At 42.7% G+C, this 115,852-nt stretch overlaps 2 protein-coding genes and 1 long non-coding RNA gene across 4 annotated transcripts; 2 read left to right on the top strand and 1 right to left on the bottom strand.

The window, feature by feature from the left end:
• The first annotated feature begins 4,880 nt into the window (after nucleotides 1–4,880).
• Nucleotides 4,881–58,235, top strand: HSPA12A (heat shock protein family A (Hsp70) member 12A). The gene is made up of 12 exons (XM_075612005.1): nucleotides 4,881–5,150; nucleotides 28,220–28,308; nucleotides 31,479–31,609; nucleotides 33,446–33,632; nucleotides 34,712–34,816; nucleotides 36,020–36,136; nucleotides 49,997–50,147; nucleotides 54,081–54,167; nucleotides 55,771–55,875; nucleotides 56,082–56,340; nucleotides 57,056–57,159; nucleotides 57,463–58,235. Exons 1-12 carry the CDS (start codon nucleotides 5,123–5,125, stop codon nucleotides 58,095–58,097), a joined length of 1,998 nt encoding a protein of 665 aa, XP_075468120.1. The 5' UTR covers nucleotides 4,881–5,122; the 3' UTR covers nucleotides 58,098–58,235.
• An 11,826-nt stretch (nucleotides 58,236–70,061) lies between these two features.
• LOC142501721 (pancreatic lipase-related protein 2-like) lies at nucleotides 70,062–104,219 on the bottom strand. 2 transcript variants are annotated; one of them, XM_075612003.1, is made up of 13 exons: nucleotides 104,042–104,219; nucleotides 102,278–102,326; nucleotides 95,101–95,255; nucleotides 93,973–94,098; nucleotides 92,371–92,511; nucleotides 90,439–90,547; nucleotides 87,195–87,305; nucleotides 86,972–87,085; nucleotides 85,752–85,870; nucleotides 84,428–84,557; nucleotides 83,360–83,471; nucleotides 75,920–76,087; nucleotides 70,062–71,967 (listed from the first exon to the last, which is right to left on the bottom strand). In XM_075612003.1, the coding sequence occupies exons 2-13, from the start codon at nucleotides 102,324–102,326 to the stop codon at nucleotides 71,835–71,837; spliced, it is 1,467 nt and encodes a 488-aa protein (XP_075468118.1). In that variant the 5' UTR covers nucleotides 104,042–104,219; the 3' UTR covers nucleotides 70,062–71,834. The 2 variants fall into 2 exon arrangements, with proteins under 2 accessions (XP_075468118.1, XP_075468119.1); XM_075612004.1 differs by lacking the exon at nucleotides 102,278–102,326.
• LOC142501723 (uncharacterized) lies at nucleotides 87,474–90,709 on the top strand. Its single transcript, XR_012803561.1, has 2 exons — nucleotides 87,474–87,869; nucleotides 90,417–90,709. It is a non-coding gene; the product is annotated as an uncharacterized LOC142501723 (long non-coding RNA).
• Nucleotides 104,220–115,852: the final 11,633 nt, after the last annotated feature.

Below are 115,852 nucleotides of genomic sequence, written 5' to 3'. Positions count from 1 at the left end.
TCCACAGCAAGAACCTGACAAAGCATCATATGATGTCAAACGCGTTGTTCAAGTTAGGACGTGTAGCTTTTTGATCGCGAAAGCCACCGTAGCCCTCCCAAGTACTTTGTATCCAGTCCTGTTGACCGGATGCGGGAGCAGGAGCGCACTGAATCTCAGTGCTGGAAGTGGCAGAGAGTACCAGAGGCATCTTATTGTGAGGATCGGCGTGAGGCCCCGCCCCGTCACGTATCTCATGACACACATCAGCCACAACCTGTGCCCAGGCGGCGTGTTACTAGAAGGGTGACACCGCAGGGATCGTCTCCAGGCTTCACCCCGTGACGCATCACGCGACATCACGGGTGACCACGCCAGCCGCAACCTCCGCGCAGGTGCCGCTCTGCTAGGAAGAGAGACACTGCAGGGACCGCATCCAGGCTCCGCGACGATATGTGCAGCGCTCGGACCACGTGCAGACGTTGCGCGGACACAGGCACTCAAGGGGTTAATTCAATCCATTATCCCACAGCTGCTACTGACTCCGACCCTGCCTATCGGTACACAGCATACCTATGATGCTCACTCCCTGCAGCCTCCCCATTGGCTCTCTGTGCTTAATTTGCCAAGGGGCTGGCTGAGCATAAACTTATTTTTATTTGTGTGCTTACCTCCAGCCTCCTGTTGCCTTGTCTTGTTTCGCTTTGTGTATTTTGACCTCAGCTTGGACCCGGACTCCTGACTTCTCTGACCCTTGGACCATGGCTACGGACTTGACTATTCTACTCTCTATACTCCTGGACCCCAGCACCGCATCAACGACTATCCGATCTCTCCACTCCTTGACCACGGCAAGTACCTTCACCAATCTGACCTATCCTAACCTGACCTGGCTACATGACTACCACTCTGCTACCAATATCCTTCCTTGTTTGTGGTGAGCACTTCGTGACACATATGTGTGATTACACTGTTACTCGTGGTTTTTAAACAATAGATTGCATTTTTTTCAAACCACCTGTGTGGCTGTCTGTCATCCCTATTGGGTCCCTTCGCGAGGACACTGTGTGGATGCTGCGTGTCTAACTACGTGAACACCCCATAGAGAGGGAAAAGACCAAGGAGGAAAGATTTTCTACTGAGGAGAGGTGGCATTACAGGCTGTAAGGAACTACCTTTGTGAGACAGTCTCACACATGGCCGTGTGAGTACCTCACTCATATTGATATTATACTTATCCCCATCACCCTGAGAGCTGTGATTTCCCACATTACAGCAATATTGTTACTAACTACTGTTCATTCCTTATTCTTTATTTTTCTTTTTGCTCTCCCGCACTCTGTTTATATAATTGAACTGGAATCTAGCCTAGCTAACCAATTGGGTAGGCAGGCCTTGCTTTTGTGTAATACGTCAAGGTTGATAGATACAACCCAAAGGAGACCTACTTGCACTCACTATGAACAAACAATAGGCGTTTTATGACGTCACTTTGGTGACGCAGCTCAGGTCGTATGGCGATTTCCAGAAAAACTCAATACATGCATAGTATATGCAGTGGTAGTGATTACTACGCTTCTATTACTCACACCACTGACTGTCAGTAATTACGTTGGATGAGATACTACGCAATATTGGGATTGAGGATACATGCTGATACTTATATTTGGTTAAAGATCAAGTACCTGCTACCTATCTACTATTATTTACAATTGTAGATATAATTGCATCTCTGATAATAAGTAATCTTTGGGAAAAAATATATATATATATATATATATATGCAAATATAGCTGTATGCTCATCTGCATGTCTTAGGCAGGTCTGCAACCCCGCCTTTCCCCATTATCAACCAGCACACAGCACTTCCACTGCAGCAAGGGATTCTGGGAAATGACATGCAAATGAGCACACAGTGCCACTTTTTGCTTCAAAAACCATTTTTAACATGGTTCCCTATATATATATACACACTGCCATAATGGGAATCAACCGTTATTAAGAAATCACTGCGGAATAACACTTTTTCAGTGTCTACTAATATAAACACCATACCAATTAGAAATACACTTGCCAGAATCAAAAATGTGGTTCAAAAATAGGCTTTGGTGTTTGACAAACTTCACAACCAATGAGCTAACTGAAATATATGCTGGAATACAGCAGGTTGGTGTTTATAATTACTAACTACAATCTGTAACTGTTGCATTTAGTTAAATAGCAACAATAATGTGGTGAAGTCTTGGGTTTTGATCAGGTTTAAATATAAACAGTCATTGGCAACTGTTGCGTTTTTACAACTAAGCAACAAGTTACAACTATGTTTGGTTTATATGTATTGCCTATCTGGTTCCTGCCTGAAGCATTTACAAATGCCTCATTACATCTTTTAACCCTGGTTACATTGTTTTCTGAATTAATAATTACATCCCCTTACCTATTTTAGAATCCCTAATATGGTACACACAGATAGGTTTAGGTTCTATGTGGAGATATACTACCTTTTTTTTACCATGTTGGCGACCTCCCCGAATTTTTTATATCATTTTTTATATCACACACCTTATTGTATATTGTTTTGCCTTTTTTAAATGTTTTTAAATGTTCTTACTATCTTGTGAGTGGCCATACAGGGACACTAGTACCCATCGATTAAATTTTTCCGTCCCATTGTTTGTTCATAGTGAGTGCAAGTAGTTTGGGTTGTATCTATCAACCTTTATGTAATAATATATCGTTGTTCCCTTATGCACCCTGTGTACTCCAATACCACATTAATTCTATAATAGGTGAGCGATAGGTAGCATCCCCTGTGTATATATTTTGTGTAATATGGCAGGCAAAAGCTTATAGGGGTCCATGTTAAAATGGATGAAAAGTAAAGAGTGGTCATTTTCATGTCATTATCCGGAATCCCTGGCTGCAGCAGAAGCATTGTTTGCTAAGTGAAATTGGAGAAAGACAGTTGCAGACCTGCCTGAGATGCAAATGTACCCACAAGTAGTAATTTTATTTGCTGTACGTGGAGGGTTTTTGTTACTTTTTTACCCATCATAACTTTTTTTTTTTTATAACTTAAATTTTATTGAGTGTTACAGGCATATGTTACAACATAAAATATAAACCGTCGTGAAATGATATTTACTTTAGCAAATGAAACAGGCAAAAATGGGTTGCACGGCTTTTCAAGCCCTACTCAGCCGGGCGGTTCAAGGTGGACAAAGTGGTCCACCACCCAATCCAATATATATAAGTAAAAATAATAATGTGATTTGGGGGGAAAAAAAGGGGAGGGGGAGGAAAGGTAGGGGTGGGGAGATAGAAAGGGGGCGTCACCCCCAGCGTGACCCGCAGGCTGGCAGAGGGCAATCCCCTCCGGTCTCATCTCATCCTAAATCGAACAGTCCTGAGGCCCTGCTGTCCAAGGGTCTGTTTGTATGATAGGAAATGAGCAGTCACCTCCAAAAGAGAACGCACTTATATCTATTATAGCCATCATAACTTTTTTAATGTCTGGTATGAAAACTAGAATTGAATAGAAGGGTGTTAACATGGGGGGATTTTCATATTTCAATCTCACAATCTCTTGAGGTTAACTGCTTTTATAATAGTATTTTGTGAAACTATCTGCATTTATATATTGTCCTTGTAACATTCCTGTTCTGTAAACAAGGACTGTGCCACTTTTCTTATATTAAATTTAAAATGTAAGATTGTACCGTTTTGGGGCTCCTATTGAACCTAGTACCATTGTGAAGGGATTAACCACATTTTCAGACAGATTTTGCTACATTGGATTTTTGTGTTAATTATATAACCCCCTGTTTGATGAGATCCACACACTCACACTGCTCCCTGGCAGGTTCCCCTCCAATGTGCAATAGACTGTTAATGGACATGAGAGCAGCCAATGATAACGGCTATGGAAGAGGTGGGACTAAGAGGGAGAAGAGCCTTTAAAAAGGGGGGGGGGGTGGCCATGTTGAGGAACGATTCTGTGCAGACAGGTTCGAGGATTGGAGAGTGTGAACATGTGCACGTGGAAACAGGAGCAGTGAGTTACAGTCTGAACGTGATCGAGAGTTCATGCGCTGTTAGAGGGGACCCTCAAAGGCTACAAAGCACAGTGGTACAGAAGCACCCTTTGCGAAGTAAAGGCCTGCAACAGTTAGTACACAAAGTGCTCCCATGGTGTTCCTGCACCATCACAAAGCCAATATACCCAGGATTGGGAGGCTAACTGTATTATCAGTGTATGTTGTATGTGGTGATCCTCTGCTGAGGATCACAGGTTGCCCAAGTTATTAAGGGTACAGTAAATCCGTAGCACCATCCACATACCGTCTGCCTTTTCTCCCGCCGCCTTACCGTAGGCCACAAGTGGCTCATTAAGTTATCAATAACGCCTCAGGCCCCCACCTCAGCAATAGTCATGTCTGAGAGCTAAAATGGAGGGGTTACAATGACATACTTTTGTTTCTAGTAAATAGGAAACCAGGGACTCCTAAGACCTTTAATTATTCTTGGTGGGAGCAGTGTAATTGAGGTGTAGTGAGATGGTTTTTGGGGAGGTATTGCTATTGAGGGCCCTGCAGGGAGGTAAGGGAGTCAGCTGGAGGTTTTAACCCCTTTCACATACACAAGTCACCTGCACACAGATGTGATGTTAGTGACAAGACAACAGACACAAAAACAAACAGGAACAGGGAGTCTCTGCCCCAAAAGAGCTTACAATCTAAGAGAATCTAATTACAATGGAAGATGCATTCAATGGTCAAAAAGGACAGAAGAGTATGGGAGAGAGGAGGAGAGGAGCAGTATGTAGACAGAGAGATTGCAGTAATCTGAGTGTTACAGTAACACGTCACATCATAGAGCAGCACTGAACAGGGAGGAACTCAGAACTTGGATCCCATGCTAACGTCTTCCCTTTGGCTCACATCTCTGTCTGTGGGGAGAGGCAGGAAAGGGGTGGGAAGGAAATATAAAAAAAAGGAGCTGTAGCTTGTCTGATGTGATGAGTGCAGTGCAGCTACGTCACAACCTAAAGGGTACTGCAATGGCTGTGAGACGAGCATGAGCAGTCAGCAAGGTTACTGCAGGAGAGAGAGCTCCCCAAGGCAGCCGCATACACAGCTCCAGCATGTCTGCCAAGGATGTCCAGGCTGCAGGTAAGATGCTGACACATGGCCCTGTCATGTTTGCACAGGAGAAGCATTCTGCAGTACAGTATGCGTTACCTCTCCAGCTACTGACTCGCATAACAGTTAGATTGCTGATTTTAAGAGGAAGCTGCTAATGAATTCAAGAGATGATTCCATTAAATCCTGTGGGAATAACACGTGTGGAAGGGAGCGATCCTGGTTTCTAAGAAGGTTACACTATTGCACTGTAGGGGGCAATTCTGACTTAAGTGGGGGACATGATACGTGTTGGGGGTGAGTGTGAGGGAAGTGAAGGCATCGTGCTCACGGTGAGGGTGTGGTGAGAGGTAAAGTGAGATTTGGGGTATTATGCAGTGTCTGTCTGTCGCATTAGAACACATTGGCAGCCCAGTTATGTATGTTACAAAGAAATGCAGCATCACATATAGCTCATCCATCACTGGTGTCTCAGGGCATGGAGAACAGAGCGATGTCTCCCGGGTTTTACACCCAGCACGTTCTACTGTATGTTCAAGACACGGAAAGCAGCCAGAAATAGCAATCTGGAGCAGAGTAAGACAAACCGTGATGATGGTTCTCTAGGACAGGGGTGCTCAACTCCAGTCCTCAAGACCCCCAACAGGTCAGGTTTTCAGGATATCCCAGCTTCAGCACAGGTGGCTCAATCACCACTGATTGTGCCACCTGTGCTGAAGCTGGGATATCCTGAAAACCTGACCTGTTGGGGGTCTTGAGGACTGGAGTTGAGCACTACTGCTCTAGGATAGGCTTGCAAATGCTTAGGGCAGGGGTGCTCAACTCCAGTCCTCAAGCCCCCCAACAGGCTGGGTTTTCGGGATATCTCTGCTTCAGCACAGGTGGCTCAATAGATGTCTGAGCCACCTGTGCTGAAGCAGTGATTGATTAAGCCACCTGTGCTGAAACCGGGATATCCTAAAAACCTTGTTATGGAGGGGTGGGATGCTTGAGGACTGGAGCTGAGCACCCCTGCCTTAGACTACACATGGGGGTCTTAATATTCTTTTCTTAACCATGTCACTGCCAGATGGGCATCTGAAACTACTTTAGAATACCCATATACTGTTCACAAAAGCCTTTCATTTGATTCAGAGAAAACAAGGATGCTAAAGCGTTTTTTATTCCTTTCCTGTAGAGATACACCATGCATTAAGCGTTTAAGTGATGGATATGGATTGTGTGCACTATATAATCAGTATAAGGGCATTAGCACTACCTCTGCAGTAACTATGGGATATGGCTTTGCAGAGATATCAGGGTCGGTGATGCTAACACCTTTTCATAACCCAAGCCGCAGTACTAACAGACAGTGAGTTTGCAGGATGTATGGATGGTACTCTAGGGGGGTAAGTATGCTGATCACAGCAAAAAAACACACGTGGTGTAACACACTCCCTGTAGCGCAGTGAGCAGAACATAGGGACATAAACCCATTCACACACTGCACATTGTAGCATCAAAATGTTTACGACACTGATGCTCCACTTGTTACTTTTACCGCATTGTCGCTGTTCTGAAGTATAACTGTAATTCACGTTTGATGGATACGGGGAGGTACTCAGAATTGTCATTTATTTTCTAGCCCTTGCTTGTTCTGCAACGTGCAGCTGGGGAGGACAAGCCGAGAATCGACGTTTCATTGCATGTGGGGGAGAATCTGAAAAAGAACTTTGCTAGAATCCAACCGAAGCACGTTTCATTCCTAATGTTAAAGAATGCTGTATGAATTCTGACACCAACATTTACATTGCACATTAACTGATTATTAACAAACATACTGCCATATATACCGTATATTAAACCTCTTGCTACACTGCACCTCACTTTGCACACTGCACATTAAGAAACACAATATACAATAAGTTGTGCAATTGACACTGCAGCTCACATGTTGCATAATAGCGCTTCATAGAATCACACACGCCTTCCCAGCTGCAGCATCATGTCGTACGCTACTGCTCATTAGGCTAAGGCCCAAGTCCTCACTGCTGCACGCGCGCCTGGCAGCCTGGTGGCGCATGCACGAGTGAAAGCCGCGGTCTGTGGGTCAGCTGCAGGGGAAGAGAAGGAGATCCAACGGGGGGGGGGGAAGGGGCGTGGCAGAGGTGCAGCCATGATGTCACGTGGCTGGTTCGCCCTCATTGGCTGGACCGCCGCCGTGATGTGGCCAGCGCTCCGTCACCACAAGAAAACTCTAAATTCTTATTGGCAGAAAATCTGGTAGCGCATCGAGATCACTACACACGTGTGCAGGCAGCTACTGGGGCCGGCCCCATTGAGGGGCAGAGCTTGTTCCTGCAGCACATGCTGTAGCGAGCACAGCAGTAGACACTGGGACCGAGGCCAAAGTTTCCTAATGCGTTCCCAGTCAGCACTGTAGCATGAGGGGGCGGCGCGTGCACAGTGCTTTACCGTGATCTGCTGTCTTGGGAGAGAGGGAGAGATTGCGACGGGAGGGGGTATGGTGGGGGTTTTGCGGGCCATGACCTCACGCAGCTGGCTCGCCCTCATTGGCTTAACCACCGGCGGGGGCGTGGCCACGCCTCTGTCATGAGTTCCAAATACAATTCTTTATGTATTTGAAAAAACTCGTCTTGGAGCACAGCTGCCAAATGCGCGTTGAGGCAGATTCTGGGCCCGGTCTGATTGGAGGTTGGTGCTTGTGCGCACAGGGACCGCAACCTAATACATGAACACGACAGCTTTATATCCAAACTCCTGTCAGTGCATGGAGCACAGCTATGAAAAGCAGCAATGCCACCTTGAATTGAAATATCTGTTTTATCCCCCCTGGTTTCAGAGATACTTGCAGTTTTATGTGCAGATACTCCTACTTATTTAAACAAAGGGACAGCCGTCATCCAATTGGCCAGCGGTTTGGGGCCATTTTGAAATTCCTAAAGGTGGGAGAACACCGGCACTGTAAGCATCTCGGGGACTGGGGGGTCATTGGAGCTGAAAATAGAACGGTTCAGTTCCATAGCACCCCTGCTTAAAATGTTACAATGCCCCATGTAATTGAGCTACAATAAATTACTGTGCAGAACTGCACACTAAGTCATAGTCTGCACTGCATGCCAACCAACCCCCTGCACTGCACGCCAACCAACCCTCTGCTCTGCACGCCAACCAACCCCCTGCACTGCACGCCAACCAACCCCCTGCACTGCATGCCAACCAACCCTCTGCTCTGCACGCCAACCAACACCCTGCTCTGCACGCCAACTAACACCCTGCATGCCAACCAACACTCTGCTCAGCACGCCAACCAACACCCTGCACTGCACGCCAACCAACACCCTGCATGCCAACCAACACTCTGCTCAGCACGCCAACCAACACCCTGCACTGAACGCCAACCAACACCCTGCATTGCACGCCAACCAACACCCTGCACTGCACGCCAACCAACACCCTGCATTGCACGCCAACCAACACCCTGCATTGCACGCCAACCAACACCCTGCATTGCACGCCAACCAACACCCTGCACTGCACGCCAACCAACACCCTGCACTGCACGCCAACCAACACCCTGCACTGCACGCCAACCAACACTCTGCACTGCACGCCAACCAACACCCTGCACTGCACGCCAACCAAAACACCCTGCACTGCACGCCAGCCAACACCCTGCACTGCACGCCAGCCAACACCCTGCACTGCATGCCAGCCAACACCCTGCACTGCACGCCAACCAACACCCTGCACATGCACGCCAACTCACAATCTAAATTGCGTACCAGTTCACATGCATCAGTGTACACTACTCACTCGCCTGATGCACAACTCACCTACAGACTTTCACTGTACTCCAATTAAAACCATGAACCCCTGTTTACACCAGGTTCCCCTGCTTCAAACTCTCAATGCCAGTCAGTGTCTTTACTCACAAGCCGCTCCTTCTCCATTGTTCAAATGTTTAACACACAATTAAACACTAACAAGGGAGGAACTTGCAGGCAGTACTGACTGTATCATGCAGGCAGTACTAAAAGTACCATGCAGTCAGTACTGATATTATCAAACAGCCCTGCACTGCAGTATGTATGCATTGACTTACAGAACACCTGTCATGTCGCCCTCATTTCCAGTGGATGTTTCTGAATGAAAGGCAGTGTTATTTGAATTTCCAGCGTCAAAAGTCTCCAAGCACTTAGAGTTTCATTCATAGAAGGCAAAACTATTTAAGCTTGGAGTATCTCCTTGGTAATACCACTGCCTTTTGAAGTGGGAGAATTTAGTTTGCAACCCATTGTCACTTCTCCTTGTGACCTTGGGTAAATCACTGTATCTCCTTGTGCCCTAGGTACCAAAATTAGATGTAAGCTGTATGAGGCAATGACTCATTATTGTGCCTGCTAAATGTTATGCACAACGTACTTTATGAGATTAAATTATTATTATTATGCAACACCTACATAGCCAGAGCAGCAAGCAACACAGTGCATAGCAATGCACCATTTAAAATGTATTTTTCCATGACAAAACCTAAACATGACGAGTCGGTTAGTGTGGCTGATGTATAAGCATTACAATATCGCAGAGGTTATAATGGGAATGAGAGCTATTGATCTGTGGAATCCAAGCACCCCAGAATCTGTTGAACTGTAGATAAAAATAATTGTAACACTGCACCATAAACGCAATAAGGACCTAATATGATCCACAGAGGAAATGTTCTGCGGTCTTTCGGGGCAACTTAGGAACACTTTGAGTCTGTCAAATACCGGAGAATGTCAATCTTTTCACTGCTAAGGAAAGTAGTTTTTTGTCTCAAAATGTATGGCGGGGGGGGGGGGGGGGGTAATGGTAAAAATAGGGTTTTATTGACCTAAAGAACTTGAGGCAATCCAAGAACTGTGCCATGTTTAACCCCTTCTGGACTGGAGACATTTAAATACATTATTCTGCAATGTATCAAAATACAACCTTCACACCAGCTCACCATGCACTTTTACATTGTGATATCTCACCAATGAACACGGTACTCCTTTTGTATGCTGTAATCCAGGCCTATCAACACGCGTTCCGCATACCACATGTGGCCCACCAAACTATCACGCGGCCCTCTCAGCTTTCTGCATGTACATAGGAGGGTGCAGACAGCTTGTGACACGTGGTCACACTCTGCAGGGACTCTGCAGACAATGAGCATGAGGTGAATCTATCTGAGGTCCATTCTGCTTTTTCCTCTTGCAACCTCAGCCGCCCTTTCCTTTAAATTCACTGCACCATCCCTCTCCTCTACCCTCTGGTATCTCTCCTCTGCTGTCCTGTTCTTGGGGTGAATGGTCTTATACAGTAGGTGGATTTATTCATCCAAGGTCAAGAGTGACAGCAGCACTTAGCAGCTAATGGATATTGTCTTAGAAAATGGAGAGATCAAGTGTACAGTATGCCTTATTTTATCACATAATGACATCACAAGGGACTGGGAACGCAATGATAAAAGAAAACGTCCATGATGACCACCCAGTCTTGCAACTGCAGATACACAACTACAAGTCAATGGAAACATGATACAATGAAAGGTGCACAGTAGAGACATTAATACAACAAGGAAAAAACTGTTTACACCAGAAAGGTAACCCAACAAAAATATGACAACTAATTAATGTACCATAACTGGAGCGGTCACCAGAAACAAAAACAATGGCAGTGTAACAATACAACAAAGTGCAAAAATACAATAAGGGTAAAAAGTGTGCAGCACAAAAATAAACACACTGTAATTCAATACAGGAGAAAACATGCCAGGAAATCCCCCAATAATAACACAACTATGCAACAGACGCACAATCACACTAGAAAGATAAGATAACCCAGTCATTTTAAAAAGTACAATATTAGCAATTGTTTTACATTTTGGCTGAATTACTAAATATCAGTCTATAGGGATTTCTGAGTGTCAGATATGCTATTATCTCTATGATACAATGTGTAACCTTTTTGAGAAACCGTTATATAATAATACATTTATTTGGTACTTCCTATGTAGGGTCCCCTTGTTTGTATCCCATGCATTCCTGAATTCTTTGACCATTACTTGTTTTTAATCACAGTGTTGGTCCAGGTGTTTCTTATTCTCTGAAATCTGCTTCTCATTCTTACCTTACTGTACCCGTCTTATGTTTTTTCTGTATTTGAAAGCCTCTATCATATCCCAACTCGCTATCCCCTCTTCCAGGGCCTATGGCTTGCTACATTTAAATGTATAAGATTCGAAACTCTGGCCGTCAGTGGATAACCTAACTCCTGAGTGCATTGTTTCACCAATAACGAGACATTAGCATGGCTACAAACTCTGTGCCTTTAAAAAGAAATACAGAGTGAGAAGTGTATAACCAGAGCTATGTGAACTCTCCCCTCTAGTCTTGGCCTGTCAGCAAATCCCAAGGATGAGAAGCCTTGGTCTTGATTGCTTTAGGTAATACAGTGGAATGTTCAACTCCCCCTCAGCATAACTCCCACTCACTGTGTCACAGTCACCCCAACAAGTCCTGCACCCCTCCCCTCCGCTCTCAACGGGATCTACAATTACAGTAATGATTTGCTTCCCTGGCCTATCACGGGATCAGATTCTGAAACATTCAGTGTGAACTATTTAAGAATCTAATAATTAGCAGCTACTGGTTGTCTTCAAACCTTGTGATCTTAAAGCAGCGAATGCGAAAGTATGATGGGCACATAATGAGAAACATATTTAAAGCAGCAGTCCTGCACCCACGTTTTTTTTGTTTGACTAAATGCAGTATGTGAGTAGTTTTAATGATAAATAATTACCTAAGCTGCCAATCAATCTACCTATGCTCCTGTGATTGATTGGCAATATCCTACTGTGTGGGGCTACCAAAATGGCCACCTTCTGATTCTGTGCTGTAGTTTGTCAAAGGCTGCAGCTGCAATGTAACATTGAATTACTAAGTGTAACACATTATTGTTACAGCTTCCAGCTCGGCAATACAGTCTGCTGCTGGAAAAACTGCAACAGATCTGTTTGTGATACTTTGTTGCCAGGGGCAGAGCTAAAAAAAAGTGTGCGTGTGTGACAGCCCGTTTCAGATTGGGATGTGGATTTGACTTTCTAAATAGCTGCTATTGACAACCAAAGGATTATCAGTACAATAAAAAAAAATGGCATGAGTTGGAAAGAAAAATGCAGAGAATATTATCTAATACTACAGAACTGATTTATTTAAAAAATAAAATGCTATATAGGATTCTGGATGTTTTGCAGCTGTAAATGAATAATGCCTGTTGGTTTTCCTTTCAATTACTTGTCTCCTCACTGTGTATTGCAATGCGTTGCAGGCTGTTCTGGTAGTGAAAGGGTTGATTCACTTTTTGTCTCAACACATTTTGGGTATTTTTTACTTTTTGAGGGTAGTCTGGAAACCGGAGAAATGACGTTATCTCGCGTAGTTCCCAGCATGCTGTGTGACTGCACTGTACCAGCGGGCGCTGAATTTTAAATAATTACAAATCTCTTGAGAAAGGTCCTATAGGGGGACGAAATGTTGATGTACTAATAAACCACTTTGTTGTTTCATAAGTTCCTGTGAGTGCTTAACAAGCACCACTATAATTATAACTTGTTCATTCTAATGCACCCAGGCAAGTTTTTCCTTTGTTACGCGAGTGCTGCCTCCACATCTATCTATCTATCTATCTATCTATCTATCTATCTATCTATCTATCTATCTATCTATCTATCTATCTATCTATCTATCTATCGATCTCAAGATACTTACCTCTGAAGGTGCCACCGTAACTATCCCCTGTTGGGGAAACAAAATGGAGGTTTAAATCACCCACAGCTCACCGGCTAATAGGAAGCCACAGCGGATGACATCAAGGCTTCCTATTGACCTGCGTGCCAAAGGAGATTTAAAAACTAAGTGGTCCCAGCAGCATGGAGATAACTCTCTGAGGAAGCGGGGGATCCATGGAGCTGAAATAAATGCACTTCAGCTCCGGCTTCATAACCATTTTTTTTTTTAAGTGACCCTAGGATGAAAGGGGAACATATTATTTGGCAATGTGGTTTGATGTTATTGTAGGTCAAACATATATGTTGCTTGGTGATAAAAGTACAGTGGAATGCTCTGCACATATATACAGGGCCCCCAAGTCCCGAGCTTGGCAAGGCAACCCACAGGAGTTTCTATTCTTCCCTGCAGTGCTCAGATGAAAAATACTTTTTCCATAGCAGTGCATTCCTTCAGGGGGCCCTGCTGTACAGAATGCAATGTCTGACTGAATATTTTACCATACCTTTCACATGGCTGATGTATTTAACCCAGTGGTGGCCAACTCCAGCCCTCAAGGCCCCCCAACAGGTCAGATTTTCAGGATATCCCAGCTTCAGCACAAGTGGCTCAATCAGTGGCACAGTCGAAGACAGAGCCACTGATTGAGCCACTTGTGCCGAATCAGGGATATCCTAAAAACCTGACCTGTTGGGGGGCCTTGAGGGCTGGAGTTGAGAATCCGTCATTTAACCCCTTTCTTGCTGGATTGCATTGGAGATTTGGAGAAAGTCAATCACATTTTGTTTACAATGATAGAATAGATACACAGTTAGTAGACATGTTTTCATTTGGTTTGATGCATTATTTCCTTTATTCGTTTCCTATAGATTTGGGAACGCAACCCCAAGAAGGTGTCATCCATTTGAAATGAGTTTCATTCATTGGGGGACAGTCTCACAATCCTTTTTGTTTAGCACCTGGGATCTCATACAGTAGGTTTCAGTGAATTATTGTGTTGACAATGAATTCATTTCCGGTTTTACAATTGTTTTTTACATCAATATTATTTGTCAATTTTTTTTAATCTACTGGATAATTTCACAATTATTAGGGTGATCAGAAGGACAAGAGATGTGAAAATTATTTGTAAAAACAAAATGTATCCATTTTCACCACGTGTATGGGACCGCACCTTCAACAGACCCGTCAATGTCCTCTTTCTTTGCCATGCAAAGATTTTGGGGCGGAAAAAATGTCCGCCCCAATATACATTTGCCGCACTATTGTGCCTGATGGGAAGTCACTTAGCTGTGGCGAGTGCATCCTTGCTGCCACCCTCCTTCTCCTTCTGAAACGCAGTGTCAAATGACGCCACAGACGTCACCAATGTGACTTCACACGGTGTCTCGTTGCCATGGCAACGCGACGTCTCGGCATCAAATAACTGCATGACATTGCGTTAACATGGCAACGCAACGCCATGCGGCATCACGTTGGTGACATCCACAGCGTCAATTGACCTGCTGTTCAGAAGGTGGTGGCAGCAAAGAGGCGGGAGCAACAGCTAAGTGCCTAGGGTGGTGGATTTTCAAATCCGCCATTGGTAGCATGTTTACGGAACGACACCGTCACTATATACAACAGATTGCTGAGAAGGACCCAGTGGTCTTGGTACACTTTGGCCCCAATTACTAAGATGGAGTGTCCTAAAAAAAATCCTTATTACAACAACACCCACAGCACTCACAAAACTGCAATTCACATCAGTTCTAAAAAAATATTTCTGGGATCTTGGCCGCAATCTTAAGGCAAGGACCTCCAAGGTAGTATTTTCAGAAATACTACCAGTGCCATGCGCTACCCTAAGGAGGCAGTCGGAGTTTAGGGAGGTTAATGCATGGTGGTGTAGGAAGGAACGGTTGAGTTTTTAGAGCACTGGGGGTCCTTCTCTGAGAGATACAATCTTTATAGTAGGGATGAATTGCACCTCAATGAAGAGGGATCATCTGTGCTAGGGGGAGGATGTTAAAAAGGTTGGAAGAGATTTTAGACTTGGAGGGAGGGGAAGGGACAAGCAAGAGGCAATGGACACAATAGATAGGAATGGGGAAATGGCTGTAGAGCTGGGGGTGAAGTGGGGGGACAGAGGGAGGTTAGCAAGCAGGAAGGCACCCACATTAAATACAGATAATACTAGTAAACGTCTAAAGTCTAAAATCAATGGGAGGAGAAAGGCAGGAGCAGATAAGCTAATAATAGCACAGACTGGTAGCAACCTTAAGTGCATGCTTACTTATGCAAGAAGCCTGCAGATAAAATGGGAGAGCTTAAATTAATAGCTTGAAGGGAGAAATATAATACCATAGGCAATGCTCGTGCATGGTGGGATGAAACTCATGACTGGGCAGTTAATTTAGAGGGTTATTTCCTTTTTAAGAGGGATTGAGCAAATAGAAGAGGTGGTGGAGTATGTTTATATATTAAACTGGAATTAAAACCTTTTTATAAGGGAAGATGTTTATGAAGGGATTGATGAAAATGGAGAGACCCTGTGGATAGGAATTACAAGTGGAGGTAAAAGTCCAAAGAAAATGTTTGTCAGGATATTCTAAAAGCCCCCAAATATCTGTGAGGTTATTGAAGCCAAAATATTTTTGCAAATGGAGAAAGCAGCAAAACTAGGTCATGTTTTTATAATGAGTGATTTTAATTATCCAGTCATAGACTGGGGAAATGATATTAGCATCACAATTAAAAGAAAGAGTTTTTTGGGGGGTGCTAAAAGACAATTACATGACCCAAATTATTGAGTAACCAACCAGGAGAGGGGCATTACTGGATTTGGAAATATCAAACAATTGATAATAAATATTCAAGACTGAGAACATTTGGAAAACCGTGACAATAACATGGATTTATTTGAAATAAATTATCAAAAAACATGGGTTCAACAAAGACTCTACATTTTAGAAAGGCAGATTTTAATAGACAAATGAATAATCTACAAGGAATAAATTGTCAGGACATTTCTGCAGGACAAAATGTGGAAGATAAATGGGCAGTCTTTAAAACAGTGTTGGATAAGTACACTTATCAGTATATACCTTTGGATAATACATTTAAAAGAAACCAGTCTAAAGCAATGTGGCTAAACAGGTAGGGGAGGAAATGGAAAATAAGAGGCTGGCGTTAAGATTCTTAAAGTCAGAAGGGACAGAGTTATAATCAGAATTATCAGAATTATAAGGAAGGTAACAAAAATTGCAAAAGGGCAATCAAATTAGCAAAAATGGATCATGAAAAAAGGATTACAATGGAAAGTAAGATCAACCCTAAAAAGTTATTCAAGTACATTAATAAAAAAAAAAATAGAATACAGAAAACAGAATATAGGACCCTTTCAGTGTGAGATGGGCAGGCAAATTATTGGAGCTAAGGAGAAGGCAGAGGTATTAAATACATTTTCTGCCCTTGTATTTATGACGGAGGAGTCAACTTCAAAAAGTATTGCAAGAGAAGGAAGCCACAAACTCTATATTAACAAACAAGTGGTTAACTGAGGAAGAAGTGCAAAGGCGACTTGATAAAATTAAGATAAAGAAAACCACCTGGCCAGAAAGCATTCATCCAAGAGTTCTTAAGGAGTAAAGTTTACTAATAGCCAACATGTTATATTTAATATTCAAGGACTTCATTTCCACAGTCTCCGTACCAAAAGATTGGCATAAAGCAGATGTGGACCTATTTTAAAAAGGGAGCTAGATCACAACATGGGAATTACAGATCTGTAAGACTGACATCAATCATGGAGAAGCTACTTGACGGTTTTTTAGATAATATTCTGGAATACCTAATGGATAACAACATTATTAGTAATAGTCAGCATGGATTTTTGGAGGATAGAGCATACCAAACTAACCTTATTAGCTTCTTTGAGGAGTTAAGTAGACATTTAGACAAGAACAATGCAGTTGATGTGATCTACTTAGATTTTGCAAAGGATGTTGATACACGAGGTTAGTGTACAAAATAAAGGCAATTTGACTCAGTAAAAGTATTTGTACATGGGTTGAAAACGGGTTGAAGGATAGACAACATAAATTGAACCTTGTGATACATTGAACCTTTTTCAGGTTTGGCTATAGTTGTGAGTGGAGTACCTCAAGATCAGTACTGGGGCCCCTGCTTTTTTTAAAACTTGTTTGTTAATTACCTTGCGGTTGGTATAGAGAGCAAAATCTCCATCTTTGCTGATGACACTAAATTATGTAAGGTAGTAAAATCAGAGCAGGATGTAATTTCTCTCCATAAGGACTTGGAGAGACTGAAAATGCTGGCAGGTATATGGCAGATGAGGTTTAATACAGATGAATGTAAGGGTATGCATTTGGGAAGCAAGAATAAATATAGGCTAATAACAAATTAGGTCAATCTGTGATGGAAAAGGATTTAGGAGTGCTTGTAGTCAGCAGACCTAGCAATACTGCTCAATGTCAGGCGGCCAGTAGCTGAATAGGCAAATAAGATCTTATGCTGGAAAAAAACAGGGTATGGATGGAAAGGAATAAAGCATAATTATGCCACTGTATAAATCATTAGTAAGACCACATCTTAAATATGGAGTATAGTTTTGGGCACGACCCCATAAAAAATACATTATGGTACTAGAAAAAGTACAGGGATGAGTCACCAAATTAATAAATGGAATGGAATATATCTAATTTAGTGTTGTTTACATTAGAAAAGAGAGGATATAATAACTATTTACACTTATATTCAGGGTCAATACAAGATACTTTTAAAAGAACTATTCATCCCATGGGCAGTACAAATGATATGGGGTCATCCCTTAGGGTGGACGAAAGGAGATTTAATCAGCATCAAAGGAAAGGGTTCTTTATAATAAGGGCAGTGGAAAGGTGGAATTCATTATCCATGGAGACTGTGATGGCAGATACAATTGATATATTCAAGAAAAGGTTGGACATCTTTCTAGTAAGGAAAAGTATACAGGGATATAGCAAATAAGTAAACATGGGAAGGATGTTGATCCAGGGGGAAAAAAACCCTGATTTCCATTATTAGATTCAGTAAGGAATTTACTTTTCCCCTTGTAAGACATAATTGGATAATGTTTCACTGGGGTTTTTGTTTGTCTTCCTCTGTATCAATATCTGGATAAATATACTCTAAATACAAATATAGGATAAGTATCAGTCGCCTAAATTTAACATAGGTTGAACTCGATAAACATATATCTTTTTTCAACCCCATCTACTATGAAACTAAATAAATATGAAACTATATAAATATGTAACTATGTAACTTTATAAAATAATTGAAATCTACCATAGGGGTCACAAACTGGTGCATTGCACCACAAATTGGTGCCAATTGCTTCATTTAGTCTCTGTGCCACTTTGTATTACTGTATCAAGGTGCTTTGTGGCAAATTTGCTCCCCTTGCATCACTGAGCGTTTTGGGGTATTGGTTATTGAAGGAGTTGAGGATATTATATTGAGATGTCTCAAATTACAATGATGTATCAATATTATAATAATATGTATTAAAGCTGCAGTTGAAGCAATATCCTACATGTGTTTTTGTTTAATAAATATCAGTTCTGTACTATGAGAATACTTGTAGCATTTAAAAAAACAAAAAAACATTTGAAATACATTTTTAATGTATTCTAATGTAATAAGCATTTTTGTTCCTATAGCAACCATTTACAAAGTCACATCCCCTTCACCTTCTGAAACAGCATCACCTTTTTGAGCTTTGCCCTCTCTCTAGCAGTGAACCAATTGAATCTAGTTCCTGCCTCGTCACATGATCTTCCCCACAGAACTTTGGTTGTCAGTGCAGCAGAAGAGGAAGCAGAAAAGGACCCAAGATGCATTTAGTGAACCCCAAGCGGAATCTTCGCCGATCGATCACATGAGAATGGACCGATCATCAACTTAGCTAATCACGTGTCAGTGTGGTGATTGTATTGATGCACATATTGAATTATTTTTTTTTTAAACGACAGCTTGAACTGCAGCTTTAAAGCAGCAATGCCACCCAAAATTGTAGTAGATTTTTTTTTTTAAACAGAATTGTTCCCGGGGGTTTTCTGTAGCTGGACTTCTCTATTTACAGCTGTGGTAGCCCCAAAGTGCCTGAGATACTTACAGTTTTCTGTGCCAGCGCACATCCTGTGCTTGTTTTTTAAGCTGGTGCTCCCGGTCATCCAATAGGAAGCTGCAATGTCATCTGTTGTGGGTTGGTTGGTTGCAATTGCGGGGCCATTTTGTTTTACCAGAATAGGATAAGAACACCGGCACCGAAAACTGTAGGTATGTCAGGAACAAGGGTGTCCACGGAGCTGAACAATAGCGTAGAGTAGCTCAGTAGGACTCCTCATTTCAATCAGGGCCGGCTGGGAATATTGTAGGGCTCAATGCAGACGTGGTGCGGGTTCTCTTACCTTCTCCTTCGCCATCTCTTCCTGCAGGGTCCCTCATGGCGCCCCAACGTCAAATGATTTCGCGTTGCTATGGCAAGGACCGCGGGGCTCAGTGCAGTGGCACCAATGGCACCACTATCACGCCGACACTGGTTCCATTCCTGCAAAAAAAAAAAAAATCAATTAAAAAGAAACCGTGAGCAACTGGGACGGCTGCTTTAAAACTTGCACTTATACCTGGTCCAGTTTTCCGCTCTGTGTGAGATTCACAAAGCGCAATGCTGGGTGCCTGATCCGGTGCTATACCCCACCTCCGCACTTACTGAATCTGTCCCTTAGTGTCAAATAAATTCGCCAGGTCTAAGGTGGCATTAGCCTCTGCTCCCTAATTATATTCACCAAATGTAAGTGGAATTAACAAGCATCATACATATGGCGCTGGTTCAAATTGATACAGAAACACATTTTGACCCCATGATTTTGGAGCAAACTGCGTTTCGTGATTCATGTACTCAGTCTTGCTGGTTCTGTTCAGAAACTCTAAACAAAGTTTCCGAGGAATCCAATCTTTCACAAGCAAAGAAAAAGAAGAAATAAAAAATCCCACTGCAAGAATTCTAAAAATAATTCCTACCCACTAGGAAAAGTCAATAACCATATAATACAAAACATTGTAATATGTATTAAGGAGCTGGTCCCAAACACTTGACCTACCAGGGTTCACTTGTATTATTAGGATCACCTGCACTTTATTACCATACCTTGGTGAGACGTGTATTGTTTCTACAGCTGAGTGCTATCATCCTTATTTAGTGGAACACTGCTTACTACTGTACTTCCTGTGGGTATTGCTGCAGATAAATTTGTAGGTATTATTTGCCTTTCTGTATGTACAGTACTTGGGTACAGCTCTCCATACTGTACCTCCTGAGTGGATTTTACATCTTCCCCTCAGGATTTATGCATCTATAGAGCTATAACTATTTTGCACTATTATATACGGTATTTACTTTCTTTGTGGGTTGTTTGTCCGTGATGTGTTTGTTTTAGAATTTGAATTTTTGCGTCACCGTTGGTCTTTACTGTATTTAACAAATTTGTTTTGTTATATATTTTGCAATTACCGTGCGTACACACATTTTTGGGGGAGTTTCAGGTGCCCCGTCTCGAAACTACAATTCTGCCTGATATTGTGAACGAGGATATAACTTTCTGCCAGACCATCTGATAATTTGATGCATCACACAGATGTTGCTTTTGATAGTAGAATATACATTTGTGAACTATTGTTGAATTTGTCTTGTTCTATATTGTGTATCATTTTGTATTCATCGCATGTCATTCTCGCTATTTTGAGCACATATACAGTATTTTTTTAATGCACATTTCTGTTGCTTTTTGAGTGATGAAAATACTGTAGTCATTTTCTTTTTGGCTTTCTTGTATTTGCACATTACGTGTATTCACTCTGTTTAGCCTTGCTCTGTGACATAGCTAGAGATGGACATCTCAGTAAATTCCATTTAGTGGCATTTTAATATATTTTTGTATGATGTGTTGTATTTATAAAATAAATGTAATTCGGAAAATTTGTAACATTCCGTTCTCTGTGTTGATCCTCCACAGTATTCGTAGTGCACTCATTCTCTAGGTCAGGGGTGCTCAACTCCAGTCCTCAAGCTCCCAACAGGTCAGGTTTTCAGGATATCCCTGCTTCAGCACAGGTTGCTCAATAAGTCCCTGCTTCAGCACAGGCGGTGCAGTCTTTGACTGAGCCACTGATTGAACCACCTGTGCTGAATCAGGGATATCCTGAAAACCTGATCTGTTGGGGGGACTTGAGTACAGAAATTGAGCACCCCTGCTTTAGGTGACCCTATTTTTCTTTGGAAATGGTTCCTACTTTTCTTGTACATAGATCGTATCTTTGTCATGCTGTTTTTATATTGGTCAGTATCAAGAAACAAGACTGAACAATAGTCAGACATTAGCAGCAGACAACTTCACAGTAATATCCTGGTTCTGTGAGGTTACTACTTACTCCCAGCTGTGTCGTATCCCATGGCATTGTAAACACTCCATTTCCTGCTCAGGCAGAGGTCACTCATGTCAAGAGACCACCAAGTATCCTCCTAATTCCGGTCTTTCCAGCAACATGCTTTGAGCAACGCATTGCTTTCTTTGACTGTTCCTTATTATCCCGATTTAAACAATTTCTTGTTAAATCCTGCACTAGTTTCCTAATTTAGAGAAGATGATGATGATTTTGTAAATGTGCTATGACTCAGCAGCGACCGCTGCACCTGTGCACCTGTATGTACAGTCTGTGTGTGTATGTATGTATATGTATGTATGTGTGTGTCTACAGTATGTGTGTATATATATATATACAGTGGTCGACAAATCACCAAAAAATCTACTCGCCGAACAAAAAAATCTACTCGCCACCTAGTACCACACGTGTGCTGCTTGGGCCAATATTTACTCGCCACGATGTTAAATCCACTCGCCCGGGGCGAGCAAATGTATAGGTTTATATATATATATATATATATATATATATATATATATATATATATATATATATATATATATATATATATATATATATATATATATATATATATATATATATATATATATATATATATATATATATATAAAAACCATAATACTGAGTTAAGTTATGGTGAGTAAAAAAAGTGACAAAAACCCTCCACAGGAAAGCAAATAAGCATACAGTTATATTTGCATATATATATATATATGTATGTATATATATGTATATATATATATATATATATATGTATGTGTGTGTGTCTACAGTATATGTATGTATCTTTAACATCCAGTTTCGAAAAGAAAAAAAAACGGGGGGGGGGGGGGAGGAGGAGGAGGAAGTAGCATGTGAATAATAAGGGATAAATAAACATGAAAAAAAGGTTATTCTGAGACTGCATGATGGCCTTTGAAAGACAAGATGTCAGTTCTAACAATTTAAGTTTTAAAGTCGATCTATATACCACGCACATTGCTGAAAGGGTTAATGCTATGCACAGAGTTCTCTTTGATTTGCTAGGCTGTAGTCATGCATTATACAGCATGTTCTTTTTGGGACTTGCTAACCCTGCAACCCTAAATTGCAGCATGCCACAAAGAGAACAACCAATAAGTTGTTCTATACCTCTTTATCCCAAGCCAGCTGAGTACAAAACATCATTTATATCTTGTTTACTCTTATGTTCCACTCTTTTCTTCTTGCAAGCAAAATATTCTTAAATATTTAACAGAGTTGCAAGGAGCATGTGGGAGAGACATGGACAGGCGCTGTGTGCTTTTGCTGCACCAGCAGTCAATCTTTCACTGTACGTTCGAGGTCATGCTGTAAAATAAAAAAAAATGAATACTTGTGAGACTTAAAAAATTAATTCTTCACTGTAATAAAGGAGTACACAACATTATCAAGCTTCTATTTGCACAATAAAAGAAGAGACTTTGGTCCATGTTTACTCAGTGGCGCTATTTCATGAGACACCCCCCGGTGCTAAAAGGCACCATATTTACGAAGTGGTGCTAGTCTATAAAACGCCTCACATCCAATTTATTTGAATGAGCCGTAAGGTGCTCGCGATGCCAGAAGGTCTCCTGCGAAATATAGAGTATAATGGCCCATTCAAGTTATTGCAGTGTAAATTGTCTTCTGGCATAAATATATCTAAAATATAGATATAAATAAAATAAGAATGCAAGAATCCCCTGCATGGTGTAAAACTCTGACAAGCCAGACGGAATCTGAACCCACAACCTCTTCTATTCAGTGCAGAAGCTCTGGCCATGTGCTAAACCAGCTGCTGGATAGCTTCCCTGCCGAAGCATGCTTCTAAGCTCTACTGCTCAATACTTACGTATTGCCAATCAGCCTCATGGACTCTCACCCAGGCTTTCTTTATAAGCTGAGCACTTCCACTTCTTGGTTACTAGAACAATGTGCTTTTGCCCTTGCATCCATCCAGCTATCCGCATGCCTGACTACCAACATGACCTCTGCCAGCCGTGACCCTGATCTACTCTAGTCTGTTTAACCATTATCCCACCTGCCGCCTGACCTTTGCTTCTGCCTCGTCCATTGTACTGAGATTGTTTGTCAATCCTGCCTTGCAACAACTCTGATGCTCAGCCATTTTTACATTTGTTTGATTTTCATTGTTATATATATATATTTTTAAATGTATTCTCTTCCTATAGTATCTTAATCAATTATTATACCTTTCTCACATTCCTACCCAAGGCAATTACAGCCTGGGACTATTTTGAGCGCACCTCGGTTCTGTTAAGCTGTCTTCTGGCACTGGAAAGTATCTTATGAAATAGTACTGCTTATTATTAGCATATATTTATAATGCGCCAATGGTATTGTGCAGAGATAGAGCTGTGAGAGCAGGTAATATGTAAAGATGGAAAAGCTTCATTATACATCTGAAATATTTTACCCAAAACTAATACAGTAGCTGGAACCCACAAACCGCTGACACCCTTTGGCAGTCCTTTTGCTGCCACTTTTTTGCTGTGATACGGGTGTTATTTCTAAGAAAGTCTGAGGTGAAGTAAAGACAACTGAGAGGCAAAGGGATACCCACAGCACAGAGATGCAGGGGAGGAAGGGATGATGATCTCCAGGTCTTGGTAAATATGGGTCTTTGCTTCTCTTGTTCTTAAGATTCCAAACCTTCAAATTCTGAAGTACTTAAAGCAGTCCAGCAGCCACTAGAAAGCTGAAACGTCATTGGGAGGTAACGTCATGGTTTTCTGATGGTTACTCCGCAGCCATGTTTGTTGTCCTGTTAGCCATATTTGTAGGTTTCTTTTTGTGTCAAAACCAGCACAAAAAATGACTAAAATCTTAGGAACTAGGGGGGACCAGAGAACAGCTTAGGATGACCAACGAAATTTATGTAGAATAAAAAAAACTCCAGCAATTAAACCAGCAATACCTCGGAAAAATGCAATTTTTCTCTCCCTTGAAAGATGGGGACTCGCAGAGCTCAACTGTCCCGCCCTCAGCCCCACGCAAGCACACAGTTGCTGGGGAAATTAACATCTAAACTATTGTAGTTTCTTGCAAAAAACTAAACGTATGGCTGTCAGTCACCAATAGAAATCCGCGACACCATTGGGAAATATGGCTGTGTATTGGTCACAAAGGCGACCATATATGTTGTTTTTTGCGAAGGCCAAACAGGCAGCCATTTTGACCTCCTGGACCAGTATTCTTGTCCCAGAGATGCAGGGGTTATTTTTACAGTAACCAGGGCATCAGTGGAAACCAAAGCAGTTCAGTTTAACTCCGCTGGACCCTAGAGTCACTACGGTAAGATTGACCACCCATAAAAAAATTTCGCTGCCCGGATTGCTGCTTTAACCTTTGCTTCCGTTAAAACTTGTACCACTGCAAGGTTTTCCGTGACCGGAGCATAATAATTAAACCACTGCTAGAACAGCCTTCCTTGCTATGATGCCCCACATTGGAACGATGATTCAGCCGATTTGGTGTATTCCCCTGATACAGCCTTGAGTAACAGCCGGATATAAAAAGCTTCTGTTTCCCTAGAACAGTAACCATATTATTTTACATAGGAAGGTTGTGCACTGCAAGCGGTTTCTTTGATTGAAAGCAGCCAAGCCACTTGGCAACTCACCCAACGACTTTGACTAATAGCTAACAATCACCAATAGATGCTAAAAATGTTTTAACTACAGTATGTTGTTAAAAGTGTGAGCAGTTAAATAAACCCTGCCTGGTCTTAGTAACATGAGTATTATCCTCAAATACGTCCTCCAACAGGAGTTATTTTCATAACCTCCTAGAGCCAGGGATGTGATGAACTAAAGCACTGCAAGCTATAATATACAGTCCATTCTTTATACCATCTGCACTGCCTGTATCGACCCTTCTGAAGCATGAGAGAAGAGGGGAGAAGTCATTAAGAGTTATGTAACAAAGTTGTGTGCAGTTTCCCTGTTTCATTCAAATTCATTTTGAAATCTGCATAGTAATGCAGGGATTTACAACCTTTTTTTGATTAAGGAACCCTATATTTATATTGTATAATTCTGTGGAACCACAACCCTCTCTAATAGCGCATCTGAGTTCAAATGCATTGTAAGAAACTTCAACCCTCTCTAATAGCGCATCTGAGATCAGATGCATTTTAAGGCAACCCAACCCCTCTAATAGCACGTCTGAGATCTGATGCACTGTAAGGCAGGTGTGCACAAACATTTGAAGCTGTGCTCCCCCTGGTGCTCACGCCCCCTTACCTCTGATCCCAGTGTCAAATGACGCCGCTGGGTCATGTCACATGACCCCACAGCGTCATTTGACACCGCGTTGCCAGGGCAACGTGTCACCACAGCCGTCTGAATCACGGTATGTTGGAGTTGCAGAGGCCTCATGCGATCCCTCAGCATTTAATTAAAATGCTGTGGGGAAGAGCGTGGGGCCTCCGCAACCGCCCATGCCACCCCTGGGGGGCATGCCCCCCAGTTTGCGCACCCTTGCTGTAAGGAACCCCAACCCTCTCTAATAGCGTGTCTGAGATCAGATGCATTGTAAGGAACCCCAACCGTCTCTGTGATTGCTTCCACATTTTTGCTCTTGATTCCAAGACACTCATTTATAGGAAGACCAAGTCATCAGTAATATGACTGAATACTAACTTTTATCCCTACCGAAAATGTAAGTCCGTTCTTGAAGTTTGTATATTATAAAGATTATATTATACCATGATTATCTCCACCTTTACTCAGATCTCCACTTGCTTTTGATTGTACAAATAGGAGGGTCCCAGAAGGAATGTTTGGGGAACATATCTTGCATGACTGAAAGGTTCCTCACTAAACTGATGGTTTTCTTTGTTCCCTTGGTGAGAGAGCCTTACAGGAGGCATTCGTTCTGTAACATATGGTGCTGTTTGAGAAAAAAAACCCCTCTGAATATTTGGCAGTGCTTTCTGTTCTTGCATATAATAATACATACTGATTTACATAATTACATGTCAAATCAAACGACATTAATTATATTCAGTCACTTTAGATATATTGGCACATAAATAAACTCAGTTTTTCGCAATGTTCCTATTTCAAGGATAGCTGAAAAACAGCAGAATAGGCTCATATTCACTAAAGGGTGCTAAGCTTCGGCATATCTTAACTCCCAATAATTTGCATGAGTTAGGGCAGGGGTGCTCAAACTGGGGGCCGTATGATTTTTCAGTGGGGGCGTCGCGGATGCAGAGGCCATGCGCTCTCCCCTAAGGCATTTAAATGAAATGCCGGGGGACCGCGTGAGGCCTCTGTAATTTCTCCAACCTTGTTTTTGAGCGATGCGTCGCCATGGTAACCCAACGGCAAATTACGCGGTTGGGTCACGTGACGTCGTATTGCCATGGCAACGTGACGTCACATGACCCCGTGACATCATTTGACGCCGGAGCCGAGCAGTGGAGGAGAACAGGCTGCGGGGGTGCAGAGAGAGAACTTTGCGCACCCCTGAGTTAGGGTATGCTGAAGTGTAGCACCTTTTAGTGAATATGGGCCGAAGAGCTGCATCTACAGCTACATTTTTAAGGATATTTATTTTTCAAAAACAATTTCCTGGGAGTGACACAGCATGTTTACCGAACATACACGGAGTCCATCTCTGTTTGTCTAATGAAGTTAATAGGTCTAGAGAGAGCGTGGACCTCCTATTCTTCTGAATTATTTGGGTTAGCCTGGTCCATGGTGTGGATGGAGGATATGTTGGTGGAATGTGTTAGCATTTTACAAATAAACGGTAATAATAACATATGGAAGAAGAGAATAATGGCCTGTCCATAAAAACAATTGAACGAACAATGCAGAGTATATTGCAAAATATATCCATGACAAATCTTATCAAATTGGTTTCCTTCTTACAATCCATGTCCAAATCAAACGTACTCTCTAGATTCTGAAGACTTCTTAAGGCTTTCCTGCTCTTTCTGCCAAAATGTGGCTCTTTGATGTCACTTTCGGCACAACTACTTTTCATGTGTGGCAGAGCAGTGGTTTTAAGGCTCTTAGCTACAAGAAGCTATGGGGTCAACTATCTAACCAATATTTTATCTATATATAAATAGTTGCTTATTTTCTTGAACCTGTATTCTGACTTGAAGAGCAGAATACAATCCATCTATTTTTCTTTCTGAAATGCAATGTAGCAAAGATACACAGTTTACCATTCTACATGGCTGTGGTTGCAGTCCCGTTTTGGTCCAACTCATTAAAAAGACAGAACCTAATTGTTGACGGAAGTCTGTTATTTATGTCCTTGCAATTATCAGAGCTACAAAGATATATAGAAATGTTGCAAGTGCAGCCCCCCCATCAGTGTATATTGTACTCAGAAGTGGTATTTTCTCACCTGTAAAGTTGGTATTGGTGTACTGCTTACCAGTCCATATATGTATGAAGGTATGACTCAGTGAGGGAAGGCGCTGACTCTGAGTTTGAAACAGGGGAGTCTCGTTCAGTTCCCAGTGTCTGCTCCTTGTCACCTTGGGCATGTCACTTTTTCTCCCTGTGTCTCAGGCACCAAAAACATAGATTGTAAGTCTATCATCATCAGTCTATCTTCCCATCTGGGATGGACTGGGTGTAAAAACCCTATGTACAGTGCAGCTTACCATGCACTATATTGTAATTGTGAATTGAGACCCCTTGGGAGAAAAGCTCTATATGAAATAAAGTTATTATCATTGCATATACATCTTTCTATGTTGCTCCCTTTATATAGCTCATTCTTTTAACAATGTTTGTGTTGCTTTTACAGAGAGAGTGTCCACCTCAGCTTATTCGTCTCCGGCTCGAAGTCTGGGTGATCCCGGAATAACACCACTTTCCCCATCGCATATAGCAGTGGTAAGATCCTTTCATGTTCATACTACTGGCAGAAGCATGCTTGCTGCTCTTACTGGGAAAGATGTGGACATGAGCATTTATTGAAAGTAAATCAAATGTAGCACTTGTTTCCCCCCACCCCCCGTCCTCTGGGAGATTATGGCTATGCGACTGGTTGGTGTGGTGCTGGTTACCTGCTTGGTACAGGAGAGATGAGTTTCCCGCAATGGTGTGGGGGGTACAGGGCAGACTCTTAGGGATCCCTCTGGTTCTTTCCTTCTCTGTGTAAGCGCCTCCAGACATAGGGGGCTCTAGCAAGGCTGAAGGCGGTCCCCGCTATGAAAATCCTTACTCTGTTACCTCCCTCCATACAGACTGCAGCGAAGCCAGAAGTACAAGTGAGGATGTCCTTTTTTTACAGTGATTTTGCTGGTGATATTGCACTGTATGCACCAGTTGGTAAGGTAGATCCCTGGCTTCTTGATGGTACTGGCCTGCAGGTAATAGTGAGGCCTAGCTGGATTAGGTTGTGTTCAGCTCATGAGGGACTGAGCGCATGTCTCACTCCCGGCCGGGAGGAGACATTTTCAACACATCCTACCCCATGCAGGGGCAGACAAGAACAACCCAAAGGTCTCACCCCTAGGGGGCTGAACTTCAAGCTATAATTTAGGCACTTCCTTCCTGCAGCTCAAAGAGGGAGGGCACAGTATCTGTACCACCATTGGCCATCACCGATCCCTGTGTCAACTACACTCCTGTCACTCAGGAATTCAGCATTTGGGAAACCCATATGATAGCCTGTCACTGTGTACATCTTATTAGAACTTATTTGACAGGGGAAGGTAGAGAAATAGCTGGACCAGCCACCACTATAGAAACAGAAGCATCACCTCACACAAACCTATTGTATTGATTTTGACTACATAATAAAATACAGAATGCATTTAATAGATCCCTCCATGGCCTGAGCAATTTCCAGTAAGAAAGTCATTAAATATGCCAGTAAGTTGCAGTTGAGGAGCAGGCTGTGTTTTATTTCTATGTGGGATTTAAATATCATTGATATAGCAGTATTAATTATGTACATGGTAGTAGCTGCCGATATCCTGCCCTTGTCTACTGTTAATCAATTATAGTATCCTTTTCCACATCACCCAGAGGACAAATACCTCAGTCAGTCTTTGGATCTCTCAGCAGGTATCATGTATAGTGATATCCTGATTAAAGCAGCAGTTCATATTAAGGTCATTTAGCTACAATTAAAATGCTGCAGTACATACTATTGCTGAGCATTACTACACACTAACAGTCCCCATAAAATCTCTAGTCCTGGGGAAATATAACTTAATTCTCTATGCTATTCCAAGCATTGTAGGCAGTCTCAGATCACCTAGCCCTCTTCACACACCTCACATGTAAGCATGTTGATTTTGTGTAGCGTTTTCAAATGGAAAGGCCATCCTTGTATTAGTGTACCGCTTGGAGCATGCAGTACCAGAGGGTTCTTGATAGTAGTAAAGAATTTCAGCTGTGAGAACTTCTCAGCAGGGTCGCCAACAGAAATCGTGGGGCCCAGGACAATTTTAAGCAAGCCCCCCCCCGTGTCGGCTGGATTGCGAGCCGCCCCCCCCCCCCCCATTTCACACCTCACAAGCCCTCTCTCTTTCCCCCCTCTTCCGATGTATTTCTCTCCCTTCCGTTTCACCCCCTCTCACTCTCCTGCCTCGCATGTATTTCTCTCCCTTGCGTCTCACTCTTACTCCCTCTTTTCCTCACTCACCCTTCTTTCCTCTCCCTTCCGTCAATTACCCCACACTCACTCATTCCCTCCCCCTCACACAATCCCCCCGCAAGATATATACCAAAAAACTTCCCACCTCCAAATACATACAAAAAAGATCCCCACCCCCAAATATATACAACCTCCCCCACCCCCCCAAATGCATACAAAAAACCCACCTACCCAATACATATTAAAAAAACAATATAACCCCCCATACAAACATATATTTATATATATACACATACACACACATACACATCATATAAAAACACAACCCTCCCCAATACATATAAAAATACCCCCAAGCCCCCAATACATATAAAAATACCCCCAAGCCCCTCATACATATAAACCCCCCCAAGCCCCCTATACATATAAAAAGACCCCCAAATACATATAAAAAAGGCCCCCAATACATATTAAAAAGATCCCACACCTCCCCAATACATATAAAAAAAGACTCACACCCCCCCAATACATATTAAAAAGACACCCACAATACATATATAAAAAAAAGACCTCTGGCCAGGCCCATCTGCCGGTCTTCTCACGGCCGGGCCCCAGCTCTCCTTTAGCAGCAGCCTGCATGCCTCTATCCCTCTGTCCCACACCATGCTTCCGACAGGCCTCCCTCTCATGCTGTCATGCTCCGGAAGCAGAGAGCGCTGACGTCAGAGCGTTTCCGACGTGCTGACATCAGAGAGGCCTACTGGCGTAGGACAGAGGGATAGAGTCATGCAGGTTGCTGCTAAAGGAGAGCTGGGGCCCGGCCGTGAGAAGACCGGCAGATGGGCCTGGCCAGAGGTCGGGCCCAACTTGCTGTGCCGGCTGGCTGGGCCCCCCCCCCGACTTACTGGGCCCGGGATGGCAACCCCGGCAGACCCACCCTGTTGGCGGCCCTGCTTCTCAGGGCATCAAACAGAGTGTGACTGGTCTGTTACACAGCCAGGGACCAAGGGACCAAGGGACAAGGGCTAGCTGTCATAAGTCATAAATACAGTTTAATTCATTACTTGATGAAAACATGCCTGCTACAAAGGGTTAATGCAAGACAAGGCTTAAAAACCATAAAACACAGAGGGCTGTAAATGGCACTTAGGGACATGTGAACATATGTGACAATTAAGGGCTTTGGTTTTGCATTCTTTTCTAACCCTACACTTCAACATGGCAACTGCTGGCCGAGGGATTTTCCAAAGGCTCCTCCTGCTGTAGACTGATCAGAGACAATGTATTAAAAGGCTGAAAGTGTATAGTCATACTCCCAAACGATTTAGATTGCACAGTCTTCATTGTTGAATGGGGACGGTCCTGAACAAAAGCCAAGTACTCTTTGTTCTCTAGTGGGCTGTTTACCACTCTAGGAACACAAGGGTTAAACGGGCACAATGATATCTCCTTGCAGAAAGACTCAGAGGAGTCCAGCACAGCTGATGAGCAGAACTTCTCAGTAGTGGTTGCCATTGATTTTGGCACCACGTCCAGCGGCTACGCCTACAGCTTCTCCAAGGAGCCAGAATGCATTCACATAATGAGGTAAGAGCTGCAATGCAGCAGCACGTTCGGGGGAGGCGGTGAGAGGAAGGAGAGTGGAATATGATTTGTACCATCTGCAGCCAAGGCTTGTGACTTTATCTGCAGCATTTAGGACAGGGCTTTATATTATCCTATATAACCCATTGAACACTATATACTGTCTGACAGCATTTTACCTAATCCATGTGGCTTTTTTTAGTTGCAATATATACTTCTGCACAGTATAATGAGGAACAAAGACTGTCACAAATAAAAGACATGCCACATTCTGCTTAATGCACAGTCTACTGAATAGATGCATTGTGTATTGGTGTTCTATGTACAGCATACAGTGTTGGCTCTATATTAACTATATTATCAATATGTTATATTCTTCTTACACCTTTTTATTGAAAAAATAGTGTTTTTTGTCCACCAACTACAGATTACAAAAACAGAACCTCTTTAAAAATGATGATTGTGCAATATATAAACTAAGCTCTGCGAAAAATCTAAATCCTCCTTAATGTACACCCCAAAATAAAACATTATTTGGGCAGCACAGTAATCCCCTTCAGATCCTCAGGAGTCCGCACATGGCATGTTGTAGAATTAAGGGCTGGTCTCATTTTCCTTTCACTGGTTCTCACTGGGGAGAAATTATCCCATCTGTGGTGGAAGGAAGGAGGAAGGGGCCAGGATGTGAGCCTTGCAGCCTCTTGGATCAATGAGAAACTATTAAGGGAGAGGGCCTTTGTGTAACCCTTCTGAGGATATCTTTGGAGACAATGGCCCATTATTTTCTAGAAGCTAAAATGTGTCAGATATATGCACTGTCACTGATTCTACAGTATGTATCCATGATTATTAGCATCAGCAGTCTCGTGGACTTTTGAGTTCCACTGCTAAAAATCAATACATATTTATTTTTGTCCAGAAACTCCAGGTCTTACTGATTTTGGTGCTTGGCTGTTGACATCTCTCCATTTAGGACAACATGCTTAGTTTTTATTAATATTTATTATGAATATAATATATTTTTTGTATGGCAGCAACATACTGTATTCTGCAGTTGTAAGACCTTTGTTTCAGTAGCGCGGGACAACTTGTTATCCAATAATATTGTATAACAAAAAGAGTACGTATAACTTAAGATGAACAAACAATGTGAAGGCGGTCCCTGCTCCAAGAAGCATATTGTACAAAGCACTGGGCTATATTCAGTGAAAAATACTGGGGTGATACAGGGATAAGAGCATCAGATATAGTATACTGTAAAAGTCACATTTGGAGAAAGGAAGCTTTATACAGAAGAGCTTGTAATCTATATCTAATTAAAGATACATAGAACGTTTATGACCACTGTGACTTCCATATTTTAGCACAAGTGTCAAATGATGATTACTAAAGTCATGTCTGTCTCCAGAGCCACAGTACAAAGTAACTCAAGGCGGAACCAGTGGTCCAAAATTAGGAATGGTTCCGTGGACCTGTGATAGTGCAGCAATCTCTGTTGGCCCCATCTGTCTCATGTGGTGACCATTGCAGATAGAAGTATGAAGGTGATCCAGGGCACAGCGGGTTTCAGCAAAAAAGAATTCATTTTATCATAACAAAATAACAACATTCTTTTTTGCTGAAACCCGCTGTGCCCTGGATCACCTTCGTACCTCCATATACAGGATTTCTTCACATAGGTTTTCCCTGAACCAGGTGCACAGGTGCTAAAACGCAAGTATTATGTTGCTATATATTTGCATTATATAGGCGTGCAGCACTATCTCTGTTGTGTGACCATTGCAGATAGCCATTATAAGTGCTAATCAGGTCTGATAATCTCGTACACTTCTTTCCCAGGCGTTGGGAAGGGGGAGATCCAGGCGTATCCAATCAGAAAACTCCAACCACCATCCTCCTGATGCCAGACAGGAAGTTTCATAGCTTTGGCTTTGCAGCCAGGGATTTCTATCATGACCTGGACCCCAGTGAATCCAAACACTGGCTGTACTTTGAGAAATTTAAGATGAAATTGCACAGTAGCACTGTAAGTCTTACTCATCAGTGATGTTGAGATTGCCTGTTTTAAATGTATTTTATGCTCTGGTGCTTACATTTGTTTTTATGTTTTGTCCCCTTTGTGATACCGACTAGTATTTTGGTAAGTTTTGGAGACCACATTGACCCCTTTTTCTTTGCTAGCTAATAGTTTATATTATTTCAAAGTGCTGTGGGAAGTGCATTTCCATGTGCAGCAACTACAAATATCACATTAAAGCTGCAGTTCAGTCTTTTTTATTTATTTTATTTATTTTTTTACTTCAATAGTTTCATGTGGGCAATCTCTAATTACCTAAAGAACTGTATAGCTGCCGGTCAATTCGTTCTCCGTCTATTGATCGGCAAAGTTTGGCGACATCCTTAAATATGGGGAATGTAAATCGTTGCGATAGGAACAAGCATGCTTGTTAAAATAGAATACAAGAAAATTGGTCTTTCAAAGTTGTTTTTTTTAAAACAGAAAATGCTAAAAGTATTTTTTCTTACTACAGAACTGATTTATTAAAAAAAAACACACATGCAGGATAGTGCTTGAACTGCAACTTTAAACCTGAATGAGACGTAAAAGTTGCCTGGCTAAATAATTGGTAGACTTTGAGTTCATAGAGAATAGGATTCTTCAGGATTGTTGACATGTATTTTCTCTGTCCGTCTGATAGGTTCACCCTCTATTTCTGTCTATAACCTTTTTTCTTTATTGTACTATTTTTTTTTTAACATCTACATTTAAAATATGACCGTTTATTAAAACCCCCACAGAATTTTCAAAAAACGACTCTTTAGTTGTTTCAAGAAACGTATTACTAATTATTAGAGATTTCTCCAGTAGTTCAGGGATGTCCTCTCATACACACCTCTTACGAAGTGATGCTACTGTACAGCTAACGCATCAGTTCTTCAAGCAATGTCAGTGCTATTTGTTTGCGAGTAGCATCATTCATAAGTCACTTCCAACTTGCTCTTCACTTTCCAGTCCAGGAAATTCGGGAATGGATCCTGTGCACAAGTTTGCCTTTTAACTACTTGTACTGTCCTTTTTTTTATTTTTATGTTTGCATGCCTTAGGATCTCACCATGGAAACAGATCTCACAGCTGCCAATGGCAAAAAAGTCAAAGCACTAGAGGTGTTTGCTTACGCTCTCCAGTACTTTAAGGAACAAGCATTAAAGGTGAGAGATGTCCTTCTTTACAACTCAGCCAAACACACTTTTCTGGAGAATTACAGAATCCAACCTAAATTGCGACAAATCATTTTTACTCTAGACTGTGAGTGAAGGATCCTCACTGTGCTTCTCCTTATTCCCTAAGTTCCTTCCTGAAAAAGTTCCTTCCAATTTAATGGAAAACTGGGCTTCACAGATCTTCCCTAGAAAACTCAGCTTATTATTGTTTATCAATGGGTACAAAATATTCCACAATGGAACTCAAAAGTAGCATAACTTAATAACAAACTAATATATTAGGAAATTAGCACTCATTAACAATAGGGATGGAAGAAATCCCTACTCAAATGAACTTACAATGAAAAGGAAAGGGTGGGAACTAGAAACACAAGATGTATTTGGGGAGGTGATGGTGTGATCATGGCACCACCAAATTCTATTTGGTTAATTTGGATCGGGAGATATTTATTGTGGCTGTCTGTGCCATATAGACCAGTAATGTAAACATGTTAACTAATTTGTGCAGCAGAACTCACTCAATAATAGAAACCAAACTCCCTGAAATTACACATTGTTTCGATGTCACAATCCCAGTTGGGAGTGCTGAGTGTGTTTGAACAACCCTTAATCATACAGTATGACTGTGGTAAGAGTAATGCGTTAAGCATTGCTATCTTTGTGAATGCATTACGGCTGATCTGCTATTAGTTAGTGGTATTCCACTCTCAGAATACATTGCGGCTTATTTTCCGGAGTGGGCCGTGGGGTATCTTCTTGTACCAGAAATTATCTTATGCCATAGCCCTGCTTCGTAAATATGGGTCTACTAGTGGTAGTGGGAGGTGCCAGACATTATGAACACGTAAAATGGGCAGCTAATAATTCACTTGAGTCACTAATATTTTGACAACAAAAAGTATGTATTGGAACAAAACACCAGTACATCAAGTTTTAAGAATTATTGATGAAACCGTGTTTAAAGCTTCTAAAACGGGGCCCATCTCAGTTGTAAGTGACCTGTTAACACTGATGTCATAATTTAAAGGTGTCCAATAGCATTGTACTGCATTAGTAAATATGGCCTTAAATGTTTCTATTTCTGTGTGAACATTAAATATTTGTTGAGCAGTGTATATACACACTCCTATTTGATATGCTTTATGTCTTGTACGTGTGAATGCGCTTCACGTTATTCCTCTTGGGTCTCAGGAGCTGAGGGATCAGGCTGGATCCGAAATGGACAGTTCTGAAGTTAGATGGATTATCACTGTACCTGCCATCTGGAAGCAGCCAGCCAAGCAGTTCATGAGGCACGCAGCATACAAGGTGAGGAGTACCGCTACTGTTGAATCCCACAATCAGTTAAGGTTGTTTTTCTTGATGTGTACTTGATGTGTAAGTAATGACAATAGGCTGGACTCTTGTACTATTAAACAATGAAATAATCCCGTTATCTACTGTATCAATCGGATTTTCATTGCTGCATCTCTATCTGAAGACTACAAAGAAGATACCTGTACACAATAAAGTTATAATTCAGAAACAAAAATAAAAAACCACCCCAGATAATACATACCCAAGTCTCCATCTTCTTTCATTGCTTCAAAATCACATTTCCAGATTAGTGGCGTATACATGCAAATGATCATTACCTGATGTGCATGTTTATACTTTTAGAAATATGCATCTTAGGCTGCGTCCAGGGTGGCGCTGAGCTGGTGCGGGCGCTCACGCTGGCCGCGATGACACATTGAGACAATGTGTGTGGCCTGCGTGAGCTCCCCCCTGCGCGTGCCCGTGAGCTGCAGTCGGAGCTCAGATTCAAGAGTTTCAAGATTTTGAATCTGTAGCTCCGACTTCAGATCACATGACCAAATTTACCCAATCAGAGGACAGAAAGGCAAAACCAATGCAATACAAGCATTGGGAGCTTGCATTGGTTGCTGTCCTCTGACACAGGGGGGGACACGAAACGAGGGGGGGACACGAAACGAGGGGGACACACGAAACGGAGAGATGTGAACGGGGGGGGGGGGGGTAAAACGGAGTGGTGGTCGGGGGCAAACAAAGTGGTGGTGGGGGGGAAAAACGAAGTGGTGATGGTGGGGGCAAACGAAGTGGTGGTGGTGGGGGGGGGGCAAATGAAGTGGTGGTGGTGGGGGGGGGGCAAACGAAGTGGTGGTGGTGGGGGGGGGGGGGGCAAACGAAGTGGTGGTGGTGGGGGGGCAAACAAAGTGGTGGTGGTGGGGGGGCAAACAAAGTGGTGGTGGTTGTGGTGGGGGGGGGCAAACAAAGTGGTGGTGGTTGTGGTGGGGGGCAAACAAAGTGGTGGTGGTTGTGGTGGGGGGGGCAAACAAAGTGGTGGTGGTGGGGGGGGCAAACAAAGTGGTGGTGGTGGGGGGGGCAAACAAAGTGGTGGTGGTTGTGGTGGGGGGGGGCAAACAAAGTGGTGGTGGTTGTGGTGGGGGGGGCAAAGAAAGTGGTGGTGGTTGTGGTGGGGGGGCAAAGAAAGTGGTGGTGGTGGTGGGGGGGGGGGCAAACAAAGTGGTGGTGGTGGGGGGGGGGCAAACAAAGTGGTGGTGGTGGTTGTGGTGGGGGGCAAACAAAGTGGTGGTGGTTGTGGTGGGGGGGGCAAACAAAGTGGTGGTGGTGGGGGGGCAAACAAAGTAGTGGTGGTTGTGGTGGGGGGGCAAACAAAGTGGTGGTGGTGGGGGGGGCAAACTGAGTGAGAGGGGATGGGGAGGGAAGGGGGGTGAGAGGGGAGGGAAGGGGGGTGAGAGGGAAGGGGAGGGTGAGAGGGGTGAGAGGGGTGAGAGGGGAGGGAAGGGGGGTGAGAGGGGAGGGAAGGGGGGTGAGGGAGGACAGGGGGGAAGGGGGGAGAAAGGTGGGAAGGCGGGGAGAGAAAGCAAGGGGGGAGAGGGGAGGTCAGGGGAAAGAGAGGGGAGGGTCAGGGGAGAGAGCAATGCGGGGGAGAGAGGGGGAGGGGGGCAGAGAGGGAGGGGGGGCAGAGAGGGAGGGGGGAGAGAGGGAGGGGGGAGAGAGGGAGGGGGGAGAAAGAAAGCAGGGGGGGGAGAGAGAGCAGGGGAAGAGAAAGAGAAGGGATGGATATATCTATATCTATAAGATCAGATTGGAGTAGCGCCTTAGTATAACTGATTTAAATAATGATCAGCTGTATCAGACAGATTGGATATATATATGGATATATATATGTTACTGCAATAGATGTCCCACTGACACGCCCCCCCGTCGCTCGCAAATTTCTTCTAGCAGGACAAGATTGGTCTCCTGCTTACATGCACGTGACGTCACTGTGCATGAGCGCCAGCTCGCTCGCTCTGCTCTTCCCTTCACCCTGGACGAGGCCTTAAGCAGTATATGGTGTGATGACAAAACTAGGATATCTGCAGTTTATGTTCTTGGACACTGGATAAAGTATTGGGCACCTGTAAAGGACATGTACTGGAGATATTCTGAGTATTACTCTGTTTATTATACTCTGTATAGAAAGACGTGTTACATTCTCACCCACCAGCCTTAATTGTGTCTGATTTGTAGCCTTTAACAAACATCTCACCACTCATTTTAAACATACTGTTTAATACAGCTGGGTTATTAGTGGAAAATTAATTGATTGACACAGTGATACAGTGCTGGTAGAAATGATTTACAGTATACCACTTTCAGGCTCTCTAATAGGCTGTCATATAATCACATTTGGTTACAGCACAATTAGTTTTGGTAACTGTATTGTGTGCTATCCGTGTAACACCTCCTCCTTTCTGGAATAAGGTGTCTGTTTCAAGTTGGGTATCGGTAAGAATTGGCAAGTTCACAATCAATTTTATTATTTAGGAATGTCCTTTTCATCTGTCTGCATAAACACATATGTGTGTGTGTGTGTTTATGCAAATAGATGAAAAGTGGTTACACGGATAGAATATATATATATATATATATATATATATATATATATATATATATAATATCAAATAAAAAGATAACTTGTGAACACATTCACATGTCTTAGGCACGTCTGCAACCCTGCCTTTCACCATTATCCCCAGCATACAGTGCTTCCACTGCAACAAGGTATTCTGGGAAATGACATGCAAATGAGCACACAATGTGTCACCTTTTGTCTGAAAAAACATTGTTACATGGAGCCCATATAAGCTAATGCTCGCTGTTAACACAGCTTTAAAGCACAGCATGGGAATCGGATGCAAAGCCAGAGAAACCATTCACACACATGTTTCAACCTTAATGGGTATCATCAGTGTGAAGTTGGTTGTACTGCTGGCTTTGCATTTTCAAGACTTTAGGGTTTACAATCACGTTTTAAGTTATGGTGGGTGAAAAAGGCAACAAGAAACCTCCACCGTATTGCATATAGCAAATAGTGGTGAAAGGCAGGGTTGCAGACCTGTCTTAGACATGTGATGTGCTCACAAGTGATCTTTTTATTTGCTATATGCAAATAAATACTCCTGAAGAAGTCTGTTTTAGACGAAACGCGTAGGGTATCCTTTTTATACCCCCGTATGAATTTGTTTTTTGTTTATTTCATGTTCTAATTTACAATACACATTTATCATTTTTTTATAAACGTCTGCTAGTCATTTTTCCTCTTACTATCACCATCCTATACCACCGCCCTGATCTAAGTGAGGCGATTTCCTCCCCTATACTGAGAGGCAGCTTGTTCACTGAGAGCCTATTGAAGTTGAATGGTTACACCGGTTGGCCCCTGACGCAGTGACGCATTGTCTGTAGGCATGCAGCAGTGAGAGGCGCTGGATGTACTGAGAGGTGGTGCTCCGGTTACTTGTGAATACACTCTAATCTGCCGGCGTCAGGTGTCTGACCAGTGAGGGATTGAGAGACGGGCAAAGTGGAGCCGGTGAACCTTCTATAGCAAGGCTGACGGGCATGCCACGCGATACGCTAACGGTGATATAGCAGGCAATCTACAAATACACTTGAAATTGAGAGAGCCACGATCAGGGAGCCTGTCCGTTTACAGTGACAGTGAAAGTGAAGAGATATCCGGTCAGAGGAGTTGGTGAGAGAGGGGACGACTTGGCGAAAGACCCGAGGCACTGGAGCAGGGATTAACATCAGCTAAGTGGACCGGGTGCAGAGTCCTACCAGCGTGAAGGTCCCCATACCACCATGAGGCTGGGAAAGCTAGCGAGAGAGGGGACGACTTGGCGAAAGATCTGAAGCGCTGGAGCAGAGTACTACGTCGGTAAAGTGCACCGGGTGCAGAGTCCTACCAGCGTGAAGGTCCCCATACTACCACCAGTAAGAGCAGTGTAAACGGCTGATTAATTTCTCTCCGAGCTACATATTGTCACGCTAATTGTTGCTTGAACTCTGGGACATTAAACCACAAGGCACTTTAAAGTGGTTCACTATAGAGACAATTTTTGAATGAACTGATATACATATATTTTCATTTTTTATATTTTTTCTTAAGTATATATTTTCACCTTTTTTGGTACGATTATTATCCATTAGCTGCATTATTTGTTGTTTATAATATTGATATTTGTGATTCGCAATAGTTTACATTTACCACACTAATACTAATATTATTATTATATCAGTCAAATTACAGGATCTCTTTATACTGTCAGTCTATACCCCACTGAGTTCCCATATTCTGGGTTCTATCCTGTTTCTGCACCAAATGCAATATCACACATTAAAATTTAGGTTTTTGTATCAAAACCAGCATTCAGGCTGCATTTACTAGATATTAACCCCTTCATCTTTGCACACTTGGTATTTTTAATATATTTAATATATATATATATATATATATATGTTACAATAAGACGTCTTAGCGTCATGGGTTGCTAGGTGACTAGATCCAGGGTATTGCATGTCCAGAGGCAGCAGATGCAGGGAGGCAAATATTTCATTTGACTGGAGTATGTGAAGATACACATAGAGAAAATGCAGTGATTGTACATCCCCTGCTTCTAGTCCCTAGTGTATCCCATGACCCTGTGATAACTGCAGCTGAAGCAATGTCCAATGAAAGGGAGCTGCAGCAAGACTATATTGTTTTGGCAGGGTCAGGCTTTTGCCTATTTAGTCATTACGTGGCAATAATTCTTGCCAAGAAAGCACTTAAGACCAGTCATGTTACATACTCTCAGACACATTACCTCTTTTAATGCTCAACAAATTGATTAACATTGATCTACCATACTCTACAGTATTACTGGGTCCAGGAAAACCTTAGCTGTAAAGATGGATGATTTTTTGTTTTTGCGGATTTGGACCACAATCTCAAGTCACTGACTTCCGGTGTCTGCTGCTGCTACAGTGCAGCTCCTCCCCGGCCGTCCTGCTCTGCTCCCGCGGTCCTCGATCCTCTTCTCGTGCCGCTGCCCACTGTCCTCCTTCTCTGCTCCTGTCGTCCTCCTCCTCCTCTGTTCTCTTCTCCTGTTCTCACCCGCCATCCTCCTCCTCCTCTGTTCTCTTCTCCTGTTCTCACCCGCCATCCTCCTCCTCCTCTGTTCTCTTCTCCTGTTCTCACCCGCCATCCTCCTCCTCCTCTGTTCTCTTCTCCTGTTCTCACCCGCCATCCTCCTCCTCCTCTGTTCTCTTCTCCTGTTCTCACCCGCCATCCTCCTCCTTCTCTGTTCTCTTCTCCTGTTCTCACCCGCCATCCTCCTCCTCCTCTGCTGCTCTGCTCTACTGAAGCCAGATAAGCATTGGTAAGGCTAGGTCCCCAGTGGCCGTGGCTGCGACGGCATTGGCATGCGTGGCACACAGAGGATACGGCCCTCTATGGGGCTGTCCCCAGTAGCTGCCTGCGCACCCCGGCACACTACAAAATGTGGTCGCGCATTGCGCAAAGACAAGGATTTTGTCTTTTCTTGTGGCGACAGAGCACTGGCTACATCATGGCGGCAGTTCAGCCAATGAGGGCGAACCAGCAGCGTGAGGTCATGGCCATGCCCCCGCCACCCCATTGTGACATGCCTGGAATCCACCAGGTCGTGCTGACTCAGGTAACGAGCGCCGCCAGGAGAGCCGCCAACAGGGGGGGACAAAGGGCACTGGGTCCCGGGCCCCGTGGGTCAAGGGGGCCCGGCCGCCCGTTAATTAAATAAATGAAAAAAAAAAGTTAAAAAAATTGGCGGCGATTCCTTGCGGTCCCAGCGCGCATGTGCAGGGCAAGCAGGGCCCGCTCCCAACGTTGGACGGGGGGGGAGTAACAGCTCCTCCTGTGGCCCGCTCCCCCCCCCACCCCACTCCCAACGTGGGACGGAGGGGGAAGTAACAGCCAGCTCCTCCTGCGGCCCACTTTGCTCTGCGGCCAGCTTCCCACGCACCCCCCGAGCTCACCTCCCGTGGACCCCCCCGAGCCCACCTCCCGTGCCCCTTCCCCCAAGCCCACCTCCCGTCCCAGGCAGCTGCCGCGGGGATATCGGGGGCAGGAGGGGGAAGCGTCCTGCGGCAAGCTGCACCCACCCGGCCAAGGTAAGTCACCCCATCCAGTCACTGTCACCCACTGTCACTGTCACCCACCCAGTCACTGTCTCCCACCCAATCACTGTCACCCAGTCACTGTCTCCCACCCACCCAGTCACTGTCAAAGTCACTGTCACCCACCCACCCAGTCACTGTCACCCACCCACCCAGTCACTGTCACCCACCCAGTCACTGTCTCCCACCCAGTCACTGTCACCCACCCACCCAGTCACTGTCACCCACCCAGTCACTGTCACCCAGTCACTGTCACCCAGTCACTGTCTCCCACCCACCGAGTCACTGTCTCCCACCCACGAGTCACTGTCTCCCACCCAACGAGTCACTGTCTCCCACCCATCGTCATTCACCCACCCATCGTCATTCACCCACCCACCCACTGTCATTCAAACATTCAACCCCCACTGTCGTTCACCCACCCACTGTCGTTCACCCACCCACTGTCGTTCACCCACCCACTGTCGTTCACCCACCCACTGTCGTTCACCCACCCACTGTCGTTCACCCACCCACTGTCGTTCACCCACCCACTGTCATTCACCCACCCACTGTCATTCACCCACCCACTGTCATTCACCTACCCACTCTCATTCACCCACCCACTGTCATTCAACCACCCACCCACCCACTGTCATTCATTCACCCACTGTCATCCACCCACTGTCATTCACTCAACCGTCATTCACCCACCCACTGTCATTCACTCACCCACCCACTGTCATTAAACCCACTGTCATTAACCCACCCACTGTCATTCCCCCAAATGTCATTCACCCACCCAACCACCCACCCAACCACCCATCCCTTATTCACCAACCCATACACCCACGCACCATAATTCGCCCACCCACCGTCATTCGCCCACCCACCCACCGTCATTCGCCCACCCACCCACTGTCATTCACCCACCCACACACTGTCATTCACCCACCGTCATTCACCCAAACCATCATTCAACCCACCCACCGTCATTCATCCACCCACCTACCGTCATTCATCCACCCACCTACCGTCATTCATCCACTCACCCACCGTCATTCATCCACCCACCGTCATTCATCCACCCACCATCATTCACCCACCCAGTCACTGTCATTCACTCACCCAGGCAGGCAGTCAGATGTCTTTTGTTGAAAATATAAAAATAAACAGGTTGCATTGTAATGTTTTTTTCTGTATCACAATAAGAAAACAGTTAAGTAAACGTTGCGCGCTAAAAGATATTTTTTCGTGGTAGGTGCGCTATGGGTTCGAGGGGGGGGTTTGCGCTATGGGTTCAGGGGGAGGGGGGCCTGCTCCTTTCATTTGTCCCGGGTTCCATGATTTCTGTTGGCGGCCCTGGCCGCCAGGCACCCCGTCGCTCGCGTGGCATGCGTACCGGGGCCTTAGCCTAAGAGGTTGAGAGGAGGGTGAAGGATGGGGGTGAGAGGAAGAGGAGGAGGGGGGGTGGGGGTGAGAGGAATAGCAGAAGAAGGGGGTGGGAGAGGAAGAAGAGAAGGAGGAGAGTGAGAGGAGGAGGGGAGTGAGAGGAAGAGAAGGTTGGTGAGAGAGGGGGGGTGAGAGGAAGAGGAGAAGGAGGAGGGTGAGAGGAGGAGGGAGTGAGAGGAAGAGGATAAGGTCAGTGAGAGAGGAAGAAGAGGAGGGGGTGAGAGGTAGAGGTGAAGTAGGGGTATGAGAGGAAGAGGAGGGTGATTGAGGAGTGGGAGGGGGTAAGGGAGGAGAAGTTGGACAGGGGTGAGAGAGAATGGGACTATAACAATGTTTTTTTTAAATGAAAGTTCAGGGGGTGGGGGATGGGCACAAGGCTGAAGGTTCGCCTAGTTTGCCGAATATCCTTGCACTGGCCTTGGTCTGGACTGCTGCAATGCACTATATCTGGTCTTCCGGAAAAAGAGCTGCAGCTGGTGCAGAATGCTGCAGACAGCAATGCTGCTTCTAGTTCCCTACTCTCATTCTCTCCCTTCCATCTGCAGATGAATATCTATTAACAGTTCCCAGAATCTCTGTGACTTCCTTTGGCGCCCGAGCTTTTAACCACGCTGCTCCCACTCTTTGGAACATTCTGCCTCGTACAGTGTGAGAAGACCCCTCTCTGGGAATCTATAAAACAGGATCCAGACCTAACTGCTTACTTAGGCATTTAATTACTGATCCACAACCTGTCCGGCATTTAATAGCTACAGTACCGTCCCATTCTGTAATGTATCTTTCCTTGTGTTTTGTCTCGTTTATAACCTTAAATATTTTCTTCCTTTTCATTTTTTGTAACTGCGAAGCGCTTTGAGTCCCATTGGGAGAAATGCGCCATATAAATAAAGTTATTATAATAAAAAATATTATTATTATCTATATATTCCTGAGCCTCCTTGATGCAGAATTACTGTATTTTGCAGTATGTGACACTGTAATGTACATGGATTCACTGCACTATGCAGTGTGTTGACATGTCACCAAATGAGTGATGGCCATGTGTGGAAATAACAGAGCAAATGTGGAATTTCGGAGAAACATTTAGTAAGCTGCAGAGTTACAAGCCGAACAGGATTTGATAGCGGTGAATATGTTGAGCCAACCTCATTAACCTGTTGACTGCCAGTGTGGCTGTTATGCATTGGGAATTATTATATTTGTTCATAAGCTCTTCCCCAGAGTGGCATTTCTTTATTTTGTTATTATGCTAGAGCCATGGTAATGACACACATGATCTGTGTATCCATCTTTTCAATTGATTGATTCAAACAAAGAAAGAGACATTCATTACATAAAATCGCTAAGCTAAGAAAATAATTAGCCCCTTCACGGCTAAATAAACCTGCAATGCAGCAACAGAATAGACATGCTTGGTAGTTTCAAGCGACTGTATCTAGAATAAGAGGTTTCAGATATGTATTCAGAACCAAGAGAGAGAAAATATTCTTTTTTTATTTTATTTTTTTTAAGCCAGCATCCCAGGTTTGTTGGTGTTACCGTTACCCTATGAATAAAAGGCATTGCTGCAAGCGGAAACCACAACAATTCAACCCTGTAAAGACAAACTTCTTCTAGGGCTGATTCCAGATGTGCCCCAAAGTGTCAAGGTTATATTCTAGTATATTTCCTCTTATGGTTATGATAAGAAAACATTGGAGGGCTATGTTTGTGTAAAGATACTCTGCATCATTGTACGGTGCATTAAGTATGAGTAGTTGTGGGGCTAGGAAAGTGGTGTCTTGGTACAGCTCTGCTCAGTTTGTCACACACTTTATACATAAATATAGCCTCCGTATACCATCATTACATATCCTGTATATCTGCTATGCTATAATAGGTTCATTGAGTACATAGGGAAAGGGAAACGGATGGATTCGGTGGTAAACATGGAAACATCTGGTTGGAAATATTTGCTGGGAAAAAGTATTCATGATATGCACACTGACCAATACATTATTTGTCACTTTAGTAACTGCTCAACGGCATCAAGAAAATAAGTATATATTAAACGTTTATAGATGTGAGCAATGGCTGTCAATTTGTTGCTCTACCAGGAATGCCATATTTTCTTCAGTTGTTACATTTTACACACAACCACATCATAAATCAAAATGCAATTAACCGAAAATGAAGGCAAATACGGTTTATACATAACACAGGCACAAGAGAACTCGAACAGAACCTTATTTATCTAGTGTCTGCATCTTTTCCCAATTCTTCATAATGGAGTATTTTTACTGATACTAAGATAGGAGTACCCCCCCACTTCCCTATTCCTCTCCTTACCCCCCCCTTCCCTACCCCCCTAGAGAAGGAGTCTGGGACCTAAGAACCAACCTATCTCCAGCACTTTTATAATGTTGCTATTAATTTTTCAAATCGGGCTATGTCAGGGATTACTAATCAGAGTGAGAACTGAAAAGAGGAACAAGTAGAAAGCTGCTTTTTCAGTTAGTCAATAAACATAATGTACACATCACACTGTACAGCAGGGGGGGGGGGGGGGAACTGCTGTTCTCAAGGGCCACGAACAGGTCAGTTTTTAGGGATTTCCCGGCTTCAGCACTGGGGGCTCAATCAGTGGTTCAGTCTTCGACTGAGCCACTGATTGAGCCACCTGTGCTGAAGCAGGGATATCCTTACAACTTGGGCTGTTGGTGGCCCTTGACAACTGGAGCTCCCACCCTACACTACACTGACATCTCTGAGATATACTATGGACTTCTTACATATCTAATTGGCAGTCTGAAACCATAAAGCTTCATTAGCCTACAATATCTGCAATCTGTAAGTAGAAAGATGCTTTTATTAAAAGGGATTTTTTGTTACCATTTCTTTTCAAAGCTACTCACACCTCAAAAGGGAACAGAGATAGGACCGCACGCGGGATATTCACTTTGTCTGGCCCTTTCTAGACGTGTTTGTAAAGAATGCCTAATGGACACTCAGATGTGAAAAGAGAATCAATACCAATGGCTTCTATTATCTTAAAGAGGTAGTAATGGGAAATGGATTTAAAGCTTCATAGGGGATAATGTATTTTGCAGTGGTACACCCAGACCCCACAATACAAACGCAGACCAGTACATGGAACAAGGAAGTGGAGAAAATGTTACTTCATTTGGTAGGTGGGCATTTTTCTGGGGGGGTGGGGGGGCAGCGTTTAGAGGCCCCCCGCTCTTCCCCGAGGCATTTAAATGACATGCCAGGGAGCGCGCGAGGCTGTAACTTCCCATTCCTGGTCTCCGGCGGCTTCCAGCAACGCGATGCCATGGTAACGCGACTGGGGTCATATGACATTGCACTGCCACGGCAATGCAGTGTCCCATGACTTAGTGACATCAGAAGACGCCGAACACCCGGTAAGGAGGGGGGGGGGCAGACTGAAAAGTTTGCGCACCCCTGCTTTAGATCACATTCTTCACATAACCAATGAGCTATTTTGGTTACAAGTTTATGTGGTTATTTTAAAAAATGGTACTTTTTCAGGTTGGGCTAAAGTCGTGAGTGGAGTACCTCAGGGATCGGTACTGGGACCCTTGCTTTTAAACTTGTTTATTAATGACCTTGAGGTTGGGATCGAGAGCAAAGTCTCCATCTTTGCTGATGATACTAAATTGTGTAAGGTAATAGAATCAGAGCAGGATGTAATTTCTCTTCAGAAGGACTTGGAGAGACTAGAAACTTGGGCAGGTAAATGGCAGATGAGGTTTAATACATATAAATGTAAGGTTATGCATTTGGGATACAAGAATAAAAAGGCGACTTACAAATTAAATGGAGATATATTGGGGGAATCCTTGATGGAGAAGGATTTAGGAGTGCTTGTAGACAGCAGGCTTAGCAATAGTGCCCAATGTCATGCAGTAGCTGCAAAGGCAAACAAGATCTTATCTTGCATCAAACGGGCAATGGATGGAAGGGAAGTAAACATAATTATGCCCATTTACAAAGCATTAGTAAGACCACAGCTTGAATATGGAGTACAATTTTGGGCACCAATCCTAAGAAAAGACATTATGGAACTAGAGAGAGTGCAGAGAAGAGCCACCAAATTAATAAAGGGGATGAACATTCTAACTTATGAGGAGGGGCTAGCTAAATTAGATTTATTTACATTAGAAAAGAGGCGTCTAAGAGGGGATATGATAACTATATACAAATATATTCAGGGACAATACAAGGAGCTTTCAAAATAACTATTCATCCCATGGGCAGTACAAAGGACTCGGGGCCATCCCTTAAGGTTGGAGGAAAGGAAATTTCACCAGCAACATAGGAAAGGGTTCTTTACAGTAAGGGCAGTTAAAATGTGGAATTCATTACCCGTGGAGACTGTGATGGCAGATACAATAGATTTGTTCAAAAAAAGGTTGGACATCTTTTTAAATGGGAAAGGTATACAGGGATATACCAAATAAGTATACATGGGAAGGATGTTGATCCAGGGATTAATCCGATTGCCAATTCTTGGAGTCAGGAAGGAATTAATTTTTCCCCTTAATGGGGTTTTTTGTTTTCCTTCCTCTGGATCAATAAGTATAGATATAGGATAAAGTATCTGTTGTCTAAATTTAGCATAGGTTGAACTTGATGGATGGAAGTCTTTTTTCAACCTCATCTACTATGTAACTATGTACTGAAAATAGCTGAATAATGCGAAACAACAGTCGAGAAATTTTAAATAAAAAAATAAGAATACAAAAGAGCGAACACCTAAGAGATTACATGGTATGGGATCTCTGTGCGTAGGTAGGTGATTACATGGTATGGGATCTCTGTGCGTAGGTAGGTGATTACACTGTATGGGATCTGTGTGTAGGTAGGTGATTACACTGTATGGGATCTGTGTGTAGGTAGGTGATTACACGGTATGGGATCTGTGCGTAGGTAGGTGATTACACTGTATGGGATCTCTGTGCGTAGGTAGGTGATTACACTGTATGGGATCTCTGTGCGTAGGTAGGTGATTACACTGTATGGGATCTCTGTGCGTAGGTAGGTGATTACACGGTATGGGATCTGTGTGTAGGTAGGTGAGTACACTGTATGGGATCTCTGTGCGTAGGTAGGTGATTACACGGTATGGGATCTGTGTGTAGGTAGGTGATTACATGGTATGGGATCTGTGCGTAGGTAGGTGATTACATTGTATGGGATCTCTGTACGTAGGTAGGTGATTTCATGGTATGGGATCTGTGCGTAGGTAGGTGATTACACTGTATGGGATCTGTGTGTAGGTAGGTGATTACATGGTATGGGATCTGTGCGTAGGTAGGTGATTACACTGTATGGGATCTCTGTGCGTAGGTAGGTGATTACACTGTATGGGATCTCTGTGCGTAGGTAGGTGATTACATGGTATGGGATCTCTGTACGTAGGTAGGTGATTACATGGTATGGGATCTGTGCGTAGGTAGGTGATTACACTGTATGGGATCTCTGTGCGTAGGTAGGTGATTACACGGTATGGGATCTGTGTGTAGGTAGGTGATTACATGGTATGGGATCTGTGTGTAGGTAGGTGATTACACTGTATGGGATCTCTGTGCGCAGATAGGTGATTACACTGTATGGGATCTCTGTGCACAGGTAGGTGATTACACTGTATGGGATCTCGGTGCACAGGTAGGTGATTACACTGTATGGGAACTCTGTGTGCAGATATGTGATTACACTGTATGGGATCTGTGCGTAGGTATATGATTACACTGTATGGGATCTCTGTGTGCAGATATGTGATTACAGTCTGTATTGGATCTCTGGTCCAGAGACCAAAAGTAGGGAAAATATAAGTGGGTTCACACCAAAACCACAAAATGGCCTTGTAATGGAAACACCACATTATTGAAAAGCCATAAAATGAAAAACACTTCCGTTGACTTTCCAAAATATTCAGGCTTTTTCAAACATATATTCAGTTCTCTGTATATTTTATGTCTAGACAGGGAGGCAGAGAGAAATCTCAATTTGTTTACAAAATGTATGCATTTATGTCTATTTATATAGCACCATCTATGTACGTAGCGCGTCACAGCAGTAATACACGTGACATAATAATATAACACATACTGGGAATTAGCGCTTCAGACATAAAAGTAACATGAGGAAAAGGAGTCCCTGCCCCAAAGAGCTTACAATCTCATACAGTACCATTCTAATTATGCATTTGATTTACTGCTTTTTGGTTGTTCTTACTTGTAGGCTGGAATGGCAACCCCCGAGAACCCAGAACAACTGATCATTGCTCTGGAACCTGAAGGGGCTTCCATCTATTGTAGGAAACTCCGCCTCCATCAAATGATTGACCTAAGCAGCAAAGGAGTAATCAATGGCTTCAGCCCAACAGATCCAGGTGCATTTGGCTTTCACTATATTGCATACTCGCCATTATTACTGGTATTTCTTCCTAAAGCACCCCCTTGCGTCATGAGCCTTTTTTTTTTACCATTCTATAAGCTAGGGCCAGGGGTGGCCAAGTCCAGTCTTTAAGAGCTACCAACAGGTCAGTTTTTTTCAGCACATCCCAGCTTCACCACAGGTGGCTCACTCCGTCCCTGCTTCCGTCCCTGCTTCAGCACAGGTGGCTCAATCAAAGGCACAGTCTTCGGCTAAGCCTTTGATTGAGCCACCTGTGCTGAAGCAGGGATACCCTGAAAACCTGACCTGTTGGTAGCTCTTGAGGACTGGAGTTGGCTACCCCTGAGCTAGGCTGTCTCAACCCACAAGTTTAATGAGACAGGATAAAGCCCTAGACCTTTTGAAGTGAAACTTCTTTGCTGGCATACTGTACATACCAAATGAAAATTTGCCTTGGAGTAAATCCCCTTCATGGTGATGGAAGTGCAGCCGCAGAAGTGACGTCACTGCTGGCAGAAGAAACCGTCAGTGTTGCCAGCTCGGCCTGTATGCCAAGGCCTCCCGCACTCGGTGCACATGTGCGGGAGCCATTGCCAATGGCTGGGCTCACCAGCGCAGTAGACGCTGGTTCTGGCTTGGTGTGCCTATGCAGAAGACAACGGCGCACCAGCAGCAGGATACAGAGACCACACACACACACTGACGCACCTTTACTGAAACACATTGACTGAAACACACACACACACTGAGACACACACTGACACACACACACACACACTGAGACACACTGACACACACACACACACACACACACACACATACACACACACACACACACACACACACACACACACACACACACACACACACACACACACACACACACACACACACGGAATTCACAGTTATTATAAATATAGACGTGCAAATAGCTAAAACGCATTGTAAGTCAAACATCTTGGCACTGAAATTGTGTTTTGATTTTTAATTAAAAATATCATCACAAATACAATTTCTGGAACAAAACAGTGACGGAAGACAATGAGGTTTCACTTAATGCGGGTGCATGCTTTTTTAAAGTAATAGAAAGATTTCATTATACAGCTGTGTGGTCACCTCTTGTACACTAGTTTTGGCAAATGGGGTTGGCTAAGAGCTTGGCGTTTACAGTATTGGCATACCCCGAAATGGATTGTGATTCTGCATACAGTCATTAGATACTGTACATGACAGGCAAAATACAATTATGCATGTTTTGTATCATATGTGAAATACCGCAGTTAAAAAAAAAGAGGTTTGTTTTTTAGACTTTTAAAGCAAAATATAATTGCAAAAAAAAAAATAAAAAAAAAAAAATATATATATATATATTTATACACACACACTAACAAAGACAGAGAAAACTGATAATAAAGGTACAGATAATCAGAGAATGAATATATATATATATATATATATATATATATATATATATATATATATATATATATATATATATATATATATATATATATATATATATATATATATATATATATGCAAATATAACTGTATGCTCATCTGCATGTCTTAGGCAGGTCTGCAACCCCGCCTTTCCCCATTATCACCCAGCATACAGCACTTCCACTGCAGCAAGGGATTCCGGGAAATGACATGCAAACCCGGAATCCCTTGCTGCAGTGGAAGTGCTGTATGCTGGGTGATAATGGGGAAAGGCGGGGTTGCAGACCTGCCTAAGACATGCAGATGAGCATACAGTTATATTTGCATATTTGCTTTCCTGTGGAGGGTTTTTGTCACTTTTTTTACTCACCATAACTTAACTCAGTAATATATATATATATATATATATATATATATATATATATATATATATATATATATATATATGCAGAAGATTGACGTAGGCGCAAATAAGACAGGGAAGAGAAACACAAAATCAGAATCATAGGGCAGTATATCTGGTTATAATCAGACTATATAAAGGTAAGGGATGCGCTTACACAGGTAGGTAGATTCAAAGCATTTAGTCCTCTATGGGACTCACGAACACAGCTACTGCAGCTCTTCTCCTTGGCCTCTGGATCTTCCTAGTATTCGTCCACGGGACCTCAGCAGCAGCTGCAGCCTTCACGGATGGCCTTTGGAATTCACTTGTCTCTATGGATGGATCTCACAAGGGGTGGGTGGGAAGGGAATACAAGGAGGAACAAATATGTGTAAAACCTTTTTAATCTAAAAATAAACGCACAGTAAAAACAGGTAGTCAACTCACATTCTGTGAGTGAATTTCGGGCAGTAGAGAGTGATTTAGCGAGTCTCTCACACTCGTGTACAGAGGCGCCGATTACCAGTCCTCTTCGCGTTCACAGTCACACTGATGATACCCATCAAGGTTGAAACATGTCTGTGAGTGGGTTTAATGGCTTTGCATCTCATCCCAGCCTCTGTCTAAAAGCTGTGTTTAAAACAGCATGCATTGGCTTGAGGATTGGCTTGTGTAATACGAGCTTGAGACAAAAGGTGGCACTGAGTGCTCATTTGCATGTCATTTCCCAGAATCCCTTGCTGCAGTGGAAGCGCTGTATGCTGGGTGACAATGGGGAAAGACAGGGTTGCAGACCTGTCTAAGACATGCAAATGAACATACAGTAATATTTACAGTTGCTTTATGCTTTACTGTGGAGGGTTTTTGTCACTTTTTTTTACCCACCATATACAGCAGCGGCAGCTCTTATTCGAGCAAAAGCCGCTGGCTGTATGTGGCTGGGAAGCGGGTAGCCGCGGCGCGTGGCGGCGCACTGTGACGTCACAGTCACAGGCGCGCCCGGCTTCCCCGTCTTCCCCGGCTTCCCCAGGCTTCCCCGACACCCCTGGAGATGAAATTAAGGTAAGCGGGGGTTCGGGGAAGCAGAGTGGCAGAGCAGATGGGGTACAGGGGTCCGGAAGTGTGTGTAAATTATATATATGTGTATATGTGTATATGTGTATATGTGTATATGTGTATATGTGTATATGTGTATATGTGTATATGTGTATATATATATATATATATATATATATATATATATATATATATATATATATATATATATATATATATATATATATATATATAAAAATAAATAAAGTGTCACATATAGGAAAATGAGTTTCCATAATATAGTCTCAAATGGTGCTGTGGGGGCATATAAAAGCTGTATAATATTTAAATAGCCATTTATTTTTGTAGTTTTCTTGTACCAGCCAAGTTCTACAATGCAAATTGCTAATATTAAGAGTCCAACAAGAATGGGCTAAAAAGGATTTTCCATTCTCATGAGTGGATCTGTGATCTATTTCTGTGGGAATGGATATGGTGAATTTGTCTCATGGATGAGACAATAGTGTAGTTAAGGTATTGATTTGTTTGTGGTCACAAGAATAAATAGGATCACTTTTGTATCTCTCAGCTTGCTCTCTAACTTCAGCAAACCCACTAGTTGTGAGAAAAGTCCTCATCAAATAGTGTGCGCTGTATGCCACCTAGTGACTAATATGTGTAAGATTTCTTGATGCTTGTTGGAGGGATTATTTCTATTCATGTAGTGTATGGACCCCATTTATGCCTAAAATACATGGGTGAGAATTAAACATTTTATGATTGCCTTTTGATCTTCTGCTGTCCTCTTTAGCTCACAGGAGGACTAATAAAATACCAATATTTTTCTACATTTATCTGACCTGCTTTATTTATTAAAAAGGCAAAGAATTTGTTTTTTTACCTTGCACTGGCTAATAAGTTGATGTATATGTATGTATGTCTTTATTTATCTAGCGCCATTAATGTACATAGCGCTTCACAGCAGTAAATGCACAAAAATGCATTTTAAGGGTTGAACTAATGAATACTTTTTTATATTGGGCCATTCTCTCTGTCAATTACCAGCCAAGGAACACATCCGTCGTAACCGGCAGAGTCGGACCTTTCTGGTGGAAAATGTAATTGGAGAACTATGGTCAGAACTGGAGGAAGGTAGAGACTCTTTAGTCTTACTACACTTGTGTTTATAATCCATGGCTAAGTGGGAAACAACGCAGCCTCTTGTGGTGATCCCTGCTCTTCATTCTGTGTTAAGTTTCATTCACATTACTAGTAAATCATGAGAAGTTTTAATGAGAGATGGGACTTTCTAGATCAGGAGGGGCCAACTCCAGTCCTTAAGAGCCACCAACAGGCTAGCTATTAGGGATATCCCTGCTTCAGTAGAGGTGGCTCTTCGATTGAGCCACTGATAGAGCCACCTGTGTAGGAGCAGAGATATCCTGAAAAACGTGCCTGTTGGTGGCCCTTGAGGACTGGAGTTGGCCGTCCCTGTTCTAGACCTTCTTATGTTGTCTTGTTCCTAAAAAACATATTTAAAGCTGAGATTATTTAAAAAAAAAAAAATATGACCCTACTGAGTGAGGTATGAAGATACTGTATAATGTAAAAAAAAAAAAAAAAACTTGAACATAGACAGCAGTTTGGTTGTCTCAGATTCTCAGAAAGAAGAGGTTCAACTAAAAAGCAAGGTTTTAACTGGGAGGGAGCCATGAATGCTGTAATAATAAAACAATGCAGTACTTTTTATTCAAAAACATATGGATCATATAAGCCACTCAGAAACCATCTTGTATTTACGTGATAGAAATAAAGTAATAATATACCATTTCTGAGCCCCTGTTAGTCTGGCAGTAAAGTCTACTGCGGTCAAAGATTGAAAGACTGCATGAATACTCACCTACATGGTGCTATGTGGCATGGAATTGTTCTGCACATGTGAGGGTTTTTATGATCAGCAGCAACCGCATTAAGAACACATGGGGCAGATCCTCAGAGCTTCGTTAAGTCTGGGCTACTAAAGTGACGTTGGGTAAATAGGTAACGTCCGTTAGCTTCCCTGGGTTTAACGCGAATCTGCAAAGCTACATACATATATATAAAAACCTACAGCCGTTAGTGATCTCATTAGCACCGGCTTAACCCCATGTAAAGTTAGCCGTGCCTTGCATTAGTTTCACATAACACGTTCGCTTCACATAAGGTGGCGTTGCTCCCATGCAGACCCTAAATAGGTGTTTTATTAAAGTAAAAAAAGATAAGACAGGAGAAGAAAGAACCCTGTAAATAACAATGTGATAGTTATATCATACCTACTTGTGGTTTTATACTTATCCCGACCCTGTAACAGACCTGTATTAGGGCCTGGATGCGAGTAACGCCACCTTTAGCACTGACATAACTAACCTAACATTATATCCCTGCGGTAACTATAACGACACTCTGGGGATCGGCGCTGTTACAGGAAACGCCTCTTTTGCATATCATTAGCACGAACGCCCGTTATAGTTACGCAAGGGCTCGTTACGCCTGAAAACAGCACTTAGCGCATCGTTACTGAGCTTTAAAGCTCCCCGTTAGCCCTTAACGAGACAATAACCAAAGTTAACATCTCATTAAGTCATTAACGGACCTCTGAGGATATACCCCATGATGTTTAACAATGATCAATGTGACGGATCTAGAATGAGATTTAAAAAGCACATGCATTGTTTTTGTAAAGAAATGTGTTCATGGATCTGTCTTGTCTTTATAGGGGACCGCTATGTAGTTGTTGACTGTGGAGGGGGCACAGTAGATCTAACTGTCCATCAAATAAGGTTACCAGAAGGACATCTTAAAGAACTCTACAAGGCTTCAGGTAAACAATCTATTTGAAAAGCATTTCAGTATTGAGAATGTTGCATTATTTCCTTGCAGTCTTAAACGGTCTTTTCTGAAAATCAGTTTTGTTCAGTTCGCCACTGAACTCCTAACTTATTTGCAGCATAAAAGAACCATTAAACAATAGTACAAGGTACAGATCATTGTGACCACAAATCCTACACCTTATTCTTCGTATCACAGGTGGACCTTATGGCTCTCTTGGTGTGGACTATGAGTTTGAGAAGCTACTTTGCAAAATATTTGGAGATGACTTCATTGACCAGTTCAAAGTGAAGCGTCCGGCTGCCTGGGTTGATTTGATGATTGCCTTTGAGTCCCGTAAGAGAGCAGCAGCCCCAGACAGGACCAACCCACTAAACATTACTCTGCCCTTCTCCTTCATTGATTACTACAAGAAGTTTCGGGGTCATAGCGTGGAACATGCATTGCGCAAAAGCAAGTGAGTACCTCCAACCTTGTGTTTAGATAAACCTTTTCAATATACACATTTAGATTAATGATAAAGACTTAAAGTGAGTTATTTATGAAGTTACTGTAAAGAACGGAAGAGATCTTTCATAAAATAAGAAGGATCAACAGTTGCTAGAAAAGCTGCTGACAAATGCTGGACTGGAAACTTTCTCCAGTAGAGCAGTGTTTTTTGACCTTTGTTTGGTGTGAAATACTGAGGAACCTCAACCCTCTCTAATAGCGCATCTGAGATCAGATGCATTGTAAGGAACCCCAACCCTCTCTAATAGCGCATCTGAGATCAGATGCATTGTAAGGAACCCCAACCCTCTCTAATAGTGCGCCTGAGATCAGATACATTGAAAGGGGTTGGGGTTTCATACAATAAATCTGATTTCGGACACGCTATTAATTTCATACGATGCACATTTTATGAAGGTTTGACTTTGTACTACTTCTAACAGTAAATTTGTGGCGTGCAAAAAAAATCAATTATGATCTTAGTACATAGGGCTAAATGAGTCTTGCTAACTAATCTAAGTTCCTTCTGCTATGGACCAAAGCCATTTACCAGTATCACAGTAAAAGCCCCTAAAAATAGAAATATGCCACCAATGCAATTTGTGGTTTGTCTTTTTAGAGTGATGCTTTGGTACGGAAACAGTTGCTGCGTTGCTTCTCTAACTCCATTTTCTAATTCACAGTGTGGATTTTGTGAAATGGTCTTCACAGGGAATGCTAAGGATGAACCCAGATGCGATGAATGCTCTCTTCAAGCCCACTATTGACCACATAATAGAGCATCTATGTAAGTATCGGGGGGACATTTGTTATCCTGCCTTAAATAACCCAGAGATTTATTAGGCAGCCTTTTGCCTAACGACACCTTCCAGTGCTGGAAGACACCTTACAGTCCATTTACGTTAAATGCCTTCTGGCGCCAAAAAGTTTCTTATGGCATAACACCCCTTACTAAATATGGGAATGAGTGCAATTGTCCTGTAAAAAATGAATCTGAGAGAAACTATTGTTAGGTTCAAAACTTTCTTTCATATAAATCCATTTACTTTCCTTCTCAGATACATTTTTATTTAATGTGTCTGTCTTATAGCAAACCTCTTCCAGAAGCCAGAAGTGTCTGGGGTGAAGTTTCTATTCTTGGTTGGTGGATTTGCAGAGTCCCCCTTGCTCCAGCAGGCTGTTCAGCAAGCATTTGGCGACCAATGCCGTGTCATTATCCCCCATGACGTAGGACTAACCATCCTAAAGGGAGCTGTCTTGTTTGGTCTGGATCCTGCTGTCATCAAAGTACGCCGCTCCCCTATGACATATGGAGTGGGGGTCCTAAATCGCTTTGTGGAGGGCAAACACCCACCTGAGAAGCTTCTCTTGAAGGATGGGACCCGATGGTGCACTGATGTCCTTGATAAATTCATCCTGGCCGATCAGTCAGTGGCTCTGGGGGAGACGGTTAAACGTAGCTACACCCCAGCCAAACCCTCACAGCTGGTCATCATCATCAATATCTACAGCTCTGAGCAGGATGATGTCAGTTTTATCAATGACCCAGGGGTCAAAAAGTGTGGCACGCTGAGGCTGGATCTCACTGGAGCTGAAAGCTTACCAGTCCCTTGTCGCAGGGAGATACAAACCATCATGCAGTTTGGGGACACTGAGATCAAAGCCATGGCAGTTGACATAGCCACCTCTAAAAGCGTGAAAGTTAGCATTGATTTCTTGAATTAGAATTTCCTCCTATTATAGGTATTTTTCCTTCCACTGTTTCCATTTCTCATTTGCTCTCTCCCAGTGCCACCAGTCCAGCTCTTTGTTGTTTTGGATCCAGTCCTGTTTTTCAGAACCTTTGACCCGTGCATTGCAGTACCAACATAGCGACCAAAGGGAGATGTATAGAAAAACAAAAATATTCCAGTTTGCAGCATTTTAGTATTGCGGCAATTGATGTAGCAAAATGTCTTGACTTTACTGCTTCAATCTTAATGCAGTTGTATTATCCTTGTTATTTAATAATTGAGTCTATGTATTGATGTACAGACCAACTTTAAGTTCTAGTGCAGATCAACAACCAGAAAGTGTCTTGATGATGCTACAGAAAGAGGTGCAGAACGTGCTTCTCTGCATAATGTCCCTTTACTTCTTCCTACATAATCCTTATTCCACTTTTTTTTGTAAATGTATTTAGATGGGGCAAAGTACCTGAATATATTGGCAAATAGGAAATGTCTCTCTTTTTTAATGTCAATTTCCCCCACCCTCCTTTTTTAACATGTATATTAAGCAGGGGGGTCAACTGTGTTGAAAGTAGTCGGGTCCCCCCCTCTGAGGGGAACAAAATGGAGGTTTAAATCTCACGTCATTTTTTGAGGCTTCCTATTGGTCAGCCTGATGCAGGGTATTTAAACTTCCAAGGAAGTACTGGCGACACTTTCTACAGTAAGTATCTCGGGAATCAAGGGTTCCCCGGAGGTGAAATTAACGTGGTTCAGCTCCGGAGACCCCCTGCTTAACACCCATGCTGAAAAAAAGGGGGGCATTTAACTTGGATTTCTCCTTTAACACCCAAAATGCTATGATATTAATTGGTTCTACTGTATAATACTCTGGCACATAATTTGACACAACCTAAAAATAAAGCAAATGGCAAAATTATTTGTTCTGTGCTTACATCTTGAAAAACATCATTTTAAATGACTAAAGTTCAAAACAAAACTTTTCAATTCGCCAATAGATGTTTGGCGTAATGCCCAAATAATGGCAAATTCTGCAGTGCAGAAATGTTCTTAAAACTGAGGAATTTAAGGGATTAGGACACAGACCCATTTGGTTCCACATTTGAATATATTTTCAATAGAAAAAATGTAGTCCTAAGAGTTATAATATAAATAATACAACTACCAGGATAAAGACATTTTATAACACCAAGAAAAGGCAATTTTTAAAAGGCTTTTTTGGGGTATATCAATAAAGCAATATGGTTCTGTACATCACATAGGCATCTGTTAGTCCAGTTCTGGTATTTTAGATTATTCAGCAACTGTACGACAAAAGTGGCTTTAAGGATGAACCTGAAGCTTGCAATTAAAACACTGCTATGGTTGCACACGCTAGCCATGTACAGAGGGTCTGCAAAAAAAGGACTAGAGGTGGGCCAATCTGCCTAAATCCATTTCCAGGATTTTCGCTGATGTTACCCCCAAAATCTGTTTTGCGGTGTAAAATCCGCTAATGGATTTGGTCAGTTTCAATCCATACGGATTCATCAAAATGCACCATTGGGTACAACCCGTGGACAGATTTGTAGAATCTAATCCGTGGATCCAGCAATCCTTAAGAATCCGCCAATGGGTTACAGAATCCGCAGAGTGTATTGGTAATAATTTTAAAATCCGCAAAACGTGAATCACCCTTTTTGAGATTGATCCACGGACCAAAGGAACCGGCCGATCCGCTGCGGATCCCCAAAAATGTGCCCATCTCTAAAAAGGACCCAGCATGAGCTGAGACGAGTTTGTGGTCACAATATCCCAATTTTCTATGCATGTGCAGGAATCTAACCACAATCCACCTTTCACTGCTGCAATAAAGCATGGCTCTTCCCCGACCTACACATTTCTAGATACCCGTTTAAATTCACAATGTCCTCTTGGCTCCATTCTCCAAATATACATCAGAATGTAAAATACAGATGTACATCAGACCCACAGGAAAAAAAAGGGACAGTAGGCATATGTCTTTAAGAAAACACTCTAAGGGGCTTATTCTGTAAGGTGTGATAGCGCAGATGACGAGCTATCGCATGAAAAGTCCCATTGACTTTATTGAGGCTTTTCAAGCTATAGAACAGTCATCTGCGCTTATCACACCTTACAGAATAAGGGCCGACGTGTTTGCATTATTCTACTGCGTGTTTTGAGATATTCCTGCATAGTTGAAATCCTGAATTAGCAATGTCACCTCTCCCATTCTGGTACTGTAGGTAACTGACCAATGGTGTATGTGTCTTAACACTAATGATACCTAAATAAGCATGCTGTAAGATGTAAGCCATTCATTTGTAGTTGGGGCAAGAGGAGCTTAAACACGTACAGGCCCCATTCTTTAGTCCCTTATCTCAAAGCCCTTATTTTAACGCAACATGATAGTGATGAAAGTCGATTCAGCTCACTCAATGCTGGTCAACGGATCCTTTTCATCAAGGAATAATCCATTATAATTCACTTGAAAAATGTGTGAGATGTTTACACTTTCTGATACAAGCGCCTGTATCCTGATACAGTTAAATGAAGGAGTAACAGATCTTCCTTTCCCCCTAAATGTTGTGGTGTTCTCACACGCCGTCTAGGTTGACCTACTTGACCAGTTATCTGAAAGAGCTGGTAGTCGTTACATGAAGGTCCTTCCTTGATCTTTCTGTAATGCTTCAGGGCACCTGTACAGTATCCCTTTCTTTTGCCTTCCTTATCCTCCTCCATTTTATATATCATTTTGTGTATATACAATATTTAAATATTGTACAGACATTTTTATTTCTACAGTAGCTATTTTGTTGTATAAAATGCAGCTTCTTGCTTGTGTGTGCTTCATTTAGTTATTTGTGTCTCCATTAGGGGGTTATAGTTATGATATTGTTGGGTGCTGTCACTATAACAATACAGTTTGCATCTTTTTTTTTTACCAACAATTGGGTTGTAATATATTTGTATTAACCGGAAAGGACTTAACTCAGGGGTGGACAACTCCAGTCCTCAAGGGCCACGAACTGGTAAAGTTTTCAGGATATCCCTGCGTCAGCGCAGGTTGCTCAATCAGTGGCTCAGTCTTCGACTATTAATGGCCCTTGAGGACATTAGTTGCCCAGCCCCTGTTTTAACCTGTTCACTTCTAGAGTGATCTGCATGGGAAAAGGATCAAGTTAAAGGGTATTCCATGGTATCATTGCTTGCAAACTAATAATGTGAATACATGTTCAAGTCAATGTATATGTTACAGCCATCTCTAATCAGGGTTCCAACGCCAAGACCATTAACTGTAAGCTCTTCTGGCATGGAATACACTGCGGTTATTCACTAAACCGCAATTGCCAAATAATAATGTTCACAATCATTGATGTCTATTGCTGTTTCATTGATGTCTATTGCTGTTTATTCATTAACCCCCCACTGTGCCTTTGCAGTTTACATATGGCATTGCATAACTTGTCTTTTTTTACAGGTCTGCAACCCTGCCTTTCACCATTATTGCTCAGCATAGTGCTTCCACTGCAGCAAGTGATACTGGGAAAAGACATGCAAATGAGCACATAGTGCCACCTTTTGCTTCAAATACATTTTGACATGGGCCCCTATAAGCTTATGCCTGCTACATTACACAGCTTTTCAGAACAGCCTGGGTTAAGATGCATAGCCAGTATAAACCTACCCACAGACAATATATATATATATATATATATATATAAATATATATATATATATATATATATATATATATATATATATATATATATATATATATATATATATATATATATATATATATATTGCGCTTTGTCAGAGTAATGTGCCTCTGTGAAGAATGGGATTAAATAGGTTTCTCAGATCAGATGCTCCGTCGAAACCGGTCCCCACTGTGGGGGAAACCACTAAAAAACTGACAGAACTCATGTGGCGGCGCCTCTGGCCGGAGTTACTATTGCACAACATTATAAAATGGAAAAATATCATGAATGCACCTATGTGCAAATACAAAAAATGCACAAAATCTCGCAATCCCATTATCAGTCAATGTGAATATAGTAACAGCATTTAAACAACATTCACGTTTTTAATGAATAGCAAAAACTATCACATAAAGTTGACTGTGTAAATGATTAAAAATGTGTAAAAACAAATTATAATATTAAAAATATTGATTTTTTTAATGGAAGTGATACTTATATAGATGAAATCAATCTTATGTTATTAATAATTTTTAGTTTTGTGAGACATGGATAATATATATATATATATATATATATATATATATATATATATATATATATATATATATATATATATATATATATATATAACAGAAAACAAAAAGTAGTGCTCTGGTTGACATAAATATATATTCATGATGTGGTGGGTGTGGGAGTTTGAGCTAGCTGGGAATGTGTGTTAATCTATGTCTGACTGGTAGCAGTCATTTGGAGGCTGGTGGCATCTCCCCCCAGAGCTCACTCCTCCTCCTTCATCTTTTTAACTTGGGAGGTCTTTTCATTTGCTGCAGGAACAAGACCTATAATGGTTCTTCCCCTCTTACAGAGGTAAAAGGAAGGGTTCACAGTGTAGTGTAGGACCTGCATTTTTATTGGTTATACCTTGACGTTGGTATGCAGGCTTATGACGCTTTGGCCAAAGGGTTAACGAAATAACCAAGTAATTATTATTATTATTGAAGTATTTTACTTTATACTTTTCACCATATTTATTTTGTCAATGGGATGTAGTATTGAGCACCCCTGTCTCTTGTTATGTACAATTGCCACACTCGGTAGCTCTCTTGTTGACATAAATATATATTCATGATGTGGTGGGTGTGGGAGTTTGAGCTAGCTGGTAATGTGTGTTAAACAGTATGGAGTAGGCAAGCTTCTATGATGATCTAGCCAGATCATGGAAATCTATGAAAAAAAGAGAAGCGCCAGCTCCATAGCATAATACTCCCCTTCCCCTCTCCCGGTCCGTCATTCATCCCAACTGAATAAGTTTCAGCTTCTTATCACTTACTCCATTGCACATCATCTGCAATACTCTCTGGCTGCATTTCCCCTCCATGGTTCCTGAAGGCTTACAGATTGTCTCCAATGAATGTTTTTTACACATTGAAGTGAGTGCATGTCCTGGCGGCCTCTCTTGTTGTTTTTTTAATAAATTTGAATTTTTATACAGTATTATGCTATGGAGCTGGCGCTTCTCTTTTTTATATATATATATATATATATATATATATATAGTGGGTGGTTTTCTGGGTATGCACCTTAACCCTGGCTGTGCTCAAAGCTGTGACCATGCAGCAAGCTTAAGCCTATAGGGAACCATGTTAAAAATGGTTATTGAGGCAAAAAGTGACACTGTGTGCTCATTTGCATGTCATTTCCCAGAATCCCTTGCTGCAGTGGAAGTGCTGTATGCTGGGTGATAATGGGGAAAGGCGGGGTTTTGCAGACCTGCCTAAGACATGCAGATGAGCATACAGCTATATTTGCATATATATATATATATATATATATATATATATATATATATATATATATATATATATATATTCCTTTAAATGGCCTATTACTTTCCATATTTAAACTATTATTTCAATTTAAATATTGCCAGTAATAGGCCTTTTTCCCAAAGGTGTATATATATTTATATGTGAAAAAAGGGGAGAAATAACCTCGCATCCACTCTAACAATATCAAGGTCACCATAAGCCAATATATAATGGAACAATTACGATGATAGGCGGTGCTCACGGGTTAGTAATAATGTGAGAAAAAAGGAACCCGCTTAAGAGCACTCAGGTATACCATATGAAAAATAACAATTTATTAATTGACACAAAGAAGATTTAGAAAACAGTACAAGATTAAAAACAAAAGTAAGGCTAGGACCCCTGTCACGGATACTGCCCAATGGAAACACTGTAGCAAAACTAAGGGATAAACTCACAATGTAAACCCTAATGTCATATATAGACAATAATATCCAAAGCACTTAAATAGGCAGAAATCTCAAATACAGGCTGTTATATTCACAGGCACCTATGGCATGCATACAGTATAATGCGTCCTAAAGGACATGGAGTGATAAGTCAGTGTATACTTGACTACCTCAACAAGCATTAAGTCTGCTTCCTAAAAGCAGATATAAAAACCAAGACCAACAGCAAAAAAATCCCTGAGGGAAATTGGTAACAGTGCTAAGAGGGTCACTCCAAACATAGAACAATTCACATGCAAATGACATGAATAGAATGCAACCTCTCAATAGAGTGCTGGATAAACAACCTGTGTATTGCAAGTGTAACTGTAATGAAAAAGTGTTTCAATGTCCAGAAAAAATCATAGCAGCAGTGTTAGGTAGCATAATTACGTGACAGCATAATATAGGGGTCCAGCCTAGCACTCTTTTGAGATGGGAGTGCTAGGCAGGACCCCTTTTTGCTGTTGGTCTTTGTTTTTATATCTGCTTTTAGGAAGCAGACTTAATGCTTGTTGAGGTAGTCAAGTATACACGGACTTATCACTCCATGTCCTTTAGGACGCATTATACTGTATGCATGCCATAGGTGCCTGTGAATATAACAGCCTGTATTTGAGATTTCTGCCTATTTAAGTGTTTTGGATATTATTGTCTATAAATGACATTAGGGTTTACATTGTGAGTTTATCCCTTAGTTTTGCTACAGTGTTTCCATTGGGCAGTATCCGTGACAGGGGTCCTAGCCTTACATTTGTTTTTAATCTTGTACTGTTTTCTAAATCTTCTTTGTGTCAATTAATAAATTGTTATTTTTCATATGGTATACCTGAGTGCTCTTAAGCGGATTCCTTTTCCCCCCATATATTTATATGTGTATATATATGTATGTATTTGTTTATCCATGTCTCTCAAAAAACAAAAAAATTAAAATCATTAATAATTTACACAGTCAACTTTATGTGATAGTTTTTGTTATCCATTAAAAACGTGGATGTTGTTTAAATGCTGTTACTATATTCACATTGACTGATAATGGGATTGCGAGATTTTGTGCACTTTTTGTATTTGCACATAGGTGCATTCATGATATGTTTCCATTTTATAATGTTGTGCAATAGTAACTCCGGCCAGAGGCGCCGCCCCTTGAGTCATCACATTTGTGAGGCCGCAGGCATCCCCTGCGAGCTTTTTCTCTGGAGCACAGTATCACTTTTTCATCAATCTTGATTATTACCTTCATGATTATATTAACGTGTCCGGACTTACCAGATGTTGCTATACATCATTATATGGTTTAAAAATAGATTTGTATACTCTGAGCACTGATATAGGAACTGCTCTGAAATCTCGTGTGTCCAGGGGTACAGTAGGAAACCACCTTCCCAAGACCCTAATTAGGGAGGGAATTCCTTCATTGGTAGCAGAGCTAAAAGTACTGTATATTGCTTAGCGGGTTGTGTAATGTGAATTAAATTGTGAGCTACATGCAATAAATAAAAAGGCACTGCGGTAAATTGGAATTTATTGTGTAATTCTGTGGGAGTACAGAACCACCCCCCTTTCTGGACCATGTACATGTGTAAAATACAGTGGCATATTGTGAAATATTAAAATGGAATCGCACAGAAAACCTCCAATATGTTGTCACAGCTTCATGTCTATGGGGGAGGAGGTTATGATATTATACTTAACAAATACAAATGTTTTACATTGTTTGGCTGCAAAAGCTTGGCCAGTGTTAAATAACCCTGAAGAATATGTATCAAACAAATAAAATGTTTTTTTTTTTTTGCCATTAGGCCAGAGGTGGGCAACTCCAGTCCACAAGGGTCACCAACAGGTCAGGTTGTAAGGATATCCCTGCTTCAGCACAGCTGGCTCAGTCTTTGACTGAGTGACCTGTGTGAAGCAGGGATATCCTTACAACCTGGCCTGTTGGTGGCCCTAGAGAACTGGAGTTGCCCACCTCTGCATTCAACAGATGCAAAGAGGTATTTGGAACTTGTATATTTTAGTTTATCCACTACTTGTAGTGTGTATTTTGTAACACTCAGTGGGGCCGATTCACTAGGCTATGTTAATTAGCGCTGAAATGGGTTACATCGCTCGGGCGTAAAAGGGTGAAGCCATAAGCGCTATTCACTAAGGCTGTTTTTCGCGTTTTCGGCCTGCCTTGCGCAAAAGGGCCATATCGCGCGAGCACCTTCTTCCCCCCCCGCTATCGTGCTTAAAGTTAGATAGCACGATAACTATTATCAACAAAGCAGCCTGTAAGAACTGCATGGAGACGCTGCGTCTCAATGCACGGCTCTTACAGGCGATCGTGCTGTACAAATATGATTTTTAATACTAGTGTACATGAGCAGGGGGTCTCCTGAGCTGAACCGCATTGGTTTCAGGTCTGGGGACCCCCTACTTCAGGAGATATAGGCCCCGTTATGGGGTGCCGGTATCCCCTGCAGAATGTAAATGTCCCGGTCACGTGACATGGGGGCTTTACAAGTGACCCCCGCGGGGTCAGCCGGGGACATCCGCGGGCCTGTTGTATGGATGGTGTGCCTGCAAAAAGGTAAACAAAGAAATATTTTGTAAGTCCAGCTCCTTTTGCGCCTGCCTTTAGCTGGCGCGTTTGTTAGGCACGTTTTTTAAGGCCGATTCACTTAGCGCTGCTTACTGAATCTCCTGTACTGGCAAAAAGCAGCGCTATAGCCTGATCGTGTGCAATTTGCGCCAAGGGCTGAAGAAAGCCCTTTTAAGAGCGATAAAGCACAGTTATCACTGCATAGTGAATCTCACTGCAGCCTTATCTGTCTTAAAGGGTACTTTGCACTCTTAAAGCCACTTAAAGCTGCAGTTCAGTCTTTTTTTTTTTTTTTTTTTACATTTATTTTTTTACTTCAATAGTTTCATGTGTGCAATCTCTAATTACCTAAAGAACAGTATAGCTGCAGCTCAATTCGTTTTCCATGTATTGATAGGTCGAAATTTGGTGACATATTAAAAGCTGGCATTTGTTTATAATCTGCTTGACTGGTAGTGGAAGCTCATGAATATTCATGAGCACTCCTGCACTGACATGTGCTAGAGGGAGGGCGGGGCTGACAAAGGGGTGTGCCAGAGCTTGTGACAGGACAAGAAGGGGCAGTGCCTTAGCAAATGGCTGTTAAAATAGAATACAAGAAAATTGGTCTTTCAAAGTTGTTTTTTTAAAAACAGAAAATGCTAAAAGTATTTTTTCTTACTACAGAACTGATTTATTAAAAAAAACAAACATGCAGGATATTGACTGAACTGCAGCTTTAACGGAGCTTAGTGAATCGACCCCAGTGTGTGATATAAGGAGTGGTTATGAAGTTAAGAGGCTGTTACTATGCTTAAAAGGTTAAATAATGGAATGTATAGGTTTTTAAACTCCTCTGCTGTGAAAATCTGCCTGAAGGGGTGTAAATCTCTTTGATAAATAGATCTGAACAAGTGGGGGGGGAAATAATTTGAGTAACTAGTTTCTTACAATTTAATTCAAATATTAGCGGGAGATCTTTGAAGTTTAGGTGCGTTTAAAGAACTTGATACACCGACCCTTTGATGTCTCCAGCACGTTTTAACTCTTCACAGATCAAATACTTGAGGCGAGTAGAAGGGGAGATGAATCATTTAGTGAGAAAATTAGTACTATAGATCCAAAAAAAGATTATCTGGGGTCTAGCCATCTACATAACTGGGGCACAAGTGGAGCAAAAAAATCACCCAAGATTTAAGAAAACAAGTTTCGTATCCTTTTATGATGTTTTTCATTGATATATAATGTGCAATTTCATTGTTCAACTGTTCCCCCAGTTTTGTAGTTAGGAAAAATGAGTAAATAACTCCTAATGTGCATTATTTTGACTTATTTTAATGAAACCCATTCGTGACAGCAAGGTGCACTGGGACAGCCTCACAATTTGCAGGAATAATGTGACTGCTGCCATCACAAATCCGGTGTGAACTGCTGAAAAACAGCAACACGTATGATATGAACTCAAGGTCGTATTATATGCTGACAAATTAACCTCTTACCAGGGATCTGAAGGGCAAACCCTGCAGGACCAATTTTACTACGCATGCAACCCACCAATTTGGAAATGATTAAAGTGCTTAAGAGGAACAGGACTTATATAATAAATTCCAAACTTCTGTAGTGGCTTATTGCCATGAATTTATTTCAATGTTAGGACACCCGATTTTATGGGGTGCCTTCATGCAACGGGAGTAGGGTTGCTACAAAGCAGGGGTGGCCGACTCCAGTTTCCAAGGGCCACCAGCAGGTCAGGTTTTCAGGATATCACTGCTTCAGCACAGGTGGCTCAATCAGTGGCTCAGTCTTTGGCGATCCTGAAAACCTGACCTGTTGGTGGCTTTGAGGACTGGAGTTGGTCCCCCCAGCTTTATAGCAACCCAAGTCCACATGTGCCTTATTGCAAGTACAGCTCAACCCCGTTATAACGCGATCCGTTACAACGCGAATCCGCTGATAACGCGATGCAAGCGTGGCTCCCAATTTTCGTATTTATGAATACTTTACAACACGATTATTGGTATCTTAAATATTTTATTGTACAATGCATACAATTGTACATTATTTCTAACGCGATCCGCTTATAGCGCGATGTGTTTCTTTGGACCCCAAGCACAGCGTTATAAGGGGGTTGGGCTGTATATTTATTATACAGTATGTGAATAGTTTAAAGAAAATTAACACAACTATATGCATGTTGTAAATGTGTCTGGAGGACAAGTGGATATTTTCCGCCAATAAAATACAAAACCATTTATCGTTGGTATGCTAAAAATTGGCCTTGTGATTTCAGATAAAACAAAAAAAAGGCTGAGATCTGTGCATTGTAGTGGTTAAGTGCAGCTACTGTATGTAGCGCTGTTTTTTGCATTTGACATAAAACAGCATGTTAGAATAAATGAATGTGTCTGCTAGTAGCGTAGAGCCCGACCCCCTGCTTCTAACATAATGGGCCTCATAAGGGTGCAAGGTAGGTCCGTCAAGGTAAATGCAGAGCAGTTATGTAATTCGGAGCAGTCTGTTGCTTTGTGTGCAGTGTTTTCATTAGCAGGTGCTACCTGGAGACGAGGTGCAGGGAGAGTTCACGGACTCACCCATTCTGCATCCAAATGATAATGGCTTAGTAAAGCGATTTATTATTATTGCTCATAATGGGATTCTCTCACCTGCTGAGACTTGCCACCATTAGGAAAGGTGCCCTCATGGTGAAAATGTTTTTTTTTTTTTTTTGTAGCAGCTTTTTCATTCTTATGTAAAAATATAAAAAGCTCTTCCCTCTTGTAGTAACCTTCCTACTAACCACTTAACCCTCCGCAACACTTACAGCTGTTGACATTCTGCTTCCCCACTCCATGTGGAGTGGTGAGATGTTTGAAAGACCCCTGTCAATGCAGGGTCCTTCCAGGGACAAAGAATTCAAGCATGTTTGTTTTATTAGCTATATATACATTATTTCCCAGTAAATGGTGCTGTTTGGGGATGAGATTCTTGGTTTACCTGTGCGCACCGCTGTGGATCAAATCCATTCTCTAGTCAATAGCTTACTTAAGAATAAGGCCGTGGTCCCAGTGCCTTCTACAGTGAACGCGTCTGCGTGCGCTGCGCGGATAAGCACCATCCCTCAATGGGGCTGGGCCCAGTATGTACCTTCGCGCGGAATGTGCAGCCGCGCTGTACGACAAGTTTTTCCAAAGACATTCAAATTGTATTTACAATTTGCGACGGAGGGGTGGCCCCGCCCCTGCCGGCGGTTCAGCCAATGAGGGTGAACCAGCTGCGTGAGATCATGGCCACACCCCTGGAAATCCCCAGCCACGCCCCAGTCACAATCTCCTGCATCTTCTTCCAGACCGCAGATCGTGGTGAAGCACTGTGTATGTGCCGCCCCTCCCCCCCCCCCCCCCGCCGGGTACGCGTGCTACTGTACACACTGGGACCGCTGCCTAATACTGTAAATACCCTGCGTATGGAAGACCCAGTGACTCATTTCATATCACATAAAGGCTGAGAATAAAAGGCGTGGGTCCCCTTGTGGGTGTTGCTTTGTGCGTCCCCTGAAAGATGTAATAGTCTAGCAGAAAAAACCTACAGTATGTGTTGTCAACAATGCAATTTATGTGACCAGCACTTGCTTACTTGATGCTTCAACTTGTCTTCTGCCATGAAATAATATATTAGGTTGATGGGGAATGTATATATCTTATTATTCATAAATGTACACTTATTTATGTGACTGAGTTTCAATAATTATGGGAGCTGTTGTAATATTCTAAGGATTGTATCCAATCATTCCTATATCTACACCTATAGCTAATAAAACAATTTACACTTTGCATAATGTCTGGCAAGAGTTTTTTCTGGGTCCATTAATGGCTATAAGCTCATCACTACGAGCCGACACTAGTCCAGAGGACGTTTAGTGTAAAAAGGCGAGAGTCTATTCAGAGATCTATATTCATATAAGCTTATCACCAGTGTCTCATACACGTTTGAAAGTGTTCAAAATAGAATTGTCTCCAAAAAAGTTCCCCCTTAGGCTGGACGCAGGGGTTTTCAGTAGCTGAACTGTTAATTTCAGCTCTGGGGACCCCCTGCTCCCCGAGAAACTTACCTCCGTAGGGGGTGGCGGTAGCAGCTCCATAGGTTTAAATGTCCTGGTCACGTGGGCCAATAGGAAGCCGCAAGGGATAATGTCAAGGTTTCCTATTGGCAAGTGTTGCAGGTTGCTATTATATTATCTATTGTTACAGTTTGCAGCTCAAACTGCTGGGAATATTGGCAATAAATGATCACAAACAGGAACGCGTGGCAAAGATCTTGCACTGTTGGGGAGGTGGGAGTAAGGCCGAGTCCATGGTGGGCACTGCACCAATTGTATCTAGTGACTGCCTGGTAACATGATCTTCGCCACAGAACTTTGTCAGTGCTGCAGAAGAGGACCCAAGATAGTCATTGAGTAAACCCCGAGCTGAATCTTCGCCAATCGATCACAGGAGAACGGATCAATCAACTTAGCTAATTACTTTATCATTGTGTGGATTGTATTGATGCACATATTAAAGGGGATTTAAAAAAAATGACAGCTTGAACTGCTTAAAGACATTTCAGTTTACATTTTGGCTTCTTATTTCTCATTATCACAAAACATATCTATTATGATCATTATATTGTCTAAGCCCATTTATAGATGAATCAATTATAGAGATCCTATTCTATTGAAAGTATGTTTTCTCTAATTGCTTTACTGCTAGAGTAACATCACATTTTTCTCACAACAGATGGATTTGGTAAATCTGTGTTTTGTCATAAAATACAAAATATCTGAATTTCAATATGCATTGGTCAGTCAGTAATTTACAATGTTTAAGAAGTATTGTCTGGTACAGTAGCAAACTAATATCCTTCACCGTGGACCGTTCCAAATTGTTGAATCAACCAAACAGTGCAGAATGTTGCTATTTTGTGGGAATATTATGTACTATAAATATACTAACATAGAGCAATCTTCCCCGGTCTGTTTCCTCTTTAGTGTTGGTGAGGGCCTCCAATATTAACATGCTGCTACTTCGGTCATTAATAAGACAGGGGAAAACAAGCCATTTGCGAATGAAGATGTGTGGGGTGTATATACTGTACTGTATAGTCAGGACGAAATGTAAAGTAGTGCTACTAAAATTCACTTTTGATCAATTTTGAGTCTGGACTAGAAGCAGCAGTCTGGTGCATAGCAAACTTATTCCAGCATGGAGTTAGAGTTTGCAGAACATCCTCTCTGACTGTTCCAGTGGAGCATGCAGCAGAGCTGTGGGAAGCAAAGAAAAGTCAGAACCCTTATTCTGGCATATTCACTATCCTTAACAAGTGCATTATGTTTTGATTTCCTTAAAGACTTAACATTTCTGTCAACAAATGAGGCATTTGGCTTTTTGCCTTTACACAGACTTTGCAAAAGAAGCTGCATTATGCAACAGGTTAAACACCTTATGGTCAAATTAATATTCTTTATATACTTAGAGGGTTAAGGGGGCTATGCAGTAAGCTCCGACCTTTCGCGCCGGCCTGAAAAAAATTAGCACGTCCAATAAAAAAATGAAGCCGGCGGCGTGATTCACTAAGGCCCTGAGCCCATTTTTTATCGGACGTGCCCAAAACTGGCTTATCGTGCTTGCAATGTATTTCCCCCCTGCTATTGCACTTAAAGTTCCCGTACGCTAGCTGATTGAAAAAAAAGCCGCTTGTAACTTTTGCATGGAGATTTGCCATCTCCATGCAAGGCTGTTACAGGCGATCGTACAATAAATAAATACATTTTAATTATAGTGTACATGAGCAAGGGGTCTCCCGAGCTGAACCGCATTGGTTTCAGGTACGAGGACCCCCTACTTCAAGAGATACAGGCCCCGTTATGGGGTGCCGGTATCCCCTGTAGAATTTCAATGTCCCGGACACGTGACGCGGACGCTTGAAAGTGCAGGGGATACCGGCACCCCATAACGGGGCCTGTATCTCCTGAAGTAGGGGGTCCTCGGACCATAAAACCAACGCGGGTCAGCTCCGGAGACCCCCTGCACATTTACACTATAATTAAAATGTATATTTAAAAAAGAATTAACAAACATCAATACACGACCCCCCTCCCGCCCTCCTCCCTAACACATACAGTACAATAATGTGCAAAATTACTATTATCCAGATATGGATAATAGATTATTTGCCCATTATTAAACACTGCATTAGCATACCTAAATAAAGTCAATAAAAACAGCAGCCAGCTAATCCTATGAATACAAGCAGTAACAACATCAACAATAAATTAATGAAACCATTAACCAATTAATTCCTAAGCCAACTCAAAATGAATAGTAACACTAACCAATCAAACCAATTAATTACAACAACATTAATGAATGTAAACATTAAAAGACAAAAAAATACATTCAAACAATCTCTGAAAGAACCATAAAACGCATTAGCCAACATAATACAACATTAACTACAAACGAACACCAATCGCAAACATTTTATTACATTAAGCAGGAAAAATACAAACAATGACATCCACATAAGAAACTGACATTAAAAAAACCAACAGCAATACCAAGCCATAAATGCCCCCCAAATATTGTCATAATAATGTATTCATCTGTACCCTAAAGTGGTACAGATTAATATATTATCAGTCAATGTGCCTCCCCCATAAAATCAACAATCACATCCAATGAACAAACCTGTAAAAAAAGACATTTACAAACATTCTATATATTACTTACCATTAGAAGCGATGGCCCTCCGACTCCCGGGGAAACAGGAAGCTCACGTACCTTGAAGGCCTCCAACAGCATCCGATGCCATCCGCCATGAAGATCCGGATCAGGTACCGAAATCTTCTTTTTTTTCTTTCTTTAATCACCTTCTTCTATCTTCATCTGTCACCATTTCTTGATCTTCTTTCTTCATCTGTCAATCCAAAATACCCCATGTTAAATCCCAGCCGATGCTGTCTCGTCGGCTTCTTGGGCTCAAATGAGGCGTCATGGCCTTAAATAGGGCTTGTGACGTCACATTTAGCCTCAAAATGGTTAACAGCCACCTGATTGGCTGTTCAAACCATATTACGACTTGAATTTTTTTTTGACATGACGTCACTTAAAGGGAATGATGCAAGCCAATCAGAATGGCTGTGCTTCATTTGCCTTTAAGATGACGTCACGAAGCCGGCATCACATGGTATTTCAGCCAATCAGATTTTGGGAACCAATTCCACACTCTGATTGGCTGAAATACCATGTGACGCCGGCCATCTTGGATTTCGTGACGTCATCTTAAAGGCAAATGAAGCACAGTCATTCTGATTGGCTGGCATCATTCCCTTTAAGTGACGTCATGTAAAAAAATTTTTTTAAGTCGGAACATGGTTTGAACAGCCAATCAGGTGGCTGTTAACCATTTTGAGGCTAAATGTGACGTCACAAGCCATATTTAAGGCCGTGACGCCTCATTTGAGCCCAAGAAGCCGACGAGACAGCATCGGCTGGGATTTAACATGGGGTATTTTGGATTGACAGATGAAGAAAGAAGATCAAGAAATGGTGACAGATGAAGATAGAAGAAGGTGATTAAAGAAAGAAAAAAGAAGATTTGGGTACCTGATCCAGATCTTCATGGCGGATGGCATCGGATGCTGTTGGAGGCCTTCAAGGTACGTGAGCTTCCTGTTTCCCCGGGAGTCAGAGGGCCACCGCTTCTAATGGTAAATAATATATTGAATGTTTGTAAATGTCTTTTTTTACAGGTTTTTTCATTGGATGTGATTGTTGATTTTTTGGGGGAGGCGCATTGACTGATAATATATTAATCTGTACCACTTTAGGGTACAGATTAATACATTATTATTACAATATTTGGGGGACATTTATGGCTTGGTATTGCTGTTGGTTTTTTTAATGTCAGTTTCTTATGGATGCAATTGTTTGTGTTTTTCCTGCTTAATGTAATAAAATGTTTGCGATTGGTGTTCGTTTGTAGTTAATGTTGTATTATGTTGGCTAATGCGTTTTATGGTTCTTTCAGAGATTGTTTGAATGTATTTATTTGTCTTTTAATGTTTACATTCATTAATGTTGTTGTAATTAATTGGTTTGATTGGTTAGTGTTACTATTCATTTTTAGTTAGTTTAGGAATTCATTGGTTTCATTGGTTAATGGTTTAATTAAATAATTGTTGATGTTGTTACTGCTTGTATTGATTGGATTAGCAGGCTACTGTTTTTATTGACTTTATTTAGGTATGCTAATGCAGTGTTTAATAATGGGCAAATAATCTATTATCCATATCTGGATAAGTTATTTTGCACATTATTGTACTGTATGTGTTAGGGGGGTGTATTTAGTTAGAAATATTGTTTAGTATTTTTGTTGGCACAACATTGGTACCGCGGGGACCCTGGGACGGCCGCGGGGTCAGCCGGGGACACCTGCCAGCCTGTTGTATTGGTTTTGCGCCTGCAAAAAGGGAAACAAAGAATTTTTTCTAAGTCCTGCTTTTTTATCACCTGCCTTTAGCTGGTGAGCTTTATTCAGCGCAACTTTCACGTACGATCAGTTTGCGTTGCTTAGTGAATCCCGCAGAAGGGCAGGATTCAGCGCAAACAGCTGATCATACAATCAAAGTTGGACTTTGAAAAAATTTCAAGAAAAAGCCAGTTTTAGAGCGCAAAGTGCCTGTTTGCGCGGCTCAGTGCATAGCGCTCGGCGGAACTTCACGTTCTAAAAGCACTTTGCGCTCTTAAAACGACTTATCACTGCTTAGTGCATAGCCCCCTATGTCTCCCAACTTCAAAATGGGCAAAACGAAAGCAAAAAAAAACACCCCAACGGTATCAAAGCAAAACACCCCATTGCACTGTCCGGGCAGATTTGTTACTTTGTCCAGTTTTGTAGCTGGGAGACTTTTTAATACATAACATCCTTAGTGTGTTCTTCATCCATAATATTCTGTGTGGTGTATACACCATGATATATGTCTGCCAAAGACTGTTACAGGCTGTGGGAGCTGTATATCCTTAAAACCTGACCTGTTGGTGGCCCTTAAAGACTGAGTTTCATACCACTGACCTAAAGTGTTGTGAGCCAGACCCTAATTGATTTGAAGAAACGAGCTTCAACCTCCCAAGTACAGCTGGATGATGAATAATCCCAGGAGAATGTGGTGTGGCCCAAATATTAAGGGTGCATATAATGTTGGCGACACTTACATGTTACCATCTTTTCCACTTTGTACTTCTATTCGCTCTGCTCCCAACTGGAACTGAAATATATTAAACAGCAGAGGAGACCACCTGAAGGTCACATCGCTAATGGCGCCCAATTCAAATTCTGCATCAATAAAGCCAGAAAAAGTGTTGCCAGGAACAAGGTAATTGCTAAGAATAGAAGAAACACAATTAGAGAGGGATACTGATCATACATATCACTTTACAGCTTCTGGAAAATAGGCCATTAATAGTGTCATTGGCAACACAAAATTCAGTTGTCCTTCCCAGTTGATATTTCACATTGTAATCTGTACCTAGAACCCACAACAAGCATCTTCCCCGGGACTCAATGCTGCATGCTTCCCCGGGACTCAATGCTGCATGCTTCCCCGGGACTCAATGCAGCATGCTTCCCTGGGACTCAATGCTGCATGCTTCCCCGGGACTCAATGCTGCATCTTCCCCGGGACTCAATGCTGCATCTTCCCCGGGACTCAATGCTGCATGCTTCCCCGGGACTCCATGCTGCATGCTTCCATGGGACTCCATGCTGCATGCTTCCCCGGGACTCCATGCTGCATGCTTCTCCGGGACTCCATGCTGCATGCTTCCCCGGGACTCCATGCTGCATGCTTCTCCGGGACTCCATGCTGCATGCTTCTCCGGGACTCCATGCTGCATGCTTCTCCGGGACTCAATGCTGCATGCTTCTCCGGGACTCAATGCTGCATGCTTCTCCGGGACTCCATGCTGCATGCTTCTCCGGGACTCAATGCTGCATGCTTCCCCGAGAACGAGGGGTGTGGTATAAAAAACAGCAAGGTAGAAACAGAACAAACCACCAACAAGGTCATGTGTAAGAGCGCAGCGGCAGCAGAGGAAAACACGGGCCGTTTGGCTTCTATACTGCAGTTAACAGGTTCACAAATTCTTCATACACTACTAGAATATATTTGACATTTTTGTGGGCAGCAATTTTAGTTTTAAAAGGTAGTATAAACGTTAAAAAAACTGCAATGTCGTATGTATGAAGGTCGTTGGGTGACTTCGTAGCTATGACGCATACCGTGAATATAATACATTTTGTTAACCTATATAAATAATAAAACATCTGTGCTGCGTCATATATATATTTTACAATATAAAGCGACATTTCAGGTTTACGCCAGGTTCAACTTGGTGGATGATTTTGACGCAAGTTGAACTATTTTTTTGGCGCACAATACCTTTTTTTTCAATACATACCCGTTACATCTGTGTCGTGCATCCCATTTTTATGCACCAATATATCTGACTAAAAACATTTTTGATGCTTAAGGTGCACAATAGAAAAAAAAGAGAGACGGGGAGTAGAAGAGAGAGGAGGATTAAGAGGGGAAGAGAGGGTGGAGTGTGAGAGGGGGATGTGAGAGGGGGAGGGAAGAGGGAGGGGAGTGTAAGAGGGACAGAAGGAGTGGAGAGAGAGATGGGGAAGTGGAGATAGAGAGATGGGGGGGGGAGGGAAGTGGAGAGATAGATGGAGGGGGGAAGTGGAGAGAGAGATAGGGGGGGGAGAGAGAGATGGGGGGGGGTGAGAGAGAGATGGGGAGGGAGTGGAGAGAGAGATGGGAGGGGAGGGTGGAGAGAGATGGGGGGTGGAGGGAGTGGGGAGAGACAGAGGTTTTGAGGTTCCCCAGAATTTTACAATATAATTCCAATGTTCTTTAACCAACAAAAGGTTGAAAACCCCTGAACTAGATACTGCATGCAAGACCTCTAGACATCCCTTTCTGTGTATTTAGATACATTCCCTAATTATCTGGGTTTCTAACTTAACACCCCTGAAGACGTACATTTTTATTTATTTGTACATTATTTTACCAGGAAAAACATATATTGACAGTCACCTCTCATTTTTATGTCTGTCCTGGGTATTGAATATTGTGATGATACTATAGTTATAGTTACAAACACATTTGTTTAAAGTGAGAGACAGCAGAAGTCTTGAAAGATCTTAAAGCAGCAGTCAGAGCTGCCGCCCCCCCCCCCCCCTTTAATATGTGCATCAATACAATCCACACAATGATAAGTAATTACAGTGGTGGCCAGATTTATTCTAAACCGGGTGCCACCGCGGGAATTTTTAACCCGCGGACGGCGCACGGCTCTTTTCGGCTGGTTTCCCGCGCCTCAGGCGCTTTCAATGAGAAGCGCAATTAGCGCTTATCTTTTGAAGCGGCCGCCGCGCGGGAAACTGCAGGGAAACTCCGTTTAAAATCGGAGAAAAGCCTCGCATTTATCCCGGCAAGTTTTAGAATAAAGCTGGCTGGGACAGTAGCTAAGTTGCTGATCGATGATAAGTAATTAGCTAAGTTATTTATTCGATCGGCGAAGATTCGGCTCAGGGGTTCACTATATGGCTGTCAGTGCAGTAGAAGAGAACCAAAGATGCAAAGTTCTGTGGGGAAGATCATATGACCAGGCAGTCACTAGATACAATTGGTACACTGCTAGAGAGAGGGCAGGGCTCATAAAGGGGTGTGCAGATCTTATTTCAGAAGAGGAAGGTGAGGTGACTTTGTAAATGGTTGCTATAGAAAACAAAATGCTTGTTACAATATAATACATTAAAAATGTAATTCAGAGTTGTTTAAAAAAAGAATGCTACAAGTATTTTCTCATATTATCGAACTGATTTCTTAAAAAAACCACACATGTCATGGTCAGCAACTTTAAGCAGGTGGCAGATTAATTGTTCCAGAAGTGAGGTGCTCAGTAAGAGAAGGAAGTGTGACCAGTTTCTTTATTGAGCCCTAACCAGGCTTTTGAAGGTGATCTGGGTAATAATTGCTGTGTACTTTAGGGATATGAAGCCTGCTCAGATAATTGGGAACTTGTCCAGAAAGTATTCGAAAGTTAGACCGGTAAAATATACCTTGCGCCTAGACTCAAGGAATAGCTAACCTAGTGCGGTTACAATATCACAGTGTATTTTAGTACATATTAGGACAAAGCAGCATATTGAACTGTATACTGTAGATCATAGGTGGGCAACCTATTTTTCAATGTAGCCACAGGTGTGGCGAATGAGAAGTGAAAATAGTCACACCATGTTAAAATTTGAGAAATTAGGTTGCTCAATCGAATATTTAAAACAACACAAACTGTTCTAACAAGTTTATTCAAAACATGTATACTGACTTCTCAGTTACAACAAAAGACAGGGGTGCCCAATGCTACATCCAATTGCCAAAACCTAAAGTAATAAGTATAAAGTTTAAATACTTCAATAATAATATTTACTTGGTTATTTAGTTAAACCCTTTGGCCAAAGCGTCATAAGCCTGCATACCACGTCAAGGTATAACCAAATTAATGCTGGTCCACTACACTGTGAACCCTTCCCTTTACCTCTGTATGAGGGGAAGCAACCATAGTAGATCATGTTCTTTGCAGAAAAGTGAAAAGACCACCCAAGTTAAAAAGGTGAGGAGGAGTGAGCTCTGGGGGGAGGTGCCACCTACCTCCATATAACTGTTACCAGTCAGAAATTGATTAACACACACATTCCCAGCTAGCTCAAACTCCCGCACCCACCACATCATGAATATATATTTATGTCAAAAAGAGTGCTACTGGGCGTGGCAAATGTATACAACAAAAGACAGGGGTGCCCAATGCTACATCCAATTGACAAAACATAAAGTAATAAGTATAAAGTTTAAATACTTCAATAATAATAATATTTACTTGGTTATTCAGTTAAACCCTTTGGCCAAAGCGTCATAAGCCTGCATACCAAAAGTGAAGGTATAACCAAACTTCTTAGTTTACTAAGTTACAACTGCCTGAGACGCAAATTATGAAAATTCTTCAAATTGAAAATGACAATTTAATGCGAGATTTGACAATCTTTCTTTCTGACAAGTTGCAGAAACATTGGCTAAATATCTGTACTCAATGCACATCTGATCTCCACCTCCAAATTGACCATCAACATTTCGAGATCTGTATTTTGACTTGAATCCCATCGTAGAGAACGTCGATTCACACACCCATGTTGATCCAAACATGGGCAATAATTTAGAAATGCTTGTTTTCAAAGTTGGGAGATCGTTGTCAGTAAGAATCGATTTCCACATATCTGTGACTGAAGAATTCAGGTAAATTTTCAAGTGTTCCAGACTGTGAAGATGTAAGGTCCGGGGGAACAACTCTCTCTAAGGGGGTTCCTCCCGCGACTTTACCTGCCTCCGCTCCAGCTCTGCCTCCTCGCCGCCGCGGGCGGGATCTTCCTTCTCCTCTGCTTCCCGCGGCGGCTACTGAACGCATGCATGCGCGCGCATGGCCGAGGACCTTTACGTCCTCCCTCAGGAGGAGTTCCCGCCCCCAGCTGAGGCCGCGTGTGCACCGCTCACAAGCTGCACATCTAGCGCAGCTGTGGTAAGTTTCTCCCTACCAATCCCTATCTTCCCTGGGGCCGCTCCCTCGTTACACCCCCTCTCCCTATGGGCCTTCCTCCTACTTATACCTTGCTCAGCCATTCATTCTTTGGCTGAGCATAGCTCTGTATGACCTGTGTTAACCACGGTCGTGCCTGCCTCAGTTCCTGTCTCTTTGTCTCCTTAGTGATCCCTTGTGTACCGAACCGGCCTGGCTGTGGATCCGCTCTGGACTTCTACCCTTGGTTTGTATCCTGACCTCCTGGACTCCCCAACCCCTTTACCTCGATTTGCAGATTCCGACATACCTCCCGGCTCTGGACCCCAGGCTCTCGGTACCAACTATCTTCTGGAACCTCCCTTCTCGTCTGGCGAGTATCTTACACTCCCAGACGGTTCCAGACGCCTATTTTCCACTTTCCAGGCGTGTCCCCGTAGCTGTGGGTGCAGTTTGTTACCCATCTCACCTCAGTTTCGGGGTCTCTCCTTGTCCGTGGTGAGCACAGCGTAACAGAAGTGAAAGCAAATCATCTTCAAGCCCGCGCTTGTCCAAAGACAGAAGGGTGGAAATTTCTCTGCTTGAATTTGTAATATCAAAGTGGAATGGATCACGCAAGAATTTAAATGCCAATTTGAAGTCATTGATATCACAAAAACGTGATTCAAATTTCTGGGACAGGTTTTTTATCCAGTTTACGTAGAGTTGCCGCTTCACGTCGAGTAGACCACACTCCTCATTTTTTTTTCTAGAAATCTAGTCGGGTTTGCAAAATGGGTCAAATCGTCCTTCTGAGTTTGTACCAGAATGAGGTTCACGTTTGACTTGAATTCTTGAATATGCTGTGCTAGCTTACATATTACTTACCCTTTCCCTGCAGCTTCACGTTTAACTCATTTAAGTGAGTCATGATATTGCACAGAAAATGTAAATCACACTGCCATGAAGGGTTCTCAATGTCAGAAATGTTTTCAATCTGACGTTTCTCAACAAAAAAAATCTTTAATGTGAGGAAGCAAATAGGTAAACTGTTCCAGAACTTTTCCTCTGCTCAACCATCTCACATTTGCATAGTCAGTAAGATCCTCGAAATCACAATCGCTGCATTCGTTCAAGGCCTCGGCAAACTGTCGATGCATGAGGGAACTTCCACTTCGGATGTAATTCACGATTTTCACAACCATGTCCATCAACGTTTTCAACGTGTCGGTTCCGAGCATCTGAGCACACAGATTCTCCTGATGCAGAATGCAATGGAAGAGAGGACATCATGTTTTTCACGCCATTCTCACTCAAATGCTGCTTCAAATGAGAAACAAATCCTGATATTCTTCCAATCATTGCGGGGGCACTGTCCGTTGTAATAGAAGCAAGTTTCATCAGATCTAGGTCACATTTTTTAAGCTTTTTTGGCAAACTCCAATTAGCCACACTTTGATGGCCAATTTGCAACTTGTGGCTATTGGCTACAGGCTTGCCCACCTCGGGTATAGATTATCAAGTTTGCTATGGGGAGTTATCGGTGCTTTATCATACACAGCATCCCCATAATGCAGGGGTGCTCAACGCTAGTCCTCAAGCCCCCCAACATGTCAGGTTTTCAGGATATCCCAACTTCAGCACAGGTGACTCAATCAGTCTCTGCTTTAGCCCAGGTGGCTCAATCAGAGGCTCAGTCTTTGACCTGTGCTGAAGCTGGGATATTCTGAAAACCTGACCTGTTGGGGGGCCTGAAGACTGGAGTTGAGCACCACTGTCAATTGATAAATGCCACTAGAATCTGTTGTTAAACATCCTTTATGGCTATGGGAGTCAGGCAAGATTTATTTCTATAAGTGTGCCCGATTTGGTACACATTTTGGATGTCCGTATGCAAAGAAAACATTAGATGGGAATCTAGCTATACACCCAAAGATTTAAAGCTGGAAACCGAGCCGAGCTAACTATTATAGTTTGCGCTAATCAGTAGCTATATCATTAGAAGCGTTACATATTTTTAGCTTTTGTCCCAAATATCACAGTTACTGTTGTGTAAAAAAATCAGATTGCAGAACATTTTCCAGGATGGAGTTGGGTGCGTATATAGCATAGCCTTCCGGCCGCTATGTCTTTTTCCTGGGCAGGGAGTGGTTGGGTTAATTCCTTCAAATAGGCCTTGTGTGCTTTTGCAGACTTGGATAAGCAGTGGTATCCAAGGGCGGGCATAGCAACAACAAGAAGAGGGATGAGTACTGATTGGATCACACACACAGGGTGTGATAACCCATCAGTATTCAAGCCAAAGGCTATAAATACTGGCACTTTCCTAAATTCTGGGTCTTTCTAGATTTGTATCTCCCTCTGGGAGTGAGCAACGTCTACCATCCATCTCAATAGGAGATGCGAGGAGGAGTCCATCAGGCCTGGTCTGGGCCTCAAGCCCTAGTCAGTGCCTGTGAGTAAGGGAAGATGAGGGAAGGATGCATCAGTTCTGTATATGCCATCTGCATGCAATAAAGATTCAGTTGTACCAGAACCAGTGTGATTCACTGTCTTGTTGCTGGAAGAAGAAAAGGTTTCAGTATGGACTATCCCTGCTATCACAGAAGATCCATGCTGACTGGAGGCGCTGCACCAATCAAGAACTAAGGTAACCTGTGAACCTGTCCTGTTTCTCCCCACAACATTGCGGAGCACTCAGCCCTCCTGTTTACCAACAGATACAACTCAACACCTAGAAAGTAGCCAGATAAGAAGCAGACCCCACAATGTCATTTAGGGTGGGTGTACAAGGGCTACACCTATAAGATCATTAGCAAACGTGTCATTCATAAAAGCTGTAGGGCTATGTAAAGAGAAAGGGCCCCGGAACAGAACAGCCTTGGCTGTGGTTGGGGGATTATTGATTGGTTTGAGTTGGTTGAGGAATAAGTTGACCTATTTCTATCATTGATTGTATGGCACATGATAGCAGGTTAGCCTATTGACATAATTCAGAGCTGTAAGGATTATGTTATTGTTTAACAGATTGTAAATACGTACTTTATAACGTCATATTGTTTTGTGCGGCCTCCTGTCGCAGAGATAGATATGTAGATCTGCCCGTGGATGCTATTTTTTCCATTTAGGGTAACTGAAACTTTATACCTCCAACCTGAAGGGGAAAAGGAAGAAATGTAGTAACGTTGCAAAGGGCAATTAGACAATAGAATGACACAAAGTGTATAGAAAGGATCATACTATGTGAGTGTGACCACATCCAGCAAATGTGGAATCATTACTACTAAAGACTTTCCTACAAATAAAGAGACTCAGACAGCGGGTGATGGGGTGATCAGCTCTTTCCTTCATTTGAACTGTAGCCAGTTATTTTGTGATATCAAATGAGATATAATCATGCACTCAACAGTTCCAGCTGCATGAAACCGTAAGCCAAAATGATAAGACCTGCTTCTTTTTGCAGCCAAAATTATATCCATTGGACCAACATAGATGTCCTAATAGAAGTACTTATGTAAAGCCTTAGGCTGTGTGCATGCACCCGAAGACCGCGCGGAGGAGTGTGCGTGCTGTCACCTGCGTTTAGTGGAAGCGTTTTCTGGCCAGGCTAGGCGCGATGGGGGGCATGTCTGGGGCGTGGCCGTGACGTCACGGAGCTGGTTCACCCTTTGGGCGAACCGCTGACATGACCTGACCGTCACGCCGTGGAATGAAATGTAACTGATTCCTCATGCACTGCACGCCCCCTCGCGCTGTCGCATGTGCGGTCCATGGCTGCGATCATTGTCTTAAAGCATTGTGATTGCACCGCACACACATGCCTCCATGCAGTCTTCGGGAGCATGGACGCAGCCTTAGGTGTCAACACTTTGAAGGTCTCAGAAGTAGAAAGCTCACACACAACAACACAAATTGTTGGGTGCATCATTCCTTTATCTTTAACATACTCAGTGTTGGACATTTCTTTCCCATACACTATTATGTATTGAACTTGATAGCCATGATGGTCAATGATTTTACATTCATTGGATGTCTCTTGGATGTGATGTGAGGTAAAGATGTACCAAATCAAATTTAGAAAATAAAATGTGTCTTATGACTCGGACTTACATGGCAACTGGTTGAGAATTCCTCCAGTGCTTAAATAAAAAGTTTGGTGTTTGGCCGTGATGCCATGTGGTGAGTCTGCAAAGTACCCCATGGAAGGACATCCCCCTGTGGGACATGGGAAGCAGGTGCCCTGGAGAAGGAAGTATATAAGAGAACCACTTAAGTACATGCAAAGATACCATGGTGCGTCACAAGAGAAGTGAGTAGTGTAAAGGGACAAGTGAGCTATTTATGCAGCTTTGCTCTGCAGGGAAGACTGCAGACATCATTTAGCTATTTTACCTGAGATAGAAGTTGCCTTGAAAAGGGTGAATAGCCAATAACAGTCTAGACATTTGGAGTTGGTTCTTATCTTTAATCTGCTGTCTAAACATTTGTTACTTTCACCAAGGGTACAACAATTCTGGATAAAAATGCTTGATAAGAATGTTTGTCTATAGAATGAGTGACCATTTAATTTGTTAATTTTTTTTTAGGCGAATTGACAAAATTAAATAATATTATTTTTTGCTAAATTTGGTTAAACAGATGAAAACAATATTGCTATCACAAATGGCAACACGGGGTAATTTTCAAGTAATCTGAGCTTTTGCGAAAAACATGAAATTCAAGAAAGTTAGTGTAAGAGACGTGTGTAGAGGTACGTAATGGAGACAGTTTAAAGTGAAACTAAAATTAGGCTTTATTGCGCCTGTCCCTTTAACACAGCAAAACATTCAAAATAAGTAAATGAAAAACCTACTCCACTTTGGAGAATATCTACACATGTAGCCCAGCCTCTCTAACTGGGTGGTTAGCGAAGCTAATTACCAGCCCAAATATATATAGATATAGATATATAAGATATACAACAGTTCCATAATAAAGTCTTATCTGTATCTTGTAGCTGTAGAAGAAGGCCTCTCTGCTCTCCTGGGTCTGCACCCTTGTGTGCTACAGCAATATCAGGATCCGGGTTTAGAAATATTGTCCCCTTTGTCTTGCTGTCGGCCTGCAGTCTCTTTGCAGCTCAAGACATCTGTTTGTTCCCCAGGTCAGCCCAGTTATGGACTACTAGGGAACTCTCTGGTCTGTCCTTCCTGGGTCAGCTCCAATTGTGAGCTCAGGAATATCCTCCTGTTTCTGGGAACAGGCTTTTTCTATAGTTCTAATCAGGCAGGTGGAGTTGGTTGATTGCTGGTGTGCAATTAACCAGCACACTGCTGGATTAGAGGCAAGTTTCTTAACAGGGATAAGTCTCTGTTACAGTTAGTAAAAAAGAAAAAAAAATCACAAACCCTTTTGAAGACATTCACACAATTCTATCCAGTATAAAGACACTCACCGAGTTGAACATATCATAGTTTTGACAAGGGAAGCTAAGGAAGCCGCTTGGATTTCTGATACTCTCCGTGTAGTACTGGAAAGCACGGAAGTGATTACATGCTATCGTTTGAATTATATCTGTGAATAAAAAACACCAAATTGCTTTGTCCAACACCAATCATATATCCATCTCCACATTATTGAAAGATACTCAAAACTGTATATATTCTTGTGGCAAAAAAATACTTTTAATAAAAAGACATACTACAGTATACTTGCATGCTTTGTGAAACATTTCAGGTAATTGCTCTGGTCCATATTTGTATAGGTTAATATTTATCTAGTGTAGGACGAGGTGATAGATGTTGCTGAAATCATGCAATATACAGCTACATTTGTAATAGTACTTTGACTACTGATGTAAACTGTTAGAAAGTATAGTTACTGTATATATACTGTATATAATGTATATATACTGTAAAGTATATATACTGTAGTTAAGTAGCTACATGGAAACAATATTGTGTTCGGAAAATCGCAGTAACTGGCACCCTTTACAAACATCTAGATTGCTACAGTATGCTCAGACTTATGGTCTATACCTATAATAGGTGTGAGGCGCTCAACAGGTGTAGAGTCAGGCGCTCACCTGGTTGAAGATGCAAAGATAAAATGAGTTTATTGTAACCCTTCTCAGTGATTCAGTTCCTACTGGGGGACTCCTGCAGAAAATATGCCTGCGGAGAGAAATGCTGAGAAATGTTACAGAATAATAATAATAATTGTTCTTAACTTTGCATCCTCACCTGCTGTAACAATGTATGTCAATGTTTGATATTTTGCTTTTGTCCTTTTGTACTGCGCTACAGAATATGCGGCCGTGTTATAAAGATAATAATAATAATAATTTGGAACAACTAGAGCTCCCCTGCGTGAAAGATTGTGCCTTTAAATGCATTACAATTGGCAAAACTGACAGGAAGGCACTTCAGGAAATTGGTTGCCTTCAGAGATACTCCAGGACTTTTTGGCCACGATAGCCAATATGGTCCAGATCCAAGCTTTAGGATCCGACGGCCTTTAATCCTATTCACATGACTGAGTAAACGCATGCTAAAGCTCAGCACCCTCTTGTGGATGTGGGCCTATGAGGGAATTTGAGATGTAACCGCACACCAGGATTGTTCAAAGGGTGAGTGAAATGTGTTAAATGAAAGTTCAAATCCTTTCATTTCTTACCATTGATATTCCCTAGATTGGAAAGGAAGTTGGCCTTGTTTGCACAGCCAGGCATATGCTGTCCACCATTAGGGTAAAAATCAAAGTGACCAATCGCTTTTCCTATCCCAAGTCCTGCAGAAGAGAGAGAATCATGGATTATCCCTTACTATAGAACCCTCAGGCATTGATCTTTTATGAGCTGGGTGATGGTCTCGGTTATTTATTTTATATATACTGTTACCAAAAGGTGAGCTTGAGTCAGTGTGTATCACATCAACAAAGTCTGCATCCGATGCATCAAGCCTGACCTCCTCAGGGGTATCTTCAAAGAATAAACGAGCTGCATCTAATCCTTAATAAAAAGGTAAGAAATATGTTAGTATTTAATTCCCCAGTACACATTACAGAGAGATACTGTCCCTATTTTGCCTGGCAACTCATGACAGGAGATATGGGATTGGATAAGAAGAAAACCAGATAGAATATTAAAACAACCCATTCAGTTTGAGAGACACAGAGGGCTTCCAACTGCCAGTCAGAGACCAGACATGAGATTGGGAGTGACAGTGTGAGAGGCACACAGAGAGACAGCCCAGGTGACAGTGATAGGGGCTTTAGAGAGACAGGCTGACCCTCACAGTGGTGAAAAGAGGAGGCTTGTATGCTAGCTAAGGACAGAGAAAGTGAGAGACAGCAGAAGAAAACACATTCTCTACACAGAGAAAGAGAGATCCAGGTACTTACTGGGCTGCCAGACAACTGGGAGGTCTGTGCCTGCAACTTGAGTGTTCTTTACAAATTATCCATGCACCTCACAAATGTTTAACCTTTAACAGACCAGCAACGTGACTTAGTAACTTCGGAATCGGACACTGGGGCTAACAAAATGGACACTAACGCAGCTCCCTTGTTTTTTGTGAGTTGCATACTGTATGTATATATGTTATATTGTATAAGAAAGCGGTAAGGGTCGGCAGGTTACGGTTGCCCAGGGGTCATAAATAACCTGTAAATAATACACAAGTCTTTTCTGGTTTAATTCAAGGGATCCAATTATGGTGTTCTAAGGTGGGAAGGAAAGGCCCTGCCACTACACATATAGACTGGGGAAATAGAGGGTTACATATATGAGATCAAGAGAGAGATAGAAAAGGATACCCTTTGTATTGGGAAGTATAAGTGTGCCATGACATGTGCTTTGAGTTAGCAGAGTTCTCTCTCCCTGTCACATGTATACCATATATAGAGTTGTTTACTGCAAAGGAAGTGTGACTCATCAGTTTATGTATGCATTTTACTACAACACTTAGCACTGATTGGAGGAAGCCTAACACAAAATACTATAAATAAGAGCCTACGCTGGGGATAGGTCCAGAAGCTTCTCCAAGGACTGTGCAGGTGCCTTTGGCTAAGCACTCCCCTTGCTCTCTCGGGATTAGACTAGACTGATTGGGGGCTTCCCCGGGTGTTTGGAGCATTTTTCCTGTTGTATGCTGTTAAGCTGTGCAAGCAGTAACTGAGAACATAACCGAAGCTAAGTAAAATCCCTTTTTGATTACATCTCTAAGACTGTTTACTGACTCAAAGTGTGCAAGTTTTTGGCTGAATCCAGAATCTTTGCATTACACCTTTCATAAAGTGCACTCTGACTGTCCAATTACACAGTTTCTGAGAGTATGAAAGTGGCTTAATATAACCAATAATAATGGTTATTACATTAAAATGTAACTTTTTATAATTTGTGATAAAATAAACACAATATCCATATACAAACGAAAAATGGGAGGGGGTTTATCACAGGGAAGTCAACAGCTAAATACTATATTTAGGCTTAGATGAGAATTGTAAATTTACATGAAATGTAACTGAAAGTAACAATTCACTGGTGTATATGGTTATTGTAGTTGAGAAGATGGCTATCAATATAGCATCATGGAGCATTCAGCTACTTTGAATCTCCTTGAGCAATGATTAATTACTACACTGGTTATTCAGATACATGTTACATTCATGTTCAGATGTTCTACAAAAACCTGTACTAAAATGAATAGGATTGTAATAAAATGGCAAGATAATAATAATATCTATTGTTCTTCTGTCATCTCAGATATTCTGCCTTCTGCTTCTACTCTTTCCTTAAACAACATTCTATCTCTCTCCTCTGTCATCTCATAACTTCCTTCTTTTTTGCTATGGCTTTCTTCATAAGCATTCTTGTTTTTTCATCATGTCATCTGACTATCTTCTTTTTGCTTCTGATTTCTTCTGAATACTTAAGCCCTTTTTTCCGCTGACTCTTGACTTCCTTTTCTGTTTATTGTGTCCTCTGATTCTGAAGGTAATATAACATATCATACACGTCCTGGTTTTGTAGGACCCCTGTATAATAAATATATATTGTGCTCAGCGATTCCAGGGCCTATTTTAATTGGAACTTGACGCAATGTATCATATTGGTGATATACAATGTGTTTATCTCACTGAATGCGACCATTTCTGTGTACCCACTATATACACTAGAATGCCCCGTGTAATTAGCATGTTCCTCACTCATTTACTCACCAATATAATCCTGAAACCTATCCCAGTTATCAGTAATGTAGCTTACAGCTCCAACTGAGAACTTGTCTTTTAAAAGGCATGCCACAGAATTGAGAATGCAATTACTTGTAACATTGTGTGTCGCACATGTCCGGGGTGTCAAAATGTACAGCTCGCGTACACAAAATTTGAAACACCGAATACTTTACACTAACATTTTTATGTCAACTACAAATGCTGTCAGTTTCTTATACTGTATTATAAAATAAAAAATAAAAAAACATCCTAAATTCAACCGTGCCCCTTGTTAGAATGAGCTACACTCACATCTCCTCTCTACCTCCATTGGTTTCCGTTGGTTTTCAGGATGTTATTGAGGTAACCAAGCTGATGCTGGCACAATGAAGCCCTCCACCTCCTCACTCCATGCTACCCAATAACTGATACATCCTCCTGGCAGGCTCCAGTATTTATAGATAACCAATACTCTGTTCATTATGATGTCACTGATCAGCTCACAATGCTGTGCTCAGCTGCCTAGTACCTAGCTAGCAAAAAGCACAAAGTAGTTTGTGGAGAGGAGACCAGCCACCCAGGAGACTCAAGATATAGATTCTTTTTAATAGTAATATGATTGAATTGATACTATTATAATGTCCATAAAGCAAGATAATAATTTTGGTAATACCCATAGGTATCCCATTCATGTAGGAGGTATGTGTATTTTCATATGTTTGCAAATTCATTGTTTATTCTTTTAACCTGGTGTAATGGGAGTTCCATATGATATGTTTAGAAATCACTGTTGAAATCCATCATTAAGTTACTTCCACGTATTCTCACAGAAGTCCTGTAGATGGCAATAAATGTTGGATGTAAACTGTGCATAATTACATCTCTCTACTTATTCTTAATTTAACAGGGAATACCTCTTTGTTACATACCTGATATTCTCCGGATGCCTCGATGTCTTTTCCCAGCCTCTCCAGCGACATGAGCTCCGAGGCTGTGGCCAATTATATGCACTTCTGAAGCAGTGTACTGAAACTCCTCCTAAGGACAAAAAAGGGAAAACGAACAGTTGTTTTTAGCAGAGATAAAAAAAAACAGTATTACAAAGCTACAACATGTCAATATGTTAAATCTTATTAGACTAGAAAACTTAGTTCAATTTGTTTAGTGGATGGATTATTTAAATTATTCCAACCACTCTAAGCATTATTTATTGTCAGTGTTTTTTTTCCTTCTGTGATACTATAAGTGGGATTGGCTTTTGTGGGTTAAATTGGTATAATTATTACATGGTAGCGTAAGAGTCAGATATGAGAACTGAAGGTCGTAGAACAAGAATCAAGTCAATTCTGTAGAACAAAATGGAGGATTTAAAAAAAATCGGAATGTAGAAACAGGGCCACCAACGGTGGGGGAGCTGGCGGAGGAGGGTCCCAGCGGGCCAAACAACTTGTAGGGCCTGTCTACCCCTAACCCCCACTCAACAACACGTAATGTAGTAACGGGGCCCAAGCCAAGACTGTAGTCCTGAGCCCCTGGAGCTGCCCTGTGTAGAAATACCCAATGACACTCCTAGATTGTCAGTTTGGATAATGACGTTTTAGATTAAAGGATGGCATAGTCGAATAGAAATCTGGGTTTTAACATGGAAGATAATGCTGGACTCTAGTGAGAAAAGATAACTAGTTGCAGAAGAAGCTAAGAACTGGTAAGCATCACAAACGCCTAGGCTTTGTAGCAACTAGATATCCAGTTGACATCTGGTGACCTTATGTCAGGATTGGGCTTAGGTCCCGCCCCAGTGACACATCTCACGTCGCGCTGCCAGGAAGGGAAACACCGCAGGGACCGTCTCCACGTCCCACCCCCGTGACGACAGGGGCAACGCAAAGCGCACCCTAGCTACGCACAGACGCCGCACGGACACGGGCAAACAAGGGGTTAATTTTCTCAATTATTCCTCAGCTGCTATGCACTCCACCTCTGCCCATCAGTGGACAGCCTACGTCTGATTGCTCATTACCCTGTAGCCTGGTGCCTCTCTACCATTGGCTGCTGGTTCCTTACATGCTCAGTCAGCCCTCCTGCAAACTAGCTGAGCATAAAACTTGTTTACGTTCGTGTGCTTACCTCAAGCTTCCTGCTGCCCTGCCTTGTCTTGTTTGCTCCTTGTTATATTGACCTCAACTTGCACCCGGACTCCTGACTTCTCTGATTCCTGGACCATGGCTACGGACTCGACTATTCTCTCTCTATACCCCTGGACCCCGGCACCGCATCAACAACTCTCCGATATCTCCACTCCTTGACCACGGCAAGTACCTTGACCAATCTGACCTCTCCTACCCTGACCCGGCTACACGACTACCACTCTGCATTCCGGACGTGTCTGCTCGGTTGTTGGTCGGTGGCTACAAACATCCCCACGTCAGCCTCGCGGTCCTGTTTAGTTTGTGGTGAGCACCCGTTACACCGTAATCTCACAGTGGGTGGGAGAATTATCCACTGAGACATTCTGAAGACTGATATAGTGGGTAAAGTGTAAAATGGCAGAGGAAATTGAGTTGTAATTGGATTACTGAATACTGACAAAAGGGCATAAATAAAGAAAAAAATAGATTTGTCTGAGTATGTATGAAATCATCATACAGAGGGAGAAATTGCCATTGTTTAGAACCAGTCAAGCACAATAAAGGTGCAGGGCTAATGTGCTACTTTACCCGCGAGAGTGCGCCAGCGGCAGTATGCAGGCTCTTATCCTCATAACACAACACACATATTTACTTCATCTCACCATCCAACATTCAGCACCTTTTCAATTGCTACACAATGTTTTATCTTTCTAAATTTTTTTTTGTCCTTACCTGAAATACTTTTAGCAGAAGGGCTATCTCAGCTCCCACAACGCGGACATTATTTGTTGCCTGCAGATAAATATGTACATTTCCTGAGCCATTTCTCCAGTCAACCCCAATACAGTTGACATCCTTCACTCGTAAAATCTCCTGGTAAAGACAGATGTGCACAAAAATGTTAGTTTTTCATTTATATTGAGACATCACATAGAAAAATTGTATTCATATTGTAGAAATTTCATTAGAGCTTCTATGCATATTCTTCAAACCATTATTACTTTGACTTATCAATAATGAATGTCTTCAGCTTTGATCCGATACCAACCATATGTGCTGTGTTACTAAAGACAAAACTGGTGTAAAAAACTGCAGTTACTACAAAATAAAGTTTTGAATGTATAAAACAATCTGCTGAAGACCATCTCCTGGGATACTGGCTACTTGACCGCTTGCAGTACCGATCACGTAGTGACAGCAAGGACCCCAGTGGAGCATCCGCCACTTCCATCCTGAGTAAACAACAATGGAAACACTAAGGATTAGATAGCATTTCTGTCTCTGATAAGTGTAATGCGCTTGTACGATTTAGTCCCAGTTTTGCCAGCAGAAGATAAACAGGATCAAAATGACCTGCAACGCAGACAACATTACTGCAAGATTTTTTCACCAGGCACACACACTTTGCCAAACCTGATGTAAACACCAAACAAGTTTTCTCCCACCCTTCTACAAATACACAAGGTGTTTGGCCAAATAATAGGACTGTTACTTTATGTAGCCAGGCCACCTGTGGCTACTATTCTGCCCTTGTACTGGCAGTAAGCCCTGCTAGAATCAGGCTGCCAGTAGTTGATATGGGGATTTCCCCCTCCTTGGTGCTGCACTTGAGTGACAATGGGAGGCGGTGACATCAGGCCCGGACATGACCAATTATGAGACAGACCTGGTGCCCTCGTCCTTGCTGTACTTAAGGGCAGAGCCACCCAAACTTTGGGAGTGCCTCTACCCACGAGAGAGGCAGGTCACACAGCCAAGAGCCTGACTATTGGGCCTTCTCTGGTCCTCTTCCCTCCGGCGGAGAGTGAGTTTGTACCATACCTCTGCCCCTGCTAGAGGGGCAGGGAAGAGCGGGGACTGCTGCGGGTGCCCTTAGCCTGTAGTGAAGGTCCAGGGACTATCCTTCTGTGGGTAGCTGAGAGACTGTTTTGGGCAGAACTCTGCCATGTACTGTGGTGCACAGAGAGAGAGACAACAAACCGTTCCTGTTTGCATATAACTCCGGCCTGGTGTGTGATCTTACTAGGGGGAGAGGTAAATTGGTTCTACCGTGGGAGATCGTCTTCAGTTCCCTGTAGCCTACGGCAGATGGAGGCGCTGCACTGCTAAAGAATATGTAGAGTATGAACACCAGAAGCCTAGTCTTGTGTCCCCACTAACACCGGCGGACGACTCTGCCCTCCTGATACCAGCAGGTATCATGCACCACACGTACAGTAATGGCCAAATCTCCCACCGGGTGGGGGAAACACCGTTACACTTATATTTCAGTTCATCTAGTAAATGACATGAAATGACATTGGTTCGTGACATAAATGAGGTGTATACTCTTACCCTGCACATGTTTGACACCCAGTTATCCTCTGCTTTGTCCGCCATCCCATGTACAATGAAGCACGTCTTTCTAGTTGTTTGGAAGGATGAGGCTTTAATGCTGGTCACCAATTTTGCGCTGATCTCCTGGAAACAGGTGTAATGTTTAAATGTTTATAAGTTAACCTCACTACTGCCATGCGATGGTGAGCCAGGTTAGAGTCACGTAACTTTGGCTCAATCTCGTGCTAAAAATACTACCTTTAAAAATGTAAGCTGCCATAAAATTGCATAATATTTATATATGTCAAGGACGACCATTGAAACTAAAGCTGTCCCTCATTTTATTCTGGTCTGCAACTATTACATAAGTCTATAATATATATTATCTCCTACTGTGCATGCAATGTCTTGTATATAATGTATAACCCTGCTTACTTAATGTAACTAGGTATTTGTAACCATGTATCTGTCATCATAACTCTGTGCCCAGGACATACTTAAAAACGAGAGGTAACTCTCTATGTATTATGGTAAAACATTTTATTATTATTATTATTATTGAAGTACAAAAGGGGTAGTGTTGAGTGGTTTCCAACCAGCCATCAGCTGAGAGTGTGGGTTCGACCACTTGGATACAAATAGGTTTGAAAGCTGCAGGAAGACTATTGTTGGAATTAGAAATGGGCGGACTTTTTGCCAATTTGAATCTGCTGGTGTTTCTTCTCAAGTTTGACTTTTAGCCAAATCGCTGAAAAAAGTTGCCTCTAATTTTTATTTTACATTTGATAATGTGAAAATTTGACTAAATGAAAGTGAAAATGTGTTCAACTACGTGAAAATGTTACTCATCGAAAGCGAAGAATTTGGTTTCAAAATAAAGCACACTTAAAAAAACCAAAAACCTTGCAGCAAAAAAAATTGCCAAACATAAACTTAGGAGGAATTGCTGCTTTTCACGCAGTTTTTGAATAGCAAAAGGTCCAAACAAACCGAGTTTGCGGAGAAATGGAAACGTGTGTCCGTTGGCACCTCCTTTGCTGAAGGATTAATTGGGATACTGTGAGCTCTTCAGAGCAGGACTCACAATACCTGGGCTACTTTCATAACACATGACTAAGTCAATCAAGTATCAAAACACTGACAAACCTGCTTTTGATTGGGGTTCTCCCTTGTGTAGAGGAAGAAACGGGTGTTTATGGTTTCCGGGGTCCAGGGCAATGCTGCCACTGGTCTTTGCATTGTCCCAGACCATGGGGATCCATCTGAAAAGCAACCTAGGGTCCCGTAGCAGACCTCTTTACCTGTGAGACACAAATCAAATATTGTAGCAAGTCTGTGTGAGTGATGGCCTCTCTTTCAGCTCACCACCAGAGAACTGCTGTCCCCCGGCACGAGAAATAAATAATACTACAGCAACGAAAAATATATATTTGACTTTCAATTAGATGTTTTTCTTTCATACACATCTGATGCCAGTTTCTGCTCCAAATTGCACTATTTTGCCTCGACACACAGACCTGATAATGACTACAAAGATTGAATGATGGGAAATGGCCCATGAGTCATTGCTTCAACCATTTGAGTTTCAGGGATTTTTTAGCTATAAACCCCCAATTATTATGAATGGGATACTGTATTCAAAAGTTGTGGTATTTTTTCTTTGCAGCTTCTTGTGGGATGAAAAGGAAGGTAAGCATCAGCTTACAGTGTCATTAAACACCCAAATGTACACATCCTTTAAATTTAGTTTCCTTCTTAACACCTCTTCTATAAGAGGGTATTGTTCAGCCAGTTCTGCTCTTTTCTTTTCATTCTCTCTAGTAGGAATTGAAGCATGAGGTATAAGCTGCAGCACTGTAGATGGCGGAGAATGGAGCAAGATAACAATAATGAGTAATGACCGGAAATTTGTCTCTCTGTCTCTCTGTCAGGGCCATAACTCTAAGATCATGAAACCTAGACACCTGAAACTTTGCAGGCATACTAAGGGGACCCAAACGGTGTGCACCTCTGTGTTCTTTTTTTATTTGTATTAAACAAAAGAATTCTAGGAGAAATTAAAATTTCTCTGACAAGCATGTCAGCCAGTGGGTATTGTACCTGGTAGGCTATGTATCAGGCACGTGACATCATAATGCACATAGCCTGGTGGAAGATAAGGTCATAAAGAAAGAGAGTAAGTCAGTTGACATGTTAGGAGAAAGCAAGAATGAAAGAACTGAGGACATCATAAGGTGTTAAAGGAAAATGATGGGAGGGAGGAAGAGAGATGAGGGGGAGAAAGGAAGGGAGAGACGGAAGAGTGAGATGAGAGGGGTGGGAGAGGATGGAGGCAGGAGAGATGGAGAGCCATGTGAAGCCCTGCTTTATAACTCCACAGTACTGCAACCTGTGCCGGGCAGCCGGACACTTTAGCTAGCATTTACTAAATGGGTTAAGCTTTAAAGCTGCAGTTCAAGCAATATCCTACATGTGTGTTTTTTTAAAATAAATTAGTTCTGTACTATGAGAAAATACTTGTAGCATAAAAAAAATGTTTTAAAGACATTTTTAATGTATTCGAATGTAGCAAGCATTTTTGTTTCTACATAAACCATTTGCAAAGTCACAGCCCCTTCCTCTTCTGAGACAGGCTCTGTCTCTTGAGCCCTGCCCTCTCTCTAGCAGTGCACTAATTGTATCTAGTGCCTGTCTGGTCACATGATCTTCCACACAGAACATTGAATCCTGGGTACTCTAGTGCAGCCCTAACAGTGAATGAAATAACCCCTGATTCGGTGATCGATTACACGAGAACGGAGCGATCGACAACTTAGCTGATCAGTTGTCAGTGTGCAGATTGTATTGATGCACGCATTGAATGGAATTTTTTTTTTTTAAATGGCAGCTTGAACTGCACTTAAGGCACCTTACAGCTCATTCAAGAGAATATGACCCTGTATGTTTTATATCACATGCCATCTGGTGGCCAAACACTAGAGTACAGGCTTTCCACAGGGTGTTACAAGAGGATGGAAGAGTGGTGCTGAAAAGCAAGACGAGCAACGTGGCGTCAAATTAATCAATGTTTTGACAGAATAAATGCTATGATGACGTAAAGCCATTTTCACTTTGACAAAGGCATATTTACATAGCACTAATATTGCACTTTGCAGTCCTGTGACATTTAAACTAAAAATGTTGCCCATATTGCAGGCTGGACTTATGCTTTGCGGGATCTTCCCTGTGAAAAAGTTAAGGGGCTTAACTTGAAGAGCGGCTCTCCTCCGGCAGCGTCACGGCATCATTAAGTCACAGCGGCGTGTGATGTCACGTTACCATGGCAACACGGTGTTATTTGACGTCGGTCACCGTGGCAATGCAAAGCTACAGGAGGCAGCCCGCTCCGGAGAAGGTAAGACCTTCCCATCCTCTCGAAGAAAAATAACTACACACACACCCCTCAGTGAGAAGCGGTCCTGCCGGTCTGGGGGCCCGGCGCTCCCTCCTCCAGTTCCTTACTCTTGTCGGTATTAGCACAGGGCCCACGAAGGCGCGGGGCCCAAGGCAGCCACCTCACTCGCCTCGCCCTATGGCCGGCAATGGGACAAACTTTGCCTAAACTCCAGCATGAGACATGTAAGGCTAAGGCCCCGCTCCCTCAGTCAGCGCGCCCGCACTGCAGACAGGCAGGGCGCTGACAGACACAGACCGCGATATGCGGTCTGTAGGGAGCCGGGAGCTGGAGTGGGAGGGAGGGGGGCGGGAGTGGGAGGGAGGGGGCGGGAGTGGGAGGGAGGGGGCGGGAGTGGGAGGGAGGGGGCGGAAGTGGGAGGGAGGGGGGCGGGATCTGATCGTGGTGCCGTCCACCCCCCGACACATATACATACACACACACACACACACACAAACACATACATACACACTGTGATGCCGACACCACATTGCAGCCTCTTTTGTCCCAAATATGGCAGAAAACACTGTACTTTCTAAGCAGGGGTTTATTTACAGGGATAAATAATATGAATAGCCCCACCGTCCCTTTGAGAAAAACCATATAATAAAATCAAATCCTATTTCCATTAGGAAAGCTAACTACACATTTCAGCAGAAACCCTTACTAACCCAGCTGCCAGCTAAGCCAGTTGTCAGCCCCAAAACATGTACATTGCATACAGTACAAAGTCTCTGCAGATAATAACAAAGCGCTTGCCTTATCTTTAGTCCTCTAAGGTCCTCTGCAACCAGACGTCACTGCTTCAGCACAGCTCTCTCAGCAGTGTCTCTCAGACTTCTTTTACCAGCCTCCATTAGCTGGGGAGCTCCTCTGTCTCATCCCTTCTCTGGGATAAACTGTCTCTCTGTGCCTTCCAGCTTCCAGCCTTTTAAAGCACTTCCTGACTTTTCAGAACAGGTTGATTAGCTTCATTAGTTATCACCTGAATAGCCTTTCCAAGGAGCATTAAATTAACTCTTTGTGGTGAAAAAGTCCAATAGCTTACCCATTCAGCCCCTAGAGGACAGCGATGGCACCACATATCCCTCACCCCAGCGAAACATTATCCTGTGAGCGACCTGTGCACTATTCCTGTGCACCCACCTCTTTGTCAGACTTCGGCCCTTCCCTCCCCCCTTTTTTTTTTCTTACCTTCCAATTTAGGCATTTTCTTTTTGGGGTAATTGCCAGGCCATCTGGGCCTGAAGACTGGTACCTGTCTTGTACCGGCCTGAGTCTAGGGTTGAAGCTCCGCCTTTGTTGTGTCCCCTTTTTCAAATGTTCCTGAGCATCCTGCCGTCTATCAGCTATCTCTGCCTTCTTCCTCTTGTGCTCAGAGTCTCCCTTACCCTGTAGATGATCCTTGACCTCAGTTAGCTCATGGCGTTCACTCACCAGTGCTTGTTTGGCCTTTTCTTGTGAAGACAGCAACTCCGCTTTAGCGGTGATGGCTTTTGGACCTTTTTCCATCAGCGTACTTTTAGGGTTGGTTTTCACATCATTTATCTTCAGAACTTCAATTTGGGTGGGGGTTTTACTAACCCCAAGTGCACACCATGATGCCTCTCTATGACAGTCAGCAGACTCGTAGGCTTTGGCCTTTCTTCCTTGTCCCCTTAACTTACTCCGTTGGGAGTGTTGCTGGACAACCTGTGAGGTCTTTCTCATCTTACAAACATGGACACTCTTCAGTCCCATTCTCGACTGTCTCTTCACAGCGGCTGCCTTCCTGTCAAGGAATCCACTTTGGGTCCCATGGGTATTGCAGTACAACTGGCTTCTTACTGTGCTACTATGTCGCACCTTGGTCTTCCCATTCCGTGCCTTGTGGAAAATAGACTGTAGCACTGCAACGGTATTGCAGTCACGCTTCCTGGTGCGACTCACTTGCTTTATCTCTACCGCCCTCTTTTCCATGGGTGGTAATGCCCTCTTAGGGTGGTAACCTCTTTCTCCAACTTCAGCTGAGAAACCTCCTGATGGGCAGCATTAGAGTCAAACATAGCATCCTGCTTAGTCTTCAGAGCCTTGAGTATCTCATCCAGGTCACGCTTTTGTTCTCCGCCATCTTGCGGCCAGCACGCTCAGACTCCAGGTCCTTCCTCAGGTCACGAAGCTGTCCTTCTGCATTTCTTTTTTCACTCAGTGCAGCTGCCAGTTCATCTTCTTTGGCGTTGAGTCGCGACTCCACATCTCCTAGCAGGTTCAGCGCAAGGCTTAAATCTGTTTCTTTTCCTCTATTTCTGACCTGCAACTGCCTGTGCTCCTCCCAGACCTTGTCCAGCTCCAGCTGCAGTCGGTCCCTCTCATTGGCCGTGTGGTCCAGCAGCTTACGGGTATCAGCCATCTCGGTTTCATAGCACAATGTCCAGCAAGCCACCTGGCGGAATGGTCACCTCCTCCCTCTCGGCGAGTTGTATTTTGCGCTCAGCAATCTGCATCTGCAGGACTTCAGTTTGATCCTGCAAGTCCCCTCTCAGGGCCCTCACCTCTTCACGGTGCTTGCACTGGGCTTGCGTCAACACCTCCTTCATCTTTTGGAGCTCTGCAGTTTATGTCGCCAGTATCGCCGCTGCTTTTGTTTTCCCGGCTTCTTTCTCCTTGGCATACTGACTCATGGAGATGGAGCTGCCTCTCTGCTCCTCCAGTTCTTGCTCCAGTCTCTGGACCTTCTCACGCTCCCTCTCATACAGAATCACCTGGCTTTCAAGCTCCGCCCCCAGCGATGCTCTTGTGGCATACAGCGTGGCCCTCAGCTCCTCATGCTCGTCTGTGGGGACATACTGGGTACTCAGCCGTTCCTGTAGCACTCACTGCTTCTCCTTGGCTGCTTGCAGACTTGCATGTTGCTCTTGCAGCTGGCTCTGCCATACACTGGCGACACACTTTATTCGAGCTCGGCGAGTCCCACGAATTCGGGTATACCCGGGTGTATTGAGGTTTGTGACTGTTTTCTGCCCGAGTGCATTGGGTTATTTTCCAGGCAGGGATTGAAGCATTTTATTCCCACTGGCTGCAATACTGCACAGTATATATATATATACTGCATTACAATTCATGAATTTATGCCATCTGGTAGACACGCGAAGCATTGCAGCCTATTAAATCCTAATCATTATCATTTAACAGATCAGCCGCCCGTCAGCCAGGCATGAACCCAGGCTGGGAAGGCAAACGCAACGGGGCTTGTCAGAGGTGAGGAGCGGCGCATTCCAGGTATCTGCCAGGTACATACTGGGTATTTGCTCGAATAAAGTGTGTCGGTGCAGTAGGTGCGCTGCTTGATTGTGCTGCTCCAGGAAGACATGTTGCATCCTTTCTGCATTCTGCAGGGCTTCCTGCACCTCTAGCTTTTCCTGGATCAATTGCTTCTCCACTTTCCCTGCTTGGTGAAGCTTCTTAGCATCTTTACTGATCTGGTCAGTCAAGGCTGAATTTTTCTGTCCCAGGCTTGTATTTGCTCTTTTTACCTTTTCTAAACGAATAAGGATCTCTTCCTCAGAATCCTTCAATTCAGAGACCTCATGGCGTGAGAGTTCCAGCTCTGTTTTGAGCGCGCGAGCCTCTTGGTGAGAAATTTCTAAGTCTGTGATGAAGTTCTGCACATCTTTCTGGGACATCTCATAGCATAGTCTCCAGTCAGGACTTGTTCTCTCTGGTTCGCTCGGCTCTCTGAACACGGTGGTAGTGGCAGCCTCTGTCATCTCTAGGCGTGTCGTCATTCCCGTGACTATTGCGCCAAACACTCTGGGCTGTAACTTCTGCTTTAAGGTAGCAATACTGGGCACACATTCTCTCTCATCATCACCGTCATCCTCATTATCATTATCATTATCATCATCATCATCATCATCATCATCATCATCATCACCGTCATCGTCATCCTGCTTGAAGGGGCAGTCTTTGGTATGATTCAGCTTTTCACACCATAAAAATCTCTGGTGCGGCTCCTTTTGTGGGATCACGCCAGGATACCCATTCCTGAAAGGACATTGTTTTGTGTTGCCAGGCATATTACACATAAAACACATTGTTTCCTCCATTTTCTACCTTCAGGTGTATTCTTCACCTTGATCTACTGGAGGCGCTATTTCATTTACACACAGCACTTGCTAGCTGCAAATTCCCTCGCTTCAGCACAGCTCTCTCAGCAGTGTCTCTCAGACTTCTTTTACCAGCCTCCATTAGCTGGGGAGCTCCTCTGTCTCATCCCTTCTCTGGGATAAACTGTCTCTCTGTGCCTTGCAGCTTCCAGCCTTTTAAAGCACTTCCTGACTATTCAGAACAGGTTGATTAGCTTCATTAGTTATCACCTGAATAGCCTTTCCAAGGAGGATTAAATTAACTCTTTGTGGTGAAAAAGTCCAATAGCTTCCCCATTCAGCCCCTAGAGGACAGCGATGGCACCACAACACACATACATACATATACACACACACACGCTTTAACCTGCAGCTCCTTCCCTGCTCCCCGCCCAAGGCGCCTCCCATCTAGCTCCTTCCCTCCCCTCCTCCCCATTGGCTGACTCGCGTACCATGTGACGCGTCGCCGCACGGGAACACAATTCTCTAGTATCCCCTGCTGGCTGACGCGTCACAGTACGTAGTCAGTTGGCAGTGAGGAGGAACTGGGACCGGATCGTGAGGCTACAAGGCAATGGCGAGTAGCGCTCACGCGGCCGCCCGTGCCACCGGGCGCAGCGGGTCCCAGCCCTAAGGAGGAAGCTGAGAGTTACTCATATCCAGTAATGTATTCTAAGAAAGTTAAGGTGAAGTAATTACAATGTTGTCTTAATATTCTATCATGTTTCTGAGCGTGATACAGGTAAAGCAAAGAGATCAGACTTACCTTTAATCATCCCCGGCATTAAAAGCGAAGTGAGCAATATCACCAGCATCTTAAAGAAAATAAATATCAAGGGTGATCATTTGCCTCTTGATTTTCTGAATGTTTCCCTAACATTGGTCTTTTTGCAGTTATATGGGGAAAACCCTTTCTGAGAACAAAAGCTGAGTAAGTGAAACAATAATAACACACAGAACTTTTGCAGACGAGTACTGATTAGTGTAGTTCACCTTGCAGTCAAAATGGACGAAGTAACTTGTGCAGAGCTGCAAGAGAATTAAACCAGTTCTTTCCACTTCTCAGCCAGTGAGGTTAAAGCAGGAACCATAATAAACAGGTTCCTGGAGGTGGATCTAAGGAGATATGTAATGCTTTTTTTCAAGCAGACACCTTACAGCCCATTCCATTGAATAAGCCATATGGTGTCGTAATTGTTTGTTCTTGTATAGCGCTGCACAGCATTTTGCAGACCTAGTCCCTGCCCCGTGGAGCATACAATCTATGTTTTTGGCGCCTGAGGCACAGGGAGATAAAGTGACTTGCCCAAGGTCACAAGGAGCCAACACCGGGAATTTAACCAGGCTGCCCTGCTTCAAACTCAGTGCCAGTCAGTGTCGTTAATCACTGAGCCACTCCTTCTCTAGAATAGCACTGCTTATTAAATATGGCCCCCAGTGTTAATAAAACTATATACACTTATTCACAGTGTTTGTACGTGTAGTAACAGGAATCACGTTAGTAAAATTCTAGCAGGTATTCAGATGTGCTATGTACAGTAGAGGCAACTCTTATTCTAACAAAAACCAGTGGCAATTCCCCAAAAAAACCAGGAAACACCCAGGTACATTCTGAATACATGCCTTAAACTTTCCTTAAACTAGCCCCAGCATTTCTGCATTGATTAATGGCCTATCAGATTAACAGCGGGGGTCCCTGGCAGTCCCATTCAAACTGAATTGGACTGCCAGGGATCCCTGCTGTGTTAATCCTATGGGTCGTTAGTCAATGCAGAAATGCCTTAAACGTGCCTCAAACTAGCCCAGAACATACCCAGCACATACTCAGAATGTAACCCGGCTAGTTTACGGCAAATGTTAGAATAAACGTTGCCTCTACTGTAACCTGTGCTCTGTTCCCAAAGGAACACGTTTTTGTATGGAAAGATGTATTGGGTTGAGTTCTGATTGTTCTGCTAAGGTATTCTGGGAAAGAGGTAGGCCCATATTTACTAAGCAATGCTATGTCATTCGGCAACCTTACAGCCTATTATGCCCTTTGTTTGACAATAAAACGCAGCAAAGTGGCCTGGCTTTTCCCCATGATGCCGTAATGATCCCTAGTTCCCCAAAACACTTTGGCAGATGGAACCCTATTGGCCACAGTTATGTGTATGGTCTAGCAGTAGCAACCAATAAAATATAGACCTAGGTTTGTCCCTTATGGACGGTGATCAAAATGCATGTACTGCTGACCAACTGTTCAAAATACATTTAGAATAGAATAGAATTTATTGGGGGCTACTACCCCTTAATCTCGAGCAACGCATTATTGCACCTCCACAGGGGAAGTGATGAGAATACTGGGGTCATCTCAATTTCTGAAAAACATCTGTTAGAAAATAAATTGCAGTACCCAGGTAAATTGCATAAAATCATGGTTAGCATTGATAGGTAAGGAATTCCCTGGAGCTATCAATGCTAGCATATGCTTAGAAACATGATTGATCCTAAACGTGACTCTATTAGAACATGATGAGGAGTAACTTACTTTTGCAGTCGAGTCCCAGCAAAGTCAGGGCAGCACCACTCTGTAATGTAACCGCCTCTGAGATAAAAGGCAATGGCAGAAATAAGGAAGGTGGGAAGAGATCAGATCCCTCCGAGCATTGGCAGAATACCAACACGACAGAACTAGTGTGCAAATACTATGTGATGCAACTGCAGATCTCATGTGAAGGGACAAACAGTAATTACTTATTGTGGAAAGTATCCCTATGTTGCACCAGAGCAGGAACTACATATTTTTGCACCCAAGGCAAGTTTTGCACCCCCACCCCCTCCCCCTCCCCCATCCACCAAACCTCCCCCGTGGCGAAGCAATCATGTCATTTTAAATTGCAGTTTTGAATCTTTTGTTATGTCCTATTTTCTTCTAGTGTTCAAACCTGGGAACCGATTGGGACATAACGGGTGGAATTGGGCATTTTAACCATCCCTGAGAATAATGTATTTATAGATAATCGTTATCACTTTCTGCTCTTAGAGAAGTAAGATTGTGGATAATTCCATTTTAACAGTCACAATGTTAGTGCAAGACCATACAAAGAGCTCAGGAACATGTGATCAGCAGGTAGTTTTGTGCAGCCACATGTATTACACCTGAGTTTTTTTTATTATATTTGGTATCCATTAGTCATAAGTCTACATAAGATGAGAGATGTTTACTTTATCAGGGTATTTTCTCTTGATGTTGGCAGGGGGTTAGAAGACATTGGGACAGAGTTTCAGTAGAGGTCAGCACCCAGCGGCTGTAAGTTTGTTAGGAGTCAGTGAGAGACCCTCTATCCCCTCTTTGTGTGGGTCGGCACTAGCAATGCAGGTGTATGAGTAGTCAGGACATTGGGATATCACTTTTAATGTTTTATTAGCAACAAACAGAAATTGGCCCCTGGCCCTTTATGATACAAATAAAACAAAACCCTAACTCTCATTCCAGCATTAACTTTACTATGCCAGTTTCAGATTACTGGCACGTGGATCCTTACTAACCCCACCAGGCTTGGCTACACCAGTCCTGGTCCCACAGAAAACAAACTCCTTCACACCAGCACTCTGCTCTAAAGTCCTTGGTACATTCTCTCCAGTGGGTGGAGGATTTCAACATCAATCTGATGTTTCATACTTCTTAGCCTTCCTCACAAGTCTTGAATAATACTTCTTCATAGAGCTGTCCTGTTAGAAAACTCTCCGATGTTTCTTCCACACTGACGAACCTAAAGTCTCCTCTCTTACGGACTTTTCCTGCTTTGTGAGCATGCTTCTTAAGCACCTTTAGCACCTTCCTGCACCTGCGGCAAGTTAAAGCTGCAGACCAAGTAATATCCTACATGTGGTTTTTTTTAAATAAATCAGTTGTGTACTGTGAGAAAATACTTGTAGCATTTAAAAAAAAACAACAACTCTGAATGACATTTTCAATGTATTATAATGTACCAAGCATTTTTTGTTTCTATAGCAACAATTTACAAAGTCACATCCCCTTCCTCTTCTGAAACAGACTCTGGTACACCCTGTTTTGAGCCCTGCCCTCTTCCCTTCCTTAAAGCTGCAGACCAAGCAATATCCTACAAGTGTGTTTTTTAAATAAATCCGTTCTGTACTATGAGAAAATACTTTAAAAAACAAACAAACAAAAAACAACAACTCTGAATTAAATTTTAAGTGTATTATAATGTAAGAAGCATTTTTTCTTTCTATGGCAACCATTTACAAAGTCACATCCCCTTCCTCTTCTGAAACAGTCTCTGGCACACCCCTTTTTGAGCCCTGCCCTCTCTGTAGCAGCGCACCAATTGTATCTAGTGACTGGCTTTTCACATCATCTTCCCCACAGAACTTTGTATCTTCGGTCCTCTTCTGCTGCACTGACAGCGATTTAGTGAACCCACGAACCGAAAGTTCGCCAATCGATCACAGGAGAACGGATCGATTGGCAACTTAGTGAATTACTTATTGTGTGGATTTTATTTATGCATATATTAAAGGGAAAATAATAATAATAATAAAAAACAGCAGCTTAGACTGCTGCGTTAAGCTCCAACTGCCTCTCTGGAAATACAACATTGGAGGTCCTTGTCTTAAGCTTGCGACCTTGATCCCTGGAATCTTTTTAAGAGGACTCTCCATTCTCTTCACACTTTGTCAATGAAGCCAACCTGTACAGTTCGAAGACCGACAGGTCCTGTACATTGGCTGCACCCTCCCTAAACACTATAGTCACCTTGGAGCGAGGACATTGAGGATGGGGATGGCAATAAGAAGAAAGAAGACAAAACATTTTCTTCAAGAAACACCCTTAGAGGATTATTATTCAATTATTGACTTCAATCAATATTGGACAGGTCTTCAAGCAACTGGGGTAAGTGTTTTTTCACCCCTCATTTACCCCTTGTATGATTACCGTACCAGCCCTGCACGAATGCCTGCATCCTGAGAGACAAGGTAAATAAGAGACGCTGAGCATCACCTGGACATAAAAAACACCTGAATAAACATTGGATCACTTTGATGTAGTCCTCTTCTGATGGCTGGAGGGAAAGGGTGTTGTTACATATGTAAGGTAGAGAAACTCTGAGCATGATGTCGTGTCTCTGCAGAATGACCTGGACAAACTGGTAACTTGAACAGGTAAATGGCAGATGGTGTTTAATACAGATAATTGTAAGGTTATGCATTTGGGAAGCAAGAGTAAGCTGGCTGTATACAAACTAAATTGGACAAAATTAGGTACATCCTTGATGGAGAAGGATTCAGAAGTGCTTGCAGACATCAGGCTTAGCAATAGTGGTCAATGTAAGTAATGTTGCAAAGGCTAATAGGATAGATGGGAGGGAAAACCGCATAATCTCGCCCCTCAATAAAACATTAGTGAGACCACACCTTGAATATGGAGTACAGTTTTGGGCACCATTCCATAGAAAATACATGGAAATAGACCCCCCCCCCACAAATGATCCCTAGGAAGGAATCCAGACAGAAGCCCCCACAGATAAATGCACCCAAACCTTAATGCAAATAGAGGGTAAATATGTTCAGAGATCTATTGTCGCTGCTATAAAATAGCCACACAAATGGAATATACTTACAGTACAACAGTCATATACACATTTTTTTTTTTAGAAATGTATGGACCTTATACTCTTAAAAATCTTCCTTTAATAACATAGAGATATATCAAAATGTGTGTAGCACCGTTTCCCCCCCTCTCTGGGAGATGTTATGTCTGCTACAAGGTATTATGATGCTGGCATACCTGTGAGGGTCAGGAGAGCTGTGTTGGTCTGCGATGTTGAGGAGGCCATTACAGGCTTTTGGAAGTTCTTCAAGGTGTCAGCACCTCCAGTTCCAGTAGCTCCAGGATTTCTTGGAGACAGACTCCATTGGAACATAGTTCATCCATACTCTCTGCCCAAATGACTGATACCCAGGCAGTATATAAAATGGATGCTTTATTTTTGCAGGCACTTGGATGGTATATACAGCGATGCAGATGAATAGAAAGGTCCCCAGACTCTGGATGGAGCAGGACCTCTGATAGTAGAGAGGCCTTTATTGAATTTAGATGGTCTCCCAGCCCCCTAAGGTCTGGGGGGCACGCTCATCCCTGATGGGAGAGACTCACAGCTCTTCCAGTCTCTCCAACCTTCAGACTAGAACTGCCTACTCACTTTGGCACTCCTCTCTGACACCAAGGAGGGGAGGGCATAGTGTCTGCACCACGATTGGCTACACACAGCCACTATGACACTGCCTCTCCTATCAATCAGAGAGCCACCTGAGGGGGGTCAAAACCCCAGGGTTAACCTGTCACAACCTGCAGGTCTATCAGGGCTTCTATGACAGGAGGCAGAGAGGCAGTCTAGACCAGCGGTGCGCAAACTGGGGGGCGCGACCCCCAGGGGGGGTGCGAGATTACCATCGGGGGGCGCTGGGTTTACAGAGGCCCGCGCACTTCCCGAAGGCACTTAAATTAAGTGCTGCGGGAGCTGCAGGGCCTCTGCAAACAATACTTACCTTGATTCAGCTGGCATCTGGAGACGCGTCGCCATGGCATTGCGGCATCAAATTACGCTGTGGGGTCAGGTGACGTCACATTGCTATGGCAACGTGACGTCAGGACGCTGGGAATCAAGGTGAGGAGGGAGGGGTGCGCGAAGAGAGGAGGACATCCGGCAGGGGGGCGCAGGGAAAAAAGTTTGCACCCCTGGTCTAGACCAGCTAGGCTACATGTGTCTACAGAATAATCAGTGAAATACATTGTAGAACCACGGTGGGGCGATCGTTGAAGATACCAAAAACCTCCAGTCAGTATGGAAAAAAACCACAGTACCGTCAAGTCTCTGGTATTAAATGAATCACTTAAGTTATTGTGTAATATGTATACGTGCACTGATTTTTTCTGAGTAAACAACTAGTTTAGGTTTTGAGAGTCATTTTTTTTATATTTCAGAGAGCTCTGATACTCCACCAACAGCATCATTTAAAGCATTGGATCTATGCCATTTTGCTGGAGGCTTCTTGTACCGTGAATGTTCTTGTTCTTAGTCACATTTGCTTTTGCCACAAACTACCAGCCCATGATCCGCCCATAATCACTTCAGTATCCTTCCTTAAAGCTGCAGAGTGATGTGAAGACTGACGCTCAATATCAGTGTAGACTCAGAATAGAATTGTAGAAATGAATAAAGATAGGAACTTGTCATAAATCCATAACATCATGTATGTGACAAAGAATTAAGGGGGGGGCAAAATAAAGGACCTAGCGGTCAGTCAGCCAGACTACCGCAGATACGGTCCAAAAGCACACCCCACTTAACAAATACACTTCCCCATATAGGGTCCAAGGTAAGAATATAAGGGCTATAGCCCATTACCTGCCCACGGGGGTACATTGAAGTCCAGAAGTCATCTGTAGTGTAGTTCCACTGCGTGCAATCCTGGTGGAGTAGGCAGCATAAACAGGAAGAGCAAAGGAGCACTGCTGGCAAGAAGATCCTAAGGAAAAAATCCTATAGGAAAAAATGAAGGGCACAACTCCAGACTAAAAACAGAGGGTATATATTCCATAGGCTCGCAGGGACATAAACATAGCCCACGCACCAACGCGTTTCGTCCCGTGGGACATTACCTTGATAAAGTCCCACGGGACGAAACGCGTTGGTGTGTGGGCTATGTTTATGTCCCTGTGAGCCTATGGAATATATACCCTCTGTTTTTAGTCTGGAGTTGTGCCCTTCATTTTTTCCTATAGGATTTTTTCCTTGGGATCTTCTTGCCAGCAGTGCTCCTTTGCTCTTCCTGTTTATGCTTAAAGCTGCAGAGCAAGCAATATCCTACAATGTGTTTTTTTTTTTTTAAATAAATCCGTTCTGTACTATGAGAAAATACTTTAAAAAAAAAACAAAAAAAAACAACAACTCTGAATTAAATTTTAAATTTATTATAATGTAAGAAGCATTTTTTCTTTCTATAGCAACCATTTACAAAGTCACATCCCCTTCCTCTTCTGAAACAGTCTCTGGCACACCCCTTTTTGAGCCCTGCCCTCTCTGTAGCAGTGCACCAATTGTATCTAGTGACTGCCTGGTCACATGATCTTCCACACAGAACTTTGCATCTTAGGTCCTCTTCTGCTGCACTTTTTTTTTTGCACCGCAGTCATTTAGTGAACACTCGAGCCAAATCTTCGCCAATCAATCAGAGGAGAACGGATTGATCTGCCACTTAGCTAATTACTTATCGTTGTGTGGATTGTATTAATGAACATATTAAAGGGTAAAAAAAAAATAAAAAAACAATTTAAACGGCAGCTTGGACTGTTGCTTTAAAGAGAGTAAAATGAAAACACCAAGATACCTGAGAAATATGCTAGTTGGGATAATCAAAGTATATTCAAATGATCCAGATTAGCATATTTCCCACGTATCTCTCCACGTGTTGTATAAATGAGTGCTTGGGGTGGGGATATATAAAGTAAATAAGATATTTTGTTTCATAAAATGGTTGAACTTTGAGAAACTCGCGCATTTTAAAGTGAAACATTGACCAAAATGTGAAGTTTTATTTATTTCAATCCTCTTATTTTGTACAAATTCAAACCCAAAACAAATCCACTTTTTACAACAAACCCCCTCAGTCCCCACCAAAACATATCCCATTTTGTCTGTTTGTTTTTTTTCTCACTTTTGAATTTTTTGCAAAAAGGTGCACAATTTTATGAACCACAACCAAAACACAAAAAATGTTTTAGAATCTAAACATCAGTACAGCTAGAACATACATTTCTAGTAATCTTTGTAAAAATGATCTTGAAAGGTGCTGGTGCTGTACAAGTGTAAAATCTAAAAGTACATATAAAAAAAATCCGATGAATAGTCATTAATAGGTGATACTGGCTGTTAAATATTAGTGAATATACACCTACAGTGGATGTCAATTACCAGTGATTTCTTGCACAGTTTTGTAAGGCCTGGATTATACCTGGAACTTGCGAGCGCCCTCTTGACATCACTAGGACGGTGCGCACGCCCGAAACCTGCACTGCAAGGAGGAGGCAAATGGAGGAGACAGGGAGGTGGGTCCGTGAACGGTTCGCCCTCATTGGCTGTACCACTCATGTGACGCGGCCGCGGGTCAAAATAAAAAATGAAAATCTGCTTGGGAGAAGCTTGCGCGGTCGCTCTGCAGCACTCGCGACACGTGTGAAGTATAAGAACTGCATGAGGTTACATTTATTTGTTCTGGTGGCACATGCGGTGCGCACCTGGCCACATTTGGTATAAGCACGGCCTGAGGCTAAGATTATATGCGTGCGACGGAGCGCATAGCCTCGCGCACTTCTGCAGCCCCAGGGATCTGTGAACTTGGCTGCAAGCGAATGGGGAGGCGTGGCGGACACGTCACGAAGCTGGTTCGCCCTCATTGGCTGAACCGCTCACGTGACGCGGACGACACGCGTCCGTGCTTGAAAAGACAAAAAATGTTGTCTCTTCCTATCGCGGTCGCGCCATAGGCATTAGGCGATTTGTGTTTGGAGCATGCGAGCGCCTTCGCGTGCTGTAAAATCGCGGCCTATGAGTGAATGTCCATCAGTGGTTAAGCAGAACATTACAGGTAAGCAAACTGATTCTAGTTGATAAAGCAAAAGATTATGTAATCTTACATTTCTCATGCTCTAACAAGTGCCTAGATATTCAGACATATAAAGTTGCATGCCAATCAGAAATCAGGTAAAAAAACATTCGGATTCTGAGTAAACAGCTCTTAATAGCTTAGAGCAGGGGTGCTCAACTCCAGTCCTCAAGCCCCCCCCAACAGGTCAGATTTTCAGGATATCCCTGCTTCAGCACAGGTGGCTCAATCAGTCCCTGCTTCAGCACAGATGGCTCAATCAGAGTCTCAGTCTTTGACTGAGCCTCTGATTGAGACACCTGTGCTGAAGCAGGGATAGCCTGAAAACTTGTCCTGTTGGGGGAGCTTGAGAACTGAAGATGAGCACCCGTGGCTTAGAGCAAAGTTATATACATGAAAGAGACTCGGTATTAGCTATCCTAAAACAAACACGAAAATTTAGCGAGTACAAATGATACATTTAGATGTCTATGATTCACCGCAAATAAAAGTGTTTTGATGCACTGAAACATTGAACTTTTTTTGTTTGTTTGCACAATTGCAACACGTGTAAGATACAGTTTGCCAGATCTGGTTCAAATTATTTATTTCATTTTCATTTCAGACCTGATGGATGTTTTGATGCAGAATCCTATTACTGTATATGACATGGACCATATAACTCCCAAACGTCTCTTTTTGACACTCCCCAAATTTGAAGCTGGTGCACACGCAGCAAAATTTGAGCATACTGCTTACACCAGTGGTTTCCAACCTTTTTTTGGTTAAGGAACCCCATGTGAAATTCTGAGAAACCCCAACCCTCCTTAATAGCAACTCTGATCAGATGCATTGTAAATTCTTCTGTATTTTGTACAATTGTCAAATGACCAAAAAATTGCAGGGAACCCTTTAGGGATGCCCGGGGAACCCAAGTGTTCCTAGGAACCCTGGTTGAAAAACACTGGCTTACACTCACATAAGATGCCATGGCTTTTTGCTTCAAAGTTGAATTGATGTATAGCCCCCTTCATTCTTAAAAACATATTTTAAAGCCTCAATCTATGTTGTACTATTTGTAATATTAGTCCACATTATAATTTAAAGTTGCGTCCATCGCAAATAGTTTTTTTTGAACGTGATAGAGGACAGCAAAGTCCTGAAAAATCAGAAGCGCCTTAATTTCTCAAAAGGAACCATGTTATACAAATGAAATCCAAACTTTTATTTTCTATTGAGGAAATGTCAATCTTTTTTTCTTTAAAGGGATAGTCTACACCAGGGGTGCACAAAGTTTTGATCCTGCACCCTACTGCCTGCTTACCTCCCGGCTCGCGCTCCTCGGCTCCGGCGGCAAATGATGTTGCGGGGTCATGTGACCCCGCGGCATCATTTGATGCATGTTACCATGGCGACATGTCGCCGAAGACCAGGTAGGAGAAGCTGCAGAGACCTTGTGTGGTCCCCCCGGCATTTAATTTAAATGCATTGGGGGAGAGCGCAGGACCTCTGTAGCCGCCATGCCCCTCCCTCCGTATGGAAATTCTCCCAGCCCCCTGGGGTGTGCGCCCCCACTTTGCGCACCCCCGGTCTACAGAATTCTAAAAAGAAATAGGATCTTAACAGCAGCCGTTTGCCGTATCTCATGGTACAGTGACTAATAGCTAATAGTGTTGTTGCATTTATCAACTCAGAATATTGTAATAGAATACTGCCCTATAGTAGTCAGTTTATAATGTCAACATACACTATACCAGGGGTGCTCAACTGCAGCCCCCCCAACACGTCAGGTTATCAGGTCACCTGTGATGAATGGAAACAAAGAAAAGACAGCGCAAAAAAACCATAGTGTAGTAAATTCAATTAATATTTATAAAGTGAAGGTGAGTATTGCACGTACATCAAAATAAAGGGTTAATAGCATGACATGTTTAGGGACATGTTACCACTCAGCAGGGACAGCCAGACACCAATACAGAAATCTTTACACGTTCACCCTCTTTGCTGCCAGCATCCAGGGAGACTCTGTGCTGCTCTGTGGTGGCGAGTCGTGTTGAAGGAGCTCCAGACAGTGGATCGGCAGAGATGATCTCAGCTCACTTCCGTGTTACTCCACGCTGGCGTGTGACGTCATCCGGCGGCGTCTCTCAGCCTGTCGCGTCTCACACATGTGGATCAGGAGAGATGGTCTCAACTTGCTTCCTTGTTACTCCACGCTGGCGTGTGACGTCATCCGGCGGCGTCTTTCAGCCTGTCGCGTCTCAAACGTGTTGATCCTTTAGCAATATTCGTTCGAGTGGTGGCAAATTGTCCCAAACAAGTCCCGCAGAGAACTAATGTCCAAATTAGTAGCCACAATGGGCTCTCTCCTGAGGGCGCGTTCCTATTATTCCCATTGTGGCTACTAATTTGGACATTAGTTCTCTGCGGGACTTGTTTGGGACAATTTGCCACCACTCGAACGAATATTGCTAAAGGATCAACACGTTTGAGACGCGACAGGCTGAAAGACGCCGCCGGATGACGTCACACGCCAGCGTGGAGTAACAAGGAAGCAAGTTGAGACCATCTCTCCCGATCCACACGTGTGAGACGCGACAGGCTAAGAGACGCCGCCGGATGACGTCACACGCCAGCGTGGAGTAACACGGAAGTGAGCTGAGATCATCTCTGCCGATCCACTGTCTGGAGCTCCTTCAACACGAGCAGCACAGAGTCTCCCTGGATGCTGGCAGCAAAGAGGGTGAACGTGTAAAGATTTCTGCATTGGTGTCTGGCTGTCCCTGCTGAGTGGTAACATGTCCCTAAACATGTCATGCTATTAACCCTTTATTTTGATGTACGTGCAATACTCACCTTCACTTTATAAATATTAATTGAATTTACTACACTATGGTTTTTTTGCGCTGTCTTTTCTTTGTTTCCATATAGCCTGGTGTTTGAGCCATTCCCATCAGACCAGCAGCATAAAACCACACTTTATCAGGTTGTATTGATTACCTTTATTATCATCACATATATATATCACAGGTCACTTATGAGCGCAATACTATCTGTTTCACTCACCTGTGCTGAAGCAGGGACTGATTGAGCCACCTATGCTGAAGCATGGATATCCTGAAAACTTGACCTGGTGGTGGTGGTGGTGGGGGGGGGGGGGGGGGGTGTTGGGGATTGATTACTGGAATTAAGCAACCCTGCACTATACAATTTTATACATGTACATGATGACTGCAGGAACAATGAGGAATCTGTTCAATAAACTCAGAAGCAGCAACTTCTGCTTCAGTAAAACAAATATCAGACCTCTCCCCCTGAGAAATGTTAAACTTTTTGCCTAATTCCATTAAACATGATATGGAAATGTGCAGGGGGGGCAGGCACACAAGAAAACAATCACAGCGGGAAAAAACAAGCGAAACTTGCCGAAGGGCTTGCATTTTCTCTTCCCTCGCAGTTTTCTCTAGAGTACCATAATTACATGTATATATTGATATATAATATATACCTGCCATAATCTATAATGAAAGAATTCATTAACCCTTTCTTTTATATTAATAAGCCTTTCCTTTTATAACCTATTAAAAGAGAACGTAGCCTCATTGGTACTAAAGGGGTTAATGAGGGGGAAAACACACTTACCTCCAGTTGCTTGAAGACCCGTCCTCAATATTGATAGAAGCCATTGATTGAATAATAATCCTCTCAGAGTGTTTCTTGAAAAAATAATGGTTTTGTCTTTCTTCTTATTGCCAGCCTCATCCTCAATGTCCTCTCTCCAAGATGACTATAGTGTTATGTGAGGGTGCAGCCAATGTATAGGACCTGTCGGTCTTGGTACTGTGCAGGTTGGCTCCAATGACAAAGTTTGAAGAGGATGGAGGGTCCTCATGAAAAGATTTCAGGGATCTGGGTTGCAAGCTTAAGACAAGGACCTCCAATGTTGTATTTCCAGAAAAACTACCAGTGGCAGGAGCTACCCCAGGGAGACAGTTGGAGTGTAAGAAAGTTACTGCATTGTGGCTAAGAAATTGGTGTACTGTAGGAAGGAGGGGTTTGCAGCACTGGGAGTCCTTCTGTAAGAGGTGCTATCTTTATTCTAGGGATGGATTGCACCTCAAGTAAGAGGAGTCTTCTGTGCTAGAGGGACGATGATTGCAGGTGGGGAGGATGATTACAAGTTGGAGGAAATTTTAAACTAGGAGGAAGGACCATGGACAAGGTCCTGGGGTAGAAGAGAGGAAAGGATAGCTCAGCAGGTAGGGAGGCACTCGTGTTGAATACAGATAATACTAAAAACCGATAAGACTAAAGTGCATGGGAGGAGAAAGACAGGAGCAGCTTAGCTAACGATAGTATAATAACAACAAAAACAATAGCACAGACTGGCAACAATCTTACATTCATGCTTGCTAGAAGCCTGGCAGATAAAATGGGCCGGCTTGAAATAAAAGTAATACAAGAGAAGTACGGTATAATAGGCATTACTGAAACATGGTGGGGTGAAACATGACTGGGCAGTTCATCTAGTTAAGGAACTCTATGTGAAATTCTAAGTAGCCCCAACCCTCTCTAATAGTGTGTCTGGGATCAGATACATTGTAAGGAACCCCAACCCTCTCTAATAGTGTGTCTGAGATCGGATACATTGTAATGAACGCCAACCCTCTCTAATAACATGTTGGAGATC

The sequence above is a fragment of the Ascaphus truei genome, chromosome 8 (assembly GCF_040206685.1).
Source record: "Ascaphus truei isolate aAscTru1 chromosome 8, aAscTru1.hap1, whole genome shotgun sequence".
Taxonomy (NCBI): domain Eukaryota; kingdom Metazoa; phylum Chordata; class Amphibia; order Anura; family Ascaphidae; genus Ascaphus; species Ascaphus truei.
The sequence above is the reverse complement of the archived record's forward strand: the minus strand, read 5'-3'. Positions and strand labels throughout refer to the sequence as shown.

Bases quoted from the DNA above. Each gene is read 5' to 3' on its own strand.
- HSPA12A (XM_075612005.1), top strand. From the start codon at position 5,123: ATGTCTGCCAAGGATGTCCAGGCTGCAG. The intron at 28,309-31,478 runs GTAAGATCCTTT...ATCTCCTTGCAG, and splicing joins CCCCATCGCATATAGCAGTG to AAAGACTCAGAGGAGTCCAG. The intron at 55,876-56,081 runs GTAAACAATCTA...TTCGTATCACAG, and splicing joins AGAACTCTACAAGGCTTCAG to GTGGACCTTATGGCTCTCTT.
- LOC142501721 (XM_075612003.1), bottom strand. From the start codon at position 102,326: ATGCTGGTGATATTGCTCACTTCGCTTTTAATGCCGGGGATGATTAAA. The intron at 94,099-95,100 runs GTTTGTCAGTGT...ACCTGTTTCCAG, and splicing joins AGAACCCCAATCAAAAGCAG to GAGATCAGCGCAAAATTGGT. The intron at 76,088-83,359 runs GTACGTATTTAC...TTCTATTCTTAG, and splicing joins AAACAATATGACGTTATAAA to CAATTACCTTGTTCCTGGCA.